The 128,757-nt window shown below is 39.1% G+C and overlaps 2 protein-coding genes across 2 annotated transcripts; one reads left to right on the top strand and one right to left on the bottom strand.

The window, feature by feature from the left end:
* Positions 1-10,230: 10,230 nt before the first annotated feature.
* Positions 10,231-48,449, top strand: LOC122561705 (transcriptional regulator QRICH1-like). Its single transcript, XM_043713734.2, has 9 exons — positions 10,231-10,344; positions 25,795-26,835; positions 32,067-32,238; positions 36,158-36,312; positions 37,356-37,470; positions 40,184-40,292; positions 40,588-40,739; positions 42,387-42,477; positions 46,307-48,449. The coding sequence occupies exons 2-9, from the start codon at positions 25,804-25,806 to the stop codon at positions 46,494-46,496; spliced, it is 2,016 nt and encodes a 671-aa protein (XP_043569669.1). The 5' UTR covers positions 10,231-10,344; positions 25,795-25,803; the 3' UTR covers positions 46,497-48,449.
* A 2,243-nt stretch (positions 48,450-50,692) lies between these two features.
* Positions 50,693-121,515, bottom strand: mov10l1 (Mov10 like RNA helicase 1). The gene is made up of 26 exons (XM_087999296.1): positions 121,429-121,515; positions 112,048-112,235; positions 106,991-107,162; positions 102,522-102,634; positions 99,276-99,466; positions 92,443-92,586; positions 91,054-91,578; positions 88,263-88,463; positions 85,636-85,750; positions 85,380-85,557; positions 83,391-83,461; positions 80,026-80,117; positions 79,804-79,862; positions 75,805-75,926; positions 74,452-74,599; positions 72,866-73,050; positions 71,851-71,997; positions 69,786-69,907; positions 68,892-68,991; positions 65,306-65,467; positions 63,035-63,208; positions 61,300-61,449; positions 60,839-60,946; positions 56,118-56,258; positions 54,736-54,827; positions 50,693-50,970 (listed from the first exon to the last, which is right to left on the bottom strand). The coding sequence occupies exons 1-26, from the start codon at positions 121,511-121,513 to the stop codon at positions 50,949-50,951; spliced, it is 3,807 nt and encodes a 1,268-aa protein (XP_087855422.1). The 5' UTR covers positions 121,514-121,515; the 3' UTR covers positions 50,693-50,948.
* Between the last annotated feature and the right edge of the window lie 7,242 nt (positions 121,516-128,757).

The raw sequence follows: 128,757 nt of genomic DNA on the forward strand, positions 1-128,757 counted from the left end.
ACTCCTAACTATATCCCAAAGTCCTATACAATCTCCCTTATGTCAGCAGGCCATTGAAAGTTTGGCCAAGCAGTCCAAGGTAGAAAATCTGAAGCAGCAATTTTAATTTTCCCAGCAATTTTCTTTTCAACACTTTAACGTGAATTTGTTAGTTAAGTAATGATATTTTGTATCATGCTTTTAACTTAGTTCATTCTCATTTTAAAAAAAAACTGCATTGATGATCATACTTCAAATAAAAATTGGTTATTCTGAGTCAACGCCACAAAGTGCTTAGTTGATTCTTGCTTTAACATAATTTTATCACAACTATCAGTTTTGTGATCAGCATGCACTGATAAACCTCTTATTCAAAATCAATCGCACTGAGTAGGAATCATGAAATTGGAAATTATCTTGCTCATTTTATAGGTACAAAATGGAGGCAAAGATCTGTCACAAAGAACACTTTGTATACTTTCAATACTACAAGCTTTTCTAATCAACTTATTCAGATATGTTATGACATCTGGAGTTTGAACCCACGCCTCCAGTTAGGGACACTACCTCTGCATCACAAGAACGTCCATCTCCAGTGCTATAGATATTTCCTAATCAACTTGCTTAGGGACGTTATTACAATCCTCTGGAGCAAACGGACTTGAACCCAGGTCTCCTGGCTCAGAGGTAGGGGCACTACCATTTCATTACAAGAGCCTTCATATCCAATGTTATTTTAGCTTCAATTAGAGTCAAGTCTCCTTTTTGGACATCCAGAAATGATACCAGACCCCTTCCTTATGCTAACTAGGAGCTTAACTCCTGATTAATGACTCACCCTGCCTCCCAGAAAACTGGTCAGGAATTGAGTGGAATATGCACCATACATGCTCTTCTCAGTTTTTTCAATTTTTTTTATCAACCCTGGCCTAGGACCATACAAGGACAAATACAAGAGTGAATTACTGTGAATGCAGGAAATCTCAGCTAAAAACATAAGATGCTGGTAATATCTGCAGTTTTGTCAGCATTTGTGGAAAGTAACAAGTTAAACTTTCAGGTCTGTAATCTATCATCAGCTAGATCAGTTTAGATTAGATTAGATTACTTACAGTGTGGAGTTGATTTTGCCACATTTAACTAAATTATCTAAATAATCTTGCAGTCTTATATAAATATAAATACATTATACTACTTTTATTGATTTCATTCATGTTACAATATTGTGTCTTTGTTAATCTTTGTAAAATCTGTAGTGACAAAATTGAAACATATTTTCAGTGTATTATTCTCATTTTAACTTAGTCTCAGAAACAGCCAGCAGTGTTTGTTTAGGGAAAAGAATCTGGAAGCACTAGTGAATCAAAATCCTGATTATATGGTTAAAGCACAGTTACAGTCATGTTGATTTATACTTTTTGACTGGGATTATTTGGTCCACATTTCTCCGTGTACTGAGGCATTGCACCACCATGTGGTAGGACTCTGGCACTCACTGCCAGATTAGTATTCACAAATCTTAAATCAGGTTAATGGGCAATAACTCAACTTGCAATGAAACATATTTCACATGTTGGACAGGGATCTAAAATATAGGGGAAAAGTTAAAAATGGAAAATAAGAAATGTATACTCAAGGCTAGCAATTAATTATACTGGTAGAAAGGAGTTGTAAATAATTTTAAAATGATGCTTCAGAAGGACTAACTTGGATTTTCCTCTTCTAATTATTCTTGGGCATTATTGAGTGGCAGGCTTGGAAACAGGATGGTGTTTATTTATGCCAGGTCCTTATCTTCCTTCTCACCATTGTTCCTGGCTGGTATACAAAACGCCTATCGAAAATAGACAGAAATATTTAAATAAAGTGCCAATGATGTAGTGTTGGCTGTTTTGATTTACGGTAATTTTCATCTCATTTGCACTGAGAAATAATCACAAGGGTTTCTAAGACACGAGGAATTGCACAAATTAATTTAAACAGTTAAGCACAGATGTTTTATTTCTCACAGATCTTTTGCCTACCACATGATGGAGCAATATTGTGGCTGAATTTCAGTGCTCGTATTTTTGCCAGATATGTTAGACCATATGTCCTAATAATCAAATCAAGTTCCTTTGACTATCTGTAAGAGGCAGAGCACAGATGTAGCCCATGCTTGCACAAATTAAACAAAATGTCTGCTGTTAGATTTGATTCCATACTGTTAGACTTACTGAAGCATCCTGAGTGCACTAATGGGCGGCATTATGGCTCATTGGTTAGCACTGTTACCTCACAGCGCCAGGAACCCGGGTTCAATTCCCACCTTCCTGAAGAAGGGCTTATGTCTGAAACGTCGATTCTCCTGCTCCTCAGATGCAGCCTGGCCTGCTGCGTTTTTCCAGCACCACACTTTTCAACTCTCCAGCATCTGCAGTCCTCACTTCCTCAATTCCCACCTCAGGCAATGTCTGTGTGGAGTTTGCACGTTCTCCCCGTGTTTGTGTGGGTTTCCTCCGGGTGCTCTGGTTTCCTCCCACAGTCCAAAGATGCGCAGGTCAGGTGAATTGGCCATGCTAAATTGCCCGTAGTGTTAGGTGCATTAGTCAGGGGTGAATGTAGGGGAATGGGTCTGGGTGGGTTGCTCTTTGGAGGGTCGGTGTGGACTTGTTGGGCCGAAGGGCCTGTTTCCACACTGCAGGTAATCTGATCTAATCTAATACCTCCACAAACAATTGAATTAAGATAATCAATTAAGCTTGTAATGTGATTCATTTACACTTGATAGAAGGGATATACAGTACCTCAATGAACATGAACTCATTTTATGAAAACAAGTTGAATATGTTTATTTTAAAGAAACATTTCCTCCATGACAATTCTTTGACCAATAGAAATCAACTTGCCAAAGAATCAACACTCCTTTTGTCCGGTAATATAAATTGGTGTGCTTGTTTGAAAAGTGACATTCTTTTGTTTGTCCTGATCAGTGTGAGACAAAAATCTTAAGTATTAGTTTGTTCTTCCTTTGAAAATGAATGTAGAAGCTACTTTTTCACTATTTGCTTTGACAAGTGTCCTTCACCTAAACCTCCCAATGGAATGTTATGCAATAGATTTTCAATCATCAATGCAAATCCAATAATCCAACTTTAAGAAAACGCTCCAAGGTCCCCATCTCAGAGAAGAACCCAATGTTAGATAGGCAAGGAGAGTACTGTGGGTGAACTTTCAATTAACCATTTAATTTCTGTTCTGAAACATTTGAGTATTTTGGCGACATAAAGTGTGAATTCCCACAACTCCAGCAAGGCTTACGCTTGCACAGCAAATTTTCACTGGGGAGAACAACTATTTGTGAATATAAAATGTATGGCCAGAGATCTGATTTTCTTACTCTTAATCCCAGCAGCTATAATCAGGCCTACTGCAGTTCATTATTGACAATATTAAAGGATACACAAATTTTTTTTGGGGAAAGGTATTTTTGTAATGATCATTTAAAAAAGGACAGACACAGTACTTGAAGAGCAGGGTATATTTACAATGTTAAATAATATGGGAAGAAAGGGTAGGAGAAATGCTCAACAGGTCTGGCAGCATCTGTGGGAAGAGAAACAGAGTTAGTATTTTGAGTATGCTATGATTTCTTCAGGGATGAATCCTCCTTCCTGAAGAAGTCATTATGGACCTTAAATTTTATTTCTGTTTCTCTCTCTAGAGGTGCAGCTAGACCTGCTGAGTTTCTTTTGTTATTCAGTGGGACATGGGTGTCGCTGGCAGGGCAGGCATTTATTACCTATCCCTGGTAGCCCTTGAGAAAATAGTAGGCAGAAGTGGGTACTGCAGATGCTGGAGATTAGAGTCAAGATTAGAATGGTGCTGGAAAAGCACACGTCAGGCAGTATCTGAGGAGCAGGAAAATCAACGTTTCAGGCAAAAGCCCTTTATCAGGAAAAAGCCCTTCTAGGGCTTTTACCGAAACATCGATTTTCCTGCTCAAAGGATGCTGCCTGACCTGCTGTGTTTTTCCAGCACCACTCTAACCTTGAGAAAATGGTGACGAGTTGTTTTCTTGACTCACAAGTGGGCTGTAGGTAGACCTGCAATGCTAGATTTCTCGGTCTTTGACTCAATGACATCGAAGGAACATCAATATATTTCCAAGTCAGATTGATGATAGACTTGGAATGGAACTTGTAGGTAGTAGTGTTCCCATGCATGAGCTGCACTTGTGCTTCTACATGGAACTATTTATGGGTTTGAAAGGTGTTGCCCAAGGAGCATTGAATTGTTTCTGCAGTGTATGTTGTAGATGGTACACACTGCTTATACTGATTGTCAGTGGTGGAGGGAATGGATATTTCTGTGTTTGGTGCCAATTAAATGGGCTGCTTTGTCCTGGATGGTGTCAAGCTTCTTTAGTGTTTTTCGAACTGAACTCATCCAGACATTTGGGAGCTATTCCATCATACTTCTGACTTGTGAGGTAACAAGTGGTTGTGGCTATATTGTCTCTTATTGAACATGGTCATCGCCTGGCATTTCTGTGATGTGAATATTACTTCCATTTGTTATTGTCCTGAATATTGTCCAGGTCTTGTTGCGCTTGGACATGGACTACTTCAGTAGTTGAGGAGTTGCGAGCGGTGCTGATCATTGTGCAGTCAACAGCACAATCCTTTTTTCTAACTTTATGACGGAGGGCAGGTTGTTGATGAAATAGCTGAAGATGTTAGGCCTAGGACACCATCCTGAGGAACTCCTGCAGAAATATTCTGGAGCTGAGATGACTGACCTTCAACAACCACACCATCTTAGAATCTAATCTAATCTTGCTATGTGCCAGATTTGACTCCAGTCAGCAGAGAATTTCCCTTCCTGATTCCCATTGTTTCTAGGGCTCCTTGATAGCATCTCAGTTAAGTGTGGCCTTGATGCCACATGCAGTCGCTTTCATCTCATCAATGGAATTCATCTCTTTTTCTCATGCTTACATGAAGCAACTAAGTGGCTCTGACAGAACCCAAACTGGATGTCAGTGAACAGGTTATTGCTGAGTAGATGAAGCTTGATAGCTCTGTTGATGACACTTTCAGTCACTTTACTGTTATTTGAGAGTAGAGTGATGGGGTTTTAACTGGCTGGTTGGATTTATCCTGCTTTTTATTTGTACAGGACGTACCTGAGCAATGTTCCACATTGTCAGGTAGATGCTAGTATTGTAACTACACTGGAAGAGTTTGGCTGCAGTGGGATTGTGGGGAGGAGAGGGATGGAGGAGGTGCAGGGTGTGCAGCATGTTCTGAAGCACAGGTCTTCAGAATTGCTGTCAGAATGTTGCCAGGACCTATACCCTTTGCTGTATCCAGTGAATCCAACTGTTTCTTGATGTCACATGGAATGAATTGATTTGGCTGAAGACTGGCATCTGTGATGCCCTGTGCCTCCGGCAGAGGCTGAGATTGGTAAGTTTTTAATCACCCATCACCATTCCTGACTCGATGTGGCAGGATTGCAGAGCTAATATCTTACCCATCAGTTGTGGAATCACTAAGCTCCATCACGGCAACACTTTTTGTTTTTTTTTATTTTAAAAAATGCAAAGAACTACAGGTACTGAAAATCTGAAAAAAAACCAGAAACTGTGGAAAATCTCAGCAGGACTCACAGTGTTCTGAAGAAGGGTTACCGGACCTGAAATGTTGACTTTGCTATCTCTTCACAGACGCCACCAGACCTGCTGGATTTTTCCAGCAAGTTAGTTTTTCTGCATTCACAGGAAGAAGAAAAATTCACACTGACACATCAGCACATGGGGAGAGAAGAAGTCCAGGCAGAATAATGGAGACAAAAAAAACCTCCAGAAGGATTTAAAAAAAAACCTTTCAGTACAAATTAGGAAACAAGCTTTTCTTCTACCCCTTGAAACTGCCAATGATGCAGTAAAGGTGAGGGTGCAGCAGTCAAACATCATGCAGTCCTCCATTGTATATGTAGGAGAAAATTACTGCAGGTGCTAAAATCTGAATTGAAAACAAAAGATGCTGGAGATCACAGCGGATCAGGCAGCATCCATGGAGAGAGAGTAAGCTAATGTTTTGAGATGAGATGGTTGTTCATCAGGCCTGAAGTAATGTGTGGAAGGGGCAGCATTTATGCAATAGTGGGGGGATGGGGGGAGAAACAATGTTGATAGTTCACACTAAACAATCAAATGTGAGATGGTTAGAATAATGGTTTATCTGCCAGACTGGAAAGAACAGACAGTCCCACTGGAGGGGAGAGAGGACATGGTGACATAGAATGTAACAAGTAAATCTAAAAGGGAAGCAACGGGTTGACAACACATGATGTTGAACTCAATACTGAGCCCAGGAGGATATAAAGTGCTTGGTTGAAAAATGAGATGTTGCTCCTCCAGTTTTCCCTGGAGCATTGCAGCATGCCGAGGACAGACAAGTGGGCATGCGAGCAGGAAACTGTGTTAAAATGACTGGCTACGGGAAGGTCAAGGTCATGCTTGCACATGGACTGGAGGTGTTCTGCAAAGTGGTCATCCGGTCTGTGTTTGATTTCTCCAATGCACAGCAGGCCACATTGGGTGCAGCCATTGCAATGCACAAGATTGAAGGAGGTACAGGTGAAATGCTGCTTCACCTAAAAAGACTGTTTAGGCTCTTGGATCATGAGCAGGGTGGAGGAAAAGGGGCAGGTGTTGCACCTTCTGTGGTTACATGGGATGGTGCCGTGGGAAGGCAGGGTGGTTTTGGTAGTCGAGGAATGGACTAGGGTGTCCTGGAGGGAATGAGCCCTACGACATCCATACAGGCGAGTGAGGGGAAGATGTGTTTGGTGGTGGCGGTTTGCTGGAGTTGTCTAAAATAGTGGAGAATGATCCTTTGAATATGGAGGCTGGTGGGATTAAAAGTGAGAATAAGGATGTTAAAGACGGCTCAGGGAATCCCTGATGGACTTGACCTGTAAGCCTCTTTGGTTCGTCCCGGAGATCGTACTCTGTGGTAGTCTGGAATATAAAACTCTTACAGACAGTTTAGTTTAAATTATTACCTTTATTTACCAATGGCATCAAAGTTACACGATAACATTGATACCTACAGCCAGGCTTGAGCTAAAGTTCTAAAACCATTAGCAGAGTAGCAGCACCAGCTCTTACCCCGAAGAGCTCTCTCAGGCTACTCTACTTATTGCTGTAAACAAGCTGTCTTTATACAGAAATTGGTATTAAAACTACAAAAAGCCACATCTCTTTAAGCAGATAAGCAGCAATAAAATGGCCAATGTTTGCAGAGGAAGAGAAACGCATTGACAGGACTGAGTACGCTTAACTAATTAAGCTATATGCACATCAAAGTGGGAACCCTGATCAAGCCAGGCTAAATGGCCAATTGCTTTGGTTAGATAACCTTCCGTTTGAACAGCACATCACAACGATGGACTAAACTATGTGAAAAAGGTCATGAGGTAACCTTGCTCAGCTACCATGCCCAGTATTATTGTCCCACAAAATGGCTTTTTCTTTTAAAAATCATCTTATAGATTCCCAAAGTGCAAATTAAATTCATAACATTTCCGGATCTCGAGTTCCAGGGAACAACAGACAAACATTCAATCCATGACAAGCAAGTGTACACTCAAATTAGACCACAAAGAGTCAAACCTTTCCGCCAGTTTGCGTCCTGTCTCTCTTTCTCTCTGTGTCCTTGAACCCTTCGGTCAGTGAATGTAACTTACAGAAGAATGTTTTCTCTCTCATTCACACATGAGCATCTTCCAACTTTTTTACTACGCCAGTATCAGCCTTTGTGTTTCCCTAGCTTGTAAGGGTAATGAGACATTCATATTCCAGAACAGTCAAGATTAGGGAGCTGAGCTTCATAAATTCAAATCTGGTCAGTGTGGTATATATGAAAATGTTTCAGGGTTGTTCTGTTACATATATATTCCACTCAGCTTATTAAATTACAATTGTTTTCTTATTGAGTATGAGTTTTGTTAAGAGTCTTCATTGTAACCCCGCCCCCCCCCCCATGGCCAAGCTCTTCCCCGCATCTCTATAGCAGATGTGTCAGGCTACCAGCTTTCTCAGGTGGACCCGATCAGCTATTGAGAGTGATGGGAAGGACAAGAGTGGATGCACGGGCAATAGGTTGGATGTGGCTGCGGGCCCTGTCAAACATATCCTGCAAGGATTCCATCCCATTCTCCCAGTTGCTTTGCCTATGTCATATCTGTTCGGATGATGCCACCTTCTAAAACAGCGCTACTTACATGGCTTTCTTGTTCCATAACTGTGGTTTCTCTGTAGTTGACAGGGCCCTCAACTACATACACTAATCACCTGTGCTTCTGCCCTCGCCCCTTCCCATCACTCACAACATTGTGATCGGGTCCCTCTTGTTCCCACTTTACATCTCACTGGTCTCCCTATTCAACGGATCATTCTCTGCCATTTCACACTACTTTAGCAGAATGCCATCACCAACTACATATTCCCCTCACTCCCCTGTTTGTATTTCGCAGGGGTCATTCCCTCCAAGACACCCTAGTCCATTTCTTGACCATCAATACCATCATTCACTTCCCTACAACATCTGCCCCTTCACCCTTATCATCCTCACGATCCAAGGGCCTAAATAACCTTTCCAGAGTACTTGTATCTCCTTCAACCTTTTGTATTATATTCCCTGCATCCAATGTGGCCTATTCTCCATTGGAGAAACCAAACGCAGACTGGGTGACCGCTTTGCAGAACACTTCTGGTCCATGCACAAGCATGATCCTGACCTTCCCACAGTCGGTTATTTTAACATAATGCCCTGTCCTTAGCATGCTGCAATGCTCCAGCAAATCACAGTGAAAACTGGAGGATCAACATCGTGTCTGCGTGGGTTTCCTCCCACAGTCCAAAAACATACGGGTTAGGTGAGTTGGCCATGTTAAATTGCCCGTAGTGTTAGATGAATGGTTAAATGTAGGGAAATGGGTCTGGGTGGGTTGTGCTTCGGTGGGTCGGTGTGGACTTGTTGGGCCGAAGTGCCTGTTTTCACACTGTAAGTAGTGTAGTCTAATCTAACATCTCATCTTCAAACTAGCCACTTTACAACCTTCAGCATTGAGTTCAACATCTTAAAAATTACAAACCCATTGCTTCCGTATCTTTCAGCTTTATTTGTTACATTCTCTGTCACCATGTCCTCTTATCCCTCCCCCCAACCCAGTGGGACTGTCTCTTTTTTCCAGTCTGGCAGTTAGACAAACCATTGCAGAAATGCTGCCTCCTCCACACTTCAGTTCTGATGAAGAATCATCCAGACTTGAAACATCAGCTTGCTCCCTCTCTCTCTCTCCATAAATCATAGAACTGCTACAGTGTGGAAACAGGTCCTTCAGTCCAACTGGTCCACACCGATCCTGGAACAGTAACCCACCCAGATCATTTCCCCTACCCTATTATCCTGTATTTACCCAAGTAATACACCTAACCTACACATCCCTGAACACTATGGGCAATTCACCTAACCTGCACATCCTTGGACTATGGGAGGAAACAGGAGCACCCGGAGGCAACCCACGCAGACACTGGGAGAATGTGCAAATTCCACACAGACAGTTCGCCCAAGGCTGGAATCGAAGCTAGGACCCTGGTGCTGTGAGGCTGTAGTGTTAACCACCTTGCCGCCCGACTCACTATAAGCTCCAGGCCAAGCAGCTCCTACAGAATAAAAATACAGTGAGAGAGTAACCTGCACTAAGCCCTAACTTCCTACTCCGCACAAAGCATGCGCCATAAACACCGGCAACAATGTAGCAGTTCACTGACAGTAGCCACGCCCCGTCGAGTTCTCACCCTCCTGATTGGCTGCTCACTCGCCATTTCGGCGGGGCTCTGGGTGTAATGGTATGGGCACGGCCAGAACGGCGCAGACTCCCTGTTGTCGGTCCGCCTGGTATATGGGGCCCGCGCTTGCGCACGCACCCTGTATGTGCAAACTCGACCTTGCAGGCGCGCGTGCGCGCCGACTCGGGCGATGGGGGCGGTGTCCAGAGCAGAGCCGGCGGTTCCCGCGACAATGGGAGCTGCGCACGCGCGCCTTCGCTGCCGCGACCCGGCGAAAGCAGAGGGGGAAACGTTACAGTGCTGCGCATGCGCCCCGTCGCGTTGGTGGGCGCGGCTTAATGGGACCCGCCCCGTTTTCATGGGAAAAAGAGGGAGCCGCGCGTGCGCGTGAATGGTGACGCCTCTCCCGCGGCGGCAGCGTTCTCCTGTCGGCCGCCTCCTCTTTACTCCCTCCTTCTCCCGATGTTGGTTGTCGTCTTTCGACCGTAGCCAGCGACGCTTCAACGAGGTTCAAAACAAAGGTAAAGCAAAAATGAAGAGATGCAGCGCAAGGAATTTTCAGTGAAAGTCAGGAGAACTCCTGCGGCTGGGCCCCGCTGCTCAGGAGCCGCATGTTTCAGGGGCCCAGGCCACTGCCAGTACACTCTCAGCAGAAACACCAAACAGCGGCGCGAATGGCTCCTGTAACCTCGCTCTCTTTCAATGAAATAACTCACCTCTTTCCAGGGGCAGGCTATGCGGTGCAGGATTGAGGCCTACAGCTGTTGATCGTGGCTGACAGATCATAACTCATTCCTCCACTGCATGAATTCCTTTGTTTTCACTATACCATATGCTCCTAGTTTATCTTGTAAATTTTGATTCTCTTGACTTGTGCAATTTTTTTCGAAGTCTGAAAATTATTATTTTTTTCCCTCTGCACCAGGCAGGCAAACTTTTTTTTTTCCCCATCTGAAGCACGATCCGTTGAACAGACGGATGAGCAGATCTGTCAGTTTAGGAAACCAAGTATTATTGGTATTTGAGGCCTGTTCTTGCATTCTACGTTCTCGGGTGCAGAGTGACTGCTTAATTCGATAGTACAGTAGATTGGTCCGAGCATTTTCAAATATCTCTTTTAAAAAGTGTCAGTTGTGTAAAATTGGCTTATTATGTGCAGAATATAAATGTTCCTTCAACCAAAACAGTTGATGAGCTTGATTTTTGTCCCATTAAATATCGTTGTCAGGCAGGGTTAATTGATTGTATTTGTTTGTCAGGTTTCAGTTTTTATTTTTTTTTAAAATCGCTTTTAAAGCGATCTGCTTTTTAACAGTATATTCACTTGTAACTTTTATGGGCACTGACTGGACCAGTTTTGATCTCATGACAGATAAATTGGTGTCTCTTTACAATAAAATACCTGCCATGAGTTGTAAAACTATTTATTTTTTACAGTCTGATATCTACAATGGATGACAATAATAGATAATCAAAGGGACTATTTAATTTACTCTAAAACTGAATCTTTCTGTAAAATTATGGCAAAGTGAGTGCTGTGTTCTTTATCATAACAATTTTGCTTCCCCTTAGGGATAGGTATCATGTTACTGAGCAAGATTTTGTTAATTGAAAGCTTTTTTGTTTAATACAACCCAGATGCAGAACAAAGGTTTTGCTGTGGTAATTGACTTACAACTGCACCAGTATGCCTTATTTTTGTCTCTGCAGCAGCTGTATTTGAGAGGAATTGTCTGGAATAAGTGTTAATTTGTGCTGTAGATCTTTGCCTATGGCCTTGTCACGTCGAGTCCGCTAAGTTTCTTTTCATGTTACATCTGTGAGAAGAAACTTTAATCCTATTGATATAAGCTAAATATGAATAGAAATCTTGGTGGCAGACTTGAGTCTTAATGAAGCATGTATCACATCTAATGTAGCATTCGACAGTCCTCTAATTATATTGGCAATGAGCAGATTTTGTTTTTCTCTAAAAGCATTGTTAGTCTGTGAAATTCTCTTTCCCCAGAGACCAGTAGAAGCTGGGCTATTGAATGTATTCAAGGTTGAGTTAATAGTATTTTTGATAACAAAAGGAATCAAGGGTTATAGAGGCAGATTTGAAGACTTTGTTGGGAGCACAACCAGAACAGGCAGGATATGTTTGAACTATGGAGCAGGTTTGGAGGGCTACTCTTGCTCCTAAGTACTATACAATTTTGATCAGTAACTCAGCAATAATCAAAATGAAGCATTTCTAATTATCATTCTTCATGATTTTATCTATAAAAGATTTGGAACTTGTGAAATTAGGACTCAGGCAATGTTAAAGTTTCCAGAAGGGGACACAATGCAGGACTGAGGGTGTTGTACTTAAATACATGCAGGATATGCAACAAGGTAAGTGAGCTTGAAACAACAGATTGGTCCTGCCAATTTCAGTGTTGTGGGTATCGTAGTAATATGGTTGCAAGGGGATCAGAGCTGGGAACTAAATATCCAAGGATATGTGACCTATTGAAAGGACAGGGAAATGGACAGAGGGAATGGGATTGACCTGTTCGTAAGAAATGAAGGACAGCAAGAAGCGATGTAGGGTCAGGTGGTATGGAATCTCTGTGAGTAGAATTAAGGAACTGCAAAAGAGAAAGGACTGATGGGAGTCTTGTATCGATCTCTTAACAGTACTCAGGATGTGGAGCTGAAAATAAATGCGGAGATAGAAAATACATGTAAGAAAGATGCTGTTACAGTAATCATCATAGATAAGAATGTGGGTGGACTGAGAAAATCAGGCTGGTAGCAGATCCCAGGAAAAGGAATTTCTGGATATCTGAGGCCATTGTTTGGAAAAGCTTTTGGTAGAGCCTGCTAACGAACAGGCAGTTCTCAATTTGGTGATCTGTAATGAAGCAGACTTCATTACAGAGCTTAAGAAAAAGGAACCCCTCGAGGGCAGTGATCACAATTAAGATGGAAATCTCCCTGCAGTTTGAGAGGGAGAAGTTTGAATCAGATGTAACAGTGTTACAATTATGGGAACTACAAAGGTATGATGAAGGAGCTGGCTAGAATTGATTGGAAGAAATCAGGAAGGTTGATGGATCAGCAATGGCAGCAGTCATAGAGATGTACAGCATGGAAACAGATCCTTCAGTCCAACCTGTCTACGCCGACCAGATATCCCACCCCAATCTAGTCTCACCTGCTAGTACCCGGCCCATATCCCTCCAAACCTTTCCTATTCATATACCCATCCAAATGCCTCTTAGATGTTACAATTCTACCACCTCCACCACTTCCTCCAGCACCTCATTCCATACACGTACCACCTTCTATGTGAAAAAGTTGCCCGTTAGGTCTCTTTTATATCTTTCCCCTCTCACCCTAAACCTATGCCCTCCAGTTCTGTACTCCCCGACCCCAGGGAAAAGACTTTGTTTATTTATCCTATCCATACCCCTAATGACTTTGTAAACCTCTATAAGGTCACCCCTCAGCCTCCGATGCTCCAGGGAAAATAGCCCCAGCCTGTTCAGCCACTCCCTATAGCTCAAATCCTCCAACCCTGGCAACATCCTTGTAGATCTTTTCTGAACCCTTTCAAGTTTCACAACATCTTTCCGATAGGAAGGAGACCAGAATTACACACAATATGCCAATAGTGGCCTAACCAATGTCCTGTACAGCCGCAACATGACCTCCCAACTCCTGTACTCAATACTGTGACCAATAAAGGGAAGCATACCAAACGCCACCTTCACTATCCTATCTACCTGCGACTCCACTTTCAAGGAGCTATGAACCTGCACTCCAAGGTCTCTTTGTTCAGCAACACTCCCTAGGACCTTACCATTAATCCTGCTAAGATTTGCTTTCCCAAAATGCAGCACCTCGCATTTATCTGAATTAAACTTCATCTGCCACTTCTCAGTCCATTGGCCCATCTGGTCAAAATCCTGTTATAATCTGAGATAACCTTCTTCACTGTCCACTACACCTCCAATTTTCTAGGAGTAATTTGGGAGGCAGGCAGAAATGCATCCCAAAGAAGAAGAAACATACGGAGGGGAAGGCATGGCTATCACGGCTGACAAGGAAAGTCAGGGACAGCATAAAAGCAAAAGGAAAAATCATTCAACGCAGTGAAGACTAATGCAAAGCCAGTGGATTGGGAACCCTTTTAAAAGCTAGCAGAGGATAACGTTTTAAAAAAAAAGCAGTGGAGGGGGGAGAAAATGAGGTAAGCCAGCTAGTACTGTAAAAGAGGATTGCAAAAGCCTTTTTTAGATATATAAAAGGTAGGAGAAAGGTAAGAGTAAAAACTGGTCTGCTGGAAAATGAGGCTGTGGAAGTAGTAATGGAGAACGAAGAAATGTTGGAAGAAATGAATAGGTACTTTTTTTATCAGTCTTCATGGTGGAAAACACTGGTAGCATATCAGAACTTTGAGTCAGGGGCAAAGTTGAGTGACATGGCCATCATTATGGAAAATGTGCTGGGGAAGCTGAAAGGCCTGAAGGTGAATAGATCGCTCAGACCAGGTGGACTACGCACCAGGGTTCCGAACGAGATAGTGGTCACATCGGTGATTCCTGAAAGATCAGTACCAGAGTCAGGGAGGATCAAGAGGATTGGAAAATGGCTAATGTTTAAAGTGAGAGAGGCAGAGACAGGAAACTATTAGCCTGTTAGTCTACCATGGTCATTGGTAAGATTTTAAAGTCTGTTATTAAGGAGATTGTGGAATACTAGTAAAACAGGGCTGAATCGGCATGACTTTGTCAAGGTAAAGTCATATCTGACAAGTCTGTTAGATGTTTTTGAGGAGGTAATAAACAAGTTAAACAAAGGAGAGCTAGTGGACATGATCTCTTTGGATTTCCAGAAAGCCTTTGACAAGGTGCCAGACAGGAGGCTGCTAAATAAGTCAAGGGCCATGGTTTTAGGAGCATGGTAATAGCATGGATTGAGAATTGGCTGACTGCAATCTTGGAAGTCTGTTTAATCCTGAAATGAGCTTCTGACTGTATATTGACTCCATCAACAAGGCTGCTTACTTCCACTTCCATAATGTGTCCAATCTCCAATTCAACCTCAGTTTATCTTCTACTGAAACCACTGTCCATGCATATGTTACCTCTACATTTGACGTTCTAGACTTCTCCCATTTCTCACCTCCACAAACTTTGTTTCAATATTAACATGCAGTTCTGTTTACCCATTGCTCCTGTAGTTTGACTCCTGTTTTGGAAATACCTCAGTTTTAAATATCTCATCATTGTTCTCAAGTGTCTCCAAAGCCTTGTCCTTCCCAACTCTCTAATCTCCCATCCTACCCTCTGAGGTGTCTGTGCCCATGTAATTATGGCCTCCTGTAAATTCCCATTTTCATGAACTTTACAGCAGTATGTACAGTTTCTAGGTGCTGAGCTCTGAAATTCTGTCCTTAAAACCTCTCTAACTCTGATGTTTTCTCCCCCTTAAAGTATGCTTAAAGACCTTTTTTCTTTGAACCAAGCTTTTTTGGGGTCACTTGCCTTAATATATTCTTCTGTATGAGCAATGATAACATGTCTCCTTCAGGTTGTGGGTTCAAAGCTCACTCCAGAGACTTGAGCACAAACTTTAGACTGACGCTCCAGTGCAGTACTGAGGAAGTGTCGAAATGTTGGAAATTCTATCATTCTGATGTGACATTAAGTTGAGGAACTGTCTCCTTTCTCAGAAGAACATCAAAAAATGCTATGTCACTGTTTTGAAGAAAAGCAGGAGACTATCTTAAGTGTCACGGCCATTCTTTCACCTTCATGCCTTAATACTTAAAGAAGTTATTGTCACATGGTTGTTTGTGGGAGTTTGCTGTATGCAAATTGAACGCTAGGTTCCTGCATGATAACAAATATTACGTTTCAAAAGTACTTGTTTTTCCTATAAAGAGTTTTAGGATGTCATGAGTTCAGTCAAGGCAGTATATATTTTTAAAATGATTTACTCTGTCTCACAACGTGTTTGTGACAATGCCAGTATTTACCAATCATCCATCCCTAATTCCTTTTGAGAAAGTGATGGTGAGTGATCTTTGTAAACAGCCCATTTGGTGTAATTGCATCCACAGTGCTATTAATGGGATTCAAAGCTTTTGAACAAACCGTAAAGTAGTTCCAAGCAATACCTGAAAGAGGTTTCCTAGCTCTAGTAGGCCCACATCAGGGGCACAGCAGGTCTTCGGTAATGGTGGTGGTGCTGCCTGGAACTTGCAGAGATCTTTTAAAAGGCATGTAGCTGTGTTTGTTGACCCCTTGTATAGAAGATGAGCTCTATTTTACGTTATTTCCTTTTACTCTTGTTGTAACTCAGATGGCAACAAAACACTTCACTATATCTTTTCAAATATATGTGACAAATAAATAAGAAATCAGGATGGTTAGTGACTTGTAGGGGATCTTTCAGCTGGTGGATTATCTGTGGATCCACTGGTCTTGTCGTAACAGGTGATAAAGGTCATCTGCTTGCATAAGGTGCTGTCAAATGTGGTTTGGTGAAATGCTGCAGATCATCTTGCGTACGGTACACATTGCTGCCTACATCTATGGTGGAGGGTGTTTACATACCAATAAAACTTTCCCATGATTTGAACTGACTTTGGTTTTGTTAGGGCTCCTTGGATGCCACACTCTGTCAAATGCTCCCATTTTATCAAAACAATCACTCACATCTCTTGAGTTCAGTTCTTTCATCGATGTTTTGATCAAGGCGGTAATGTGGCCTTGGTCGAACCCAAACTGTGAAAGTAGGTGAGTCATTGCTATGTAACTGCTGCTTGGTAGTACTCTCCTTTTCGATTACATTGCTAATGACCAAGAGTAAATTGATGTGAAGTAATACACTTGTGCATTTACTTCCTCCCTCCTCACTATACAAGAACCCAAACACACCTTCCATGTGAAGCAATGCTTTCCCTGTACTTCACTTAATCTATCTACTGTACTTGCTGCTCATAATGTGGTCTCCCCTCCATTAGGAAAACGAAGCACAGACAGTGTGACCGCTTTGCAGAACACTTCAATTCTGTGTTCAGGATTGACACTGAGCTTCCAATTGCCTGTCACTTCAACAAACCACTGTGTTCTACGGCCAATGTTTGACTGTGTTGCCTGGCCAACATTTGTCTCTGGTTTGCTGCAGTGCTCCAATGAAGCTGGAAGAACAGCACCTCATTTTCCACTTGGGAATTGTCCAGAAGGTGAAATGTCAAGTTCAACAATTTTAGGTCTTGAGCACCTTCCCCCATGTCTTTCCCCCACTTCTGCACTCCAAACCTTGTCATCATGTGGATTGCTGCCATACACAACCCATTGTCAGCTACTAATAGTCCCTAGTAGCAGTTATTGGTTCTCCCAAGCTGACCTTTACCTAGTCCATCTGTTTTTCATTCTTTTGGGCTCGATCGCTACCTATCATTTATTTCTACCCCATCCCTTCATCCCATCTTCTGCATAAATAATGACCTTTTCCTAGACACCATCAGTTCTGAAGAAGGGTCACTGGACCTGAAACTCTGCTTTCTCTCCATAGATACAGCCAGACCTGCTGAGGTTTTGCAGCAATTTCTGCTTTTGTTTGAGTGATCAGTCAGGTTGAATTTCTCTTGCTTTTTGTGGACAGAACATAGTTGGTAGGTGTCAATGTTTGTAGTAGTACAGATGAAGATGTGGTTAGTTTTGGAACGATGTCCTGGTCTCCTGTTATTAAATAGAGATAATTGTAGAGCTGCCTCCTCTGGTTATTTGTTTAGATGTCTATTATCATTCACCACTGGATGTTGCAGGACAGTAGAGCTTAGATCTGGTCTTTGTTATTCTGAACTTTTTCATGTGGCTTGGTGTCATGTGAAATGCCTTGGTATACTATGTTAAGTACACTATAAGAGTTAGCTTTAATGCTGCAAAGTAATTTTAAGATGCCAAGTAAAATATAATTGATACAATAAATATGAAGTAAAGGGATACAGCAGCTCAGGTAACAAATATAGAGTATTTCTTCAGATTATTCATCCAGGACTTTGTATTATAAATTACTAATTACAGTATGTTAATATATCCAGTTAAAGTGACAAGTTAGATAATATCATAGATGTTTCATCCTTGCTGGTGATTAATTTGAAGGAGTGCATAGAATCCCTACCATTTGGAAATAGGCCATTTGGCCCAGCAAGTCCACATTGACCCTCTAGAAAGTTATTTGTATTAGGCGGTTTACTATTTTTAAATGGATCATATATGTACATTTGGTGTGCAAGGTTCAAAGATTTTAAAGGATTCTGTATAAATTGTTGAAAGGCATTTTTCCTGATTTCTTAGCAGACTGGAAACTTGCAGCTGCTCTCCCCAATGTTTTTCCACCACTTACGTTGAAACTGAGCAATGACTTTAAATATGTAAATCAGTTTGCACTATAATTTGATAGAAAATCTTTTTCACACTAAAACTAAAATCCATTGATAATCTTCCATGCTGATTCTGTTTCCCTCATCGTAGAAGTCAGGAATATTGGTCAGCACTAGAAGCAACATTCCTTCCCCTTTACATTGTTGAAGAACAAGGGAATAAGGAGATGACAAAAATCATAAATCACTTATTGAATAAAATTCAAACTTATGATTTAATTTGTGGCAAACTTATAATTTAAACTTTTTATTCATTAATTCAATTCTGCAGCTGTATAAGTGTGTTAAGTTTTTTCATTCTTTTGAACTAAAAACTCAGACTGTGTACAAAAGGCATAAAATCTTTAGTTCAAGTTCTCCCAGATGGTCATTGATAGAGATAAATATGGCTGTCTTTGATAGTCATGTAGAAGTCATTCCTATGTTTGTAAATGTAATTGAATGATTGTTTGGTTTGCCTCAGTAACCCTCTACAGGCAATGTTAGAAGAGCTCTTTGAGGAGAGAGGAGACTTAGAGTCTAGGGTTAGCAGTTAATGAGCAGTTCCATGCAAGGCAGAGTGAAATAGAATGGTTAACAGAAAGCTATAGAGAGATTGAAGAATGATGCAAGCTCTGTACTCTTGACTGGAACTGTCTTGGTCCTGATCAGGAAATGACTGGCTGGACTCCAAGGGTATAGTTAGCTGATGTTAATACAGAGTTGTTGCAGTTCAGAAGGCTCTCGGAATAAGCATTATGACTTACTGCCATTTTCTAGTCTTTTACCTGTACACTTGTTCATTGTTTCTATTCAGTAATGATTTAGTGTCCGCTTGAATGCCTTAATTGAATCTGCTGATACCATGCTTTCCAGACAGTACATTAGAGACTCAAACTACTTATTGTATGAAAAGGTATTTTTCTTGTATTCAATTTGCTATGTTTGAAAATACTTTAAATCTGTATTATCTCAGTCTTGATCCTTTTACAAGCAGGAATAGTTTCTCCCTTTGTATTTTATAATGCCTTAACAAGATTTTGTAAATATAGGACATGTAGAAATTTAAGAAGTTGCGTGTGGAAGTTTTTGGGAAATATTAAATATTTGAAGATATTGAGAGGCTAATTAAGACTTAGTATGGATTGTAGAAAAAAAGTTTGAAGGCTACTCCAGAGGAGAAGGAAGAAAAACTGAATTGTCTACTGCATGGGCAAAGACAGTGACAGAATGAAAACAGTTTGGACATTAAGAAGTCCATGCGTTCTTCCTATGGAATTTGAGATGAAGATGGAGGGAGTTATGAATATGACTGTGGGCAGAAGTGATTCATAATAATGGAAAGGAATTGGATTGTTCTTATCCTATAGGATACTAGAGTAACAGGATTCAGCCAGCAAAGTTCAGCAGGCTGAATGACTTAATTTCAAAGCATCATGAGAAGTGAATAAGCAAACATAAAATCAAACTTGATGGACTTGTGGCAGGATGGAAGTGTCTTTAAGAAGTACCATCAACTCTGTTGAGACAAATACTCTGCATCAGATGGGAGGTCAGGTATACTGATGTTAGTGTCCTTGAAGAAGCTAATAGCACCTACATTGTGACCATACTCAAGTCTGCTGGGCCAGCTATATGATTTAGGAAGCCTGAATTATAACTACCATAGCAAATCAGCCTTGCCCAGCTCAAGGAAGGCACTCAAGAAGATGGCAATAGAAACATTTCAAAGATGTCCTGAAGGCTTCCCTCAAGAAATACACTATTCATGTCAATGCATGGGAGAGTCTCATTCAGAAGAAACTTGGACGAAACTCTTGTGTGAAGGGACATAATTATTTAACAATACTCATTGGCAAGAGGAAGTATAGAAACCGAACTGGAGACAAATGCCAGTGATCTCACGGCCAAGGACCTCTTTCACCTCCCGAAACATTTATCAAATATGTGGTCAGCGATGCGGCTTTGGGATCAGGTTCATCAACCACACAAGGACCCCAGAACCCATGACCAGTGACACAGAATTTCCTAGGTGGACAATTACTGTCAACAATTCACATAATCTGTGAAATGTTATATACATAGAAGTCAGCAAAATCTTTCTGAGGACCATAGAGACTGTGGTCAGTAGACCTTTTGTAAATTGGGTGTTTTTGGAAAAATATTGATTTGGTTGCTGTGAAGTAAAGGCTTGGGTTTTGACCAGTGTCAGATGTATCCCTGGTTTCTCAATACCGTATCTGCAGAACAGCAAGGCCAAGATAGACTTAAGGCAGTCTCCATTCACATAGTAATATTCATGCCAGAGAAGTGCTAGGCATTGACTATTTCCAATAAGAAACAATCTAACCATCTCTCATTGATATTCAATGGCATTACTATTGCTGATTCTTCACAATCAACATCTGAAGTGTTATTATTGACCAGAATCTAAACAGAACCAGCTACCTAGAAATTGTAACTAAAGCTGCAGGTCAAACACTGAGAATTCAGAACAAAGCAATTCATCTTCTGAATCCCCAAAGTTTGTCCACCCTCAAGGTGCAAATCAGAAGAGAGCTCAGAGAAATCAGCTGTTCTCCTTGGAGAAGTAGAGTCGCAGGTAGATAGGATAGTGAAGAAGGCGTTTGGTATGCTTTCCTTTTGGTCAGAGCATTGAGTATAGGAGTTGGGAGGTCATGTTATGGCTGTACAGGACATTGGCTAGGCCACTTTGGAATATTACGTCCAATTCGGGTTTTCTTCCTATTGGAAGGATATTGTGAAACTTGAAAGGGTTCAGAAAAGATTTACAAGGATGTTGCCAGGGTTGGAGGATTTGAGCTAAAGGGAGAGGCTGAATAGGCTGGGGTTGTTTTCCCTGGAGCGTCAGAGACTGAGGGGTGACCTTTTATGGAGATTTATAAACTCATGAGGGGCATGGATAGGATAAAGAGACAAAGTCTTTTCCCTGGGGTAGGGGTGTCCAGAACGAGAGGGCATAAGTTTAGGGTGAGAGGGGAAAGATATAAAAGACACCTAAGGAGGCAACTTTTTTGTGCAGAGGGTGATGTGTATGGAATGAGCTGCCAGAGGAAGTGGTGGAAGCTGGTACAATTACAATATTTTAAAAAGCACCTGGATGGGTATATGAATAGGAAGGGTTTCGAGGGATATGAGTCAAGTGCTAGCAAATGGGACTAAATTAGGCTAGGATAACTGATCGGCATGGACGAGTTGGACTGAAAGGCCTGTTTCCGTGCTGTACATCTCCATGACTCCAGTTTCTAAGTAGATCTATAAAGCTTGGGTTCAAGTGTAACCTGCCTCAGAGGTTGTCTTCTATGCTTGATCATGTTGATTTTTTAAAAAATCTATAAAATCATACTTGTTAGTTAGAATTTAATGTATCTTTTCTTTTAATTACTGTTACTAAGTAGGGAAGGGAGAGGTGTAAAGATAACAAAACCTAGATTCTGTGAATAAATTCACTTCAGAATATCATTAGGTTTGTGCCTTGAAGTCAGAGTTATAAGCTTATTTATTGTGCTGTGGCTCTATAATTGGGCTAGAAGGTCTGAGTTCAGGCCTCACCTGTCTGGGAGGTGATAAAACATGTCTGAACAGGTTGATTTAAAATTATATACAAAATCAGACTTGTATGAAGGCTAGAAGACTCAGCTGCACAATAGTTGTATCATTTGAACAGGTTGGTTAAGACTATCTACAATTTAATCACTAGTTTGCAGTCAAGTTGTTGTAATCTCTCGGGTATTTATTTATGTAAAGCTCCAGTATTCTGTGTGTTTTGCTTTCTTGTGTGAGGATGCAGGAAATATGTTTCTATGTTTTAAATATAGAGCTTTCTGTATGCTGGAGTATACAAAGTACTCAATGATAATGGAGGACAAATTAAGACACATCATTGAATCCACACTATTTGTCAGATTAAAGAAAGAGCATACATTCTATAGTGCTTGGACAGCCTCTTGACGTTCAAAGTGCCCTTGAGCCACTTTAATACTTTTAAAGTGGACTCACTATTGTAAATGTGTCATCAGCTAGTTCAACATAGCAGTGATACTTGAGGGAATACCGACTAGAATATCAGGGGAAACCTGACCCCCCCCCCCCCCCCCCCCCCCCCCCCCGATATACCTTGAAATAATGTTGTAGATCATTTGAACCTACTGACAGGGCAAGTTGGGCTATGATGTGATGTTCATGCTCTTGTTCTTTTGCAATATTAGGGCTTCATTCAAGATGGAAACACTCTTTAGAATTTCAGTTGGACATTTTGATTCAAATATAGCCAGTGCATCACCACTGTACTTGTGTGGCCAGTTAGATCCTTTTTTCTTCCTGATTCTTGCATAGCAGAGACCTGATAGAACTGGCAAGAAAGGTCACATGGATTTACCTGCGACGATAAACAGATTTATTTCAGCTTGTGACCTGTACTGAGATCTGGAATGGAGTGCCACTGATCAGAAGGAATGTCAGTTTTGTCTTTGAAATCTTGAGAAAAGTCATCCTGAAACCCTTGAACTGTATGCTATTTTCTTGCCAAAATGTTGAAGAACACAGGAGTCTAGAGTCTAGGATTGGGAGGCTATGATTGATCTTGAGGGTTCTATGGGAGTGTATGGACGGGTAGTAGTAGTAGGTTCAGAAGCGTGGGGCACTGGTGATTTAAATCATCTAAGTTTAATTGATGGGATGAAAGGATACTGGATAAGAGGCCACAGTTAGAGGATTAGGATGTTTGGGGCTGGAAGAGGTTGGGGTTTAGGAAGGGTGCAACTATGAAAATTTATCAATTTAAAGAGAATTTTAAACTTGGGGTATGGGATCAGGAGGCATTATTGGTGAGGGGTCTTAGAATTTTGGGGCTAGGATATGAATAACACTGAGTTAGTTGACTTTTGCAGAGAATACTGGAATACTCAAAACCAAGAACGGCAACTGCGTCGGTTTAGCAACCAGGGGATATTGTAAGATTCAGTCGACAGAGTTGAAGAAATGACAGTAGGTATTCTTTCAAATGCAGAGAATAGGGACAAGAAACTTAATCTGTGATAAATTATCGTGCTACATTTTGAGTAATTTAGTTCAGTTAAGACGGTGACCTTGGTGGCAAGGATTTGGTGTTTATGTACAGGCTAGATCCAATGGACTTAGCCCTAAGGTTGTAGATGATGATGTAAGGGGGAATGTGAAGATGAAGAAAATAGGAGTCAAGGATAGAGCATATGACAAGACCATAAAATATAGGAGCAGAATTAGGCCATTTGGTTCATCCAACGAGCAGCTGCCTGAATTGCTGTGCTCTTCCAGCACCACTGATCCAGAATCTGGTTTCCAGCATCTGCAGTTATTGTTTTTACCCCATTTGGTTCATCCAGTCTGTTCTGCCATTCAGTCATGGCTGATACATTTCTCAGCCCTGTTTCTCCTGCCTTCTCCCTGTAACCCTTGATTCTCTTACGAACAAAGAATATATCAATCTCAGTTTTAATGGAGTCAATTCAATGGGGTAGTAAATCAAAACCTTTTCAGGATTTGCACTAAGTTTAATACAATGCAGAGTAATTTCCATTTTGAATTTGATGCTGCCTTGCAGTGTAAAGGAGTCAGGGCATGACCTGGAAGTGATAGTTCAGCACTCCCTTAAATGGATGCAGATTTTCAGTGAGTGCAAAGAGTTTTGTGGGATGATTGGGGGGTACTTCCTAAAATGTTCTTTATACTTTGAAATATTTTTAAAGGTTATGGATTCTGCTCTCTGTTTCTTTAAAAATTTAACTTTTAACTATTTGCAGCTGTGTATGCAGGTATATACAGATTTCTCCCTTGGGATGTCAGTAATGATCCCAGCAGAGGAGAGCTGAACAAAGTAAATGATTTGTTTTGCCTGGCTCATGTCTGATTGTGGATACTAGTCTCACAACTGCAGTTGAGATGCAATTACAAGTTAATTAATATGTAGGACACTGAGGGCATGTCACAGCATGCCACTTACTTTGTATTAACTTCATTTAGTTGATATTTGCTCCAGGCTGTAATGTTAAAACAGCTTTTACAGCTTTCAAAAAGACCAAGTTGCTTCTTTCATTATTTTTTCATTCACAAATTGACTGCACCTCTGGCTAAGCCAGCATTTATTGCCCATCCCTAATTGCCCAGAGACAGTTACCCACATTGCAGTGTGTCCAGAGTCACTTGTAGGCCAGATTAGATAATTATGGCAGTTTCCTTCCTTAAACAAAGATTTTCGAAACAATCAACAATGGATTTGTGGTCATCATTAGACTCTTAATTCCAAATTTTTATCGAATTCAAATTCGATTAACTCGTGTGGTTGGATTTGCACATGGATCCCCAGGGCATACCTGGGTCTCTGGATTAAAAGTCCAGTAATAATACCGCTAGGCCATTGCCTCCTGGTGCTGATCCCTCAGATACCAAAGTGTACAAATGTGTCAAAACCTGAACAATTTCCAGGCTAGGGCTGACAAGTGGCAAGTAACGCATGCATGTCACACAAGTGCAGGCAGTGACCATCTCCAATAGGAGACAATTGTATTGAGGTATCGTCTCTTGACATTCAGTAGCATTATCATCATTGGATCCCCTACTATCAACATCCTGTGGGTTACCATTGACCAGAAACTAGACCGGATTGGCCATCTAAGTACATTTGGTCCAAGAGTGGGTCAGAGGTGAGGAATAACTGCAAGCAACTCACCTCCTGACTCCCCAGTGCCTCACCATTCACTACAAAGCAGAAGTGTAATGCACTTGCCTGGATGGCTGCAACTCCAACAACATAGCAACTAGGGACTTTGTCTTACGTGCAGTTGTTTGCAGAGATTGATTTCTTCCAACTCTAGTGTTGCCTGTTAATACTGTTGATTGCCCATGCACTCCTTATTTTATGCACCTATGTTTTTGATATTGGTGATCTTTCCCTCATTCAGTATTTGCAAATTTCAGATACTCTAGAAAGCTAAACCAATTCCACCCTTTATAAGGTCAAAATACATCCAGTACCTCTGTCCTCACAATTTTCAGTCTCTCTTTGTTACCTGTGAATCAATTTCAGCATCACTTACAAGTCCTCTCCTGGCTTTGTCTGCCTTATTTAGAAAAGTTTGACCCAAAAGTCTTTTGACAATAGTACCATGCAAATTTCTTCACTTGCCTATTAGTATCCTGATGTTTAGCATTGAGTTAAAAATCGCACAACACCAGGTTATAGTCAAACAGGTTTATTTGGAAGCACTAGCTTTTGGAGCACTGCTCCTTCATCATGTGGTTGTGTTGATGTATTGAGGTACATTTTCCAGCTAACTTATTTTGTTTCATGCTTCCTATAGTGTGTTTTTTTTAAAATTCATATCACTTTACTTTTGTTCTGATTATTACTGGCACTTTATTTTGCTTGTGCGTGTTGTTAATGTTAAAATCCTATTATTATTGAGCAATACCTTTTTAAATCCAATATCTTACTCTGATTTATTTTTGTTTTGGAATTAAATGATCTACATTCTAAAGAAAATAATGTTGCAATTTACTTTTTTAGTTGCTTAAAATGAATCATTCATTGGAGAATTCGATTCCCTATGAGGAATATTTACGGATGAAAGCACGGACAATACCACAGCATCGCATGAAAGAATTTTTGGATTCCATAAATGGCAAAGGGTCTGAAGAAATCCAGCAATTTGTTCAAACTCCTGTTACAATGTACCAGCAAAGAGGACATTATATCTACATGGACAGTGCTGATGTTGCTGGATCATTGTTGGAGTTGTCTAGACCAATTAGTTCTCCAATTCAGCAACATGCGTCACAGGGGTCACCACTAGGGCAACAGCAGATGCAGTCTCACCATGTACAAGCACAACAAGTCCACCAGTTGGAAATTCAAACAAACCACCAGTCCTTGCAAGCAAAGCAAATGCAAGCCCAATTACAGTCGCACACATCTTCTGAGGAACCACAAACTGGCAGTCAAGCTGTCAACTCAATAACGCAAGAAAGAAGGCCAAGCTCTTCGAGTGTTCCACAGCCTGTGAAGAAAAGGAAAGTTGATTTACCAACTGAAGAAAGCTATACCATGAGTCAACCTGCAGTGCAAAATACTGTAACCACTGTGCTTACCTTGTCTTCTCAGGCACAACAGCAAGGGTACATTCCTGTTCGTCAGGAGCTGCTCACAGTGGATAGCAGTCAGCTATACGGTGTTGTTCCAGCTACCACTTCAGTTACAGGCCCGTTATCCAACACAGAATCATGGACTATATATACGACACCTGCACCTTGCTCAGAAGGTCAAACTGTTCTCCAATCCTCAATTCCTCATGACACTTGTAATTTAGTACAAATTGATGAAATCCCAATGAGTATGACTGGGATCAAAATAGAAGACGACAAGGATAAGACTGCAGTACTGTCAGATGGTGGGAAAAACTTGCAGGATAAAATGATCCAGCCATCTGTGACAGCTGCTTTTTCAACACAGTTTGTGAATGTGAATGGTAACCTTCATATTCCTGTTACAATACAAGCTGGTGGGAGAGCCTATCAATCTCTGAAATACTGGGATCCACAGCAATTACAGGTATTCTATATTCAGTAACCTTTTTTATGATATGGTTCATATGGAAACTAATATATTGAAGTGTTCTTGTTGTTTGTAAATGAAATTAAATCAATGGGGGAACATCAGATTTTCATTCTGTCTGTTACTTGTACGATATTTTTTATCGGAAGATAACATGCTGCACTTGTACATCAAGGTGCTGATACCTCAGTAAGAACGAGAGAATATTCGTTTGAAACTTAGAACGTACAATGCATTGTGAGAATGGGGAAAGATTTCCTCTGCTTAACAAACTTGATTTATATTGGGTCGGAAGTAACCAGAAATCGAAACATCTTCAGTTAATTTTAAGTTTCAAATGCAGTTCTTATTAGCATGGACTTGAAGAGCTCCAGGTATAGTCCTCACACGCTGGGTGAATGATGTACAAATTAAAGTATTGAAATAATTTAAGAGCATGGTACAAGCCATAATTGCCATTTATCTGATAGCTCGGCCAAATTGGCTTGACTGCTCAGTATAAGAACAATGGGGCACTGTGCAAAAGTTGGCAACACAAAAGAATTTGTACTGTCTAGATCCTTTCTTACAACCATAAGAACCAACTTGATAAAAGCATTAGATCAAAAAGTTTACTCCGACCAATTTCCTTCCTAGCTTGCATTTTGACGCCAAGGAACTTTCACATTAAAGGAAAGTGAGCTTTCTAAATATTGAACCACAAATTGCAGGGTTTTCACTTGTGTAGCAGTCAGGTATTGTTGAGTCAACATACAGCTCCTGTCTGTGAAATTGGTTTAGTCTTTTTGGTGTGAAGCCACTTTAGGATAGTTTTTCAGTCTTCAAGCATTTTTGCCGTTCTGTTTGACGTCTTTACTTTGTTTTCCTTTAAACTCATAACCACTAAAATTGCATGGTTCTCTGCCTTGAAGCTATTAGTTGACCCAATATTTCCAATGTCTTGGAGCATTTTCCAGATTATACTACCTTTTGTGATGCAGAAATGTTTCCTGATTCACTTTAGCTTTACGAAAGCAATGGAACAAGAAGTCGGTGCTGCTGACATCATTTTGCACTCCAACTGCACCAGAATTGGAAGATGTCAGCCCATTGTTGTTCCCTCTCCTCCCTTTGCCACTCCCCTCACTGTTGTGTCAAGCCCTAGTTGAAAAGCTGTAACAAGTCTTCAGAAAAGCATGCTTTACATGATTTGAATCAGAATAAATTGCACCTGTAAACTATCTTATTAAGCAGCACAATTTTCGGGGAGATGATAACATGTTCCATACAAATCTGTTTGCACTTGAATACTGTGATTGCATGAAATCTGCACTTTTTAAGTGCACCATAAGGAATAAGAACAAGAATATGCCATTTGATTGTTCAAGCCTAATCTGATATTCCTCATGTCCACTTTCCTGCATTTTCCCCATACCCTCCTTGATTCCCCTACTGATTAGAATCTATTTCTCTCAGCCATAAATTTACACAAGGACTTTGCCCTCACAGCTCTCTGCTACAAGAAATTTCTCCTCTTCTTAGTGTTAACTTAGCATCCCTTTACCCTAAGGCTATGCCCTCTGGTCCTGGACTTGCCCATGAGCGAAAACATCCTCTCAACATTTACCCTGTCAAACCCCTTAAGAATTCATTGTTTCAATTAGATCAATTGTCTGCTTAACCTTTGCTCATAAGACAATCCCTGCATTCTCGGAATCATTTTCATGAACCATCTCTGCATGCATCCAATGAAATAATGACTTTCCTTAAATAAGGTGCTCAAAATTACAAAGAGAATTGCGAGCATGTATGGCTTGATTATCTCAATGTCTTTAGTTCTGCAGTTCTTCAGAGTGAATAGTTTTGATGTTCTTATTCAAGTTTGTTGCAATCTGGTGGAATGCAGTGACATAACAGGCACTGCAACTGAATGTGTGGTGAGTGTGCTCCTGCAGTTCTGTTGGCAGCAAATGCACTCTCCTGCTTTTAGTCCAAAATGTTTCTGACTTCATTTTGAAAGCATGTGCCTTTTTCTAGATTTCCCCCACTGCAGGAAAACGCTCATTTGTACCTCCTGTATAGAGCTCTTTATCAATTGAAACATTTCAATTTGATTGATCCTCAACATCTAAACTCAAAAGAATACAAGCTGGTTCATGTAACTGTCATCATAATTAAATCTATTCAGCCTTTGTGTAATTTGATGAGCCTGCACTGTTCTCCATAGCCTTTATATCTTTCCTGAGATTCAGCGCCAAGAACTGAACATAGTATTCCAGATGAGGCCTGAAAATCTGAAGTCTTTACTTCTCCTTTTTGAATTCAATCTCCTTTTGAAATAAAGGCTGATGTTCTGTGAGCATTTCTAATGAGCTATGTTAGTGCAATAGGTTTTATTGATTTGCAATGACCATCTTCAATCAGAGACAATCTAACCACTGTCCCTTGCCATTTTAATGGTGTACCATTATCCACTATCAGCTTCCTGGTGTCTACAAGATCGGGTCATAGGCTAGGAATACTGCAGTGAGTAACTTGCTTCCTGACTCCCCTAAGTCTGTCCGCTATTTTCAAGGCATGAGTCAGAAGTGTGATGGAATAGACCCTACTTGCCTGAATGGGTGTAGCTTCAACAACACTCAAGCTGAACACCACCCAGGATAAAGCAGCCCTTTGGCACCATATTCGTAAACATTCATTCCCTCCACCATTGCTCAGTAGCAGCAGTGTGTACCAACTATGAGATGCACTGTAGAAGTTCACCAAAGATCCTTAAATGATTCGCTTGGTAGTAGATGCATGGGAGCACCACCACCTGCAAGTTCCTCTCCAGACCACTCTTCATCGTAACTTGGAAATATATTGCCATTCATTCACTGTCACTGGGTCAAAAGCCTGGCATTCCCTTCTTAAAGGCATTGTGAGTCAGTCCACAAAATGTGGACTGCAGCTGTTCAAGGACGTTCACCACCACCTACTCAAGGGCAATTTGGAAGGATAGTAAATGCTGGCCATGCTAGCGACATCCACATCCCATGAGTGAACATTTTTAAAAAAAAATGTCCATGGACACACCTAAATACATCCTCACCACTCAGGACCTAGTTCAGTTGGGCTTTCTCATGTTCGAAGTCACATCATCCTTTCCCAGATCTATCTCCATCAATGGGCACAATTTCTCCCTAACGTTTCAATCTGGACCTCTCACGATCTTGAACAGCTTTATCAAATCTCTCCTCAACTTTCTGTTCCTCATGGACATTTTGGCCCTCCTCTCTGGAACAAAATCTCTCAAATCATTCAAGCACCGTTTTTTTGAAGTTTTCTTATCCTTCCAAAGATACAGTATCCAGAATTTATACGCCACTTCACTTAAGATTGAACTGGTGTTTTGTAATGGTTCATCACATTTTTCATTGCAGTCTGTACCTCTATTTATAAAGCTCACAATTCTGATTGTCTTTTTAAAATTCTTCTCTCTGCCCTGCTAACTTCAATGGTTTTTGCATTTAACCCCCGATCCTTTTGTTCCTTAACACACAACTGAAGAATATCTATTGTTGAAATGAATAAGATATGTTGCAAATCCTGTTGACACGTTGACCTACCCATCCCCACCACCTCAGTTTACTGTGCTAAAGACAATGACTGCTTTTTCAACTAATCATTACTCTTGTGTTAAGAGCCAGTCTACACATGCAAGTTCAGAGAAGAAATGAAAGAGCAAAGAGCAAGGTAGAGAGAGAGAGAATGTTTTGCTTTAGAATGTTTGTTTGGCTATAGTTTTGTATTGTCTGTTCTTCCTACCACAATGAAGTGATACATAATTCTCTGCATTAAATTTAGACAGCTTTATGTCTACATTCTAATGCACGTATGTCCTTTTTGAAGTTTATCACCATTCTTTTCACATTTCACAATAATTCCAAGTTTTGACATCTGTACATTTTGAAATTGTGCCCTGTGAACCACATCCAGCTCATTCCTTAATATATTAAGAAAGCCGGGGTACCATTACCAAACCTTTGAGAAACTCCACTGTATCTTGCTGAAATTCAAAAAGCAACCATTCACTGCCACTGTTGTCAGTTGGGCAGTTTGACATCTGTGCTGCCAATTTTCAATTCAACAAAGTTTATTAAACATTATTTACCATTTAACATGTTGGCTTCTTATCATTCACATTTTTCCAAAAACTGTTGATTTTATCTCTTATTATCATCTCTAGAAGCTTTCCCATTGTCAGTGTTGAGCTGATTGGCCTTGGTTGCTGGGTTTTTCCTTAAACCATTTTTTGAACTAGGGTGTAAAATTTGCAAGTCAAGCCAGCTGTTCCTGTATTTAAACAAGAACAGTAAGGCCAATGTCTTCAGAATTTCCAAGTTCTTTCCCTCTGCCTATCTGGATAGCTATAAGGAAACACACCTGTTTTTAAAATATCTCATCTTTATCAATTTTTAGCCCATACACATGCCATCTCTTTCACTATGACTTGGGCAGCTACAAAGTGCTCATTTAGTAGCTCAGTCATGCTTTCTGCCTCCATGTGTAAAGTCTCTTTCTGCTTCATAATTGGCCCCATACCTTTTACTAATTGTTTGCTATTCATCTGCCTTGTGAAAAGTTTTTGGATTCCTTTTTTTTATTAGCTGTAGGTCTTCCCACAAATTTTCTCTCCCTCCCTCCTCCCTCCTCCCTCGCATGTGTAGACTGGCTCTTAATCAACACAAGGGTAATGATTAGTTGAAAAAGCAGTCATTGTCTTTAGCACAGTAAACTGAGGAGGTGGGGATGGGTAGGTCAATGGTAGGATTTGCAACATATTTTATTCATTTCAACAACAGATATTCTTCAGTTGTGTGTTAAGTTGCACTTGGAAATGCTGAACAATGTGACAATGAATGACAGTTTATTACAGTATCGGGATAAAACAGTGTGATATTAATATTTGAAGAGGATAATTTGTTATATAAATTGCAACTTGATACAGACCATTTGTATAATGTGCACAAATAACCTGTTCAAAAGTTGATTCTTTTTTGTTGGTCTGTTGAGTCTGATCTTAGATTTAAAATTGTCACTTAAAAAAAATGTTCCTTAATACTGTGGTTTAAACATGAGGAAGCCTTTTGAGATAAATTATTTGTCATTCAGAAACAATCAATCTTTTATCTCCCAAGTGCCTAAGTAAATGCATTTTGTGGAATAATTTTACACCATATACTGGCATTTTCTTTGTGTATATATAGGTTCAAGCAATTCAGACACATACAACGGAACAGCAAATTGAGGCGCAGGCTGATTTAATGCTTCCTGATTCTCTAAAACCAGAAGAAGGGGCTAGTGTCTGGCAGAACTGGGCTCAAGTTAAGAATGCAGAAATAATGAAGGAAGCTGAAAATAAACCCCCTTTGCCAGGAAGTAAGAATTCATTTTATATCGTAGTGCAATGAAAGAGGCCCTCTTGTTAATCATGTTTGTGCTGGTCATCAAGCACCTATCTACTCTAACTGCATTTTCTGGCTCTTTTCACCCATAGCCTTGTATACTACAATGTTTCAAATGTTCATGTAAATGCTGCTTTAATGTGATTGTTCCTGCCTTTACCACCTTTCAGGCCCTCTGGATAAAAAATCTTCTCCTTTTAAACCTCTTCTGAACCTCTTGCTTCTTACCTTTAAATGTATGCTCCCTGGTAATTGACTCCTCACTAAGGGGAATAGTTTATTTTCTGACTTGACTGACCTGTATCTATGTCCCACATATGAGTGTAGACCTCAGTCAGGTCCCACCTCAGCCTTCTCTCCTCCAAGGAAAACAACTCCATCTATATAGTTTCTCTTCATAGATGAAATCCTTCAGACATGGCAATGTCCTGGTGACTATAGTCCATTCCCTCTCCAGTGTAGGTACATCCCTCTTATGGTGTGACAACCTGAACTGAACGCAGTACTCAACTGTGGTGGCCAAACCAACATCCTATACAGCCCCATCATTACCTCTGCGATCTATATTTTATGACACGACTAACAAAAGCAACTATCCTATATGCCTTCTTAATATTAACACCTTGTCTTCAAAGATCGATGTACATATACACCAAGATCCCCCTGAACCTCAGCTTTCACACTACCCAGGGGACTACCATTCATCATGTACTCCCTTGTTTTGTTATTCCTCCCAAAATGCACCACTTCGCATTTTTCAGGATTAAACTCCATCTGTTTCTATTCTGCCCATCTGACAAGCTTGCCCAGATCTTCCTGTAGTCTAAAGCTTTCTTCCTCTATTTACCATATCACCAATCTTTGTCATCTGTGAACTTATTGATTAAAACCCCTATATTCATGACTAAATCATTCATTTACACATGCAAACTGCAAAGGATCCAGCACCCAATCCTGCAGTTCTCTTCTGGGCATGGGCTACCATTCGCAATGACAACTTTCCTCCTGCACCCTCTGCCTCCTGTCATCAGCCAAGTTTTGGATTCAATTTGAAAAATTTATCCTTGGTCCCAAGGGCTATCTTTAACAGTGTTCCATGTGACACCTTTCAGAAGCCTTACTGAAGTTCATGTAAACTACGTCAACTACATTGCCCTCATCACACACCTACTAACCTCTTCCTTTTTGTTTAACAAATGAGTTTTTTTTTAATGATCTCCCCACAAAGCGATGCTAACTATCCTCTATTGATCCCATGATTGTCCAGGTGAGAGAAGTTCTGATCCTAATTTTTTTTTTGTCTACAGATTTCCCTACCACTAGTTGTTGGGTTCATTGGCTTATTCTGGTTTATCCTGACTATCCTCCTTAAATAACAGTATCACATTAGCTGTCTTTCAATCCTCTGGCACCTCTTATTTCCTGAGATGATTTGAAAGGCCTGTGTAGTCTCCTCCCTTTCATTTCACAGCAGTCAAGGCTGCATCTCATCTCAGCCTGGAAATTTCTCCATCTTTAAATCCACTAAAAGTTTATCCACCTAAATTTGTTAACATTTATCACAGTTGTCCACTTGATTTCCATACTGATATCTCTCTTCTCAATAGTGACACAGAATCAAAAAAAGTTCCAAAATTTGTAAGAAATGGCTTAATTTGCCAATTTTGAATACTGTTCTTTTTAACTTCTTAAGAAATGCTTTTGTTGAATTATAAGGATAGAACCCACCAGTTTATTAGCATAAAGTAAATTGTAAGGTCATAAAACTGTTTCATTTGTACGAAACCCAACTGAGGAAAGGAAGATTTGTGCTAAATGAAATAACTTGATCTTTGAGGCAAAGATTTATACTATAATAATATTATTGAAACACTTCACTATTTAAACAAAAGATGTCTAATCTAGCAGCTGCTCATAGTTAACAATCCTTTGCCATGTAATTTTTTTAGTTTACAGTAATAGAAGTACTTAATGGAACAGTTTTTATTAACCTGCCAGTTGAGTAAAGTATACAATTGATTGATCTGTGATGTTAACAATGTGTGCCAGTGTAACGACTGAGTAACACCAGACTTGAAGTTTTAATAAGGCTGGTTTTAAGGTTTAGACTGTGCATCTCAAGGTTACTTTGTGTTTGACTAACTCTAAATCAAATATTTTGTTTGATTAATTGTAATACAGTGGTCCAGCAGATTTGACTAATTGCAGGATAGCTACTGTGGTTCTGAATTTTCAGCAATTTTATGAAGTTTGAGTCAAAACCTGTTGGTGCATTATCTCAATATTTTCATCATAAAGCTGACAGTCAAAATCTTCTTGATTGGAAAATGTGTAATTGAATTTCTATGTCAAGTTTTTGGTGGTTGTTGTTTCTTTGCACCATTGGACTCTAATTTTTCAAAGTCATTATTGACATCAAAGAACAAAGAAAATTATAGCGCAGGAACAGGCCCTTCCACTGTCCAAGCCTGCGCTGATCCAGATCGTCTATCTAAACCTGTCACCTATTTTCTAAGGATCTGTATCCCTCTGCTCCCTGCCCATTTGTGTATCTGTCTAGATTCATTCATCTCAAATGATGCTATTATGCCTACCTCTGCCACCTCCACTGGCAATGCGTTCCAGGCACCCATCACCCTCTCTGTAAAGAACTTTCCATGCATATCTCCTGGATGTAGGTTTGCTCGCTGAGCTGCAAGGTTCATTTCCAGACGTTTCGTTACCTTGCTAAGTAACATTCAGTGGGCCTCAGGCGAAGCAATGGTGAAAATTCCTGCTTTCTATTTATATGTTTGGGTTTCTTTGGGTTACGGATGAGGAAGGACATCACTTTGACTGGGACAACACATCCATCCTAGGACAAGCCAAACCATGATTTTGTAGACCTCAATCAGGTCCCCCCTCAACCTTCGTATTTCTAATGAAAATAATCCTAATCTACTCAACCTCTCTTCATATCTAGCGCCCTCCATACTAGGCAACATCCTGGTGAACCTCCTCTGCACCTTCTCCAAAGCATCCACATCCTTTTGGTAATGTGGCGACCAGAACTGTACACGGTATTCCAAATGTGGCCGAAACCGAGTCCTATACAACTATAACATGACCTGCCAATTCTTGTACTCCATGCCCTGTCTGATGAAGGAAAGCATGCCATATGCTACCTTGACCAGTCTATCTACCTGTGTCGTCACCTTCAGGGTACAATGAATTTGAACACCCAGATCTCTCTGTACATCAATTTTCCCCAGGGCTTTTCCATTTACCATAAAGTTCGCTCTTGAATTGGATCTTCCAAAATGCATCGCCTCGCATTTGCCCGATTGAACTCCTTCTGCCATATCTCCGCTCAACTCTCCAACCTATCTATATTCTGCTGTATTTTCTGACAGTGCCCCTTACTACTCCACCAGTCTCTTGTCATCTGCAAACTTGCTAATCAGACCACCTATACCTTCCTCCAGATCATTTATGTATATCACAAACTACAGTGGTCCAAACACAGATCCCTGTGGTACACCACTGGTCACATGTCTCCACTTAGAGAAACGCCCTTTCACTAAAACTCTGTCTCCTGCTGCCCAGCCGTTCTCTATCCATCACTAGTATTCTTGTTCACATCTTTAAAAGCATTAGAATTAAAACAATGCATCCACATATTATTTGTTAGTGATATTTATTAAAAAAAACTTGAATTTCTTGAACATTGAAATTTTTGACAATTTAAACTTTGAATGTTCACCTCGTCTAGAGTTCGTTACGATTTTTAAAAAATCCCTATTTTCATTTAATATAGGCTGAAAAATGTTAGATAACGTGACAGTGGTTGAATGGATTAATGAAATTTTAAGTTATTTTTGGTTAATTTAATAGACTTTCCTTTTACATATTAGGACGACAGCCAATGAAATTTAGAGAAGATGCCCTTTGTGCAACATTAGTAGAGCTCAATTATGGACTTTGTTTGATGACCAAAGAAGCAAGGTATTCCGATGGTTCCCCGTATGAAGCAGACTTGCTGTATTATTTCTTTCTTTGTATTCAGAAGGTATGTTTTGCATGCTTTCCTTTTTGGGTGGTGGAGAAACATGCTTATGCTGGTAGTTCCATGCTCCTTTTTGAATTGTTCAGTAATTGAGTGAATGAAATTCTGCTGATGGATGTGTCTGCTTTATTCACTTTAGTTCATAAGATATAGGAGCAGAATTAGGCCATTCAGCTTGTTGAGTCAGCTCGGCCATTCGATCATGGTTTATATGCTTCTCACCCCCATTTTCCTGTTTTCTCTCCACATCCCTTCAACCCATTACCAATTAAACATCTGTCTAACTCCTCCTTAAATTTATTCACTGTCCCAGCATCCACTGCACTTTGGGGTAGTGAATTCCACAGATTCATAAACTTTGGGAGAAGTAGTTTCTCCTTAACTCCTCAACCTGTTTTAAATTTGCTCCTCCTTATCCTAAGGTTAATACCTCTTGTCTAAGAATGTGGTGCTGGAAAAGCACAGCATCAGGCAGCAAGTCGGGCATCAGCCCTTCATTCCTGATGAAGGGTTTATCTCCAAAATGTCCATTCTCCTGCTCCTTGGATGCTGCCTGACCTGACCTTTTCCAGCACCACACTTTTGACTCTGATCTCCAGCATCTGCGGTCCTCACTTTCTCCTAGAATGCCCCACAAGAGGAAGCATCTGTTTCACATCTATTTTATCCACACCTTTTATCATCTTGAATGCTCAATTTGATCTCCCCTTGTAATTCTAAATTCCAGAGAGTATAGGCCTAAACTGTTCAATCTCTTTTCGTATGACAAACCCCTCATCTCTGGAATCAATCTAGTGAACCTCCTCTGAATTGCCTCCAATGCCACTACATCTTTCCTTAAATAAGGGGACCAAAACTACATGGTACTCCAGATGTGATATCACGAATACCTTGTATAGTTGCAATAGTACTTCCTTCCTTTTATATTCTGTTCCTTTAGCTATAAAAGCCAACATACCATTTGCTTTCTTTATTATCTGCTGTACCTGCATGCTAATTTTGTGACTCATGAACTCATGACTTTGTCTGTTTCATATGTTTCACAGCATATGTTTGAAAATGGAAGAATAGATAATATTTTTGCCGATCTCTACTATTCTAAATTTACTGAAAAATTACATGAAGTGCTCAAAGAATGGCATCCTAAAATAAGTCCACTTGGTGAGTTGTAATTTATTTCTGTAGTTATTGGTTTATAGAATTGGAAGTAGATCATCAGAGTTCATTAAGTTGTTACAGGAATATTTTATCATTTCAAGGTGTCAAATTTAAACCTGAAGTCTGATATTGATGCCTTAGTACATAATGTTGTGTTTGATATCTATATGATTATTCTAGAGTGAGAAATCATCGCACAATATCTCTTTCCTCTGCTCTTCTGAGGTAATATTTTTTGAGTACTTGCCTCTCTCTCCACCTTTTTTAAAGTGGTGTTCTTTTACAAGGGATGAATGTGTCTGAAGAAAAAGAAATATAAAATAGGAAACCTTTAGATTAGATTACATTACAGTGTGGAAACAGGCCCTTCAGCCCAACAAGTCCACACCGACCCGCCGAAGCGCAACCCACCCATACCCCTACATTTACCCCTTACCTAACACTATGGACAATTTAGCATGGTCAATTCACCTGACCTGCACATCTTTGGACTGTGGGAGGAAACCGGAGCACCCGGAGTAAACCCACGCAGACACTGGGAGAACGTGCAAACTCCATACAGTCAGTCGCCTGAGGCGGGAATTGAACCCGGGTCTCGGGCGTTGTGAGGCAGCAGTGCTAATCACTGTGCCACCGTGCCGCTTTGTGACAAGAAATCATGTAATTGTAACATATATTTTATGATTTTATGTGATACTTCTAGGCCATTTCAGGTAGTGGAATTATTTGACTTCAAATGGGTAGAAACATTAATTTTCCCTTTGTTTATCTTTCATTACCAGCAAGGTGGTGAACCAAAGTTTGTGTCAAATTACCAAAGTGACCTCAACACTTCAGCATTCAAGCAGTACATGCATGTAGTTCACAAAGTGTATACTAACAACAGAACATGACCCTATGCAAAGTACTGAGGCAACTCTTCACAAACTGTTTTCCCATGTGACCCATTTTAAACTCACCAACATCTTGGGGGCAGAAATACTTGTCATGCCAGGAGCATCCTCATCTCATGAAATCATATTAAGATGATGTTTGATTTTGAAATGCTTGACTGAGTTTTTTTAAATATTTGGTTAAGATGCATAAGCCTTTTAGTGCCATAGTCTGTGTCCAAAGCTCCTGAAATGCCTCCCTAACTTGCTGCCTCGCCAACTCCTTTTATCCTTTACTTCTTGTAAGACCTTTAAACCTGCCTCTGTGGTGAAGCTCTGTTATTCTCATAATTTATTATATTCAGTAAACTTTTTTTGTCCAATTATGCTTTCACTAAAGACTTGCGTCAAAATTGCTATTTGCACGCAAACTGTTGGTGAGTGGCTGCCTTGGGAGAGACAGGGGTTATTGGGAGAAGTGGTTGAGAGCGGTACAGAGGAACCCAAATTACCCGAAGGACACGTGTGGGGAGTATTTCGTTTGGTTAATCGAATGCCGGATATCATAGATTAGTCAAGCGTCGGGACCTTGCAATCTTGCCGGATAATCCAATATTTGGAGAATGAAATGCCGGATAATTGAGGTTCCTCTGTATTCTCGTTATATACTGAATGGTTTAGTGAATCACAAAGCTGCATTTTCTCAGCTTGCAAACAATTTTCTGACTCACTTTCATGCTACTCATTAGAAATATTATACTGAATGTATGTTAAAATTTGAAAAGATTTGGGCTGTTTTTGATCGATGCATACATAGCTTCAGCAGAAATTGTTTCTGACTTATTGAAAATTGGTGTTCTTATACATTTAAACTTTAAAAAATCAATTGTATTAGTAATGGTTTTCAGAGATTCTGAATGATGCAAGTTGTAGGTTCAGTGATTAAGAGTGGTGTTTGAATTAAATGATTTTTTTTTTGCTCCATGCTCTGTTAATGCACTGACCACTTCAAACAGATATTGGGTTGTTATAATCTAACATTTCCCCACAATTTTTAAGAATGTTTGTTTGTTTCTTATGAGGCCTATAATTGTGTTCTGCTGTCAAGGCAAGCGGAACTCAGCTGGCTTCTAGTGTTGATATTTTTGGGCTATATTCCAATTGATGGCAACTTTTTATTCGTGGACAAAATAAAGTGAAAACTTCCCATTAATGATAAACAAATGTAGCCAGTGAGGACGACTTCATACAATTTGAGCACTCCTAATTTGTATCTTCAGTGAATAAATGAATTATGTTGGCTCTTTGGAGAAATGATTAATTTGTAGGCGTCTACATTGTCCTCTTTCATATAGAAAGGGACATTTGCAACTCAAAATAAAATAAATAAACCTCACTACCTTTTGAACAATTGGATATCATAGTTATTTTAAAGATTCTGTTTCCAAGTTTACTTGAAATGAACATGACAGTTACCTTGGAATTATTTGTGAATTTTAATGTTCAATCTGCCAAAATTAGTAATCTTTTTAAACAGGGTTTGATATGATTTAAATCTTAATGCTGTTTATTTTCATTTCTAAACATCAATCTTTACATAGCTAATAAATCCATAAAATTTAGAGACAAAAAACTAAGGTTGCTTCTTCAAATTTCAATTTCAGCTGATTGAAAGAGTAGCAGTATAAAATTTATTGCACTACGTACAGAATTTGTATACAATTTGCCAGCAAAACATTTTAATGCAAGGTTACATATTCCGTCCTTTTCTTTTCACAGTAAACTAACCCAACAAGCTTTGTACTTTTAAAAAATTAAGAACACTTTTTTTTTTGTTTTGACAGGTTATGTCATTCCAAGTCGAATTACTGAGGAGATGCTTTGGGATTGTAAGCAATTGGGAGCACACTCTCCAGCTACTCTTTTGTACACGCTAATGTATTTCAATACCAAGTATGACTTGCAATTTCATTATTTGCCTGAAATTACTCAGTTAAGGATTAATCTGTTATAATTAACTGCACTTGATGGGTTAGATATATTGTGGAAATTGCTGTTTTTACAAAAGGGGGCTGGTTCTTTTGTGTATTATATTTTACTTTTAATACAGGATTAGAAAATGAGCACAAAGCTAAATTTTCTGTTGTTCCCTAATACAGAATAATTCTGCAGATCATTTAACTTTAATAGAAACAAGATTTTTAATTTAGTAAGATATACGTTTAAACTCGGCGAAATGTTTTCACAGGTACTTTATGCTTAAAACAGTCGAACAACACTCTAAATTAGCTTTCTCCAAAGTATTAAAGCAGATGAAAAAGAATCCAGGCAATTCAAAGGATAAGTGTTCTAGTATACGATATCTGCGATTATATGGACAACTTCAAGCTGGACAGAAAGGTAGTCTACATTTTTAAAGAACTGATTTTGAAAATGGCAATTTGCTCTTTGAAAATGGCTACCACTTCCTACATTACTTCATACGTCATCACAATTGTAATTTGTTGGCTGTAAAATATGTTAGGATGTCCATAGCTGTGAAGTGTATATTTTTTGTTGTAATTACAATAAAAGGTTGTGATGATAAGCTGACTTGTGGTAACATGTTTTGATGCCCAATATATGAGTAAAGAGAATTGTTTTATTTGATCATGGAATGTGGGCATCATGAGCTAAGCCAGCATTTATTAACCTACTTAATTGCCCTTGATGACGGATTTCTTGAACTGCTGTAGTCTGGTGGGTTGCGTTCACCAGCAATGCTTTTAGGGAGTTCTAGGATTTTGACCCAGTGACCGTGAAGAATTAATTAATGTAGTTTCAATTTAGGATAATGTAACTTTAAGGGATACTTGTGGGTGATGGTTTTGCTGTGTAGGTGAATCAAGGGTTATGGAAAAAAGGCAGGAGAGTGGACATGAGTGTCAGTTCAGTTGTGACCCGACTGAGTGGAGCAAACTTGAGAAGCTAAATGGCCTGTTCCCATTTGTTATAGTCTTATGTGCTGTATTTGTCCTTCTGGGTGGTAGAGGTCATGAGTTTAGAAACGGGTATAAATGAAGTTTCAAGTCGACTTCCTAGTTAGTTACCAATAAACAACTGTTTAAACTTTGTAATTATTGTTCATTATTTACCTTCATTGCTAAAAGAAGCTTGAAATGTCGGTTTGAAGCATTACATGTATGTTGTATGTACTTTGCCACCAATAAGTATTTTGTCTAATCTTGAATGCAGTCAGTTACAAAAATTTATTGAATATGAATTATTTCCTCCTTACCCCATTTTAAATCTCTTACTGATATATCTTGACTCAGTTTTGAGAATTCTGAGCTATAGGGAAAGGCTGAACAGGCTGGGGTTGTTTTCCCTGGAGTGTCGGAGGCTGAGGGGTGACCTTATAGAGATTTACAAAATTATGAGGGACATGGATAGGATAAATAGGCAAAGTCTTTTCCCTGGGGTTGGGGAGTCCAGAACGAGACGGCATAGGTTTAGGGTGAGAGGGGAAAGATAGAAAAGAGACCTAAAGGGCAACTTTTTCACGAATGAGCTGCTGGAGGAAGTGGTGGAGGCTGGTACAATTGCAACATTTAAGAGGCATCTGGATGGGTATATGAATAGGAAGGGTTTGGAGGGATATGGGCCGGGTGCTGGCAGGTGGGATTAGATTGGGTTGGGATATCTGGTCGGCATGAACGGTTTGGACCGATGGGTCTGTTTCCGTGCTGTCAAGAGCAAGATTGTATTTGGGTGCAGTACTTGGTGACCTGTGACTTTTGCTCAAGCCTACCCTCATTAGATGAGTGACTATGTAAACAAATTTGAGTTGGCACCCTTGTAACAGAATGAATTTAGATTCAAGTCCTAAAATTTAACCTTTCAACAGACTGCATCGGTTCATCAAGACTTGCTCTTTTTAATTTCTCCTCCTTGTTTAAGTTGTCATGATCTTTGAAAATAAAAGGCAAAGTACACTTTTTTTTTGTTGAATTAATTAGAATGAAAATTAAAGATTTAATACTTGGATGCTTTTCTTTTTTGGTTTAGTTACAGAAGATATGTATGTGGAACAACTTGAAAATTCTGAAAATCCCTTGAGGTGTCCCATAAAACTCTATGACTTCTACCTCTTTAAATGGTAAGGATACCCAGATTTCTTTTGTCCAATTTCCAGTAATTGACTCATTACATTTTACTGTTCAGTGCTTCTCATGTTGTTTTTCTCATTGTGGCATCACCTTTGAATCCTTAGTGTGAAGCAGGCCATTCAAGCCATTGAGTCCACACCAACCCTCTGAAGGGCATCCCACCCATTCTGCCCTCTCCCTGTAACCCTGCATTGTTCCTTGCTTAATGCACTTTACCTACACATTCCTAACCACTGTGGGTAATTTAGCACACCCAATCCACCTAACTTGCACATCCTTGGACTGTGGGAGGAAAGCAGAGCACCCGGCAGAAACCTATACAGACACTGGGAAAACGTGCAAACTACACATAGACCGTTGCCAAAGGGTAAAATCAAACCTGGCTCTCTGGCATTGAGAGGCAACAGTGCTACCCACTGAGCCACCGTGCCACCCTCAATCATTAAGCCTTTTAAATTTTTAAAATTTAGATACCTCTACACCAATAAACCGAGAATTATGAGAGAAAAAAATCATGTACATGTCTCCGGTTGATTGATTATAAGATACAGGAACACAATTAGTCCATTCAGCTCATCAAGTTTGCTCCACTGTTTGATCATGGCTGATCAGTTTCTCAACCCCATTTTCCTGCCTTCTCACTATAAACTTTAATCCCCTTACTAATCCAGAACTAATCTATCTTTGTCTGAAACACACTCAACGACTTGGCCTTCGCAGCCTTCTGTGTCAATGAGTTCTAAACATTCACCATCCTCTGGCTGAAGAAATTCCTGCTCATTTCAATTCTAAAGCGTTGTCCCTTTACTCTTAAGGCTGTGGCCTCAGGTCCTGGTCTCTCCTATGAGTGGAAACATCTGCTCCATGTCCACTCTATCCAGGCCTGTCGGTATTCTATTTCAATGTGATCCTTCCCATCCTTCTAAACCTCGTGTACAGACTAGAGTCCTCAACTACTCCATATGAGAAGCCCTTCATCCCCAGGATCATTTTTCTAAAACTCGTCTGGACCCTCTCAAGGCCAGCATATCCTCCTTTTCCCAAAACTCCCCTCAATATTCCAAATGCAATCAGACCAGAGCCTTGAACATCTTCAATGATACATCACTGCTCTTGAATTCTGGCTGTTTTGAAATGAATGCATTTATACCTTCCGAACTGAACTGAACCTGCATGAACCAGGTCTCCTAAATTCTTTTGTGCTTCAGATTTCTGAAACCTTTTTCCATGTTCCTCTATTCTTCCTTGCATAAGCTCACTTATTCACAATGTATTCCATCTGCCACTTGTTTGCCTGTACTCTTAGATTGTCTAAGTCCTCTGCAGCCTTCCTGCTTCCTCCACACCTACCTTCGTATCATCTGCTAACTTAGCAACAGTATCCTCTATTTCTTCATCCAGATCATTGATGTAAACTTTAAATACTTGTGGTCCCAACACTGACATGTGCGGAACTTCTAGTCACTGGCTGTCATCCTGAAAAAGACTCTTTTATCTGTACTTTTTTTTTTGCCAGGCAGCCAATTGTCTTTCCATGCCAGTACTTTGCCTCTAATTTCCCTCCCCATCCCCACCCAGTTTAAAGAACTTTTGAGCTCAATTCACCTTGATCTATGCCATCAGTTCATCTGCCTTAATCCAATGCTTTGTGCATTAAGATGCAAAGTCTTTATAATTGTTCTCTTATTAGGTTTCCCTACACTTTTATGGTTTCTTGGTACAATTTGACATTCACACTTATTTTGTGGTAACAATCAACCCCATCGCTAACCAACAATCGTACCTTCCCCGTTACCTCTGACTGTATAATTTTCAGTGCACCACATGCTTGTACACACACTTTAGTGTAAAGCCATATCCACAGCAGTTATGTACTTCAGGGCTTTGGTCCTAGATGAGCATGTCTTATCAGAACAGCCGCCTCCTTCCCCAGTTACTGGTCCCACTGTCCCATGCATTCGAACCCACTTCTCCCATACCAAATTTTGAGCCAAACATTTACCTCTTAATTTTGTTGACTTATGCCGTTTAGTTTGTGGCTCAAGCAGTAATCCAGGGATTATTAACTTTTCTGCTACTGCTTTGTAATTTAGCTCCTAGTTGTTCATGTTCCCTCAGAATTACTTTCCACTTTGTCAATATTGTTGATATCCATGCCAGCTGGACTTTTTCCCCCTTCCATTGTGACTTTTTCGGTTATGTTATGAAAGTATCTTGCCATAGTTAAAGACCAGAGAATGCACATGATACAAGCTGGAGCACACTGGCATCAAAATGCAAATGCTTTGTTCTATTTTGATAAGGTAAAATGCAACTTATTGATTTTTATATATTTAAAAAAACACACCCCGTTAGGTTGATTTGATTGCCATATCAGCTTTCCAGTCATTCTTGTATTTCAGTCATGCAACATCTCGCATACCAAGGGTGGTACAGTGGCTTAGTGGTTAACACTGCTGCCTCTCAGTGCCAGGGATCTGAGTTTGATTCTAGTCTTGGGTGACTGCATGGAATTTGCATGTTCTCAGTGTCTACATAGGTTTTTGCGGGCTGCTCTGGTTTTTTTTCCCCACAGGCCAAAGATGTGTCGTTTAGGTGGATTGGCTATGCTAAATTGCATTGTATTGTTGAGGAATGTGTACACTGGGTGAATTAGTTGTGGTGGTGTTATGGGGATAGGATGTGATGCTCTTGAGAGTTGGTGCAGACCTGATGGGCTGAAGGCCTCTTTCTGTATCGTAGGCATTCAGTTTTACCATTCTGGGCATGGATAGGATAAATAGACAAAGTCTTTTCCCTGGGGTCGGGGAGTCCAGAACTAGAGGGCATAGGTTTAGGGTGAGAGGGGGGGAGATATAAAAGAGACCTAGGGGGCAACCTTTGCACGTATGGAATGAGCTGCCAGAGGAAGTGGTGGAGGCTGGTACAATTGCAACATTTAAGAGGCATTTGGATGGGTATATGAATAGGAAGGATTTGGAGGGATATTGGCCTGGTGCTGGCAGGTGGGACTAGATTGAGTTGGGATGCATGGACAGGTTGGACCGAAGGGTCTGTTTCCATGCTGTACATCTCTATGACTCTATTCTATAAACTTGTTTGAAAACTTTTACTATTAAAAATACAACCTTACGAAAAAAGTAAGAAATTAGCTCATTAAAACAAAAAAAAATTAAGTACAGCATGAGACATTGCAGCATTTGTGTGAATGGTAGTTTTATTTGATCATGGATTTACTGATCCTCTGCAAAGTTTCACCCTTTAATTCATCGCTCCTAACCACAAAAGCAAAACAAGCAAGATTTTATAACTTGTGATCCTGTGCTATTGTCCTAGCATTAATATTTTGAATATTCATATCTATAAAATTGTGCACAAAATCCATACTTTTCTACTTTTTTGCATGACGTGCAAATGAATTTTAAACCTCTTAAACAGTGAATGGGTTGGACAATAAAGTAATCTGCATAACTAAAAGACTATCCAGACAAATTAAACAAGCTGAATAGCTTTGAACTTGTATGTAAGATTTACCTCTTCCAGGCAATTCTGAACTGAACCTTTTTATATGCATTTTATTTTTGTTTTATGTTGGTGCACATTCCACATCTGATAGGCAAATGCAAAATTGGTGTTCTACCTGCCTGGTCTGATGGCTATAAAGTCCAACATTTAACTCTACATTGAAACAATTTGAAATTCCATGTCTAACTGTTGCTGTGAGATATTCCATATAAACTATAAGATATGCTTAATTTCATTTTTCTGTATTACTGTGTAAATAACAAGCAGTAATGACACTTTTTTTTCCCCCTGTAGTCCACAGAGTGCTAAAGGGCGAAATGATGCCTTCTACTTGAATGCTGAACCAGTAGTTGCTCCAAATAGTCCAATCTGGTATTCAACACAACCAGTCAGCAATGAGGCAATGGAACAAATGTTGACCAGAATCCTTATGATAAGGGAGGTTCAAGAAGCTTATGTAAATATAGAGATTCCTCCCTTCTAGTGAGAATTTCCCAAAGCAGGGTGCTGGTGGAGAAACTGCCAGTCTAAAGTAAGTCATAGGAAGATTATTTTGTCAGAGAAACATCTTTGTCTCTTCCTGCTCCCTCAGAAGATGTTCATGCACAGTGTGCTTGAGGACTTGTGTATTATGAATATGGATGTCAGAATTTGTAAACCCCGTGAATTTGTGGGTGATTTGTATTCCAGTTCCAAAAGCTTGATCAGTTCTATTGTTTCTTTAAACTATACAGAAAAATGTAACTGTCTAACTGAACAAACTGTAAATAAGAGGAAAGTTTAAAAAACTATTTCTTCCAGTTAGTAGTAAAGTTTGCTACTTCATCTATAAATTCTTTAATGGAGCTTTGAATTAAATATAAATTATGTGCATTCCAATTTGTGGCAACACAGATAATTGTGATCATTGTATAACTTAACTTCTTGTTTGAATCTTGACTCTCAGTTCTGTCTGTACTTTGATTACAGATGCTTCCATGCACAGTCTCTTTTTAAGCAGACTGACATGTTCTTTAAGTGTCTTTTTTTGTATGTAATGTACCTGGTGTACTTATGTGCCTAATGTGGATATTCCACTACAGATTTTAAGAAACTTTTTAAAATATGGAAATTGCATTTGCATGAACAAAAATTAAATTGGGCTTTCTAAAAAAAAAAGACGTTGGCTTTAGGTTTTAAACCAGATCAACTTTACCTCACTGATCTTGTGATATTGTGCCTTCGTATTAGACAGGCACAGGATAATTTCTTATGGACTATAGTGTACTAGAAAGCTTTTTGAATAGTTAGTTTTGGTGGTTTTTACTTTTATGGGGATAATTATTTTTTTCCACTTTAATTTGTTTTGAATCATTGACTAAAATCAGTACTGTTATACACATAGTGCTTACCAGGGATATCATATTACCTTTGTAATTTTTTTAATACAGATCATTCACTAATTTTGTTGGTCTAGGTAGAAACAATAAATTTTGCCTATGAAAGTAAAATACACTTTGTTGTTTATCATAAAAAAATGTTTGAAATGCGAGCTTATTGCAATCAGTTTAGCTACAGGTCATTCAAATGCACAAAGAGCAGGGTGAGTGTATATTTTGATTAATATCCCAAAATAGAGGAATCTCAGTATTTTCCCTACCAATTGTTTTGTCAATTTTGTTCAGTACGGGCATGTCCATCTGATGGCAAATTGGGTAGTTAAATTATACCAATCAAAAATCAGTTGGGATAAAAAGTTACATCTCACACCACCAGGTTATGATCCAACAGGTTGAGTTGGAGGCAGTAGCTTTTGAAGTGCTGCTGCTTTATCAGGTCACAACCACCTGATGAAGCAGCAGCACTCAAAAGCTAGTGCCGCCAAATAAACCTGGACTATAGCCTGGTGTTGTGATTTTTAAACTTTGCCCACCCCAGTCCAACACCAGTTCCCCCAAATCAGTTTGGGATGCCATTGCTGTGACATGTTCGTAAGGATTTGTTTTGCCTTATTACTAATCCAATGCTTGCGCTTACAGCTGTAATTGTAATGATTTTAATTTGATTTCTGTGTTTAGGTACTTGTATCATCTTTCTCATTACTTTCTTTGGTACCTGTTTTAAGATGCGAATGAGATTTTGCTTAAGCCTATAGCTTCTAAACTTGGTAAGTCACAACAATTTTCAAAAGCAGCACATATTTAGTTGAGCATTTTTTTAATACCTCAGCAATGACCTTAGGACAGTTCCCTTTTAAGGAACCAATCTCCCAAACTCTTGTTTTGCTGTACATACTTTGAAATCTTGGCCAACGCTTCTAAACTGGCCTTGTGTTTTATTTTATCTGTATATTTATGTTGTCATGATCTTTTCTTGTCTTCTGGAATCTAATTAGAAACATTTTAGAACCAGTTATTGTGTAGAACTCATTGATGCAATAAACAAAAATACTACCTATTATCCTATGGAAAATATCTTCAACCTCACAACATTGCATCGTGTGCGCTGCATGTTTTGTTTCATAACCAGGTATTCAAAGCATGAAGAACAATAACTGGGGAAATGAGAGCTGCAATTAAGTGCAGTTATTTTCCTTTTTCTGTTACCAGAAATTGAAAAAGCAGGGTACAAATCATTAGGATTTTCAGAGGAAAATTATATGGTCAGTCCATAAAATAGAATAACAGTTGTTTGAGACTCAATCTTGAGGCTTTCGTCATTATAAGGACTAGTTCTGAGCACTAAAATGAAAAGGTATTTTACTTAAATTGAAGTACAGTTCTATTGAAGAATTGTATTGGAAATTAGCACGTGTAAAACTGCCATTCAGGGAAGGAGTGAGAAAGAAAATGAACAGGATTTTCTGTGGGAATCAGTGCTCGGGCCTCAGCTATATTTAACTTAAAAAAAAAAAACCATTTGGACTGCAAATGTTGTAAACAATGATATTTGCACGTGTAAACACAATAATGCGAAATTAGATGGATCCAATGGTGAAGAAACAGATACACAAACCAGTTAAATGGATGCCCAACCAGGAGCCAGAGTCAAAGAATTATACAGCACAGAAACACCCTGTGATCCAACTCCTCCGTGCCAACCAGATATTCTAAACTGATCTAGTACCATTTGCCAGCAATTTACCCATATCCCTCTAAACCTTTTCCATTCATTTACCCATCCTTTTAAGTGTTGGAATTATACCCACCTCCTCTACCACCTCTGGCAGCTTGTGACTTGGTAACCTCATTAGGTGAATGAACAGTTGTTTGGGATATTATGTACTGACCATCTTCTGCATTGAAAATTCAAGTTTTTGGCTATCTTAATTTATTTTTAATGACCGATTCACAGAATTCATATTCTCTTCAACCAACTTAGTTGTATGAAAATGATAAACTATTTTAACAATTGAAACAATAGTTTAAACATTATGGAAATTGTGCTGCTTTAAGTAAAAAGTGACAAATGAACATGCATAGTTGGAAAATTGTAGATCTTAAATGAATAATCTAGAAAATTTTGAACAAAATGCTATTACTTCCTTTCATCATTTAAGTAAGGCTAAAGTCACCACTGTCCCCAGAGCATCATAGACTACTTTCTCTCATTCAAGAGATGGCTGGTGGTGTGTTTAATCCAAGGGTCACATTGTCTCAGAAGGGGTGAGGTTGAGAGAGTTGGACCAGTACTGGTGAACATGCATTACTGGTATTCTGTATGATACTAGCTGTCCAGCCAACTGACCCAGAGGTGTAATGATTAGTTGAATTTTCAGATTTTTAAGAATGAGATCCACAGTATTAACACTGCACAACATTTGTTCTTCAAAAGGTATGTATACACCATGTGAGGGCATACAAAACTCTAATATAAAGGGCCAATACATATTTCAACATGTGAGGGGTATCTCCACAGTCCACCATCTAATGTTTCAAGAAAGGAGAAAACTGGCTCAATTCCCTGCACTATTTACAGGGAATCCTCTCTATCCACATGCATCAGCTTGTGATATGTACGTTTTGGCCAATCAGTAAATAAAAATTGTTTTGATCTTTGTTTGTGAAACAGGAAGCCTTAAAGTTACATATTATAGTGGCTGTGTTGCATGCTCCTTTGGAGCAAGAAGCCAAGATGGCTAATGCCATTCCCTCATTGCCATATGACAAACTTGTGAAACTCGAAGCAGTGTTTAGTAAAATCAGAGTTTCACCACAGGTATGGTACAAAATAGGCTTTACCTGACTGGTTGCTTATTTTCAACAGTGCCTGATATTCAGTCAATCAAATTACACTGTGCACAAATAGAATATGATTTGATATTGTCCATTTTCAGTGCTGTCCAATATTACTTGGTCACCATTTTGAAAAGTTCAATTGTGGGTGAGGAGCAGCTCAGTCAATAAAATTCAGTAATTCTTTAGTTTTCATTTTATCCTTCATTACTGCCTCCTTTTTCTATGAAAGCTTCTGCCTATTAGTTACTAAAAATGCAAATTGCAGGTTTGGTTATAGTTGACTGGATAGTGTTACGGTGGCTTTTGCAAGTATCAATAATTCTCACCCATGCATCACCCCTCAATATTTTTCCTATCCTATCCATTAGCAATGACTTGAATTTTGTGACCAGATAAGAAATAACTTAAGAAATTATGTAATTGTGATAAAGAACTTCAAATAATGCAACTTTTTATTAGCGTTCACAACCAACTTTACAGTGAAATAATTCAGAGCTGAATATATTAATTTACATATTCAATGCATTGCTGCAGGAAAATTAGAGTTAACCAAGTGCAAATATTTTCTGCTTTAGAAATTAAGAGGTAAAGGCTTGTAATGCTAATGTACAGTTTTAAAAAAAAACTTTACAACTAGCATCACAAAATAATATGGCACTATTTTCCTCTGAAGAGGTCTTCCTCTTTTACAAAAAAAATTTCAAAACTGAGACAATATTTTATTTCTTCCCAGATATAACTCTGCAAACAGAAATGAGAAAGCTTCAGTTATATGCATAAACAATTATTTCTACATAAGCATTCTAAAAAATTTAACAATACTTTAAATTTGAGAGAGCTTGAAAATAAAGCTACACACATTGACACTATGCAATTGTAGAATAAATTCTGGGCAATAACTGGCTCATAACCCAGTGCCTCTCGAAGTATAAAAGTCATTCAACGTATGGTAAAATGTGTTAAAATCTAACTAACTTGCTGTTTTCTAACATTACAGTATTTAACAAGAACATTTTCTGTCAAACTGAATATGTGTTCCCCTCAGTTGAGTAGATGCATATTTGGATGTGAATACTCAAAGATGCTGAGGAAATTGTACAACTTTTAACTGGTTGAACATTACCTTGACAGTGAGGAAAATAACTTTCAATTTTCTGGCATTAAGTTCTTGAATCTAGTTTCAAGCCAGTTGAGAGTTCTGGAACAGAGTAGGTTATGACAGAACCTGAACTGAGGATTAACAGTCGGGCTACTGGCAATCCCTTGGTGGTAGTACTGAAGATATCTTCCATTATTTTGCTGGTTTTGGGGTGATAACTGGCTGACTTATATTTTTCACGGAAAGAACATACTAAGCACTCAGCCTTGCTAGACCAGTAATATTGGATTAACTTTGGCATATGTTTGGTCCACTACCACTTTGCTATTGTATGATTCCTTGTGCATTACTATGCACTGTTTATTCAGATACTTTTTAAATGCTGTACAAAGTGGATGTATTTGCTGGCTGTTGAAATCTATGAATAGGAGGTAGAGAAAACATTGTCCACGTTGCATATTTAGTTTAAGTTCAAACATTTAATGCCATTCCCTCATATTAATGAAACAGAATCTGCAGGGATGACTGATAAGATTGCTAAAGTCAGCCCTGATTCTCACTTGAATTCTTATAATGGGTCCATCTAATTTTTAACTCTGTAGTCATTATTTCCAAAGAAGTGATTTGCTAGTCCACTTCAAAAGATACAAAGAGCAATCTATTCACCAATGTGATCATCCAAAGCCATAACTAGTCAATAAGAAAGATAAGAGTTTAATTGAGAGAAATGCAAATTTTTGAAGTAAACGCACCAAGTACATGAAGTGTATGCCGAATGATATGTATAACATACCCACTGGAAGTTTTGGTTGCCATGATATTAAAACAGACGCGATGTTGGGAGTGTATATCTAGAAGACTGAGTTACTTAGTGATGAAGCTGTACTTGCCTTGGTGAGGTACAATCTGAAGTATGTATTCAGGGTTAGTTTTCATAATGAAGAGAAGAAATTTGAGAGACTGTAGAGCAGGAGTCCACATGTACAGGTGAACTAAGAGGGACTTTACACTTTGGAGAAGACTATGAGGACAGATATGACTTTTGAAAATTTTCAAGAGCAGTATGAAGTTGGAAACAAAAGTCCAAGGTCAGAACAATTGAGGAACAATATTACAAGTAGCAGGAAAAGTTCAGCAGATCTGGCAGCATCTAAGAGGAGAAATCAGAGTTAACGTTTCAGGTCCAGTACAACTCTTCACAACTGAGGAGGGTCATTGGACCTGAAACATCAACTCTGATTTCTTTCCACAGGTACTGCCAAATCTGACTTTTCCAGTAATTTGTTTTTGTTTCCGATTTCCAGCATTCACAGTCCTTTTTTTTCAAAAATTACAGGGAAACTTTGACATAACTGATTCATTTCATAGAGTTATGAAAAGTCTCCCAACCAAATGAGCCACAACCCAAATAACTCAGGCCTTATACTCCTCACTATCATTTTCAGTCTCTGCCTTGTAATTATCAAAATACAGCTTGGACACATTTCAGAACTGCAATTGTAGTAGGTGTTGCCATAGCATACAACAGCACTAAAAGTAAACTATCCAAATGATAGAGCACAGGAGGCTGACTATTCGCTTCATAATGCCTTTGCTGGCTTTTGACAAAGCTTTCTAATTCCCAACTCTTTCCCCATAGCTCAGCAAGTATTTCCTTTTCAAACAGGATTTATGGTTGTTAAGCAGTCAGAAAGAGTTCTGGGGTTTCCATAGGATTCTTCTGCATTTTTCACAGAATTTTTAAGCTTATGGTCTGTAAAAGAAAACTCAGTATTCCAATAGTATAATGATCATGTACTTAATTGGCTGCTTTCCTAGTAGCCAGTACGACATATAGTACAATAATATCTGCTGGTTGTCCTTCCACACAAAGTGGCTGCTGTCTAGAACATACAAATGTGATCGATAACATTTAGTCATAGAGATGTACAGCATGGAAACAGACCCTTCGGTCCAATCCGTCCATGCTGACCAGATATCCCAACCCAATCTAGTCCCACCTGCCAGCACCTGGCCCATATCCCTCCAAACGCCTCTTAAAAGTTGCAATTGTACCAGCCTTCACCACGTCCTCTGGCAGTTCATTCCACCCTCTGTGTGAAAAAGTTGCCTGCTAGGTCTCTTTTATATCTTTCCCCTCTTCCCCTAAACCTATGCCCTCTAGTTCTGGACTCTCCGACCCTATCCATACCCCTCAATTTTATAAACCTCTATAAGGTCACCCCTCAGCCTCCAAAGCTCCAGGGAAAACAGCCCCAGCCTGTTCCTTTCCAACTACATATAGATCCACAGGTCAACTGATGAAAGGATTTGGGTCAGGGTCTCTCATAGCATTTAATGTAAGAGACATTCATCTGCACAATCTATCCTTCCTTGAAGTAACAATCCTATTAAAATGTCTGTTCTAATTTTTCTCCCTATAGCAAGGACCAGCTACTCAAATTACTAGTAATGCCATGTGATGTTACAAGAGGAAATATCAGTATAGAAACACAATTCTAACCCAAATTGAAGACTGTTTAACCATTTCTCTGGACATATACGTAGAATTAGTGGGTAGCATGCTGAGTTTTACAAAAATGAATGATATACAGCTATAAGGATTGTATTAAAGAGCATCTACACAGCTGTCCTACATGGCACCTCACAGAAACAAATAAAGATGCTGAACCCCACAAGAGGTACAAAGGAAGATCTGTGATAAAGTAGTGTGTGTAGAGAATTTCACAGCAAGAAGTATAGGTACTGAAAACCTGGTCACCCAACAGTGGCTGATGGGGAAAAGGTACATAATACACTGGAGGAATGGAAACTGTTTTGGTTAGAAATATAAGGAGGCATTAGGGTAGGAGGTGGTTGCAGAAACTGAAGGAAAAAAAGACCAAAAATTGGTAATTTCACTAGACTCTTGAGCCATCTTAGTTATCTATCGATCTAAAAATTAGTTATGCACTTTTATCAGTAACATTTATTTTGTGTCTTACATTGATTTAATTTCTTTGATTTCCCCCATAAGGATACCTTTTGTCTCTGACAAATATCACAACTAGTTATTACATCTACTTAATTCAAGCACTTCCTGAATCTTTTTTTCTACCCTATGTGGCCACAGTGACTTTATACCATTATTTCTCTTTGCCTTATTATGTTTAAACACTGGGGGGAAAAAGTGAGGACTGCAGATGCTGGAGATTGGAGTCGAAAAGTGTGGCACTGGAAAAGCACAACAGGTCAGGCAGTTATGTTTAAACACTGCATAGCTGCTTATATCTTAATTCTCAGCAAGTACGTACACCAGAAATGTCAATTTTTTTCTTCATAAGCGCTGCTGAACTTTTTTCATTTATTATTGATGGGTTAATCCATTTCACTGAAGAAATTGGACAATGGATTAACAACAAACTTACCTTTGCTGAATCAAAACTTCATGTGGGAGATCGCAACCGACATATGCATTGTTTGTAACACAGTATTCCAGAAATGCACCCCAACATGGATCCTAGGACAAAGAAATGTTTAACAGTTTTATTATAGTTGATGTTGCACTACTTGAAATGTGGTACCAGTTAAAAAAAATTACTAACTGTTGCAACTGATTTTCAAGTACAGTTCTAATTTTTGTTTATATAGTGGAATTGTGATAAGCCAAATGCAGATATCTCAGAATTCTGCTCATGGGGAGATTAGTGGCCTTTCCCTCCATCAGAAGGTTGCCTGTGAGAAGTTCTGGACCAGTAACTCCTAATTGGCCAACATGAGGCATGTTTGTCATATGACCACAGTAACCAACTGGAGCAGAGTTACACCCCACTCGTACACAAAGATATGGGAAAACCAGCAATAATAGCTGCAAAATGAGTTTTTCCCACATCCCGAATGAGTATGCACTCAGGCATTTTTAATGTGGATAAAACCAACTGTTCTGTTGCTCTCGATCAGATTGCTTTTCAGTTTTTAAAGATGAAATATGAAGTAATTAATGTGTCACTGCTATGGTCTATGCCAAGATGGAAGGCTGCCATTTCTTGTGACAGGAAAATCCATGGATTTCAGTAAGGTGTTCCGATAAGGTTCCCCTTGGTAGGCTTTTACACAAAATACGGATGGTCATTGGATAAACATATGGATGAAACATATGGAATAGTGTAGGATAGATAGGCTTCAGATTGGTTCCATAGGTCGAGGGGCAATGGGCCTGTACTGAACTGGTTGCTTTATGAATGTCAAGACATTATCCACAGAGCACAAGACAAACAAAACAACCTGGGGTGACCTCCAGCATTTTTGAAACTTTGTTCTCCCAACAAAATGCCATCAATTCACAAAATTCGCAGGTTCAATATCTGCCCATTCAATCGCTTGTTTCCTTAGCTGAAGCCGCAAAGGTCAAGAGAGAAGCGCTAGGATTTCGCACTGCAGTATGAAAATATGGAAAACATGTTTGACTGCATTGTCAAAATATTACCATGCTTTTCCAGAGATTAATAATTTTTTAAAATGCACAATGTCAGCCCATTGTAGAGGTGAATAAACTGTAAAGACAGACATTTTTCACATATTTACTTCGCCACGGTGTTTTCATTTGTTTTGACATTGCACGATGGTGAGCATTAGCAATCCCAAAGCTCCTGCCAAATCTGTGGGCAGGGCCTCTGCAAAACAACCTTGCAAGGTTCTGATTTTAGTCTAATGTTAAGATGCTAAGACATACATAGATCCTCTTCCAACTTTAGAAATCAAGTAAACAAAGAGATTAAAGCAAAATCAAGACTGTCAGAAATTCACCCACCTTGAGAAGAATATGTGGATTACCAACCACAATCAATAGTGCTTTTGCTCGAGTGATAGCCACATTAAATCTTTTGGGATTGGAAAGAAACCCTAAAACATAACGCGTGTCCTCAGCCAGATTTTCTTCACTGGACCGTACCTGTACAAAGCATTTGTTAATGTTGAAACTACTTATGATTTATTTATGTTTACATTCAAAAAGACAAACAGAAAACTGCACTGTACTAAGCATAACCATAAAGCTGTATATTAATTTGGTACATATGTAATATTATATTTGTTAAGCTGCCATGAAATATTTTAAGAAAAGAAACATCTGAAAAATATTGAACTGGAACAGTTTGGTTTGGTTTGAACAGGCATGGTTTGATTTGTCTCCAATTAGGATTTGTATGTAGGTATCCAGGTACATTGATGACTTACAAATGAATTTGTATAAGAACATCTAAAACACATCTCACATGGTCAATGAAGAAATGATCCACCTTGTGAAATGCTTGTTCTGAAATGTTGCATTTTAACGGATTTAAGAGTGGATGCTTAGAAACACTGAAGATCTATTAATACATTGTTTCAAAACATGCTGAAGGCCTTCTTGAAAAATGACACTGCACTGCCTATCATCTAACAAGTTTGACAAGTCTTCTCAAAAAGTTTATCAAACTTAAACTTTGTCTACTGCATGTCCTGTGTGGTGTAACCTGTATGCCTTACTCTGTCCAAGTGTTTTTTTCACCCTATGATTTGTATGTCCTTGCTTCCTATCATCTGCCTACACTGCTCGCAAACAAAGCTTTTCACTGTACAGGGGAACCTCGATTATCCAAATACCAATTATCCGAAAATCGGATTATCCGAAGGAGATCTCCAGATCCCGATGGAAACATTACAAAGACGTGTTTCCAAAAGTGATCAGGTCTTTTATTTCCAGTGATTAAACAGGCACTGTCTCCAAATGACTGACTGCCTGCCCCCTCGCGCTCCCCCCACTTTCCCTGGAGTTCTACAGAGGGGTGTACCCTAAACCCCCCTTCCCCAGATAATCTCTCCAACATTTGTACAGGGCAAACATGGAACCTGTCAAAAAGTTGCAGTAAAAAGGTGTCGTGTATGCGCGCGCTATTTACCCCACAAAAGCAGCAGCAGTCTTGATGTTGGTGTACAGTCCAGCTGCCCCGGAGAGGGAGCGGGTGTGTACGGGGTTTTGGGGGGGGGGGGGGGAAAGAGTGTTGCATGGGGTCAGGGGCGGGGCCTCGCACGCTGTGCGCTTCTGCAATCTCCTGAACGAGGAGCAGACTTTAAAAACTTTGAGCCCTAAAAGGAAAGGCATTTAATCGATTAACCGAATAATCGATTATCCGAACGAAATGGTGCCCGCCCATCACGTTTGGATAATCGAGGTTCCCCTAGGTACATGTGACAATAAATAAAACCAATAGATCAAATATATTTGTTCTCAGAAGGATGAAGGATTATGTTTCTTAAAGCAAAATAATATCTAGCTGGAACAAAACAATAAAGCGCTTGTGCTACAAACTAATAATTAGTGCTTGAGACTTTGGGAGTCAAATCCTGGAATTTTAAAGGTGTTTTCTTGATCTACTATCATGACTTTGGTGGAAGATTGGCAGAACCCAAAATCTGATTAAATGGTTAATAACCACAATTCCCACCACTACTTCAGTAGTTTCACTCATCATCTTCTTAACTTACAGTAGGGGATGGGAGAAAAATGTAGCGATTGCCACTTCCATGTTACTAATATTTTATTTTAAATGAAATTAGACACACAAGCTAATTAGGTTCTTGCTAGATTTGTGGGCCTAATGTTGGCAATTACACAACTTCTCCCTCACCTGCAGCTTAAGTTCTATTTTAAAACAATTACCATTTAAGAATTAAACAAATAACCGCTGGAAATCTGGGACAAAAACAAAGTGCTGGAGACATGCAGCAGTTCTGGCCACATATGTAAAGAGAAATGTATGAAGGGTCATTGGACTCAAAAGGGTCATGGTGTTTTTTTTTCTACAGATGCTGCCAGACCTGCTGAGTTTCTCCAGCACTTTGTTTTTGTACCATTTAAGAATACCTTCTTTGGTCTTGGAAGTTGAGAAAGTGTCCAATTTATTAAGCATCTTTCCTGCACAACTGTTTTCTAAACTTTATCCACCAACACCAAAGTCAATACCAACACATTTTAAAAAGTTACAAGTTAGACATGTATTATTTTAAAGAGGTTGATTTTCAAAACATTTTAATGTTTGATTAATGCAAAATATAAGTGATTAAGATGTTAGATCATATGTTATAAAGCACTCCGGGACTGAACAGCTACTTGTGGGAAAATCTACAGCACAGCACTGGGGAATGGGGGCATTCAAAAAGAAAATGGAGAGTACAGGCCTAACACGTTCCCTTTAGGGTGACATTTAAGAGCTACAAGCCCGGAGGACCCTTAGTGTCCAGGAACATTCAGGATTGGATGAGGAGAGAGAGAAACAAAATGGAGGCTTTCAGCAGGTGCAAAGACAGGAAATCAGTGGAGGCCCTGGTGGAGTATGGGGGGGGGGGGGGGGCGGGGGAGGGTGCGGAATCTTATGTTGGAATTAGGAGAACAAAGTGTGAAAAATGTTTAACAAAATTTGGGAGAATCCCAAGATATTTTACAAGTATATTAAAGGGGAATAGAACAACCAGACAAAAAGTAGAGCCGATTAGGAACAATCTGTTTGTGAAGCCAGAGAACGATAACAGGGTGCTAAATTAGTGCTTCACTTTTATCTTCATTTGTGATGAGGGGAACGTAGGTACAGAATTTGGCTTTCAGGACTGTGACATTCTTGACCAGATTGACTTAGGGAATGAGAAGGTACTGGAGGTTTTTGCAGGCTTAAAAGTAGATAAATCCTTAGGTCCAGATGAGTTGTATCCCTGGCTGCTGTGGGAGGCGAAGGAGGAAATTACAGGGGCCCAACTATTTAGTATTTCTCTGGCCACATGTAAGGTATCAGAGGACGGCTAATATGGTTCAATTTTTCAAGAAGGGTGGCAGAGAATTACAGACTAATGAGTCTAGCATTAGTGGTGGAGAAAATTCTGAAATAGAGAATTAATTTCCATTTGGAGAAGCAAGGTTTGATCAGGGATAGTCAGCGTGGCTTTGTTAGAGGGAGGTCATACCTAACAAATTTGAATGAATTTTTTGAGGTGGTGATCAGGTGCGCAGAGCAGGGAAGTGTGCAGTTGGTGTAGTTTGTACGGATTTCAGCAAAGCCTTTGTCAAAAAGTCTCACAATATAAACTGATAAAGAATCTAAAAGTACACGAGATCCAGGGTAAGTTGGCAAATTGACTTTGTTGCAGGACAGTGGTGGTTGAAAGCTGTTGCTGTGACTGGAAGCCAGTTCCCAATGGCATACCACAGGAATCAGTGCTGGGTCCCTTCTTGATATCTATCAACAATATAGATGAGAATATTGATGGTGGGCAGAGAAAGAGATAATAAGCAAGTTTGTGGATACCACCAAGATTGGTCAGATATTTAATAGCAAGGAAGAAGGCCCATAGTCCAAAGATGTGCAAGTTAAGTGGATTTGCCATACTAAACTACCCATAGATTTCAGGAATGCGTAGGTTAGGTGCATTAGCAACGTTACAGGGATAAGGTAGGACTTGATGGGCCAAATGGTCTGATTCCACACTGTAGGTATTCTATGGATTATGTTACATAGAGATTATAGACAGGTTGCTCAGATGAAGGGCAGGAGGTTTAGAGAGGATTTCAGAAAAAAATGATCTTCACTCAGAGGGTGGAGAGAATCTGGGAGAATAGTATGGGCAGGAAAAGTCCCAGCCTTTACATGGATGAGCACTTGAAATGTCTTATCATCCAAGGCTGTGGGCCAAGTACTGGAAAATGGAAATAGTATAGATTGGTCAGTGCAGGCTCAATTGTCTGAAGGACCTCTTCTGCACTGTATGACTATGACTAGGACAGCAGTGATTAATGATAGAAAAGTGTCACATATTTTTAATCTGAAATAAAGTTAGTAAATGCTGGAAATTCTGAGCAGTCTAATCATAATCTAAGAAAAAAGTAAGAGGTGGTAAACTGGCTCAACTTCCTTTTTCAAAGACTGTGATCTGTTCATTTTCAGCTATTTAATTTTGATAAGTGTTATTATTTAACTTAATCTTCAGATTACGGGGTGAATAATCATGTATGTTTTGTACCATTGCAATGAATGTTGCAATAATTGTATAATTACACAAGTATAAATGCTATCTCCAATGTATAATAAATGTGTTAGCATGTTGAAATTATTATCTATTATCTCTAAGCAAAACATTTCCATTGCAGATGCATATGCGTATATGGAGTGTAACATTTATCAAGTGGTCAAAAAATAAATAGGTTGAAGAGAATTTATGGATAAAATATTTACATTTAATAAATATTAACAAGGATAGAAATGTAGATCTGAAATGTTCTGGCTGTAACGCTAAACTGAAATGCAAGGATCAGGGTTATCAACTTGAAATGATAACTCTTTTTCTCCACATATACTGCCTGACCTCCTGAGTATATCTAATGTGTGCGTTTTTTTAAAAAATTCAAGGCACAGTATTATTTCCATTTTAATACCATCCATAAATGCGTCTGGACTGTTGTAAGTTATTTAAAATGTCAAGTTAACACATAGTAATAGATCTTACTGTTGACACAATTATGACTAGTTTCTCCTGGCCTTGAAACTCTTCAACAGATCCAACCTTTAGGTCAGAGAGATAACCGCTTCGGAGAAGAATTCTGATCTTTTGTGCCTGCATATACAATAAAAATACATTAACACGTATACTTGAACTTATAATGGTCGAAGTGTGAGGAAAAGGAACAGTTTAGTTCTACAACTTTATGCTCCCAGTTTATAAATAGGGCCATTTCCCTGTATTTTTCTCTTGCCAATTAGTTCAGAATATAATATCAAAGGCAAATAATATCCAAATTATTCTCAGTGTTTTGATCCTTGATTTGACATACTTTAGTAGGGGTACAAGTCAGAAGCAGGCAACAAACACAATTGCAAGGTGAATAGGTAGCTGGAAAGTCACCTGCTTCCACTTAAGGCTGAAGTAGAAGAACGAATGTTATTACATGATATCACGAATGTACCTACCTGTTTTTGATAGGGTGCAATGACCCCAATCTCAGAAGGTTTTACTGGGTTTGTACAGTGTTTTGCCAGGAGACAGCAGTAACGCATTACTTGAACTGCCTCTTTAGGATTGAACCATGATGGATTGCTACCTTCCCTCATTTCATTTCCCTGAAATTTTAACAAATTATTTCAATTAACAGCGATTACAAATTTAGAATCAGATGTGACTTAAAAGAATAAAGCATCCAAACAGCTATTTCTGTAAATGTTTGTCACTTATTTAAGGACAGAAATGACAATTTGTAACAAGGTTTATATCAGTGAATGTAAGTACACATGGTACATCATTGTCAGGGAGATGTAACATGCTTTTAATAGAGCTACAAGAGTTTGTCACTTCTTCTGACATTCCATTTCAGGAAATTAGGTTGTTTTTCACAACACATAAAAAATTACAAAGGAATATGCAAGAATACCAGGAGCAGGAGTAGATAATTTGGCCTCTTGAGACTGTTGAGCAATTTGCCAAGATCACAGATGATGAGGCCTGAATTCCATCTCCCAGCCTCCTCCCACAGCCTTTGTCTGCATGGTTAGCCCTCCATAATCCTTCAGGTGCTTATTAATGTTATTTTGAAAACGACAACAGAATTTGTCTTCACCACATTCTCAGGCATCGTATTCCAGAGCCTCACCATTCACTATATAATAATTTTGGTTCTCCTGTCACCATTGCTTCTTTCGGCAGACATTTTAAATTGCTGACTTCTCTGCCAATGGGAATTATTTCTTCCCATATACTCTGTCTAGACTCCTCACAATTTTGAGCATATGTAATAAATCGCCTTCAACTTACTGCAAGGACAGCAAACTCAGCTTCTCCAACCAATTCATGTGACTGATGTCCATCATCAATGAAATCATTCTCAAATTTTTTTGCATCCCTTTAAAGTCTTCACATCTTTTCTAAACTGTAGTGGCCAGAATTGAACACAATAAGTCACAGCTCTGCCTGAAATGAAGTAAAATAAAATATTAACCTGGCCTGAATGGTGACAGGGTATTTTAACCCTGTCACCATACAGGTCTGTTATTTTAATCTGGCCTGAATGGGTGACAGAGTATTTTAACACTGTTACAAGCAGGTCCTGATTTTCCACAATTTCTAGTATTAGTGTATCAAGGGTCAGATCAATTGCTATGAAGGAGGAGGTCATTAAACAGCTTTAACTGTTTCTAGCATCTTTTTGCTGTCAAACAGTCGTCTAAAGAACTGCATGTCAACTGACACAACCATACTTATAGAGAATAACAAGCTGAGTACAGACAGGGATCAAACTGTATCCTTTAAAGTTTGCTTTGCCCAGTGACATTCTCACCACTGAGTTATTTCAGTTTAACTTGTGTGAGCGATCCTATAATCATACTCCAAAACTGTTCTCCCTGTATCCTGGCTGACATTTACTTCACAACAAACACCATTAAAAACAGATTAGCTTAAGACCATCATAAGCATGATTCATCAGTGAATAAATACCATGTGTGCTATTGTGATTTCAGTTGATTAAGAAAATACAGCTGCATTAATTTTATTTAAAAATGTTAAATGTTATCGCAAAATCATTTGATGATTGGGGGAATTGGATGAATACAATTCTCATTCTATATAACACTATTGAAATTATAATCATGTAATATGAAATGAAAAAAGTATATTAAGTATAACAAAATTCTTAAGGCTTCAACAGCATACCCTCAATCCATGAAAAATTATCGGAAATCCTTTTCTGGGCAATTTTTCCCAGTTACAGAACTTGTTGACCACAGACTGATCTGAAGACATCTTTAGCTCTTGATGATAAAACAACTTAGAAGGCAGGGCAAGTAAAGATGAATGTGACCGATAATTATTCACTAGCTTTGTCACCTATAAAGAGGAGGGAAGTTAAATTTCAGTCATATTTTTTAAAATCAGAGTAACATATTTATAATTCTCTATAAGACCACTCGTCCTTCCCTTTATAGTAATCTGTGCATCTGAAAATTATTTTCAAGAAAACTAAAATCAATCAAAAATAGTGTTAATTGAAAATAGTATATGCGAGAATTCAATACAGATGGCTCTTGCCAATAGATCTGATTGGGTTGGCAAAAGATATTGGCAGATTCACATGCAAATAATAGTAACATAATCTGCAAATTACTGAATTGAAATGCACAGGTTCTCAGAGTCTAGTGATTCCTGTGTCAGTTTTCTTTTTAGAATAACTCTCTATTTTGTTCAACTCTCAAAATGATTAATGCCTTAGCCTTTTGAAAGATACAGGAAATTAGAATTAGAATCCCTACCATGTGGAAACAGGCCCCTCGGCCCAACAAGTCCACAATGACCCTCCGAAGAGTATTCCACCCAAACCCATTCCCCTACATTTACCCCTTACACATGCACCTAACCCTGTGCATCCCTGAACACTACGGGCAATTTAGCATGGGCAATTCACCTGACCCGCACAGCTTTGGATTGTGGGAGGAAATAATAGCACCCGGAGGAAACCCACACAGACACGGAGAACATGCAAACTCCACACAGTTACTAGAGGGTGGAATCAAACCTGGGTCCTAGGTGCTGTGAGGCACAGTGCTAACCACTGAGCCACTGTGCCGCCCTAATATTAGAAAATTGGTGACAAGTAACAAGACAGTGACAGGAATAAAGTGAGAAATATATTAATTGTTGAGTAATTTTGGTAGAAATTAATTAAATCATGCATTCTGCTTTCCATTTCTCTAACCACTGCCTGCTGGTGGTGAAGAGCAAAGTCCTTTCCTAGACATGATTCAACACCTTCTTTGATCTTTCTTCTAAAGTGATCAGTCTGTGACATTCAGGATTTCCTTTCTTAAAGATTATGCTGCAGCACATTTTTTTTGTTCAGAATACTCCTCAGCTTTCCCTGTAAAGTGCAGTCCCTCTAGCTTTGTTGCAGACAGCAGTGCAGCACAGGATCCATTCAGATAGCTGTCATCAGAAATTATGATCCCTCATTTCTAGCCTATATTCTAATTTGCCATGAGAAACCTAATTATGTACTATGCTGAAAGTGCCATGAATTTACTACAAAATGTAACCCTACCTACAAAGATATCATATTGACATTGTTATTTTTCAATGCAAGAGATGATTTGTTTGTAAACCAATCTTTTTCACAAATTACTTTCTAATGATATTGAAATACCACAGTGCAAGTCTACATTTTGCTTGAAACCAACTAATACTTCTTGTATTCTTGTTTTCATTCAATTGGGAACTTCTGCAATTTGCTTGTGAGCAAACAGAATCAGATACATGTGCAACTCCCCCCAAACGGTGCCCTAAAATAGTTGCTTCCTTTCTGTAGGAAACTATTTACTTGAATTAACTACCTCAACCAATGATCTCCTCTTTCTACATACCAGTACAGCATTGTTATCTAGATGTCTGTCTAGAGGTTGAGTTTCCATTTGGAGACACATCACACTGAAATACCTCTGTGGGCATCAACTTCAGCCCTCCTAGTGTGAGGCCCCATCTTGTAAAGAAAATTGAAGTATAATTGCTTTTTTTTAAAAAAGTACTTTGTCCAACACCAATTGAAAGCATAACCCATGGTTCCTCTATCATCAGAAGCAAATAATACAAAAAGTGAATTAAGATCAAAATAAGCCTGTTTCTATTAACAGCAAATGACTTCTGTTGTTTGAAATTCTGTCAGTTTCCTATAATCTGTATTGCCAAGTATCAATTTTTCAGCAGATTCCCTAATCTCTTCAACACTGATATTTGCTTAATGTATACAAACAGAAAAGAAACTTTCAAAGCCTTCACTTGATGACGAGTAACATTATACTTTAGTTAGATATGAAAATGGAGTAGCTGTACAAAATGATGGAAACAGAAACCAATCATTTTGCACTGTGCATACAGATGGAAGATGGATCAACATGACTCTAGCAGTTGGCTACTGCAGACAAAGACTAAACTCACCAAAAGAGGACTGTAGGATCCAAATGCAGCAAAGTTTTCATCTCTACTGTATGAAGGACGTGCCATTAATCGCTCCAAAAGTGAAACAGACAGACCATAAGCTGAAGCAATTCTCGACTTTATTATTGGTCCCAGTTGCATTGGGTCTCCAGCAAGCACAATCTGTAGGTTTAATAATAAAATATGATACCAAACTGGTCACATTGCAAATTACAGAAGCCTTCTCTCATTTATTCACTACTCCCTCAAGTATGGAAAACTAAAACAAAAACTAAAACTTAGTTTGTGTTGGTCAAAGAAAAACAAAATCCCAATTCTAAATGTGTTAGCAAATTGAAAACAATTGAAGTGAAGTGAACTTCACTGAAGTTTCAGAGATCTATTGGCTGGGGAGTTGGGGGTGGGTGTAACAGCTGGAGAAAACAATTAAGACACTATGGAATGACATTCCATTTAAAACATCACAACTAAGGATTTTGGCTCAAAGTCCATGAGTGTACAAAGTAAATTGGAGCTGAACTCTGTTTAAGAGGACCAGGGATTTGGGGGCAGTGAAAGGGGTAAAAACTCATGGTTGATTAACTGTACTTTAGATATTATTTCATAGTTCATTTTCATTTTAGGCAAGTGGCCAAATCAAAATTATGAATAACTTGGAAAATGATGCTGCAAAGTAACAGCTTTAAAGCAACAATCCATTATGACGTTTTAGAACATAGGAACAGGAACAGGCCAATTAGCCCTAGAGTCTGTACTTCAATTCAACACGATTTCAGCATATATGCAAAACTAACTATTTGTAAAAATTTATTCATGGATATGGGGTGTGTGAGTTAGGCAACATTTATTACCAATTCCTAACTGCTCAAGGTGGTAATGCAGATCTGCCATCTTAAACCAATGCAGTTCATTAGGTACAGGGCAATGATGTTGAAATGGAGCAGGTAAGGGAGCCAAAATTCAAGGTGAAAGTAATTGTGAAGGAACAGTAACATAATTCCAAATCTGGATGTTGTGGGGCTGGGAAAGGAACTTGTAGGTGATGATGCTCACATGCATTTGCTGCCTTTGTTTCTCTTATCAGTAGAGGTTAGGGACAGTAGACCATTCAGCTTGCTGAGCCTGTGTCTAGATTAGAGTGGTGCTGGAAAAGCACAGCCAGTCATACAGCATCTGAGTTTGCTGAGCCTGTGGCCTTTTTAAGATGATTTTATCCGATGATTCAGTGCCTTTCCTCACACCATCACCATATCTCTTTACATCATGGGTATTCAGAAATCTATAATTCTCTACACATACTCAATGGCTACTCCTCTCAAGCCCTCTGGAGTCGAGAGTTCCAAGGTTCACAATTGAGTGAAGAAATTTCTCCTCATCTCAGTCTTAAATGGCTTTCCCCTTATTTTGAAATTGTTCCTTCTAGTTCTAGACTCCCCAACTGGGGAAAAGTTTTACCTGCATTTACCAGTCTATACCTTTAAGCATGTGGCAGGTTTCAATAAGATTATCTCTCATTCTTCAAAACTCTCGAGAGCACAGTCCCGATTTCCCCAATCCCTCTTCATACACAGTCTGGTGACCCTTTGCTGCACTCTCTCAATAGCAATGATATCCTTCCTAAGGTAAGGGGAGCTAAGCTATGCACATACTGCTTCAAGTGCAGTCTAATCAAGGTTCTATATAACTGAAGCAAGACTTTGTTACTTCTTTATTCAAATCTTCTTACAATTACAGCTAAATGCTATTAGCCTATGTAATATCTTGCAGCAGCTGCACGTGAGCCTTCAGTGATGTATCGCTGAGGCCACCCAGGTCCCTTTGTACATTTACATTTTTTAATCTCTTAGCATTTAAGAAACATTAGCTTCTTCTTACTCAGATTTTTCTTGTTAGCCAAAACTTAATCTATTTCCATATATCACTGCCTATCCCACGTGCTTGAATTTGCTAACAAAACTCCTGCAGCATACATTAAAGTGTGTCAAGTGTGATTTCCCATTTACAAATCCTTGCTGACACTGCCCAATCAGATCTTTATTGCAGATTTGGATAATGCTGTCAAAGAAGCCTTGGTGAGTTGGTGCAGTGCATCTCATAGATAGTATACATTGTTGCCACTATGACTTAGTAGTGGAGAGTGTGAATGTTTAGGTAATACACAGTAAATGGCAGGACCCTTAGGAGCATTGATATACAAAGGAATTTTGAGGTCCAAGATGTGGCAATACAAGTGGATAAGGTGATAAAAACAGCCTATACTATGTCTACCTTCATCAGCTGGGGCATTGAATATAACAGTTGGTATATATGTTGCAGCTGTACAAGACTTTGGTTATGTTACATTTGAAGTACTGTACACAGTTCTGGTTGCCACACTATAGGAAGGATGTAGAGGCTTTGGAGAGAGTGCAAAAGCAGCTTATCAGAATGTTGCCGAGATTAGAGTGCATTAACTTAAGAAGACGTTGGACAAACTTGGGATTGTTTTCGCAACTCCATCAGAGGCTGTTTCCCAGGGTGGAAATGTCAAATATTAGAGGGCATAAATTTAAGGTGAGAGGGGAAAAGTTGAAAGGAGGTGTGCGAGGAAATGTGTCTTCTGACACAAAAGTGCCTGAAACACACTGCCAAGATATGTGGTAGAAACAGATATGATTGATAAATTTAAGAGGTATTTAGACAGACACAAGAACAGGCAGGGAACAGAGGAATACTGACCACGTGCAGGCAGATAGTATTAGCTTAGAATGGCATCATGGTAGGTACAGGAATGGTGGGCTGAAGGGCCTGTTCCAGTGTTGTAGTGTTGAAAGCAGATAGGGTGCCAATCAAGTAGGTCCTGCATGTTGTTGAGCTTGAGTATTGTTGAAGCTCACACATTCAGGCAAGGGGAATTTATTTCATCATACTCCTGACTTGTGCCTTGTAGTTGGTGGACATGCTTTGAAGAATCAGATGGTGAGAATTCCTAGTCTCTAACCTGCTCCTGTGGCTATAATATTTGTACTCCTGGTACAGTTCAGTTTCTGGTTAATGGTCGCTCCCATGTTGAAAGCAGAGGATATAGCAATGGTAATGTCATTGAATATCAAGGGAACATTGCTAGATTTCCTCTTGTTTTAGATGGTTAATGCAACTTCTACAATGTTTTGTCTATAGAAGCATTCCCTAATTTCACTCCTGAAGGTCTGACTATAATTTGTAGGTTATGTCCCCTAATCCATATTTCCGAACCTTGTAAATAGCTCCTACCTACCTTATCTGTTCACTGTAATACTTTGAAAACTTTGATCAAATCACGACTCATCCCCCTAAATTCCAACCTAACAGTACAAGCTTGTTCACGATTCTGACAGACCTACTTAGAGCAAGCTATATACTACCTGCTGTAGTGATCAATTTCAACTTACTTCCCATTTTCTGCAATGCCTATCTGAAAGCCATTTGGGAGAAGTACGACCAGAGTGGAAATTTGCATGTGGCAAAAAAGCCAAGTTAATGAAATACTAATAGAAGCTCAAGGCTGAACGCAATAATTATTCAATACAAATAAAAAAAATCTGTTTTTTCTACTTTTGCATGGTACCTGTCCATCTTCCTCCGATACGAGCAGCATTGGAATGAGACATTCAGGTTCACTAGCTTGACCAGCTTCATCAACAAAAACATGAGTAAAGTGTCCAATCCTTTGATTAAGTAAAAACAAAAATAGTAGATAATTATAGCTATCCAGCTTAGACTTAAGATTCCACTCAATCTTCATCAATCTTTCAGGACAATACAAAGGATGTAAATTGGATGACAGTGCCCCAGATAACTTTTATTATCTTGCTTTATAAAGCTGGCATGAGGAACTCTGGAAGGTTGTCATGGTTCTTATAACCTCCAGGAAGGGAGACCTTCAGAGATAATGAACTTCGACTTCTTTCAGTGATCCAATTTTCCAAACATGTGATTCTAGCATATCACTAGCTTCGGATTCTCCATTCCCAAATGCTCTTAAGATTATTTATAAGCAATTTAAAATCCGCTTTATGTATAGCCTGTCCCGTACTGACCACTGAATAGTTTCAAACTGAGCATATTGAGTATAGGACTTTATTCCAGGACCATTGTTCTGGGAAGGGTGTGTAGAAAGATGGAGTGGAAATTGGACACAGGATATGCCATAGGGACCAGGAAGACAATTACTACAGCAAGTTTGGTGAAATACAATGAGAGAATCATTAGACCTCCGAGCTTGGACTTAGCCAAATAAACTAAGATTCAGTCTCCAGTCTATTTAATACTGTAAAACATGAGTTTTACAGTACACCCTCTGCACGCATTTTCAAAAATGCAACACCTCAACTGGAACAGATTGCATTTATTCGTACAATGATTTATAAACACTGCACGGAAAATGTATCATGTAGAATAAATTCATGCAAATACAATACAAATAGAAATCTAAAGCAGATGGCTTAATGTTTCTGTATACCTTAATCCAATCTGGTAAAATAATCCAGCTGTACTACATGTGCTTATTATTATTCTGCAGCGTGCTGCATCCCAAAGATCTTCACCATCTTTACTGTACAATTGTATAATTTCAGGGATGTACTGGCAGGAAAATAAAAACAGAGGCAGAATCAGAAAGTTCCTTACATCCCTTTTGTGGTATTAATTAATGCAAAACATGGTTCTACAAGATTTATCTGATTCATTTCTATTTATGTACTTTTAAGCATTGGAAATATTACAATGTTCTATATCCTCTAAATGGGTCATCATTTCCATAAGGCAATGCTATTTACTGTAGGGACAGAATTTTGTGTGTTGGCTATTTTGAAAAAGGTTGGGGTGAGGGCTGTGAATCTCTATTCCTACTTTTTTTTGTTAAAAGCATGGATATTGATAAAATAATCAGCAGTAGAATCAATAATCAGAATGTAGTTTAAGGAAAAACAGCAAATATTCCAGTATATAACATAATTGCGAAATGAAATAAAGGAAAATAATGTCAATATAAATACCTTAAAAAGTTCAAATCTATATTGTCCAAAAATTCACAAGCTCAATTATTTAGACATTAATTATCAAATATGCAATTTATTTACTTAATAAATCCAGGTATATTTTGTACCAATAATACCAGGCTTTTGAAATGGCAATTTCTCTTCTTGAATTCTCTCTCTATCCAAAGGATATATGTGGCATTCTTCATGTATGAAATTAGTTCTGGACATTCAATTTTAATGTCACCATTGATCTACAATAAAGTGCTGTCAGCAAGTGATGCTAACAAACTACTGAACTTGCTACAAATTTGGGATGAATTCTGGAACTTTCCTGATGGTAAACTCTCAGTACCACTGGACGTACAATGTTTACCTGCTGCATTATTGGAAATGGAATCAATAAAGCCTCGTCTTATTCACAAGTTTATCTTTGTAAAAGAAAACAAACAAAGTAAGTATAATTAAAACATTTTACAAACTAGGATGGCCTTCCTGAAAGAGTATCATTCCATATATCAGAATATTTGTGTCATAAACATGGCCCAAGGTTTTAACTGATGGGCTCAATGGAATACTTGTCCTCATTTTGTTAGTTTTAAAGTCAATAATTTGATGGAATTCGAAATAAAAATATACATACATCCATAACAAAAGATCCTACACACGAGAAATGAATTAGGAGCAAAAGTCGACACTTCAGCTGTTCAAGCCTGCTCTGCCATTCAATATGATCATGGCTGATCTGATTACTCTCCAATCCTACTACCCTCATTATCCATTCACCCCCTTGCTTATCAAGAACTTTCTATCTCCATCTTAAAAACACTCAAAGATTCTTTGCACAATCTTTTGAAGAGTTCCAAAATCTTCTGAATGTTTGTTCAGCTGTCTTAAACAAATAAACCCATATCTTTTTAAAACTGGGACCCATAGCTCTAGATTCTCCTACAACAGTAAACATCCTTTCCATAGTCATTCAGTCACTAAACATACAAGATCATGAGTTAAGTTGCTCTTTCTATTCTAAGCTACAGTGGACATAAGCATAGCCTGTCCAACATTTTTTCACAAGTTAACCCATCCATCCTAGGTATTAGTCTAATAAACCTTGGATTTATAGCTTTTCTTAAACAAGGAAAACAACACTGTACACATAAGTGAATTCACCAATACCCTACATAACTGAAACATAACCCCTACTTTGGTGTTCAATTCTCATCACAATAAATTATAACATTCTGTTAGCATTCCAATTACTTACCATACTTGCGTAATAACCCTTTGCAATTCACACAGTAGAACACGCAGAACCTTCTGCATCTAGAGCTTGAATCTCTCACTATTTAGATAAAATGCTTCTTTTTCATTCTGCCTACCAAAATGGCAATTAAATATTTTCCCAGATTTTTGTTCAGTCACTTAATCTATCTATACTCTCTTGCAGCCTCCTTATGTCCTTTTATTTTTCTACCTTTCTGTGTTATATGTACAAATCTGCAAATTTAGCTATTTCCTAAAGATTTTATCCAAACCGAAATATCATACCTCTGCAGGTCTGCAAGTGGCATTAACTCGCACCATGTCTCCTTGTTTCAACAAATTGCTTTCATGTAAACGTAAACACAGTAGGTCAGCAGCACTGTTGGATGGAGCGCAAGCCAAAATCCGACTGTCTGGTAAAGTAAAGTGGATCTAAACAGAAACAAAAGACCTTTTACAGTATGAAGACCGAGTTTGCTCCACATTGGGCAATAAAATAAACTAAAATTAATCTTCTGCTGAAACAGCAATTTGCTATTCTAAAGCTTCATGCACAGCCCTTATCACATTTGTTTATCAATGTTATGACAATTGGCTAAGTGAACTAAGTTCTAAAATATATTGATAATTTGCTTACGTCATAAAGTAAATCTGACTTAACAAGGACTTCTTAAAATGGTATCATTCCTTGACAATCCTGAGTTTAATAATACTATTAAATTTGGCCGGCCTGACAGAGTGAATGTGTTGCCCTTTCATATTGTGGCAGCACATGGGTACTCATGGTTCCTCAGGAAGTGACTTGTCAATATTAGCTGTGGAGTGAGGGATGAAGAGGAGCAACTAAACTCAAACACTTCTCCACAGAAAATGCTGATCTTAGTGGAGGCAGAGTAGGATGTAGTAGGCCAATTCAAGAAAATGAAATCAGAAAATATACAACTGTGCTGGTGCCCTTGTTAAAACAGATCATTAACTTGTTTTAACTACAGGGCAAATCCATTCACACTATGTGAATCACCAGAACCGTTTTTTATGAAGTTCATAGAGTCATAGAGATGTACAGCAGGGAAACAGACTCCTCAGTCCAACTCATCCATGCCGACCAGATATCCCAACCCAATCTAGCCCCACCTGCCAGCACCTGGCCAATTTCCCTCTAAACCCTTCCTATTCATATACCCATCCAGGTGCCTTTTAAATGTTGCAATTGTACTAGCCTCTGCCACTTCCTCTGCCACCAGCCAGCCAGTGCAATTGTAAATTATGCTAATTCCTATAAATACCAAAAATGAAATACCTGCAAGATTGCTTCGAGGATAGTGACTGTTTTTCCAGTGCCAGGAGGTCCAAATACAATATATGGTATTGGTCTGCATTCACCACGAAGTATCCTCTTGACTGCAGACTTTTGATAGTCATTCAGAAGTGAGTTAAAGAAAGTACGTTCTTGCCCATTGGATTGTTTTCCTGTATAATTTCCTCCTATATTACGATGGATGAAATTGGAGGTAGTGTTACAGTTTAAATGTCTGACTAGAAAGTATTAAAATGGGTTAGCATAACTCAAGAAAATTAAATGCAGGTGGCATTAAAATCGTAATGCCTAGCGTCGACTGAATTAACCATTTTTTTATGAAGTTCATAGAGTCATAGAGATGTACAGCAGGGAAACAGACGCCTCAGTCCAACTCATCCATGCCGACCAGATATCCCAACCCAATCTAGCCCCACCTGCCAGCACCTGGCCAATTTCCCTCGAAACCCTTCCTATTCATATACCCATCCAGGTGCCTTTTAAATGTTGCAATTGTACTAGCCTCTGCCACTTCCTCCGTATACATACCACCCTCTGACTGAAAAACATTGCCCCTTAGGTCTCTTTTTTAATCTTTCCCCTCTCACCCTAAACCTCTAGTTCTGTACTCCCCCACTCCAGGTAAAAGACTTTGTCTATTTATCCTATCCATGCCCCTCATGATTTTATATACCTCTAAAAGATCTCCCCTCAGGCTCCGACACTCCAGGGAAAACAGCCCTAGCCTATTCAACCTCTCCCTATAGCTCAAATCCTCCAACCCTGGGAACATCCTTGTAAATCTTTTCTGAACCCTTTCAAGTTTCTTTAAACTTAAATTGGGACAGGTATGTGCAGAAGATGCAGAAAGCTGCTCGGATTCCTTTCTCTTGTTTGGAAATGTAATACATTACAATGCTGGGGCCAGGGGGAAGGTGCTGAAAACAGCCAAAACACAGTCCTTAAAACACTGAGCTAATAGGGCGGCACAGTGACTCAGTGGTTAGCACTGCTGCCTCATAGCACCAGCAACCCAGGTTCGATTCCCCATGTCTGCGTGGGATTCCGCCTGGTGCTCCAGTTGCCTCCTACAATCCAAAGATGTGCAGATTAGGTGAATTGGCCATGGTAAGTTGTCCATAGTGTTCAGGGGTGCGTAGGCCAGGTGCATTAGTCAGAGGTAAATATAGGGTAGGGGAATGGGTCCAGATGGGTTACTCTTCGGAGAGTCGGTGTGACTTGTTGGGCTGAAGGGCCCGTTTCAACACTGAGGGATTCTAATTGCAGTATGATTTTCCAAAATCAGCTGCAAAATTGAATGTTGACCTCCTGTGTAGAATCATATGGCCTACATTCTAAAAGAAAATCTCAAAGATAGATCAGCCAGCTTTCCAATTTCCTATCTGGACTGGATACTGTGTATGTTGCAGCAAGTGTAATAATGAGATAATAACAGTAATAATATCCTAGTCAGAAACACAGTAACTTTGGATTACAAATCAAACTGTAAATGTTTTACCTCTGTATTCAACACAAATGAATTTCATAATTACTGGTCTGTCACATCCAAGACTGTGATTTGCACTCACCATCACCATTGTGTGCAGCAACTGACAATCCTTCAGATGTACACATCATTTCAGTTGTCCTTCCCTTCATAACTTTGTTTTCACCATCTTGGCAACAGCTCTTCTTACCTGTACAGGAACTATTTAATTTCATAGACACATCCTTTTCCTAAAACAGTACAGGAATACAATGTCACAGCGAGTGAATAAAAGATATATTAGAAACAGATTTACATACTACACTTCTCAACTGACCATTCAATAGAAAATACCTGAAGCCTCAAAAATATCTAATGTTAAACCTAGTTTAAAAAAGTACAGCGGAGCCTGAAATAATGCATTTTCCATTTACTGCATTGCTATTTTGAGCATGTGTGTAGTAAACTGTGAATAATGTTTAAACAATAATATTTAATACATCACACTAAAGCCAGAATTGCTCCACTTTGTTTTAATTAAAAAAAAATTGACCTCCATGTTTCTTCCTTAACATGTTGTTTAATTGGATAATATTAGCAAAAATTATGGATAAATGACTAGGTGGACCTCCTGCATATTAAGCATTGGTTTCATTCCATTACTAACTCTCCAAGCAAATTTTACCTGCTGAGGCCATCATTACCTATTCACATACAAAAAAAATTCCAGAGTAAGTTCTCAACGTGATAAAGGAAGGAAAATGAAATCTCTCTCCCCTTGCAGCAATTAAAATCGGAAATGGAAAATGCTCATAAAAACATTTTTGTTCAAGTCAGGATGAATTAATGAATTAAGACGAAAAATGAATTCAGCTCAAGCCAAGACTCAAAATTCACAATCTGAAGGATTTTGACTGCCTTTTCTACATTGCCAGCGATCACACAGGTATTGCTCCAAATCAGTGCTTTTCAAACGAGAGTCTGCAAAATTGTGAAAAAGTGATCACCAGAGGAGGCCTTGATGCTGCTAAGGGGTGCAAGTGGAGTGCGGCTGCATACATGCAGAGTGGGCCAGGTCTCTCAGTCAGAGGGAAAATGAAGGTACAATGAGGAGTGCTGACAGAGGCAGGGAGATCATTATTTACACCATCAGCTCCCAAGGCTCATTTGAAACAGGGCTCTTTACTAAAAATATCTGAGGGGTAAATTTTATTTTAGTGACAGAAATCAAAAATACTGAATTCACTGCTTTCTTGTGTCTGGCTTAATACAACCTTTGCACGAAAGAGAAAAAGCTCAGTTTGTACACTTAGTGAGACCAGACCAACGTGCAAGTACAGTTGACAAAGTACTTATGGTATAATTCAAGAAATCTTTAACACACACTAATGTAAAACAGTTTTTAACTTCTTAAGAAAATCTTTAAACATTTTTAAAATCCTGAAAGCATTCTTACTTTGTTAGTCTGGCCTTGCAATCTGCAGCAATTGTTTTTTTCATTTGTCACAACTGTGTAAATATCATCCCATGTAGTAACTGTCTGTGGAGGTTTTACTGCAACATTCTCTGGAAACAAAACTGGATGAATAAAAGGGATATTACTGATTGAACTAATAATTAAAAATTTTATTATTGTTTTACAGTGGGACAGATTTATCCAACTTTCCAAGGATTACAGTTACTCCCCCCAACCTCACAAGGTGCTCAAGTGAAACACCATGGTATCAACTCAACCCTATGCCTTCCTTCATTCAACATATTCTCCAAAGTCCTGACACAAGAACTATTGTATGCAATGAAATTTCACTCAACTACGTATAACATTCTTAAACATCGTTCTTTTAAAAAACTGGTCAACCTCATTTTCCATAAAATACAGCACTTTCCAAAATCAATTACACATGCCTATTATCTGGTTGGAGAAAAATATAGAACCATTTCCAGCAATGCGATTTGTTCATCAGATACTTATCCTACATGACACAATTCACATGCTATGTATATTCCTCATTTAAAACTCTGGATATTTTCTCTAAATGCAAATTCAGCTTTGACAATCTCCCATAACTCAAGAGACTGACCTCACATTATGATTCATAGATTCTAAACCAAGTTTAAAATATTTGAATGTAGAGTGTATAAAACGCTGACAATTTGCAACCTCACCAACAATCTACAATGTCTTTTAAACAAAAAACTCGTTTCAAGTTCTAATTAAACACACTTGATAATGTCAGAATCTAATTGAAGCTATTAGCAACGGAGTCAATATTTACTTTCTCAATCTTTTAGACACCCATTGATTTCACATTTCCTGAAACAAAGATATATTGCCAAGTTACCCATATTAAAAACCCTATTCCTTAATTCTTCCCTATGAATATCTTCAGATTACAAATCATTCTCCAGCAAAATTCTAACTTGCATTCATTGTTTCCTTCCTTCACCCAAAGGATCAAAATTGAGTCTATTATGCTTAGCATTTCTATTTCTAAATTCTATTGCTATGATTATTTCAAGGTGACTGATTTTCCTTTAGTATCTATCCTGTTAAAATATGAATTGAGCTGCCTGAATTTGCCAGCCATCATGAACAGTAAAACTTTGCTTCCTTATACTGCCTTGTTGTTTAAACTGTATGTGCCTAATATAAACAAGTTAACGCTTCCATATGTGGCGTGGGCTTGAAGAATGCTGATTGGTTTAGTTTCTCAAACTTGTGCTGCTATAGAACTGTTAAAGTTAACCTCTCAGCATTTTCCTTGTAGTTTTATTTTATTGCATTGAATGAAAATGCAGATCATTTTTATAACACTAAACAAAGAATTCATTCAATGCTTGCTTAGAAATAGATTTATTTCCATGAAAAACAACATAAGAAATAGGAGCAGGGGTAGACCACACAGAGTTCAGTCTGCTCTACCATTTAATACATTCATTGATGATCATCAGTCTCCACTTCCATAACCTCCAATTTCCATAGACCAAAACATTTGTCTACTCAGCCATACATATATTCAACAATGGAGCATCAACAACTCTTTGGAGTACAGTATTCCATAGATTCATAACTATTTAAATGAAATCAATGCTCTTCATCTCAGTCCTAAGGAGATGAGTCCTAACTCTAATCCTTATCCCAAGAATCTCCCCTCCCACTTTTTCTAGATTCCCAGCCAGGGGATTTCAGAGGATCGGAGACTACCTTGTCAAGCTCCTTCAGAATCGTGCATATTTCAATGAGATCATCTCTCATTCTAATTTACAGAGTGAGAATGGGTCTAATTCATTCATCCTCATGAACTGTTAACTGACCACCTCCAATGTAAGGATATCCTTTTTGAAATAGGGAGATTAAAACTATACATGGTACTCCAGGTCTTGCCTCAGTGAAACCTGATATAACCATAACAACATTTCCTTATTACACACTATGTACTTCAATCCCCTTGCAATTGAGACCAATATGCCATTTGTTTTCCTAATTTCTAATCATGTTTATATTCTAAATATATTGCTTGTAGAAGTGTACCTGAGTCCATCTGAACATCAACATTTACAAACTTGCACCCCTCTTTAAAAAAGTATTCTGCTTTTCTACTCTCACTAACAAAGTGACAAACTCTTCACTTCCTCACATTATATCCACTCACAATCTTGTTGCACACTCACTTAACCTGTCTACAACTCTAGAAACCTCTGTCCTTCTCATAGTTATCATTATCACTTAGCTTTATATCAAAATTAGATATTTTCAGTCTTGTCATTTAAGTCATTTACATTGATTGACACCATGCTGTATTCTAGTTACAGTCTGACAAGTTTAAAATGTCCCATTTATCCTTCCTGCTTCACATCCAATAACCAATTCTTTATGAATATTAATATATTACCTCTGATCTCATGTGCCCGTCTCTAGGTGAAAGCAATTCTCCTTACCAGCTCTCCTCAAAAGATTCATTTGTCAGAAAGATTTTTCTTTCATAAATCTGTGTTGACTTGGTCATTCTATAATGTTTTAAGTGTACTAGCAAAACTTTCAAAAGAGCTTCCAGAATGTTCCTAATGACGGATGTCAGACTAACCTGTCTGTGGTTTTCTCTACTCACTTTTTTTGTAAAGCAGTTATATTTACTAACTTCCAATTTACGTTAGCAGTCCACGAATTTAGAAACTTTTGAAAAGCTATAATCAGCTCATCTGCAACCTCTGCAGCTGTTTTGGAATCCTGGGTCTTGGAAATTTGTCAGATATTTCTGCAACACTAAGTTTCTGCAACACTTCTCTGCTAACATTAATTACTTCAAATTTCTCACTTATTTTAGCCCCATGGTTAATTTCTATTTCTGGTATGTAATTTGTGTTTTCTAGTGTGAAGGCAAACACAAAATATTTGTTCAATATCTTTGCCATTTCCTCATTCCCCATGATAATCGCTCTTATCTCTGCCTCCAAGGCGCCAATGTCTGGCTACAGCTTCCACCTCTACTTTTAGAATACTTCATATTCTAATTTTATCCCTTTTAACAACGTTTTGGTGGCTCTTCGCTAGTCTCCAGCTTAGTTATTCGTTGTCACCTGTGATGCTTCTTCTTTTAATCCAATAAAAAGACTTTATTTTCCAGAGTTGGACCACGGATGGACCTTTCCTGCTAAGTGTTTGTTTTTCCAATGAAATTTATCTTGTTGAATACTTTGAGTCATTTCTTCAAACATTTTCATATTTATCACCATACTTTCTATTCTATTTAACCAATCCACCTTTGTCAATTCTCAATTCATACCGGTGTAATTAGCTTTGCTTAAATTTAAGATTTTTGATGGTGACCACATTATGTTGCCTCCAAAGTTAAAATGAAATTCAATTAAGATATGATCACTTTCTCCCCTGCTGCTTTTTTTTACAACCAAGATTACTAATTAACTCTGCCCCATTGCAAAAACAGAAAATAGCTTTATCACCAACTGGTTCAACAACTTCATGTTCCAGGTGCCTAACTCCAGTCTAAGGTTTAGGAGTTCCCACAATTATTGTATTGCCTTTGTTACACACTCCAATTATATATGTTTATAAATAGTTTGCCCAATAGTAGGCATCCCTCCCACATGAAATGAGTTATCTTCTCAAAGAATCCAAGAAACTTCACAATAATCTGTAATTTCACAGTAAGCTGAATCCTGGTGAATGGTTGAGAAGCCATAACTTCTTTTCTTTCTCAACATCATTAATAATATTATGATACAGGCATAAATGAATATAACAAAAAACAGAGTAAATTAGCTTGCTGTGTGATGTCAGTTTTGGCTAATTTATGTGAAATTTTATAATATTTAACAGTCTTTTAAACTTCAAGTACAAAACAAAAAAAGGTTACTTCTATATTTTGGAGGAGAACTCCCCCCACAATTCCTCCTTTGACACTCGAGAAACAGTGGGATTAGAAGTTATTAATACCTTGTTCACCAAGATGAATAGCTTGTTCCACAGCAAACAGGCATCTCCGAGTAGAGGTTCTGAAACATAAAATGTTCCAAATCAATATAAATCAATTCATAGGCTGTACCAACTAATTTTGTTAAGTGAATTCCTGTGTCCTCAATTTCTACTTTAACGTGAGTTTCTTTTTCCACAGAATTGGTTTTTCAAGATGCAACTACTATGCATTAGTAGTTTTACCTGTTATATGTAAACTCCACATCCATAGGCTCCCCTCCATAGGCTTGCTGAAATGAAGAATTAAACTTCAGTACAAGCTCATCTTCATACACCTGCACCAGGAGATCAGAGGGAAAATGTGTTTACTTTAAGTACAGAAAGATTAACATTTTTTTAATATCCAAAGCAGCAAAGGCAAAATTACAAAGAGCTTTGGAATACATAAATTATAGAGTCACAGAGATCTGACAAAGCCATGCTGAAGTAAAGGACCTCAACTGCAGCATTAATGTAGTTTCTGTGTATCTGCTAGGTCGAGGATGGAAATTGCCCAGGAGGGTATGAAGCCACACTGACTGCCTAACTGTCTTCTGTGGCCTTGTCCATACTCACTAACTCTAATGGTTGATGTGTGATATATGTGATGCCCAGTAGACACTGCAAGGATTGGAATACTTTGTGGAAACTATAAAGAATATAACTTGGCTTGCTAAGTTTCCCTTCATTGTATTCAAATTATTTAAAGGAACAAATAAAAAAGGCTAAAGTTGTGATCCATATTGAAGAGCGGTAACTAAAGTTACGGAGATGGAATCATTATGGATTTCCAGAATTCATCTGATGACGTTCCTTGGAAGAGACAGTTCATGAAAAGCTGAAGCCTATGAGATTGAAGGCTAATTAGTGATCTGCTTGGAAAATTGGCTGATCAGCATGAAACAGAAAGAGTGATAGCAAGGAGGAAATCCGAACAATTGGATATGAAGACTGATGTACCATGTATCTGTAGTGGGTCCTCTTCTGTTCAGCATATTTATTTCAGACATGAGAAGTGGACTCGAAAGTCACACAACTACATTCATTGATGGCACAAAAACATGCAACATCATAAGCAGTATAAAATCCATCAGTATCTCCTTGTAAATTTGCATGAATGGGCAAAACACTGGCCAATGGATTTCAATCGAGAGAAATGAGAGGTCATTCAATTTGGACTTGTTAGAACAGGAGACTTTATAAATTTGGCAAGGCTAGAAGCAGTGGAGGTACACAAGAACATGAAGGTTCAGTTACATACATCTACTAAAATGCTTTGAATGGAGACAACAAGTAATTAAAAACAGGCTAAAGGAATGTTGGCCCTTAAATCTGGATGATTAGAAGTCACCCTTCAGCTCTACAAAGTCTTGCTTACAGGAAAATAAAACAGTAAAACTTGGAAGCTACAGCACAGGACCATGCTAGAGTCCCACATTGAAGAATCAAGACAAGTTCAGACCAGTTTCGTCATTTCCAAGTTTCACTGCTTTTTTTCCTTTTGTCTGACCATCAAAGTAGAGGACTTTAAATTACCATCCTAACAAGGGTAGCATGGACTAACCAGAATAACAGATATACTCCAAGGGTTAAATTACAGAGAGATTATACAAACTAGGGCTGTATTCCCTGGAATTTAGAAGATTAAGAACTGATATGATCAAATTTTTCAAGATATTAGAGGAATATATAGACTAGATACATGGGAGGTATCCTGCTGGTTGAGAAATCTTGGGTTAGGGAGGAGTCTAAAAACTAGAGACAGACCTTTAAGATTGATATTAGCAAACATTTCTACACAGAAAGGGTTAAAGAACTTTGGAACTCTTTCTAACTAGCAACCTCTACACTAATGATAAATTTAAAAATCATGGATAAGATAGAAGAGCAACAGTAGCATAATGGAGTTACGTCACAGATAAGTGAACATCTCATCATCTGGCAGAACAGCTCAAACGCGCTAAACGGCCTCTTTCTGTCTCTGGAATTGTAATGCTCTGAACAAACATATTTACTTACCAAGAATTTGTTAAATATAAAACACTATATTTTAGCACAAGTCAGCAGGTTCAGAGGGAGAGTAGGTGAGAAATTTGTAAAGGCAAGCACAGTAACCATGAGATAATTCACATTTATATAGAATCCCCAGTGTAAAAGGAGTCGATTTGGCCCATGGATCCCACACAGATATCACCTTTCCCCCCCCCCCCCCCCCCTACCAAAAGCATCCCTACCAGACCCACCCACATACTCTGTATATAGGCAGAAGTGGGCACTGCAGATTCTGGAGATTAGAGTCAGGATGAGAGTGATGCTGGAAAAGCACAGCAGGTCAGGCAGCATCCGAAGAGCAGGAAAAATTGATGTTTCAGACAAAAGCATCGATTTTGTCCAAAACATCGATTTTCCTGTTCCTCAGAAGTTGCCTAACCTGCTATGCTTTTCCAGCACCACTCTCATCTTGACCCTTACCCTGTATATCTCATGGCTAATCGACCTAGCCTGCATATCCCTGGACACTGTGGGCAACTTAGAGTTGCCAATCCAGCTAACCTGCACATCTCTGGACTGAGGGATGAAACCCTTGCAGATAAGAGGAGAATGTGTGCGCAGTTTGCACATAGTCGCCCGAGGCTAGAATCAAACCCCGGTCCCTCAGTGAGGCAGCAGTGCTAACCACTGAGCCATGGTGTTGCCCCTAACATTTAATTAAGAGATGCCCCCTTTAAGCCAGAGAAGCTTATTTCCTGACCCCAAGTGGACATCATTGGAAACATCCTATCAAAATTAATAAGAACACAGCAAGAACACAAGGACAGATGTAGTGAATTCACACACACTCAGTTAGCCCATTGCCGATCCCTGTTAGAACTCCATTTCTCTGAACTTAGTGTGAATAGAAAATGTAATATCAACTGGGACAAAATGTTTAAGAGATCCAGCCATTAGTGCAAGGGTGAACATTGAGAGGTAACAACTGATTTTTCTTCTAAATTAACACAAATATTTGAATATTAGGCGGCACAGTGGCTCAGTGGTTAACCCTGCTGCCTCACAATGCCAGGGACCTGGGTTCAATTCCAGTCTCGGGTGACTGGCTGTGTGGAGTTTGCACATTCTCCCAGTGTCTGTGTGGGTTTCCTCCAGGTGCTCTGGTTTCTTCCCACAGTCCAAAGATGTGCAGGTCAGGTGAACTGGCCATGCTAAATTACCCATAGTGTTCACAGATGTATAGGTTAGGTGCATTAGTCAGGGGAAATGTAGAGTAATAGAATAGGGCAAAGGGTCTGGCTGGGATACTCTATGGAGGGTCGGTGTGGACTTGTTAGGCCAAATAGCCTGTTTTCACACTGTATGATTTCTATGATTCTACGATATTGATGCAATAAAATCCTTTTAAAATTTCCATAATGCCATAATTTCCGTCATGTAGTTGTAGCTGAGAATTTTGTTTTAAATGCATTGTACGCAGTTGGGTAAGAAAGTGGAATGTTTAAATACTAAACTGAATTAGGATCTGCACATTTCCTAGAATATTGTTAGCCCAGAGTCAGGTGAAGCCTACTTACCTCCAGTACAAAGCCAGAATATCGTACTTCAGATTCTGTATAACATGAATTCTTTAATATGATTCGGTCACCTAATGGCAAAGAAAATAAATTTCAAAAAATTTTTAAAAAGTTAATAAATATTAAGGCATTTGTCCAAATAACAGCGTTTCAAAAATCCACTTTCCATTCACCAATAATTTGATGTACCCTTCATGTCAATAACTGGAGAAAGAATCAGTCAAGTTTCTTTCTCATCCCCAAACGATTTGCCTCAAGGATATAACCTTGAACATAAAACACAACCTGAATGAGAGTTCAGTTGAAAATTACAGGTTATGCTGTTTCAAGCTATTTAAATTTTTGACACTACATTTCTGTTTTGCTGTGTTATTTATATTGTTTATTTCAAAGTATTGGTGAATTCAACATTTTCACTGTAATAACACACAAATTGTGTTATCTGTATATTTTCATGTTATCAGCAATGGAATACAGTATTGCTTTCAAACGGTAATTGTGGGGCATTTCCTTTTGCTCAGCAGATAATTGCACGAGCTATACTGGAGCCACACTTCAACTTTAATCTCCTTTCTATATCAATAAGAGGCCTTACCACTAATTGCAAATAACAAGACACGTTATTTCCCCCAGAGTCACTAACAGCATAACTTTCTAAACTAGTTTGACAAGGAACTGCTTTATTGATGAAGAAGTCATTGTTCAAATGATTAGGTGAACAAAAAAAAAATCCAAATGATACAAAAATCACTGAGTTCTCCCAGTGTGTTGGCGCTTTGAGAACTTGCTCTGTGCAAGTTAGCTGCCATTTCTTACATTACCACAATGACCATATTTCGAAAGTACTTCACGGCCAGGATGCATTTTGGGACATGGTGTAAGGCATTATATAAATACCAAAGCTCTTGTTTCTCCCTCTCTCATGGGTCCCCTCAATGATACTGAATGTCTGATAAACCCATACAAATCTTTCTCAGCACTTTGGGACAAACACTACATAAACCCGGATAGCTACTAGCTTTAAATATTTCCACCAGCTTGTCTCAGACTGTGATTCCAAATAACAAAGTTTGAATTTTACTTAGGATATTTTTGGTGATGTACTATGTGAATACCTTTTTTTCTAGAAGGTCGTAAGAATGCTGATTAACAGAAAACGGTATGTGGCTTTTTCATTTGTACACAATAACATTCCAAATATGACTAAAACCATACTTCTCCCATCCTGATCAGCCTTGCTTGCTATCTCTGGTTTTCCTTTTAAATATTACTTCTCATTGGTACTCCTTCCCAATTCCAGTTTCCTTTGAGTACTCTTCTGCTTTTGTAGGTAGATTTAATAGCCATTCTCCACCTTTTGTTTACTCCTTACCCCCTCCCTCCACCCTATCTTCTGCATTCAAACCGATATTTGCCTAGCTACCAGTAGTTAGAGGGTCACCAAACCTGAACCAGACTCTGATTTCTCTTCACAGATGCTGCCAGACCTGCTGAGCTTTTCCAGCAACTTCTGTTTCTGATGCATAGCATCTGCAGTTCTTTCAGTTCTTACTTGCATCAATTCATTTTTAGGTTTAAAATGCTGGATTTGTACTTGTCTTTCTTCAGCAGAATATCTGCATCCTGTTCCTGACACTTTAGTCAGTAGCTCTCTTTTAACTTGCTATTGTGCTTTTTGTTTAAAACCAACAACTGTGCTTCAAACTTCATAATGGCAGTTTTATGGAACTGAATCAATACAGCTATATTTAACATACCTCACAGGATGCTGCAAAATTAGTTTTGTGGCCACACCATTTGGCATCATATTCATGAATGAATTATTGAGCTAGAAACTTAAATTGACCCTGATATCTAATAGAAATAGAGTTTCAAAAGCTGAGATTGAGGTAACTGTGGTGAATACGCAAAATGTCCTTTCAAACACAGGGCAACTGTTCAAATCTTAGCCCGCAGAGAGTCTGTAAATGAATTTTACGTCCAACTAACCAACAGATACCGACGGCCGGCCTTCAACCAACCCTGGCACCTCCAGAATAAGGAAGTCCCCTTTCTTTCTCAAGGTCACGTTGGGAATATTAAATTCTCTCATCTCCATCTTGGCTTTGATCTCTTCCAGCCACAGAAGTGTTGAAAAATGATCTTTATATTTTGACATGCTCAGAGTCTTTAAAAAAAAACAAAACAAACATTCACTTTAAGCAGAGATTAAAAAAAAAGAACTGGATACAAATAAATTACTAACCTCTGAAAGATTTGGCTGAATGGTCAGGATATCTGCATCCCTTTCAATGCACTCTTTTAATCTCTCAGGCACAGCATACTGTGGAAGAAAGCTAGGTATGCGCCGTCTGGCCAGTCTAGACAGAATATTAACAAAGTTAGACGTGCTGTTGCTCAAAACCTCTAAGTACTTTGCATTGACTATACAATCTGAACTGAAGGCAAATCAAGCAGACATTTAACCTTTTCATTAAATTCACCAAGTGGCGAATCTGGCTGTTTTTTACTTGAAAGTAGATTTTAATCCTACTTGTAACTAATCTATAAAATGGTAAGTGCTTAAAAAGGGCCAGGAGAATAAATGTTAAAGAGTATTATTAAACTTATCAGAAGAGTAGGTATTGCACAGGGGCAGTTTGGAAAAGCTGCTGAATGGGATCTTTTGAAGTGTACAGCTACAGATGTGACTTTGTGCCTTTAACACCAGGTAATAGGATGAGAATTGCTATAGAGATAGGGATGAGAAGGAGCACACAAAAAGTTTTTACAAAGTACTCAGCCCCTTACTGCACTCCTTAGAGATTCATGACTATGTTGGTAAATTCAGTTCTAACTCTATTTAGAAATTTGCTGATGACACCACTGTAGTGAATTGAATCTCAAACAATGACGCGACAGAGTACAAGAAAGAGATACAGCGCTTAGTGGCATGGTGTTAGGACAACAATATCTTCCTGAATGTCAGCAAATTCAAGGAGCTGGTCATTGACTTCAGGAAGCAGAGTGGAGGACATGGCTCTGTTTGTGTCAATGGTGCTGAGGTGGACGTGGTTGAACGCTTCAAGCTCCTCGGAACAAATATCACCAACAATCTACACTGGTCCACCCATATCAACGTTCAGTCAACAAAGCACAACAACACCTCTACTTCCTCAGAAGGCTAAGGAAATTCGGCATGTCCACAAATGACTCTTACCAATTTTTACTGATGCGCCATAGAAAGCATCCCATCCAGATGCTTCGCAGCTTATATGCAACTGCTCTGCCCAAGACTGCAAGAAATTTAGAAGGTTGCAAATGCAGCCCAGTCCATCATGAAAACCACTCCCCTTCCACTGACTCCATCTACATTACCCGCTCCAGAAAGCAGGTCTCAAAGACCCCTCTCACCCTAGTTATACTCTCTTCCACCCTCTTCTGTTGTGGAGAAGTTACAAAAGTTTGAAAATACATTTCAATAGATTCAAGAACATTTTCTTCCTTGCTGTTATCAGACTTATAAACAGACCGTTCATATATCAGAGTTGATCTTTCACCACACCTTCTCTGTAGCTGTAACAGTATATTCTGCATTCTGTTATATTATCTTGGTGTACCTGTATAAGGTATTGTTTGGTTGGCATGCAAAACAATACTTTTCACTATATCTTGATACATGTGACAGTAACAAATTAAATCAAATCAACATTGCTCACTATATTGTCTGATGTTACAGGTATATAGTCAGACCTGTAGCTGCACACTTCCACCACTGGATGGAGCTCTAAAGGATCACATTCAGCAGCTTTTCTAGACTACCTCTGCATCTGCCGTTCAGTTTAATAATGCCCTATGACAGTTTGAGTCCTGGCCCTTTTTAAGCACTTACCATCTTACAGACTGGTTGACGTAACTGTAACATTTACATTTAAAAACTCTTTGCTCTATTATCCCTAGTTTTAACTTTGTTCCAATTTGGGATTAATTTTGATTAATTCATCCTTCCACATCAGTTAAAAAGCCTTGCTTCTGGTTACTTTTCTCACCCTGGTTTAGGATTCTCATCAGGAACTTCTACAGTCCATCATTCCACTGATGATATTTAATATATGACATGCTCAAACTTTCAAGTTCATTAACAAACATCGTTCCAGAAAGCTATAATTTCAACCACATTTCTTTGCAAGGAAAGAAGATTGGAACAGAATTCTGTTTAGCGCATCTGGGAGACGAGACACACCCAACTGCTTTTATGGAATGTGTAATTTGACCTTGTCAGCTCGAGAGTAATTCTATGTTCTTCACAACGTCCAGCCATTGTTACACAGGCAAACAGACTTCAAAGCTAATAATGTTGCTGTAACTGTATTGTATAACAAAGGAAAATGATGCAGTAGCATGTACGAAATATAGTTATATTTCCCATTTCATCTGTTCTTCTCAAATACAAATAAATTATCACAGTAGGATTGATATATTAATGCAGCACCTCAAAAGGTGTGAAAGCAGATTCATTATATTTACTGATGAATCAAACCCTGGCCATTAGAAAATAAACACAGAATCCCTACAATGTGGAAACAGGCCATTTTACCCATCGGGTCCACACCAACCCTCCAAAAGAACAATAACATATTTAATTCAGACTTCAATTAGTCAGTTACTGGGTAGACTCAATTCCGCACCCGATTTCTAAGCAATGAGCTCATGATTTAGTTTTTAAAAAAATGCAAATCCACACAACCACATCCCGTAGGAGGCACAGTTACTCTGATTTCATAATTTTCTCATCACATGTTGCTCATCATTTTCTTGTTACTAAAAATACTGAATCTTCTGATTAAGACAATACCACATCTGCTGGCATAACATATCAAAAATGTATGATACCTTGAAGGATTTCTCACACTCACAACTGTGAAGTTCGTTTCTTTTTGATCTGATTGAAAGGATTTGGATTGTATGGGGTGATAGCTGGATCTTGGTACCAGTAGATATTCCTCATCACTTGTTACATCCACCTCCACATAACATCCCATCATAAAATTATTAAAATAAAGCAAGAGAAAATCTTTATTACGACCAGGATTTCTGCAAAACAAAAATACAATAATGTAAAAAAAGTATAATTATTGCAATTTGTTTAAAACAATACATATTTCAAATAAAATAAATGCTATTTTAAAAATCCATCCTGGCATATGTCAACTCTTTCTCCAATGACAATTTATGCACATCACAGTGAAGTCTATAATATAGAAATCCATTACATTTCAGATTTGAATAAAAATACTAGTTTTTTTTGCCACTCTAAATGCAGAAGTTATTGGAAATTGAATTATACACTGCATGACAAAGGGAAACTTAAGACTGTGACAATTTGCATCTATCTGAATCAACTTTTCCTTTTAAAGAAGTTAGTACACTAAAATATCATCCACACTGCAAACTGTGGGGAAGCAGGTACATGAGTCTTGTTATATTGCACTGTTTTCCATCAGGATTTTGAAACATGGTCACCATATTTGCCACACAACATAACATACACAACATTGATAAAACAAACATGCAATCTTTTGGAAAGATATTTGATCAAGATCAGTAAGCTCACTGCCAGAACATGGAGAACATCTTTAAAGGGTTTTGCAATCCAAGTATTCCACCAATTTTACATTGCTATATACACACCTAAAAGATGATGACAATCAAGTATTGGAAATATTCTATTTATGACAGCATGTTCCAATTTATTTTTAAAAAATTCTTTAATAAATTGTATCTGAAGAATCGACAAAAAAAATCCACATACTGACATCAATGCTTGGATGTTTATCTTGCTTGTGCTTAACTAACTGCCATCCCAAATATTTACATATTTTAAGCAAAAATAAATACTATTCAAACAAAATTCACAGTGTCACTTAAACTAACTTTTGGCTCATGGTCTAACCTCTCCCTTTGTGCCAGCCTCCTGTTCCTTTCAGTTACTTGTTGCAACAGGTCTATGAAGATGAAAGCTGGAATGTTACTGTAGCTTGTTGTTGCTGAATGTCCCAGCTTGCTAAAATTGCACATTCCAACCTGCATCCACAACTCACATACTTCAATTACTTTGCGAAAAGTGCTATCAATAGTATAACAAAATAGTTCAAAACCATCCCATGTCATTAGTTTCCCCAAGAGAATCTGAGGTGAAATGGACACACAAGCAACTGGATCTAGCAACTGTGGGTGGCACGGTGGCACAGTGGTTAGCACTGCTGCCTCACAGTGCCTGAGACCCGGGTTCAATTCCGGCCTCAGGCGACTGACTGTGTGGAGTTTGCACGTTCTCCCCGTGTCTGCGTGGGTTTCCTCCGGGTGCTCCGGTTTCCTCCCGCGGCCCAAAGATGTGCAGGTCAGGTGAATTGGCCATGCTAAATTGCCTGTAGTTTAGGTAGGGGTATGGGTGGATGGCGCTTCGGCAGGGTCGGTGTGGACTTGTTGGGCCGAAGGGCCTGTTTCCACACTGTAATGTAATGTAATGTAATGTAATCTAATCTAATCTAGCAACTCAGACTGGACAACAGTAGGTGCTGTGGGCCATCAACAGCAACAGAATTGAACTCCAGCACCATGTGCAACCTCATGGCCCAGCATATTCCCCCAAACAACCACTATCATTGAGGCAGGGTTTCAACCTTGCTTCACAGTGGAGAGTGCAGCAGAAGCAAAACATGAAAGTAAGCAGGTGAAACTACCAAACAGAACTATTTGCATGCCAAACATCATAAGCAGCAAGTCATAGAGGAACTAAGTGATCCCACAAACAATGGAGCAAATCTAAGCACTGCCGTCCTGCCACATCCAGTTATGAATGGTGGTGGACAATTAAACAACTCATAGGAGGAGGCGGCTCCACAAATATCCCTAATGATGTAAGAGACTAACACATCAGTTGAAAAGGTAAAGCTGAAGCATTTGCATCAATCTTCAGCCACAAGTGCTAAGTAGATTATCTGACTCCGCCTCCTCCAGTGGTCCCCAGCATTGCAGATACCACTCTTTAGCCAATTTGATTCATGTCATGTGATATCACGACACAGTTGGGGATACAGCAAAGCCCATGGGCCCTGACAACATTCCGACAATAGTACTGAAAACTTGTGTCATTTCCTAGCCAAGCTGTTCCAGTAGAGTTACAACATTGGCATCTACCTGACAATATGAAAAATTGCCCAGGTATGTACTGTACATAAAAAGCAGGACAAATCCAACCTGGCCAATTACTACCCCATCAGTCTTCTCTCAATCATTAGTAAAGTGATGGACGGTGTCATCCACAGTGTTATCAAGCAGCAGCTGCTCAGCAGCAACATGTAACTGATGTCCCAGTTTGTGTTCCACCAATGCGGGAAAAAGACTGGTCAACTATTACCAAACTAGAAAGTAGGAATTTCCTGATCTACTTTGGGGCGATTTATACATTTAAAATCAGAAAGAAAAATAGGAATTTTTCACATTCACCCTAAATTAGCCGAGACTTTCAATTTCTATGCCATCATTTTTTGGGGATCATAAATATATTGAAATTCAAGCATTAATGAAGAATTAAAGTTTGATCTAGCTATTTTTAAACAATAGATAGTTTTGTGCATCAATATTCTCGTTGACAATTAATTTTCAATAGTAAAACTCTTACTTTGCTTCACACATGAGTTTTATGTAGGCTTTTCCACCAGGTAATATTTGCAGCAGACTTTCACCAATTTCTTCATTTGGGCTGAGGTCGTGCGTCACCTTTTCACATTTTACATGAGCATCATCAAGAGTTTGCAGACAACTGAGCTGAGTTATGCAATTTGCAGAGGCTGATGATAGATTATTCAGGAATTTATCGTCTCGAGTGCTTTGTGAATTGAGTGAACCACCTTGCATGGATGATGTTCTTTCCGGAGGTGAAGATACAATTTTCTGATCAAAGGTCACACTGGGAAGCTTAGAATCTTGCTGATCTGATTCTCTGGGCAGAAAAGAGCCAAGGGCCATACATGACGACTGGGATTGAGTCATTCTACAGTTGGATGCAAATTTAGTGTGGGTCTGTTGTTTGGATCCATTTTCAAAGGCAGTGAGTAATTGGGGGGATGTCATAAAGAACTGATTGTCTCTCTCCCATCCCGCCAGCTTATACTTTAAAAGGCTTTGTGCCTCCTTTCCTTTGTTCCTGAAATCAGAAAATGACAGAAATAAAATAAATAAAAAGGGTCATCGATTATACAAATACAACTTACATCACTCCCTCCATTACTTTGAGAGTTAGAAAACCACACACATTTAATAAGGTGCCCAGAAGTTTTCAGACTCAAGTGACAGCACTTCTCAAATCTGACTCAATATCATTCAATTCAGTTTGGTCAAATACTTCCTGCATGATTTTGTACCCTCAATGCTATTGTTAAAATACAACTGTTTATTCGATAGTACACTGCAAGAACATAGGAACAGGCCATTTAGACTGTTGTGCCTGTTCTGCCATTCAATAAAATTATGTTTGATAAGCAAAGTTATTTCACAGTCTCCTTTGCAGATATCCCTCAATGCCTTCGATTAACAAAAATCACTCTACCTCAGATTTAAAATTAATAACTGATCTGGCACCAAAAGAAATGGCACATATACTCTTAAAAAGCACCTAACACTGTGATTGGCGGTTGTATTTCAGCTGTTAAATTCAATTGATTAAATGTTGCACATGCAGTCGAGATTAGTGAAGTATCTAGCTGCCCTAGACAAGGATGGTGGAGAGCGTGAACCCCTTGGGGTGGAGCTTCACCAACTGTGCTATTAACCAAGGGCTTCCAATCCACTTTTCCCTCTAAAGGCTTCAAAGTTAACAAGATAACATTGAAACTTATAAACATTCTTGAGAGAGGAAAATAATTTTAGGTAAAACAAAAACAGCCAATGTATGGAAACTGTATGCTGACTAAATGAAAGCATATTCAACAATGTATATACAAGCTGTAATATTGAGGTTTATTTGTGGTTTTCCTGAAGATACTCAACATTCTATTTCACATTAACTTACTCAATCCACACCATCAAGTCTTTTTTCTCTCCTTGTCTGATGGTACCAAAGTCAATCTTCCTTGTAATTTCCAATCCTTCTTTGTGAAAGAACTCCAAGTCAATAGGGTCAAGATCTTTGCTTGTTATTGCAGGAACTGATGAACTGAAAAACAGCCAGATGTGAAAGTGCTACATTACTGGAAATTGCAATGTTCTCCCCAGACTGGCTTTTGCATCAGTACCTTCTGTTGCGTTGTGTTATGTATATTTGAAATACAGCTTTATTTAAACTGGAGAAATTCTTAGCAATTGGGCATTACGAATATACCAACTTATGTAACTACTCCAAATGTAATTCACACAATTTCAATTACTAATAAAATGTAGCTTTAATACTTGAAAATATATTGTGTTAATCTTAAAGGCTATATACATGTCCCTCCAGGGAGCAGCTGTCTTTTTTTATAGACAGAATGGGACACCTCAAGGAACAAGTTGCTAATTTTATGGAGGAACAGGCCAGAGGTGAGATATGGAGAGAGACGATGGAGAAAGGTAGAGCGAGAAACGTCAGATGTGGAAATACTCAACTTGTGTGATAACAATATCAGAAAAACACAAACATAACACAACAATCTCTTTGACTGATCTTAAGTTTAGATCTGTTCTCGCAGACGCTCAAGCGATATTTCATGGAGCATTATGAAGCTGTGAAAATGTTGCTTATGGAAGCACATTCAGTTCCACAAGCTTTTGTAAATGAAGATTATAGGATAGGAGTACATTCAGAGTCTAAGATGGGTATAAATTATCCTTTATGTTGAGGTTATACAGGACACGGGTGAGGTCTCTTCTGGAATATTGTGTTCAGTTCTAGTCGCCCAGTTATAGGAAGGATATTATCAAGCTGGAGAGGGTTCAGAGGAGATTTACCAGGATGTTGGCAGATATGGGAGGTTTGGAGTTATAAAGAAAGGTTGGATAGGCTTGGACGTTTTTCACTGGAGCGCAAGAATTGAGGGGTGACCTGACAGACGCTTATAAAATAATGAGGTATAGATAGAGTTAATGGTAGTTGTCACTTCCCTAGGATGGGGGATTTCAAGATCAAGGGAACACATTTGTAAGGTGAGAGGAGAGAGATTTAAAAAAGATGTGGGGCAATGTTTTGTTTTTACAGAGAGTGGTTCTTCTGTGGAATTAACCTCCTGAGAAAGTGCTGGATATGGGTACAATTACAATGTTTAAAAGACATTTGGATAGATCCATGAATAGGAAAGATTTGGAGGGATATGGGCCAGGAGCAGGCCGGTGGGACTAATTTAGTTTGGAATTATGTTTAACGTAGACTGGTAAGACTGAAGGGTCTGTTTCCATGCTGTATGTTCTATGTTCTTTAATAGAATAGAGTCTTCTCTTCAAGAAGGAAAGGGATGCTTGAAAATATTAAATATTATCTGGTGTGAACAGTTCATTAGACTTTATCAGTTTATTTTGTGGCACAGTATACGATTTTGTAATATTTGGTTTGGTCCAATGCCATTTTTACTGTGCTGCTATTTGAATTTCTTCACCACCACAGATGCTGGCCCCCATGACTCAAACTCCAAATCCTATCAACCTTTTATTAACCTTATGACAAATTTTCTAATGCTCAAAAAGGCAGTGATTTCCTGTCTTTGTGACGCATAGACATGTCTTCCATGTGCACAATTCGACCTGGTGGGGTCAGTTGGGAGACATGACCACAAACTAGAAGATTACATCATAAAACACACAAAAATATTATGCACTGACAGGGCGAGGATGATTGGGCTACAGAACAGTGTGAAGACAATATTTGGTGGGATTTGGAAAATACTGAAAAAAGGGAGAAAAGTAAATCACATGGTCCGAAGTGCCTATATTGCTTTGCGATGTGCTGGAGGAATTGTTTTGAATAAATTTTCAAAGTTTGTGATGCCCAAGCTAATTTGAGTAATAAATTAAATCCTGGAGACAGCAAACATAAACAGATGATGGGAAACAGATGCAGCTTGGGAACGTCATGTTATAGTTAAAGCTTACAAGAAGATTTTCTATGAAAGCCATCTCAATGGCACATCTATCTAGTTACGTGCTTTAATAGTGGGGTCAAATGCAAGCTGTGTCTATTACAACAACACATAATACTCCCTGAATTATTCAAACATTGGTCCAGGGACATTACTGAATATTGCCTGAAGACTGATCCCAAACTACAGGATACCGCTGCCTACAAAACAAAAGCAGTTTTTCTGTCATTAATTAAATTTTTTATAATTAAAACCAAAGTAAATAATAAGCAGACTAATCTATGTCATTTGAACTGATATAAAAATAGGAACGGATACTGAAAATTGTTTTAAAGGTTACTGTATATTCCAGTACTCCCCGAAAAAAAGTACATCTTCTTGCTGTTTGGAAATCATGTGTGATAGCATGCAGGTTAGACACACTTAATTTTGCAGCAATAGAGAAATATGACACACAATCATTCCTAACCAAAAGAGAAAAAGCTAAGGAAATGCAAAAAAAAGGAAGTCAAAATAATGGCTTCCACATTCCCAAACAATCAGAAGAGGAAGAAAACTTAGTACGATTTAAAATGCTGTTCACTTCATGCACTTTGTTTTGCACTGCAATTTTGTTCAACACAAGTTTCTCAATCTGAAAGACTGTATGAAAATGTTGTTTTTGCATGTTCTTAAACACAGTCTGTACTGAATTCAATTTATCATTCTGTTTCATCATAGATAGCCCGTGGACAGTTTCCGTAAAATCTGAGTTACACAGAAACAAGTATTGTCACATAGGAGCTGGCCATATGACAGACAGGTTTATACTTGATTTTATTTCACAATGTGGTCAAATAATTTGTAAAGGAGAAAGTGAGGACTGCAGATGCTGGAGACCAGAGTTGAAAGATGTGGTGCTGGAAAAACACAGCAGACCAGGCAGCATCCGAGGAGCAGGAGAATCGATGTTTCGGGCATAAGCCCTTCTTCAGGAATGAGGAAGAAGGGCTTATGCCCGAAACGTCGATTCTACTGCTCCTCGGATGCTGCCTGGCCTGTGTTTTTCCAGCACATTTTTCAAATAATCTGTAAAGACTTATACAGTTATGGGGTAATGAGGACAAGAAATCAGTTGTAGCTGAATTGCTACAGACAGGAATGGTGAGAATGCTATAGTTTTCTATCTTACTGAGGTACAATACTGAAATATTAAATTGATGGAAGAAACAAATGGTAGAGAGAAGGAATACAAAGAAATTCTGAGACATGATTTGTTTAGAGGTTTTGAACCAGAATGGAAAGGATATCCCAATAATTCAGCTCTAGTGTACTATTCATCATGCTTCCCTATAAAAATGGGACAAGTAGAGCTACATGGGATAAATTATATGTGCAGCATCATAGGGCATTTGCTGGGAAAAACTTGGAGAGCTACAACAACTACAGGTAGTTTTTTTTAAATTAAAAGATAGATATTGGTATTTAACATTTAAAAACTCAGATCTGTTGAGTCTTTGAAATAGATGAACAGGTGCCTGACTTCTTTGTTTGAAAGTCCATATGTTGAATCTTTGGGGAAAAAAAAACACATGAATATCTTTTTGAGCAGCTTTAAGACACCATTATATTATATGGACCTACTCTGAGGGGCAATAGTCCACAACTCTAGCCTGGCCCTGTCCCTCTAGGAAGAAATAACTTGGGCACATATTCTTTCAGAACACAAATAAGACGTCATAAAATGGTCCAACTTGACCCTGTGGATTCCATGGAAATGTGGATACATTTTTCAAATTAACTGAGAATAATTTAGCACTGTAATTAACCATTGTGTGGAAATTCACACCTCTGAAATGTTAACAAGTTACATAGCAATGATTGACTTAAAATAAAAATGAGGGGAAAACAAAATTTTGCAAAGTGGAGAGCGGCCAATCAAGCCAATTCTCTGCAACATCTATCCACTTATTTTCATTCTTCAACCCTATTTCTATACCTTTTAATTACTTGTTTTTAATGTATTCACTTTGCCTTTAAGGATAACTATACAAATGGCAAAAGGAAAGAATCTATTAGGATATTCTACATTTCAGCAACTGGTTAAATGCTATAAAACTCCTAATTGCTTTCTTTAGCTCTTTTACTGTAAGGAAAGAATGTTCAGTTTTCAAAAGCTTGTTTATGCACTATAGCATCACTTTAAAACATTAAGCCTAAAATCTTTGGTATAATGTGAAGAACTTTAAATTAGCATTATCGTAAAGAAGTCTCTAGGAAAAACAAAAGACCACAAGGTGTGAAAATGTTCACTTTTCTGAAAATAAAGAAGCAAATTAGAGAAGCAATGATAAATTAAGTGAGGTATCAACCTGGTGACCGCCATAACACAGGATTTCATGCATGTCCAACAGAGGAAGTGGTATAAAAAAGGTAGAGCTATACAATCCCACAACCAGTAGATCAGATCAAAGCTCTGTAGGCCAATTCTATATTAGGTTTTAAAATAAAAGACTGATCAACCAGGTTTCTTTAATAGAAGCAAAATTATTCCGATTTATTACATGATAAAACACATTCAATGAATATGCCAAACTGGTTAATAGAGTATAGTTATAAATGTACAAATATTTACGAATACAAATATTTTACTTCGGAATAACCTGATGTACACACTAGGTAAAGGAAAATGGGATATTCGCTTTGGAAAAAAAAACACACTTTCGACCAATAATGGTTAGTTCTTGAAGACAAAAAGTATAAGATGTGGACTGTTCAGATAGCTGTCATTCTGGAGTTTTGGCAAATTTGAACAGATCATTGACATCACAGATCACTGGATGTACAATAGTCTTTGGCATTTATTTCAAAGACTCAACAGATGTCTGGATTTCTGTTTTAAAAAAAAGTTAAATACCAAAGCACAGGGTCCAGGTGATATGTTCAATTTAATCATCTATATTATTTTTGACATTGCATTTGTTCAGGAAATATTAAGACAAACACCCTCAGAGATTTCCCATGCCAGAAACCAAGTTAGTTTTTCTTTTCCTGATACCACACTGAAAGCACAAGGATGCAAGAACAGATAAGTTCAGCTGGGAAGTTTCTTTCCTTTACCTGGCTGGACACCAACTCCACCTGCATCTAAGATACTTTTAAACAGATATCAGCTCTCTGGGAGCTTTAAGCTGAGGCAGGTGACCTCCAACAAACAAGTCTAGCAATTGGCTGAAACTAAGTGATTCCCAAAAAATGCCTTGTTAAAAATGCTCCAAAGTGACCTTATATTAAAAAACAAAACAATCCTGGTTTCCACAGAACTTTAAATCTATCCATTTTCACCAATTGTCAAAAAAAACATGAAGCCTACATAACAGCACATTTAAACAACTAACCCAAGGAGGAGCCTCCTCAATCCTCAATGCAGGAGAAAATCCAGCACATCAGTCCAGAGGCAAGGCTGAAACATTTGCAATCATTGTCAGTAAGTTATGAGTGGATGATCCATCCCAGCACCTGCTCAGGTCTCCAGTTTCACAGATCCCAGTCTTCAACCAACTCAATGCACGATATAAGGATGTAAATAATTGTCTCGGAGTGATGGACAAAGAAAAGCCACTGCCCTGGTCAAGTTGTCTCATCACTGCTGTATTCAGTAGCATCAAGTCAACATGTGGAGAATTGTCCAGTTATGTCCTACCCATAAAAAAGCAGGATAAATCCAATCTGGTCAACTATCACTCCATCAGTTGTCAGCAAAATGATGCAAGGAGTTGTCAACAGTGCTATCAAATAGCAGACAAAGCAATACCCTGCTCACTAATGTTCAGTTTGGGTTCTGGCAGGGAGACTTGATTCCTGACCTCATTATAGAGTTGGTTAAAATTGGGCCACAAGAACTGAACGGGAGAAGGGAAGTGAGAGCGCCTTTGCTGTCAAAGTACCATTTAATGAATGAAGTCAATGGGAATCACTGAGAAACACTCTGCTGGTTACAGTCATAACCGGAACAAATGAAGATGGTTGTTTGTGGCTCTCAGTTCCAGAATATCAGTGCAGGAGATCCTCAAGTTTGTGCCCTAGGACCAAAAATCTTCAATTATTTCAATGATGTCCCCCTCATCAGGGGGTCAGAAATAAGGATGTTTACTGGTGATTGCAGAAGGCCCAGTACCATTCACAACTCAAAATTCTGAAACAAGGATTCACTCTTCCACCACTGACACATCAGTTTGCAACTCACAGAAGTTGCACTACAGCAATTCACCAAGACTCTTTCAAGCACCTTTCAAATCTGTGACCAGTAGCACTTTGAACAACGGGAACAGTGGATACATGGGAACAGTGGATACATGGGAACAGTGGATACATGGGAACAGTGGATACATGGGAACAGTGGATACATGGGAACAGTGGATACATGGGAACACTGCCACCCGATGGGGAATAGTATTGCTGTTTTATTTCTCACTGGATCAAAATCCTGGAATACTCTTCCTAATTATACCCAGCGTACCTATAGCTGATGGATTCCAGGCATTCAAGAAGGCATCTCACCACCATCTTCTCAAGGGAAATTGAGGTCAGGCAACAAGTGTTGGCCTTACCAGTGATAGCAATGTCTCATGAAAAAAAAAGGAAGAAAGATCAAACATTCCTGTTAACCTATTGCCAGTTGACAAAGCATTAATGGACCAACAGTCCATTTGACAGAACAGTACACAAAGCAGTCCGAATGGTAATATTTAAAAACAAGTAAGTGAACAAACATTTGGCAAACACATCAGTATAATTGTGAGGCTTGATTATAGCATACCTTTCTTTGTTTGCAGGTCCAATGCATAAAGCTCTCCACTGGTATAAAGACTGATTACTTTCAATAATCACTACATTAACCAAATCATCTTTTTTGGGCACATAAAGTTGTGGCATTCGGAGAGAATCAAGAGTGAAGAATATAATGTCATCCACTACACCACCTCGATGAAGAATTTGAGTTATTGGTACCTTCAAACAAGAAATGCAACAATAATACTCATTCTGACCAGTTGTGCAGATATTAAAAGTCACACGAGAAATTTTCTACCGACACAAATATTGTTTCCAGGTTGTGCAGAATGTAATTTTATTCCCATTGTGCAGTAACATTGTTTGCAAAAGCATAAATTTAGCAGCAACTATTAGACCACACCGTGTACAATTCTGGTGGCCATATTAAGTAAAATGTATAGTCACACTGGAGTATGAAAGAACAAATATTTACAAGCATGATACCAGAAGCTTGAAGATATGCTTAATGGAGAACGAACTGATTGGATTTATTTTCTGAGAGGTGAACTTAGAAGGAACTACAAAGATTCCACATGTGTGGAAGAGCAAAATCGAAGACATTAATATCAGCAGCTGTAGAGAAAGAAAAGCAGTCAACATTTTGGATCTAATATGACTTGCCTTGAGATTTCAGTGACTGTCTGGCAAAGTGAAGCCAATGGAATGTTGTGTATGTAAATTATCAGGGAAAACAGGATAAGACTTAAAAAGAAAAGACAAGGGGGGGACAACTATCTCTCCTCTCTTGGTAGTAAGCCACTTCTTGCAGACTTGTTTTTACTTTCCAGGCATACACAAGGACAGCTATTAGCCAATTTGAACTCTACTGCAGTGGACTGGTGAGACCGAACATTCTCATGTACATACTGCCTGTTGGTGTGCTGTAAAGGTCACAGTTGAAGAAATAACTCCTGGTCAATGTGGTGTAGGTAAAGACCTTGTGACACTGAGTGCTGGAAGTCATTAAAAAAAGAGAGAGAATCAGGCAACGAAGGAATCTTGCCTCATCCAGAATCATGGAATGCAATCATAATCAAAAGGTGGCAGAACTACAGAATCTCAACTAACCTGCACAACTAAAGATCGTGAGGCTGACTTCATCTACCACTGTGAACACTAACAGTAATCTCCACTACAAAAGATGCGACATTCTATTAAGTGCTTTTTGCTAACATGTCAGAGACTGATTCCTATTTCTGTCTTTTAAAACCTTTCATCTTTTTGGATTAATCTCTTAATTCTACTGTGTTTGCGCTGTGTTATATTTTCTTGTACAGTCATTCATAAAGTTACAGTTCTTGTAATTTAAAAAAACCTGTTTTGTTGGCATTTTTCAACCCAAGTGCATTTGCATCTGGAAGAAGGTGTGCACTAGGAAAGGACGCCTCTCTAACTTAACCTTGCTGCAACCTACCCAAGAATGGGTGAATAACGAGGGATGGAGTCAGTTCATCTCTCCTCACCCAAGTGATTAACAATTTTGGGTATTCTGTCTGAACAGTAACAAACCAGGGAAACTCGCCCAGAATATGGCCCTAAAGTATAGCCCTTGAAAAGTCATGAACAGTATCATGATCTTGTTGGGGTACAGGTATCAGAACTATTGTCTTGGGCATCTGGGTTGTGAGTTGATGCATCTAAGGAAATTGTTCCAGGTGCATTCTTGGAACTTGAGTGCTGATGTCTGCATTGTGACTTGAGTTACAGAAAACCTCAGTGGAGAAAAAATTGCTTTATCTCTTATTTTAAGTGAACAACCCCTGACTTTTAAACAGTGACAAACAACCTCTCCACATCTACCCCTCAGATTCCTCAGGATCCTATTATGTTTCAATCAAGTCATTTCTAACTCTAAATTCTATTAGATACAAGCCTAGCCTGTTCAACCTTTCTTCACAAGCCAGCTTGCCCATTCCAGTAATGATAACATTCTATGAGCACCCCTAGTGACTTGCTGTACCTGCATATTAATCTATTGTAATTTATGCACAAGAACACCCAGATCACGACACCCTGAATTTCTGTTATTAATAAAGGCACTGGAGTATGGCAACTTAAACAATTTTCACTGTATTTTCAGTAAAACTACAAGTGACAATAAATGACTATTCTATTCTATGCTAGAGTACTGCACATCTTCATAATATGAGGTTTTCCACTTAAGATGGCGATTGGGAGAAAATTCCTGTCTCAGATGCTCATTGGTATTTAAAACTGGGTCCCTTCGGGAGCAAGAGAGATGGGATCATTGATATTTGAGGCTGGGTTAGACCGTGTAGTCAATGCCACACAGATCAACAATGGTCTTAGAGACTAGCGAAGCACATTTAAGGCACCAAATTTCTCACTCCTATTCCTCACACCAGCAATTAGACTTCACACACAGTTATCAAATCTTACAGCATAGAACAATGTTAATTTGCTTTGAAAATTCTTTCTAATAATTAGTCCCACACCAACTCACTCTTTAACCAAAGCCCAGCGACTTATTTTTCCTTTTCAAGTATTTATCAAAATATTTTTCTGAGGTTGTTGGTTTTCTAGCATCCATAGCAATTTGATATGTTAAAACTAATTTGTCATCTCATCTCCCACTCCAAGGAGGAGAGATAGTCCACAGTAATTTCTCAGGGTCCCTGATATTAAAAACTATAGTAGCTGTGTGATGTCAGACAAATCACAAAGTTTTGTCTGTTATTTCTTTTTGCGCTCGGGTAGAGAGGTTTCCATAAGTGAACTCTGTCTCTTGTCTTTTGAAATATTTCAGTAATTTTGAAGACTCCTTTAAACTCATCCCTCAGAAAAGACTGAGCCTGTTCATCTTTCAATAGATATGATTTTGCAGTTCTGGTATCATCTTGGTATTTTCCTTATGCATTCTCTCCTTTAGCTCTATAATCCTTCACTTAAAACAAAAGGGAGGCATGGCTGACTAAATTGTGTTGCTTGATAAAAGGGAGAGCAGAAGTGTTAAAAGATACAGGGTTTAGTTAAGGTAAGTTTGAGATTTAAAAGCAAAACGTAAATTGAAGTATCTGGAGTGTGTCCCGGGCACGCAAAAATGGTCTTACTGTAAACCCAACAGATATTTACATCTGCAAAAATATTTTCAAATATAAATTACCTGTTGCTCTAAATTATTAGTTCAATTTATGTTTTTAGATTGCAACTTGTTTCAGTTGTTTTTTTAAAAAAAGCAATAAGAGTCTTTGCATCTTTAATTAGTACTTACTTTATCAACTCTTTTATATCGAAGTGGTTTCAGGCAGTGGGCTTGGCTTTTCCAAGTTGTTGGTTCAATAGAGTATTGGGCCTGTACCCAGTCACCTTTATATGGCTGAAAACCTGGAAAATAAATCAGTAGCACTTTTGTACTTAAACTTGTCCAAATAGATGTGAGCAAGATTCTCAGTGACCCAGATAGAAGTACTCTAAGTAAGCCTTCATAATTTACTTTCAGATGATTTTCATTTGTGGATTGGCAGTGTTTTTAAACTGCAAATTATTCACTTTGCACTCTTACCACCGTCAAAAAGGCTCTGCAATCAGTCTAGAAGTGACATAAGATTGTGTTGTTAACTAGCTGTGCCACCCCAGACCTCGAGTGTCACAACCCTTACACCTCAAATTAGAAGTCTATCACAAGTCTGTGTGGAGCACAAAAATATATTTGGTACAGCTAGTTTCCTTTCTGGGCAGCAAGACCCTCACACAGCATAAAGGAATGAAACTGAAGGTTGGACAGGCTTCTGTAGCTAGCACATGGAGATAGTTTTAATTTTGTGTGTGTGTGCATGGCTCCAAATGAGACAAGAAGTTTAATTATGTTTGGTTTACTTTTGTTCATCATTCATTTGTGACAAAAATTGACTCACGAACTCCAAAGCTAAAAATCTGATGTTGATTTATTCTGTGTGATGTTAATTGTAAATTAAAGACAAACTCTTGCAACTGATTTTGTTTTTGCCTTCACAACCTCAGCCACAGCTCCAGACAGCACGGTTTCTGTGACTCTGGTGGTGAAAGGAACTAAAGCATGTAAGAAAGAAACAAAATGTTGGGCATGAAAACCAGACATTCAGACCAATCAATTTTTTAAGACGATAAGTTATAGGAGCAGAATTAGACCATTCAGCCCATTGAGTCTGCTCTGCTATTTGACAATATTTTTCAATCCCATTCTCCCTGTAACTCTTGATCCACTTACTAATCAAGAACTCATCACTGCCTTAAAGATACTCAATTACTTGACCTCCACAGCTCTCTGTAGCAATGAATTCTTCAGATTCTGTATCATTTGGCTAAAGAGATTCCTCCTCATCTCAGACCTAAAGGGTCGTCCCTTCACTGTTAAGCCGTGCCCTCAAGTCCTAGTCTCTCCTACTAATGGAACCAGCTTCTCCACATCCACTCTATGCAGGCTTCTCAGTATTCTGTAAGTTTCCCCCCTCATTCTTCTAAGCTCCATCAATTACAAATTCAGAGTCGTCCTCACATGACAAGCTCTTCATCCTGGAATTATTCTTATAAACATCTTCTGGATCACTTCTACGGCCAGAATATCCTTCCTTAGTTATAGGATCCATAACTGTTAAAAATATTCCAAGTGCAGTCTGATCAGAGACTTATAATAGCCTCAGCAGTACGTCCCTGCTTTTATATTCTCATCCTCTCAAAATGAATGCTAGCAGTGTATTTGCCTTCCTAACTGCCAACAAAACCTGCAAGTTTACCTGAAGGGAATCCTGAACTGGAACTCCCAAGTCCCCTGTGCTTCAGATTTCTGAAGTCTGTACCATTTAGAAAATAGTCTACACCTCTATTCTTCCTATCAAAGTGCATAACTTCTTAATTTCCTACATTGAATTCCATCTGCCATTTCTTTCCCTCTTTCCTAGCCTATCCAAGTCCTTTTGCAGCTTACTAAATATAAATACTACGTGTCCCTCCACCTATCTTTGTGTCATCGGCAAACTTAGTAACAATGCCTTCAGTTCCTCTGTCCAGATCATTAATATATAACTTGAATATTTGTAGTCCAATACTGATTCCTGTGGAACCACATTAGTTATCCTGAAAGAGACTAATTTATCCTCAATCTGACTTCTGTCAGTCAGCTAATTTTCTATCCATGCCTGTCCCTTACCCCTAACAAGCCTTTTAACTTATTTAGCAGCCTCCTGGGCAGATCATGTCAAAAGGAATCCAGAAAATCCTAACAGACCACATTCACTGGCTCTTTCTTTTCAAACTTGCTCAAAGAATACTAACAGATTTATCAGGCATGACCTCCCTTTGACGAAGTGGTGCTGACTCAGCCCTATTTTACCATACACTTCCACATACTCTGCAAACTTGTTCTTAATAATGAACTCTAAAATCTTGCCTGTAATATCCCACCTTCTGCCTCCCTCCCTTCTTAAACTGAAGAGTTACATTAGCCATTTTCCACTCCTCTCCCGATTTCAGCGATTCCTGAAGATCACTAATGTGCCTCAATAAGCTCCTCCGCATCTCCTTTAGTATTAGAGGGTGTAATCAGTTTGGTCCAGGTGATTTACCCACCTTCAAACTGTTCAGCTTTCCCAGCACCTTTTCTGTAGTGATGGCCACAACACTCATCTCTACCCCTTAGCTTTCTTGAATTTCTGTTATGCTACTGATGCCTTCCATAAAGACTGATGCAAAGTATCTATTCAGTTCCTCCAGCATTTCTTTGCTCCCCATTGTTACTTTTTCAGCCTCATTCTCCACTGGTCCAATGTCCACTCTCACTCGATGTATCTGAAAAGATCTTTTTTATATTACTAGCTAGTTTATCCTCATATCATCTTCTCACCCTTTAAGGCCAGCAGAGGATAACTAAAAAAAAACAGTAAAAGCTTCTCACTAATCTTCACCACTCTATGCTTTTTCTTGCTTTTATGCTGTCCCTAACTTCCCTTGTCAGCCATAGTTGTCTCTACTCCCCTTTATTTCTTTAGTCTTCCTTGCGATGAATTTCTGCTGTGCCACCTGAATTACCCTCAAACTCCTGCCATTGTTACTACACCATCTTCTCTGCTAGGCTCCATTTCCAATCAACTCTGGCTAGCTCCTCCCTCATGTTTTCATAGTTAGTTTTACTCAATTGTAATACTGTTACATCTGATTCAAGCTTATCCCTCTCAAACTGCAGGGAGATTTCCGTTCATATTGTGGTCACTGGTCCCGAGGGGGTTCCTTCACCTTAAGCTCTCTAATCAAGTCTGCCTAACGACACATCACTAAATCCAGAATTACCAGTTACATAGTGGGCTCTACCACAAGCTGCTCCAAAAAAGCATTTCATAGAACTTGTGGAATGTCCTTTTCCTGGGCACCACGACCAATCTATTTTTCCAGTCCATCTAAATATTGAAGATCCCCATGATTATTGTAATAGTGCCTATCTTACATGCTCTATCTCCTCATTTATCATCCAGACTCCAGACTGCTGCTAGAGAACCTATTTTTTTCCCCTTTATAGTTCCTCAACTTTCCCCACACAGATACTACACCTTCTGACCATATCTTGCATCTTGCTATGGATTTAATTTCTTATGAAGTCGTGGCATACTCAAGCCTCCTTCTCCCTTTGCTGACCTAACAATATTAACATAATCCTTTAATCCCTTCTCGCTCTTATACTTGTACTCTTCTTTTCAAATATTCCCTGTTCCTGCATGTTCTACATTCTTGCAACCACAAGTGAGGTAAATTCTTCATAATTCCCTACTGGATTTCTTGGTTACAACGAGTGGCACAGTGGTTAGCAACACCAGGGGCCTGGGTCCAATTCCACCCTTGGGCGACTCTCCGTGTGGAGTTTACACATTCTCCCTGTCCCTGCGTGGGTTTCCTCCCACAGTCCAAAGATGTGCAGACTAGGTGGATTAGCCATGGGAAATGTAGAGTTACAGAGATAGAGTGAGGGGTGGGTCTGGGTGGGCCACTCTTCAGAGGGTCTGTGTGGACTCGATGGATCGAATGACCTACTTCCACACTGTAGGGAGTCTACTACCTTCTTCAGTTGGATTCTCATTGAAGCAGAAACTAGGTCATGTGGAATAGAACTACATTTGATTATTGCTGACGGGAGACAACATATTACATTTAGTAAATCCAAGCACTCTTCTCAGAAGCATGAGGAGAAAACAAACACCAGAAAGTGCTGCATGTCTGAGGAGAGATTAGGATTCATGCTACACAGAAGGTTATATTGGCTGATTGAGCTAAACAAACCATTTCTGCACCGTAATTTTTATTTCTAGAATGCAGGTGTAATTTAGCACTAATGGTCTGCTACCGACTTTCCCCACCTAGCACAACTGTGTGTGCAGGTCATTCAGCTGGAGGCATTCTACACAGATATTCTTTCCAGCAGATTTACTTAATCTAATTGAGAAAAGTAATCCTACATGATCTTTCCCATTTCTTACCCAAAGAACAGGGAGTTACGCACTTCTTTAGAAAAGACTTTCAGGTCAGTAATGGAGCAATTACTGACAAAAATGAACGTACAATCAATTTATAAAGCGTGGACATGCCTTACATTCAATACATGTTCCTTTTAAATAAAATATGCTGTGGACCTTAAAAGATACAACCGGCAGTGAAGGAAGTTGGAAGCTAATTGTGTGCAACTTTTACACAACAAAAAAAAAAGGGCTGCACTTTTACCTTCACACACATCTGCCATGGAGAAGTAAATAGTTTCATTAATGTAGCCACCATCCTTGGTGCATGAAGTTACATTGCCCATCAGGTAATGAGTTTCGTTTTCTGCTGGAGAGCATGTGTATGCACTGCAAGTATCATCATCCTCCTCCCACTGATTAGTTACAGGTTCCACCTAAATTAAAAAATGTACAAATCAACAAAATCAATTCAAGCTTTCAACAATCATCTGATCTTGCATATTTGCAATTTAAATCCTCATTTAACAACTGAAATATATAATTTGTGCGACTGATCTACAAAACATAAATTCATACATGATTCTACAATGCTAAGATTAAAAACAGTTGCATCCAAAACTGGTTTGAGAATTTAGGCAGTTACCCAATTTATTTTTGTAAATAATTTTGGAATACTTTTAGACCAGGAATTCAACATTTTAAATGTGCAACCGCCAATTTATTGGCAACTAATAAAAATGTAAATAATCTAGGGGAAAGAGGCAAAGATTAACTGTATTTAACATGAGCGACTGTGGGCGATAGGCATTCTTTATACTGGATCTAGATTGGTAAGTCTTGCCTCATCAAATCAGAATATTCTGGCAACTGTAAGAACTTTGCCACCACTTCAAAATAATAAAACCTTTCAAATCAGTTTGATCAGATTACTAACATCACCATTTCCCTTTTGTGATAATAAACTACCCGAACGTTTTAAAATCACTCATTTTAAGGACACCTCATGGCCAAGTAACTCCTGTACCATGCTGACTTTGACATGGCAAACTAGCAGCTTCAAAGTAGCAAGATAACTGTGGAAAATGAAGTTATAACAAAAATGTATAGGAGAGTTCCTTGCATGCTTGAGATGAAAGGGTAGAACACGGGAATTACTTCCATGTTTGAACCAAGCAAAAACACACCTCACCTAACATTACGCCATTACCTAATGGTGAAAACCTTGCAGTGTATTCTCCAGCATTGGCCTCTCTGACCTCACATGCTACCAAAATTGACAGAGAAAAAGGTTTGTCAGTTCGGGATAGTAAGGTACATTTATAAGTTAATGAAATGAAATGAGGCTGCATCCAAAGCAATTACAAACAAATTACGTGGTTGGCTTTTTACTGTACGTACTACCATAAAAAAAACACAAGTATATTTTGACAATCAGCAGTATTTTTACTCAACTGTTGTCATTCAAGGATTAAAAGAAACATCTGTATACAACTTGTTCAGGCGTGATACTTCATATTTGGTGAGGCACGGTAATTCAAATCAGTGAGATTCTTAGAAACACAGCAACTCTAGAGTGGAGCTGTGCACTTGAATCCTATTTCTACACATTCTATCCATTCTCCCTTTACTCCTCAATATGTTTTCTCCAAATCTTCATCCAATTCTCTTTTTTATAGTGTTACACTTCCAATAGGTGTTGGATAATGTGTTTTGCATTCTAACAACACTATGCAGGAAAAGAAGACTTCAAAACTCCACCTGTTAAATCTGTTCAAAAGACTAAGAACTTTGCTTAGACTTAACTTTGTATTAGTTTGCTTTGCTTCACTGAATATGCATGTCGTCCACCAATTTTTTTTCAATCCGAGCATTGTGTTTCTGGTGGCACTCACGTCAATCCGTAACATGAGCGACTGAGCTTTTGTTAACAACTTTTATGCAGGTGGAAATAATTATAAGGGATGTGAGTGATATCAGAGAAGACAAAGAAATCTTTAGCCACAGAACAAACAATGAACAATATCTGCAGCTGAACATAATTTTTCAACCAGAATAATTCCCTATTAAGTAACCAATTAAAATGTTATCAGCTTCGTACTATATTGGTCAAACAGTCTTGATCACGATTTGAAGCATCAGTTTGTACACCGGTTACCAATTTATCGGTGTTAAAAAAAATTGGTCTGTACGATATGTACAGCATAAACAATTTAACTAATAAAGCTCCTTCATCCTTAGAAAAAAATGCCTCAAGACTCTTCACAGACAAAATCAAGGACCGATAATTGAATAGATGTCCACAGTGATGGCACATTGGTAAGTAGAGAAATCAGCCAGACACTCCAGCTAGACCTGCTTACATAATAGAATCAAACAATGGGAGCTTTGAACTGCACTAAGGTACAATTTTGGAAGAGGATGGTTGATTATGCCAAAGTCTGCAGAGCAGTCAAAAAGATTAAGCAGTGATATTGCTTCATTCTCTTACTCAGAGGATACTGTTTATAACAGAGATTCAGTTGTTTTGGTGCTATGGGAACACAAAGCCACACATGTGGGGAGACAACAGATTGTCTTGGGTTTGCACAGGGAGGAATTAACAATGGATTTTCCTGAAAGGATGGATGATGATATATTTCTTGGTGACACAGGCATTAAAAAGAAGTGCTCTAAGAGTCAGGGGTAGGGAACATCCAAGAATTCAACATGAGTAAACAGGACAGCATAGCTGTGGAAGAATAAGTACTCAAGACATCATATCCTGGCCTATTCTTGTCACAGACACAAATTACAGATGTATTTTGAGCATTTCCCATCTATTTTTCATATTTTCTGCAATTGTAACTTCTACTTTTAATTTTGGAAGAGAATGGAGATATTTCAGAATGGAAGAAAACTCAAAACCTATGTGCTGAAATAAAGATATTGCTCATCTTGGTTTTACATTGATTTTACAACTCATGAACTATATCAAGTGTGAACAAATCTAGTTATTTGTGGTTAAAATTTTTAGGGGAATATACTTTAAACATAGAGGATATCAGAATAGAAAATGGCTTGGATTTGTACAAAGACTGAGGTGGTGGTGGGTATTGGCGGGGGTCTCCAATCTACCAAAATGTCGCTGGAGCCTCTATTCTGGATATCCCAAATCATGATGTATGGTTTCAAAGTTTTCTGGAGAAGTATAAAGCTGCCAGAGTTGTTTACAGAGGCAGAATTGACAGATGCAGGGACACTTTTGGGAGAAGTCATGCCATTTGAGACCATTAAAGGCAGTTGTGAGTTTAACCTTACAACAAAAAAAAATTAAAATCATAATGACTGTTTAATAATGCATTGAAAATGCCAGTTTTGAGAAGATTTGTAGCTCAGGTTGAGGTGCTGGATGTAGGTTTGCTTGCTGAGCTGGAAGGTTCATTTTCAGACTTTTCATCACCATACTATGTAACATCTTCAGTGAGCCTCCGGACAAAGCACTGCTGGATGTTTCCTGCTTTCTATTTAAATGTTTGGGTTTCCTTGGGTTGGTGATGTCATTGCCTTAGTTGCAGTCATTTTCCATTCTTTTTCTCAGGGGGTGGTAAAAATGAGGTCCAAGTCGAAGTATTTGTTGATAAGAGTTCCAGTTGGAATGCCATGCTTCTAGGAATTCGCATGTCTCTATCTGGCTTGTCCTAGCATGGATGTGTTGTCCCAGTCAAAGTGGTGTCCTTCCTTATCCGTATAGAAGGATACTAGTGAGACAGAGTCATGTCGTTTTGATGTTGGCTAGTTGATGTTCATGTATCCTGGTTTTCTGCCTGTTTGTCCAATGTAGTGTTTGTTACAGTTCTTGCATGGTATTTTGAAAATGACATTATTTTTGATTGTTGCCTGTATAGGGTCTTTCAAGTTTATTAGCTGCTGTTTTAGTGTGTTGATGGGTTTGTGGGCTACCATGATGCCAAGGGGTCTGAGTAGTCTGGCAGTCATTTCCAAGATGTCTTTGATGTAGGGGAGAGCAGCTAAGGTTTCTGAATGCGTTTTGTTTGCTTGTTTGGGTTTGTTGCTGAGAAATCAGCAGAATGTTTTCATTGGGAACCCATTCTTTTTTAATACACAGGTGATTTTCCTCTGCTCAGCGTAGTTCCTCGGTGTGGCAGTGTGCAGTGGCTCGTTGAAATAATTTCACTAGTATCCTTACATACAGCTGAGGAAGGACACAGCTTCGACTGGGACAACACATCCATCCTAGGACAAGCCAAACAGAGACACGCACGAGAATTCCTAGAAGCATGGAATTCCAACCAGAACTCTATCAACAAACACATTGACTTGGATCCCATTTACCACCCCCTGAGAAAAAGAACAGGAAATGACATCACCATAGAAAATGACATCAACTCAAGGAAACCCAAACATATAAACAAAAAGCAGGAAACACCCGCAGTGCTTCGTCCAGAGGCTCACTGAAGAGGTTACATAGTATGGTAACGAAATGTCTGAAAAATGATCCTTCCAGCTCAGCGAACAAACCAACATCTGCATTGAAAAAGCCCTGGGTCATTAAACTATTGAAATAACTGTTTGTTATTTCAGTGTCAGAGTCATTCATACAAGCTGAAGGCTATGAGGAGAGAATGTGCTGTATGAACTGCTTGTTGGGTGTGGTTGATTAAGAGGTGCACAGGCTTATCATTTTTTTGGGGGCTATAAATAAAAATGCTTCTTTTTGTAAAGGGTTAAGTAATTGAAGGATACTAGACACAATAAGTGAGTTTATGAACATATATTCTTTAAAACTAGTGGATTCAATGGATACTGAAAATGTTTATTTCATCTCAGCAAGAGTTCTGAGATCTTCTCTGTGTATACTGAGGTGAATTGATATAGACATTGTGAAGGCAAATGTTGGAATGGGGCATGGGCTGGCATGTGTTAGCATAAGACTATAAATGGGAGTAGGTAAAGACCACAGCATGGCAAAGGATCAGAATAGTAAATGTAGGTTGGGACAGTCAGGGGGAGAGATGGGTGTGTTTGGCAATTGAGCATGAGGCTCCAGTAACATTTCCTTAAAACCAATTGCCAAGTAGCCCTGGACCACTGAGACAGGTCGTTCCAACAGCCCACCTCTGCATCTGGCAGCATCCGCTGTTAACCTCAACTTTTTCCAAAGACATCAAGCCTGACTCCAGGTAACACCTGTCCCACTCACAGACAAAAGGGCACTTTCTTCCATTTTAGGTTTGTGAAGCTGCAGATTTTCCCTGACATTGTACTCTTATCCGAGGAACAAAATCTTTGGCCTAATTGATTATTTGGACCACCTCCTACCTTGACTGCTTTCCAACCTCCCGACGTCTCATTTTTTTGGGCCACCACATTCACTTTTTGGCCGACTTGCAAAGGCATACCTCCCAGCACATCATTGGGAGTGAAGTAAATGGAGTCATCAACTAAACCATATTTGCCACAAAATCTGGTCACAGTAGCTCCAAGAACATTTTTATACTCTGTACAATCTTTAAAACAAAAGCAAAGGTTATTCATACTGGCATAATTCAACCAATTATATACAGTAATATTATAGACAATAGAATCAGAAAATCTGACTCTCTCATAGTTAAACGTAATTGCACGTGTTTGAATGAGTGCTCAAAATTCTAAATTTGCAACAGCTGCTCATCTCATGGTATACAGTCACCTAAGCACCAAATTTAGCACTAAACCACAACCAGAGTAATTCGTGCTTTGTGTTGTGAAGTTGATCTCAACTGGGATAGCTTTTGAACTACTCTATTTAGCCTCGGTGCCCCTTGGCTGTTTTTAAATTTTTCTTTAGCTAAATTTACACTCCTGATTATTGGTCAATGTCCTTTGCGAGAACATAAGTGCATGTACGTATAAAGTGTATATATACACTGTTGTGGTTCTGTTCGCCGAGCTGGGAATTTGTGTTGCAGACATTTCGTCCCCTGTCTAAGTGACATCCTCAATGCTTGGGAACCTCCTGTGAAGTAGTTCTGTGATCTTTCCCCTGGCATTTGTAGTGGTTTGAATCTGCCGCTTCCGGTTGTCAGTTCCAGCTGTCCGCTGCAGTGGTCGGTATATAGGGTCCAGGTCAATGTGCTTATTGATTGAATCTGTGGATGAGTGCCATGCCTCTAGGAATTCCCTGGCTGTTCTGTTTGGCTTGTCCTATAATAGTAGTGTTGTCCCAGTCGAACTCATGTTGCTGGGACCTCTGATAACAAGGAAAAGACAAACACACAACCTCAACACCAAGGAGAGGGAAGCACTAAAAGCACTAAGAAATGATAAGAACATAATCATACTAACAGCAGACAAAGGCAGAATGACGGTCATCCTGGACAAAGCAGACTACATCCAAAAAGCGCAACAACTACTTACAGATACCAACACCTACCAAAAGAGGGAGTTTGACCCCACCCCACAGCTCACCAATAGGATAAACAACACACTGAGGAACCTACAAAAAAAACGGACAGATAACCAGGTTTGACCTACAAAGAATGAAACCTGAAAGCAACAACACCCCCAGATTCTATGGACTACCTAAAGTGCACAAAACAGACATCCCTCTCAGACCCATAGTATCACTACCAGGGACACTATCACACAAACTGGCTAAGGAACTACAGCAAAAACTGAAACACCTGATCAACGGATCCAGACAATCTATACAGTCAACACAGGAATTCTTGGACAGCATCAGAAATATACACATAGACAAGGAAGAAACCATGGTCTCATTCGATGTAACGGCACTGTTCACTTCGATTGACAAAACCCTAGCCAGATAAATAATAGCCAACCAGCTGGACGTACAGAACAGACAACAGGACAATGAACCTATTAACAAAGACTGCATACTCAAACTACTGGACCTGTGCCTCACAACACACTTCACATTCAACAACCAAATATATGAACAAATCAACGGCACACCCATGGGCTCACCCATCTCTGTACTCATTGCAGAAGCGGTATTGCAAAGATTAGAACAAACAGCCTTACCGCAAATTCACCCCAACTCTGGGTCAGATATGTGGATGACACCTTTGTAAAATTAAAAACACAGAAATAGAAAACACACACTGGATCAACGCCACACTCTCAGGAATCTGATTCATGAGAGAGGAAGAATAGGACAACCAACTCCCATTCCTCGATGTGATGGTACAGAGAACACCGAATGGAGAATTCACCACAAAGGTATACAGGAAAAACACACTCACAGACCAAGTGCTGAGCTACGAAAGCAACCACCCCAACACACACAAAAGAAGTTGCATCAAGACACTATTCAAAAGGGCCACAACACACTGCAGCACACCAGAACTGCAAAAACAGGAAGAAGAACACCTATACAAAGTATTCACCAAAAACGGATACCTGCGCAATTTCATCAACAGATGCCTAAGGGAAAGACAACAGAATGAGGACATACCGCAACCCAAAGGACTAGCCATGTTACTATACATCAAGAGCATTTCCGAACTGACAGCCAGACTACTGCGACCTAGGACTCATAACAGCACACAAACCAACAGCCACTCTCAGACAACAACTCACCAGAACGAAGGACCCAATATCCAGCATGAGCAAAACCAATGTAGTGTACAAACTCCCATGCAAAGACTGCACAAAACACGACATAGGACAAACAGGAAGACAGCTAACAATCCGCACCCATGAACACCAACTAGCCACGAAACGACACGACCAGCTATCCTTAGTAGCCACACACACAGATGACAAGCAACATGATTTTGACTAGGACAACACTACTATTATAGGCCAAACCAAACAGAGAACAGCCAGGGAATTCTTAGAGGCATGGCACTCATCCACAGATTCAATCAATAAGCACATCAACCTGGACCCAATGTACCGGCCACTGCAGCGGACAGCTGGAACTGACAACCGGAAGCGGCAGATTCAAACCACTACAAATGCCGGAGGAAAGATCACAGAAGCGCTTCACAGGAGGCTCCCAAGCACTGAGGATGTCACATAGACAGGGGACGAAACGTCTGCAACACAAATTCCCAGCTCAGCGAACAGAACCACAACAACGAGCACCCGAGCTACAAATCTTCTCACAAACTGTGTGTATATATACTTTTAGGTGGGAACATGGCTGACATGTTCTCACTGCTGAATCACTTATATGTGGTGGACCACACACAGTCCGCAGCTTGGGGTGCCATCTGCTTACGAACACTGTGTAGTTGCGTGGCTGTGAGAAGGCAGCAGATGCAGTTGCCATGACCATTGATCACAAAACAAAAGCTCCTTCCTATTGGGCCATCAGGTGTTCTATTTACTCAAAAGGGTCAACGATCCTGTGGAATTGCCTATCATAGGCTGTGGAGGCCAAGTACATTCAAGTTAAGAGACAGGTGATTTTTAAAAAGATTTTAAAGGCATCAAGGGGTATAGGGACAAAGAGGGAATATTGAGATAAAGGATCAACATGATCATATTTAATGGCAGAACAGGCCAGAATGACTTATTCCTGCAACTAGCTTCTATGCTTTCACGTTTGCAAAAACAAATCGGTTGTTAGAGAGGGAGGAGGGGGAGAGCAGTTGGGTGCTGCTGTACATAACAATGAAAGAATACCACAGGACAGCAGCTACCTGCACAGGATGTGGGTGGAATGGTTGGGGTGGTGGTGGTGGTGGTGGGGGGGGGGGGGGAAACGCGAGAAGAGAAATTAATGCAACCTCAGATAATGACTGACATCTGCAACCTAAAATCCTATGTAAATCTGTTAAAGCTGTTGCCATCAATTTTGTCCTTGGCCACTCCAATTCTGGAAAGCGTATTACCTGCATGATTTCAAAGCATTCTTGTCTAAATATTGCATTCAGTCTAAGATTATTATTGTGTTTAATGACAATTAATGTATATTAGTTATGAGCCACAAAAGCAGTGGATAAATGTTACATGACTATAATTTCAAGAACATCAAAGTTGGAAGACTAAAAATCAGTGCATTTTCAGAGAGGAGAGAAAATATAATGCACCTTTAAATAAAAGCTTCTGTACTGGGTTAAGGGGGACAGAGTAAACCTGACAAATTCCAAAATCACTTAAATCTCTTCTGGTGGTTTTCCTAAGTGTATAATGTATATTACTGTCATTTGGGAATTTAGTTTCTTAAAAATAAAGGCAGACAGATTTTAGTTTCAGTAACTTTTCTTCTAAAACAAAAAATCAGAAATTCATTCAGAAACGAGATCTAAATAAAATCATTTCCAAGAACACATGTAAATTACTAAGTGTCCAGCTTCTGATCTGAATTGTTTAATTTTAGTATGTTTTTCAATAGGACGGCACAGTAGCTCAGTGGTTAGCACTGCTGCCTTACAGCACTAGGGTCCCAGGTTCTATTCCAGCCTCGGGTGACTATCTGTGTGTTCTCCCAGTGTCTGTGTGGGTTTCCTCCAGGTGCTCCGGTTTCCTCCCAGTCCAAATATGTGCAGGTCAGGTGAATTGGCTATGCTCAATTGCCCATAGCGTTAGGTACATTAGTCAGAGGGGAATGGTTCTAGGTGGGTTACTCTTCGGAGGGTCAGTGTGGGCTTGATGGGCCGAAGGGCCTGTTCCCATCTAATCTAACTGTATAATGATCAGAAGACACTGGTAATTTGGTTTGTGTTCAGTTCTACAGAATCAGGTTCCAGTTTCATTCTCGAAGAACTGGGTTCTCAATTCATGAGAACAGTTTAATCCTAGCAGGCAGGTTGGTTTGTGAAGTCTTGAAACTGGGAGAGCTTGTATAATGTTTTCAAGCTGTACTTCAAAGAAGATTGCTAGCAAAGACTTAAAACTCGTTTTACTGTTTATGTTCATCTCTTTCTAAACATCTTTTTAAAAAAAGGCATAGCTTTACTTCTTTTCATCTGTATCAGTAAGTTGTGTTCTTTCACTAAATAACATTGGCAGCCCTTTGTGAATATGTTCAGTGACTAACCACCACAGTAACCAACAGATGAGTTCAACATTTGCTACAAAACTAGGTTTTACACTGGAATCTGACCTGACCTATTACAATCAGATGGGATCAAAACAGTGGTAAATATTAAAAATATTTTATACTGTCTATAAATTTTAGATAGGAGGGACCAATGTTAGGAATCTAGAGATTGAAACATTAAACACCATTCAAAATAGACGAAGTGAGGAGAAAACAAATCAAAACCAAACATAAATCAGAATTGCTCAAGGAAGCCACTGGGTCCCATTTTCATTGTGTACTACAGGATTGGACCAACATGTGTTACCAAATTTCTTTGCTCTCATTCATGCAAAACTAACTGCACTCATTTAAAATAATGCAAGCTACTCAATTTATTCCCCCCACCCACCAAAGTTACAGTAATTACATTCATTTGTGGGATGTGGGCATCATTGGCTGGCCAGCAATTATTGCCTATCCCTAGTTGTCCTTGAGAATGTGGTGGTAAGCTGCCTCTAGAACCGCAGCAGTTTATGAGCTTTAGGTAGAGCCTAAATACTAATAGGGGAGAAATTCCTGCATTTTTAACCAACAGTGAAGAACAGTGGCAGATTGGTAAGGATGAGGTCAAATTGGTTCTCTCACCACCTGCCACAAACATACAGTCTAGCAGCTATGTCCTTTAGGACCCAACCAGCTTGGTCAGTAGTGCTGCTGCTGAGCCACTCTTGATGGTGGACATTGAAATCCCCCGTACAGAGTATATCAGGATGGTGACTGGCTTGGAGGGGAACTTCCAGTCAGTGGTGTTCCCATGTATCTGCTGTCCTGGTCCTTCTAGATGAAAGTGGCTGTGGGTTTAGAGGGTGTTGTCCAAGGATCTTGAGTGAATTTCTGCAGTGCCATCTGTTCAATAGTACACACTCTGCTGCTGAGCACTGATGAAGGGAGCGGAGGTTTGTGGATGCAGTGCTAATCAAGTCGGCTGCTTTGATCTACATGATATCAAGCTCGAGTGTCGTTGAAGCTGCACCCATCCAGGCAAGTGGGGAGGAGTATTCCATCACATTCGTGACTTGTACCTTCTGGATGGTGGACAAGTTTAGGTGACTCAGATGGTGAGTTACTTGCTGCAGTATTCCTAGCATCTGACCTGCTCTTGTAGCTACTGTATTTATGTGGCAAGTCCAGTTGAGTTTCTGCTCAATGTTAACCCCCTAGAATGTTGATATTGGGGGATTCACTCAATGGTAACATCATTGAATGTCAAGAGGTGGTGGTTAGATTGTTTCTTCTTGGAGATTTCTTGGCATTTGTGTGGTGTGCATGTTACTTGGCACTTGTCACCACAAGCCTGGATATTGTCCAAATCTTAATGCATTGGGACATGGCCTGCTTCATGTCTGAGGGGTTGCAAATGGTTCTGAACATTGCATAATTATCAGCGAACATCCCCACCTCTGATCTTATGATGGAGGGAAGTTAATTGAAGAAGCAACTGAAGACGTTTGGGCCGAGGACACTACCCTGAGGAACTCCTATAGAGATGTTCTGTAGCTGAGATGACTTCCTTCACCAACCACAACATTGTTCCTATGTGTCAGGAATGTCTAACTAGCAGAGTTTGCTCCCTGGTACCTACTGATTCCAGTTTTGCTCAGGCTCCTTAATGCCACACCTGGTCAAATGCAGCTTTGATGTCAATGGCTGTCACTCTCACGTCGCCTCTGGAATTCAGCTCTTTTGTCCAGGTTTGAACCAAGGCTGTAATGAGGTCAGGAACTAAGTGGCCCTGGTTGAACACAAATTGGGTGTCACTGAGCAGTTTACTGCTGAGAAGGTGATGCTTAATAGCACTGTTGATGACTCTTTTCATCACTTTACTGATAATCAAGATTAGACTGATGGGTTGGTAATTGGCTGGTTGGATCTAATCTGTTCTTTGTGTACAGGATATACCTAGGCAAATTTCCTAATAGGTTGGTTAGGTGCCGCTGTTGTAACTATATTTGGAAGAGTTTGGCTAGGGGAACAGCTGGTTCTGGAGCACAAGTCTTCAGTACTATTGCCGGAATGTTGTCAACGCCCATAGCCTTTGCACTATCCAGTGTCTCGCATGGAGTGAATCAAGTGGACTGAAAACTGGTACCTGTAATGCTAGGGACCACTGGAGGAGGCCAAGGTGGATGATCCACTTGATACTTCTGGCTGAAGATTGCTGCAAATGCTTCAGCCTTATCTTTTACACTGATGAGCTAGGTTCTTCCATCATTGAGGCTAGGATACTTTTGGAACCTCCCCCTGCACGGAGTTGTTTAATTAACCACCACCATTCATGAATGATGTAGCAGGGCTGAAGAGCTTAGATTTGATTCGTTAGTTTTGGATCACTTAGCTCTGTCAATCACTTGTTGGCATGCACATAGTCCTGTTTGATGGCTTCACCAGGTTGACTCCTCATTTTCAGGCATGCCTGGTGCTGCTCCTGACATGCCCACCTGCACTCTCCATGGAACTAAAGTTGATCCCCTGGCTTGATGGTAATGCTTGAGTGGGGGATATGCCGGGCCATGAGGTTGCAGATTATGCTGGGGTACAATTCTGCCGCTGTTGATGGCCCACAGTGTCTCATGGATGCCCCGCCTGGAGTTCCTAGATCTGTTCAAAGTTTGTCCCATCTTGCACGATGATAGTGCCACACAACACAATGGAGATTCTTCTCAGCGTGAAGGCAGGACTTCGTCTCCACACGGACGGTGCGGTGGTCACACTTGTCAATACCGTCTTGGACAGATGCATCTGCAGGAGGCAGATTGGTAAGGATGAGGTAAAGATGGTGGTTCCCTCACCATCTGCCACAGACATAGTCTAGCAGCTGTGCCCTTTAGGACCCAAACAGCTCAGTCAGTAGTGCTGTTGCCGAGCCACTCTTGGTGGCGGACAGTGAAATCCCCCAAGCAGAGTAGATCATGTGTCCTGACCATCCTCAGTGCTTCGTCCAAGTGTTGCTCAATATTGAGAAGTACTGATTCATCAGCTGAGGGAGGACGGTACATGGTAACCAGGAGGTTTCCTTGTCCGTGTTAACCTAAAGTCACTAGACTTTATGCGTTCCGAGGTCAATGTTGCGAAGTCCCAGGCCACTTGACTATATATAGTGTCTTCACTTCTGCTGGGGCCATTCTGCTGGTGGGACAAGACATATCCAGCGATGGCGATAATGGTGTTTGGGATGTTCGTAAGATATGGCTCCGTGATTATGTCAGGCTGTTGCTTGACTAATCTATGAGACAGCTCTCCCAGTTTTGGCACTGGCCCCCAGAGGTTAGTGAGGTGGACTTTACAGGGTTGCCAAGTTGTTTCTGCTATTGCCTTTTGAGGTGCCTACAACAATGCCAGGTGGTCCATCCAGTTCATTTCTTTGATTTCAGACAGCAGCTGAGAGTCTACCACCTCTGGGTCTGGAGTCACATGTAAGCCAGACCTGGTTTGGATGGTAGAGTTTCTTTCCCGAAAAACATCAGTGAGCCCTTGGGTTTTTCCAACAATTAACAATGTTTTTTTTTTATTCAGGAGATTACATTTCATTGAATTCAAATTCAGGATTCTAAACTGGGTCCCCCAGAACATTAGCTGAGAATCTGGATTAATAGTCTTCACAATAATACCACTGGGCCATTGCTTCCTCTTACTTATTTATTGTACATGATTGCCAAGCCTCTAAGGATTCCCTGGCTGTTCTCTGTTTGGCTTGGCCTATAATAATAGTGTTGTCCCAGTCGAACTCATGTTGCTTGTCCTCTGCGTACGTGGATACTAAGGATAGCTGGTCATGTTGTTTCGTGGCTAGTTGGTGTTCATGGATGCGGATCGTTAGCTGTCTTCCTGTTTGTCCTATGTAGTGTTTTGTGCAGTCCTTGTATGGGATTTTGTACACTACATTGGTTTTGCAACACTAATGTAGTGTACAAAATCCCATGCAAGGACTGCACAAAACACTACATAGGACAAACAAGAAGACAGCCAACGATCCGCATCCATGAACACCAACTAGCCACGAAACGACACGACCAGCTATCCTTAGTATCCACGTACGCAGAGGACAAGCAACATGAGTTCGACTGGGACAACACTATTATTATAGGCCAAGCCAAACAGAGAACAGCCAGGGGATTCTTAGAGGCTTGGCACTCATCCACAGATTCAATCAATAAGCACATTGACCTGGACCCTATATACCGATCACTGCAGCGGACAGCTGGAACTGACAACCGGAAGCGGCAGATTCAAACCACTACAAATGCCGTAGGGAAGATCACAGAAGCGCTTCACAGGAGACTCCCAAGCACTGAGGATGTCACATAGACAGGGGATGAAACGTCTGGACCAGAAATTCCCAGCTCGGCGAACAGAACCACAACAATGAGCACCTGAGCTACAAATCTTCGCACAAACTTTGTACATGATTTATAGTGCAAAAAGCTCGCAAAAAATCTGAGAGCATCAGCAGCAAACGACATAAGTGAGAAACTTGCTTTGCTTTATTATTGACAATGGCACGCAATGAATACAAAACATGCTTGCTGAATAAGAAAGGGATGCTTCGTAGAGTCTAAATGCTTAATTTCAACAACATCTCAATAACACGATTACATGCATGTTGTAGCTATGGTACTAAGTAAAGATCATTTTGTACTTTAACAACATGGATTAAAACTCAATACCTGCAGTGTCATAATTGTCCTGTTCCAAGTCATTATCAGCTCTCCTCCAGAAGAAGGCAATAGCTTTCAAGAACAGGGAAAACATTGCTGGTATTTTTTCAACATGTCTAAGTTTAAGAGAAAATCTTAATATTAACAAAATATAGCTTGTCACATTAAGCATACAATGAAAGAAATGCCTAATAATCATTGAAACTCTCTGAATTTCAATTTGAAAAAGTGATTTTTAATTGCTTTTTACAAGCAGAATACTTCAGAATTACAGTTGCTGCCAAAGATTGGTTGATAGCAGGAATATTAAGTTAGTGAGATCACTCAAAATAGTCACAGCACTATTGTTACTACCTCTTGCTTGCTGGGAGCCAGCTCCCATATGGGTGTAGTCACTTTATATTGCTTATAATAAAATGTGATTCTGTGGTTTAGTTATAGCTCAGTGTTCAGCACCTAATCATAGTATTAATCTAAAAAAATAAACAACAAAATCGTATGGTGGCAGAGTCAGAAGGCAGTTAATTCATATAGTTGTTTGGTAAATCACAACATGTGTGTTGCTAAAATAAAATACACCTTTTCAAAGGTTTTGATCTTGTACTCAGTCAAATCCCAACATCAAAGTAAAGAGAAAACAACACATATGGTATGAGAGCAGAGTGATTAGTTGGCAAGTAGGCAGTGATTAGTGGAGGTATTGACTGGGGCATCTCACATGATGATGGACAGTTAACTTCCAAGCTGTGCTTAAATGTTAGAGTAGGCAGATCCGTTCTGATTTCCCATACCAATGACCAACAAGCCAGAGAATATCTGCCACCTATTTTGTTGAATTGAAACATATGCTGTGTGTGATCTGTCTGCAAAGAACAGGGGCCTGTTAATCGTGTTAGCCCTCACTAGGGTAGAACGTGGGATATCAAGCCCCACTGTTCCAGGAGTTGACACAAAAGTTATGATTTTTAAAAGTGCACAGAATTCCCTAATTTAGCCATCTCTACAGATAGAGGTTGACATAAAGCACAGACCAGATTTCAGCACTCATCAAGAATGACTAGTTATTATAAATAAACTGATTTTAGCTATAATTATGTAAACAATTATGAACTGTCAATGTACAACTCTGCTAGTTACAACTCTAACACCTATAAACTTTCCCTGCACACAGAATCAAAAATGAGTTAGACAGGTGGGGGAAGAAAGGGTCCTATTATGATCCTTTTGGCTTGTCAGGATATGCTGCTCTTTGATTTTCATTGTCCAGGTACTTTCCCTTGCTTCCGAGAGCCTAGGACAGCTTATAGAGCCTCTGACTTATTAGTTATCAAGCAACAGTTTACAACAATTGCGAGGGGAAATAAACTAGTTTTCAGGCTTGAAGTGTTCTTTTTAAAACCACAAAGGAAAAAGGGACAGTTCTTTCCCTTTTGGCTACTCCTTCAAACATTCAGATCTGCTAGCTGTTCAGCCAACTGGGATCCAATCAAACAGTTGTTGGCATACAGAAGGCCTTTGCCATCAGTGGATGATCACCATTTCACTGATCAATGAGCTACCTGTTGCCAGCCCAAGGTCTATTGGCTCATACCACTTGGCTCCAGTTTATCTATAACTAGACTTCCCCACTGTTTGAACAAATAGCTGTGTAAACAGCACTTAATGAGTTTAGATCAGAGTGGTGCTGGAAAAGCACAGCAGGCCAGGCAGCATCCGAGGATCAGGAAAATCGACGTTTCGGGCAAAAAGGCTTTTGCTGCCTGGCCTGCTGTGCTTTTCCAGCACCACTCTGATCTAAACTCTGGTTTCCAGCATCTGCAGTCCTCACTTTTGCCAAGCACTTAATGAGAGCCAGGTACCTTGCTTTTAAAAAGTGCAGTGATCCTCTAGCAATGGCTTTTAGAGCATTCCACACAAGCATTCCATCCCACGAGTCCAACTACAAAGCCTAAATTGATTATCAGCATTACATTTTTTGCATACTCAGGATTATACAGCAAATGTTGCCCAATTACAAACCATATTTAATGCTGGATACTGTCAAGTGTTTTGCAAGTCAGGCACAGCCTGCACCTCACTTGCTGTGAGCAGCTGAAGGGATGTGCTTTTTAAATATGATCCACCAGCCACTCAGATACAACATACCAAACATCGTACCAGAACTGAAGTTGCACGACAGGGCCAACATGTTTTAGACTTGATGGCAGCACCCCTTTAATAATGAACTACCCTGGAGTTAAATTTTAATTTCTACTTGGACTTACTTTTGGTTAATCCACTATGAAACTTGGCCAACCTTTGGGTCAACAGCTTCCTACAGCTATTTTTAAAATCAGTGTTTTGGTCCTTTTTTTAAAAAGGAAGTTCAGTCTATAAAGTCCCAGCTGTGAAATTCAAAGTCCGTAATTTGTTTAATTCTGACAAGAAAGGATTTAGATGTATATACAGAAGACAAGAATGAAAGAACCAGGTTATGCCATTATGTGTTAGTACTGATGCTTTGGTGTCCATTTCCACATGGATATAACCATTTTATGGTTGCACCAAAACTCAACATTTTCACCTAAAATATTGTTGATATTGTAATCCACTTGACAGTCAACTTGAAGGGAAAGATACCCTGACAGTGCAAACAGATTTGGAATTTACAGCATGCCAGCTAACACAACAGAAAAGTTGACAGTGGAAACATGTTCTGTGCTTTAAGTAGAAGCTTTTATTAATGATGTTTAATAAAATTGTGTACCATTGTCACAGCTGGCAGTTTCTAATGGTCCAGTGATAATGCAATGCTGTACACTATATACCCTGTTGTAATCCCATCAAGAAACACCAAGGTAGAGATTACATGGAAACACCAACTTTGTAAGTTCCTCTCCAAAACATACACCATTGTCACTTGGAACCATACCACTATCCTGTGTGTCACTGGGTCAAAAGACCAGCACTGCGTGGACTGTAGTCCCTGCAATTAGATGGCACCTTGCTAAACAGAGAACTAAAATAAAAAAAAACACTAAAACTTTAAAAAACTGAGTCCAGTAAAGAAAACCTCTAGAAATGAAGACTCAGTTGTGCAACGTAAAATAAACATTATGCAAATTTGGTCCCTTTTATTTCCCCATCTCTAATATATAGAAGAAATCCAAGAAAATCTCAAATGTATTAATAAGTATCTAGTAAGAAAGTATGCATTAATCATTCCAGTAAAACAAAACTCTAAAAATAGAGCAAGCACATTAATAAAAAAAAGTTGTATCACATAATTAATACCCAACACCGAATTTGAATTCACTTTAGAAAATCTGAAAATTAAAAAAAAAAGGTAATTCAGCAAGTGTTGTTAAATAACTGTTAAAAAAGCCAACTGGTGCACTCAAGGAAGTAAGCTGCCGAACTTATTTGGTCTAAGTTGGACTCTAAATGACTCTTACTGCGGGTAAATGAGTAAAACACTCAGTGCAGCAAGAAGGCCCAGAAGCGCCTTTCCAAGGTAACTAACAGTAGACAATAAATCGATGGACTTAGGCAGCAGCAACCAGACCCCAGGAAAAAGAGAGAAAGTGTGAAAGCCATTACAGTTAGACCAGTGAACAGACCAGACTATGGCTCACACTCCGTCACCGTCATTTCTTGCACAGCAGGTCACAATTATTACCGAGATTTAAAAAAAGAAAATAGCAGTTACGTTCAATTCACCTGGAGCTGTCGACCAAGGTCTGTTCCTGACCTGTAAAGGCACGTGGTCAGGAAAATGCAACAAATTCCCTCACCTGGGCTCCAGGCGAATATGCGCAGGCGCCCGCCGCCGCTGACTTCACAATGGCAATGGAACGCAGGCCGAGAGGTTTCGGGGTTCTACTGTAGCCACGTGCCTGAGTGCAAGTCCAGGGCCATTTGATGTGTTTGAGAGTGTATCTGCATCTGATCATTTTCATTTTGCAATCCGGTTTATCCGTTTGTTTTTTTTTAAATAAACCTTCTTTCAGTTGACCCTTGTTGTGGGAGTGTAAAACAAATCGCGTGTTTTCATTTCACATGCCAGCTTTCCTACATTATTTTGCTTTGTTGTAGAAGGAATTATGGACGTTCTGAAAAACTTTGAAAAATACCTTAATTTTCCTCCAATAGGTTTTGGAGGTAAAATAAAAACAAAACAAACAAATGCTGGAAATACTCAGCGGGTCTGTGGAGTGTGTAAAAGTTAGGGTTTAAGGTCAGTGTTGGACCTAAAATGCTGCTGTTCATACAAGGGGCCCGGTCACCTTCAGAATTTGCCAATTACAGCATTTTTAAAATAGTTGTACTGTTGTAAGACTGAAAACATTTTTAGTTTGTAAATCTCCTGTTTGTATATGAGAACAACTGAATTAACATGGAACACACATGGTGTTAGGAAAGCAGAATCATTCTGCATTGGTTTCTGAATTCTATTATACGGATTATTAATAGCTGTTCATTAACTATTTGCTGCAGGAGATCCCACAGTAATTTATGTATTTTTGATAGAATAATGGCAGCATGATAGCTTTTGAATATCTAGTTCAAACAGATTTTTATTTATTAACACTAAACCCAAAATCATCACTTGTCAAGTAAATAGGTGAGATGAATGAACAGTAATAACAGTAATATGAACAAAAAAGCTTCTATGATGAGAGACAAAACCAATTGTAATACAAAAAAAGTTGTTCAAGTGTGAAGTAAACTGTGCTAAAATGTACATATATAAACTCAAAGGTATAATTAAGGTAATGTTCTAGGATAATGTGCAGCACCAACAGTGTTATGTTAGTATTTTTTGTTTTGACTAACTTATTATTGGGCAAATTAATTCATTTATCCTGTAGGACAGAAATGTGATATTTTATCATTGAACCTTGCTTTCATAGCCTCTTTCTTATCCAGCTCTCAATCCCCTTTTCTGAAAACCAATTGGAAGACTCAGCCAATGTTTAGACAGAAGTCAAGGATTGGTTTTTGTTCCCTATGTCCAAAACCTTTGTATGAATTTTAAAAATCCTACAATTGATCTCCTTATCAACAAAGTCTATAATTGTATAAAGTTTATTTCCACAAATTTTCCCTGAATCTTATTTATTTATGATAAAAAGTGAAACTTCTTTATCTCAATTTTTAGGGAATTATTATCAAATCATATCTAACATAAACCAAGTCCAAAGAACAATATGAGCTGGCTACCCCTTGTCTACTCACAAAACTGTCAAACCAAATAGTCAAACATGATTTGCCCAAATAATTTTGTTTTGCTCTCCTTTATGAGTTCTGCTTGCCCAAGCAGTTGCTAATTATCTCCTAATTTTCATTAAAAGCTTTCCATCATCAATGTTAACCCCAGGGGGAAAAAAATCATTATCTATTTATCCTATCCATGGCCCTCATGATTTTATAAACCTCTTTAAGGTCACCCCTCAGCCTCCAACGCTCCAGGGAAAATAGCCATAGCCGATTCAACCTATAGTTAAAATCCTCCAACCCTGACAACATCCTTGTAAACCTTTTCTGAATCCTTTCAAGTTTCACAATATCTTTCCGTTAGGAAAGAGACCAGAATTGCATGCAATATTCCAGCAGTGGCCTAACCAATGTCCTGTACTGTGGCAACATGACCTCCCAACTCCTGTACTCAATACTCTGACCAATAAAGGAAAGCATACCAAACGCCTTCTTCACTATCCTATCTACCTGCGACTCCACTTTCAAGGAGCTATGAACCTGCACTCCAAGGTCTCTTTGTTCAGCAACAGTCCTGAGGACCTTACCGTTAAGTGTATAAATCCTGCTAAGATTTGCTTTCCCAAAATGGAGCACCTCACATTTATCTAAATTAAACTCCATCTTCCACTTCTCAGCCCATTGGCCCATCTGATCAAGATCCTGTTGTAATCTGAGGTAACCTTCACTATCCACTATACCTCCAATGGTGGGGGAGGGCATAGGTTTAAGGTGAGAGGGGAAAGATATAAAAGAGATCTAAGGGGCAACTTTTTCACGCAGAGGGTGGTATGTGTATGGAATGAGCTGCCAGAGGAAGTGGTGGACGCTAGTTCAATTGCAACATTTAAAAAGCATTTGGATGGGTATATGAATAGGAAGGGTTTGGAGGAATATGAGCCAGGTGCTGGGAGGTGGGACTAGATTGGGTTGGGATATCTGGTCAGCATGGACGAGTTGGACTGAAGGGTCTGTTTCCATGCTGTACATCTCTATGACTCTATAATGCTTCTCCCATTTTTGAAACAAGGGGTACAACACTTGGATTTTTTCCAATCCTCTGGCATTACCTGTATGTTTGAGGAAATTTGAAAAAAATTGGCAAGCAACTCTACACTTTTGAATAGTTGTTTCCCTTAGCAGCCTAGAAGGAATTGTATTTGACTAAGTGACTTAGCAATTTCAGGAATTACCAGCTATTCTAGTACCTTTCGTTTGTCTTATTATCTCCTCTAGTGTCAGACAAGCTCCCAGTAGCTACATGGCAAAGTTCTCTTTCAATATGCTGCAATGCAAAGTATTCATCTTAGCCATATAATCTGTCTCTGTTACTTATCGTCATTTTGGTCCATAGTTGGCACTTGATGCTACTCTGAAAATGCTTTCATTGGAAAACCAACTGTAGAAAACCATAAGATTTCCTTTTGTATTAGTTGCCAATCTATTCCCTTCCTATTTGTCTTCCCTTATTTCCTTTTTCACTTTGCCTTTGTATGTTTTATATGCAACCTGATTCTTGTATCATTACGCTGAGATCTCTAATATACTTTAGAACATAGAACATAGAACATAGAAGAATACAGCGCAGTACAGGCCCTTTGGCCCTTGATGTTGCACCGATCCAAGCCCACCTAACCTACACTAGCCCACTATCCTCCATATGCCTATCCAATGCCCGCTTAAATGCCCATAATGAGGGAGAGTCCACCACTGCTACTGGCAGGGCATTCCATGAACTCACGACTCGCTGAGTAAAGAACCTACCCCTAACATCTGTCCTATACCTACCCCCCCTTAATTTAAAGCTATGCCCCCTTGTAATAGCTGACTCCATACGTGGAAAAAGATTCTCACTGTGGACCCTATCTAAACCCCTAATCATCTTGTACACCTCTATCAAGTCACCCCTAAACCTTCTTTTCTCCAATGAAAACAACCCCAAGTGCCTCAGCCTTTCCTCATACGATCTTTCTACCATACCAGGCAACATCCTGGTAAACCTCCTCTGCACCCATTCCAGTGCCTCCACATCCTTCCTATAATATGGCGACCAAAACTGCACACAATACTCCAGATGCGGCCGCACCAGAGTCTTATACAACT

This window comes from Chiloscyllium plagiosum, unplaced genomic scaffold (assembly GCF_037043375.1).
Source record: "Chiloscyllium plagiosum isolate Xiang-an unplaced genomic scaffold, Cpla_swu_hap1 HiC_scaffold_23, whole genome shotgun sequence".
Taxonomy (NCBI): domain Eukaryota; kingdom Metazoa; phylum Chordata; class Chondrichthyes; order Orectolobiformes; family Hemiscylliidae; genus Chiloscyllium; species Chiloscyllium plagiosum.

Bases quoted from the DNA above. Each gene is read 5' to 3' on its own strand.
- LOC122561705 (XM_043713734.2), top strand. From the start codon at position 25,804: ATGAATCATTCATTGGAGAATTCGATTCCCTATGAGGAATATTTACGG. The intron at 26,836-32,066 runs GTATTCTATATT...GTGTATATATAG, and splicing joins GGGATCCACAGCAATTACAG to GTTCAAGCAATTCAGACACA. The intron at 40,293-40,587 runs GTATGACTTGCA...ATGTTTTCACAG, and splicing joins CTAATGTATTTCAATACCAA to GTACTTTATGCTTAAAACAG.
- mov10l1 (XM_087999296.1), bottom strand. From the start codon at position 121,513: ATGTTTTCCCTGTTCTTGAAAGCTATTGCCTTCTTCTGGAGGAGAGCT. The intron at 107,163-112,047 runs GTAGGAGGTGGT...TTTTTAATTTAG, and splicing joins GAGGTTGGAAAGCAGTCAAG to GTGGAACCTGTAACTAATCA. The intron at 61,450-63,034 runs GTATGCTGTTGA...TTAAAATTTCAG, and splicing joins TAATTTTTCATGGATTGAGG to GGAAATGAAATGAGGGAAGG.